This window comes from Microcebus murinus, chromosome 4 (assembly GCF_040939455.1).
Source record: "Microcebus murinus isolate Inina chromosome 4, M.murinus_Inina_mat1.0, whole genome shotgun sequence".
Classification (NCBI taxonomy): Eukaryota; Metazoa; Chordata; class Mammalia; order Primates; family Cheirogaleidae; genus Microcebus; species Microcebus murinus.
In genome coordinates, this window is record NC_134107.1 from 17,432,228 (window position 1) to 17,533,778 (window position 101,551).

At 38.5% G+C, this 101,551-nt stretch overlaps 1 protein-coding gene and 1 pseudogene across 1 annotated transcript; one reads left to right on the forward strand and one right to left on the reverse strand.

The window, feature by feature from the left end:
- Positions 1-39,709: 39,709 nt before the first annotated feature.
- On the forward strand, positions 39,710-77,244 carry LOC105863107 (fatty acid desaturase 2-like protein FADS2B). Its single transcript, XM_012749860.2, has 12 exons — positions 39,710-40,030; positions 48,949-49,059; positions 52,027-52,224; positions 53,557-53,658; positions 60,367-60,492; positions 63,948-64,008; positions 70,282-70,358; positions 70,554-70,651; positions 71,650-71,746; positions 74,211-74,290; positions 75,511-75,636; positions 77,193-77,244. Exons 1-12 carry the CDS (start codon positions 39,710-39,712, stop codon positions 77,242-77,244), a joined length of 1,449 nt encoding a protein of 482 aa, XP_012605314.1.
- An 8,691-nt stretch (positions 77,245-85,935) lies between these two features.
- On the reverse strand, positions 85,936-90,515 carry LOC142870430 (olfactory receptor 5G25-like; annotated as a pseudogene).
- Positions 90,516-101,551: the final 11,036 nt, after the last annotated feature.

Sequence of the window (101,551 nt, forward strand, 5' to 3'; positions counted from 1 at the left end):
CTTAGAGCTGAATAGTACTCCATAGTATACATATACTACATTTTATTAATCCACTCATGTATTGATGGGCACTTAGGTTGTTTCCACAACTTTGCAATTGTGAATTGTGCTGCTATAAACATTCGAGTGCAGGTGTCTGTTTTGTAGAGTGTCATTTGATCTTTTGGGTAGATGCCCAGTAGTAGGATTGCTGAATCAAATGGTAGATCTACTTGTATCACTTTAAGGTATCTCCATATTGCCTTCCTTAGAGGTAGAGCTAGTTTGCAGTCCCACCAGCAGTGTAGGAGTGTTCCTCTCTCTCTGCATCCACGCCAACATTTATTGTTTTGGGACTTTTTGATAAAGGCCATTCTTACTGGAGATAAGTGATATCTAATTGAAGTTCTGATTTGCATTTCCCTGATAATTAGAGATGTTGAGCATTTTTTCATATGTTTGTTAGCCATTATTCTGTCTTCTTTTGAAAAGTTTCTCTATGAACTTTGCCCACTTTTTGATAGTGTGTTTGATTTTTTCTTGCTGATTTTTATGAGTCCTAAATAGATTCTAGTTATCAACCCATTATTAGATGTGGAGCATGAGAACATTTTCTCTCATTCTGTGGGTATTCTGTTTGCTCTCATGACTGTTTCTTTGGCTATCCAGAAGCTTTTTAGTTTGATTGGGTCCCACTTATCTATATTTGTTGATACTGTGATTGCCTTTGGGGTCTTCTTCATAAATTCTTTGCATGGCCAATGTCTAGGAGAGTATTTTCAATGTTTTCCTCTAGATTTCTAATAGTTTCATAATTTAGGTTTAAATATGTTACCCAGCATGAGTTGATTTTTGTGAGAGGTGAAAGGTGTGGATCCTGCTTCAGCCTTCTACATGTGGCTATCCAGTTTTCTCAGCACAATTTATTGAATAAGGATTCTTTTCCCCAGTGTTTTTTTTTTTTTTGTCTGCTTTGTTGACAATTAGATGGCTACATGAGGATGATTTTATATCTGGGTTCTCTGTTCTGTTCCACTGGTCAATGTCCCTATTTTTGTGGTAATACCAAGCTGTTTTAATTACTACAACTTTGTAGTATAGTTTGAAATCTGGCATATTGATACCTCCCATTTTGATTTAATTGCCTAAAATTGCTTTTGATATAGGGGTCTTCTCTGGTTCCATATGAAACATAAAATTATTTTTTCTATATCTGTGAAAAATAATGTTGGTATTTTAAAAGTGATTGTATTGAATCTGTAGATCAGTTTGGGTAGTATAGACATTTTAACAATGTTGATTCTGTCGAGCATGGTATGGATTTCCATCTGGTTATGTCCTGTTCTATTTCCTTCCTAAGTGTTTCATAGTTCTCCTTGTAGCGGTCTTTTACCTCCTTAGTTAAGTATATTCCTAGGTACTTTGTTTTCTTTGTTGCTATTTTGAAGGGTATTGAGTATTTGATTTGGTTCATATTGGTCTGTGGTTTTCTTTCTTTGTTGCATTCTTTCTTGGTTTTGGTATCAAAGTGATGTTGGCTTGATAAAATAAATCATGTAGGATTCCATCCTTCTCAATGTTGTGTAATAATTTCTGCAGGATAGGCATCAGTTCTTCTTTGTAGGTGTGGTAAAATTTCGGTGTGAAACCATCTAGTCTGGAACTTTTTTTAGGAAGGTTTGTAATTGCTGTTTCTATTTCAGTACTTGATATTGCTCTGTTCAGGAATTCTATTTCTTCCTGGTTGAGCCTAGGGAAGCTGTGTGTTTCTAGAAATTTGTCCATTTCCTCCTCATTTTCCAGTTTGTGTGCATAAATGTTTTGGTAGTATTCTTAGATTATATCTTTTATCTCTGTGGCATCAGTTGCAGTATCTCCTTTTTTACTCCTGATGGAGCTTATTAGAGATTTCTCTTTTCTGCTTTTCATTAGTCTTGCCAAAGGCGTGTCAATTTTGTTTATTTTTTTAGAAAAACCAACTTTTTGTTTTATTAATCTTCTGTATAGTTTCCCTGTTGTCAATTTCATTTAGTTCTGATTTGGTATTGTTAATTTCATTTCTTCTGCTGGGTTTGGGGTTGATCTGTTCTTTTTTTTTAAATGATACTATCTATTTTATTCTCATAGTTAATTGAGATAATGTGCTAGCAGCCCAAAGTAACTAGTGATAAGATCATGGCATTCAGCACAGGACAAAATATTTCTGAAGACAGAAATATCCTTGCCCAGCACTTTGGCGTCAGCAGCAGAGTATATTAGTGTCATGACTCATCACGTTCCTCGCCCCTTGCCCACGGTGGGATGACATCCCAGCAGCAGAGCCCTTACTTGGCCGTCTCATCTCAAGGATGTACCATTTTTTACTTTATTTATCTTTATTTATTTATGTTTTATATGTCTTTATTTCCTTCTTTTTTTAAATTTCAGCATATTATGGGTACAAATGTTAAGGTTATGTACAATGCCCTTGTCCCCCCTCCCACCTTGAGTCAGAGTTTCAAGCATGAGCATCCCCCAGACGGTGGCATATCTCACTCATTATGTATGTATATACCCATCCCCTCTTCCCCCTCCCACCTGCCCAACACCAGATAAATATTATTCCTATATGTCCACTTAGGTGCTGATCAGTTAATACCAATTTGCTGGTGAGTACATGTGGTGCTTGTTTTTCTTGGGACACTTCATTTAGTAGAAGGGTTTCAGCTCTATCCAGGAAAATACAAGATTTGCTATATCACCGTTGTTTCTTTTTTTTTTTTTTTTTTTCTTTTTTCAGGACAACTCACAACATGGAATGAATACATTATTATTATTATTTTTTTGAGACAGAGTCTCACTTTGTTGCCTAGGCTAGAGTGAGTGCCGTGGCGTCAGCAGCAATCCTCCTGCCTCAGCCTCCCAAGTAGCTGGGACTACAGGCATGCACCCCACCATGTCCAGATAATTTTATATATATATATTAGTTGGCCAATTAATTTCTTTCTATTTATAGTAGAGACAGGGTCTCGCTCTTGCTCAGGCTGGTTTCGAACTCCTGACCTTGAGCCCACCTCGGCCTCCCAGAGTACTAGGATTACAGGCGTGAGCCACTGCGCCCGGCCATCACCGTTGTTTCTTAGCACTGAATAGTACTCTATGGTATGGTCTATTCTTATTCTAGCTCTTTGAGTCGATTTATTAGGTTGTCTATTTGTGATATTTCTGACTTTTGGATATAGTCATTTATGGAAATAAACTTTCCTGTCAGTACTGCTTTAGCTGTGTCCCACAAGATTTGATAACTCTGTCTCCATTGTCATTAAGGTCAAAGAATTTTTTATTTCCATCTTGATTTCCTCATTTATGAAGTAATCATTTAGCAGAAGGTTGCTTAATTTCCACATTTTTGTGTATAAATGTGAGTTTCTGTTAGTGTTGATTTCTACTTTTATTCCAATGTGATCTGAGAAGGTACATGGTATAATTTCTATTTTTAAAATTTTTTTTAGACTTTCTTTGTGTCCTAGCATATGGTCAATCTTGGAGAATGTCCCATGAGCTGATGAGAAGAATATATGTTCAGTGGATTTTAGGTAGAATGTCCTGTAAATGTAAGTCAGGACCAATTGTTCTAGAGTTTTGTTTAAGTCCATTATTTCTTTATTAATTTTCTGTTTGGAAAATCTGTCCTGTACAGTCAGTGGGGTGTTGAAATATCTGGCCATTATGGAGTTGCTGTTTCTCAGTTTGCTTAGATCAATTAAGGTTTTCTTTATGAATCTGGGTGCACCTAAGTTGGGTGAATATATATTTAAAACTGTTATGTCTTCTTGATTAACTGTTCCTTTCATCATTATATAATGACCCTCTTTGTCTTTTGCTACTTTTGTTGGTTTAAAAAATAAGTTATCTGAAATCAAAACTGCCATGCCAGCCTTTTTTTGGCTTCCGTTTGCTTGAAATACTGATCACCACCCCTTCACCTTTATTTTATAGGCATCATTGCAGGTTAGGTGTGTTTCCTGAAGACAGCAGATACTTGGCTTGTATTTTTTTTATCCATTCAACCCTAACCCTCTTGAGTGGGGAGTTTAAGCCATTCACATTTATTGAGAGAGCTGATAGGTGGGGCAGATTTCTGTTCATTCTGTTGTGTTGGACATTGTTACTTTGTTTTTTCTCTTGAGCCATTGTGGTACCTGGCCTTTAATATTTAGCTTTTGAGTGAATTTACATTTGTGAGTGTTTATTATGCTGATCTGTGTGTAACACTGTTTTGGATACTTCTTGTAGGGCTGGTCTTGTCTTGGTGAATTCCCTCAGTCTTTGCTTATCTGAGAATGTCTTTATTTCTCCTTCACACATAAAACTTAGCTTTGAAGGATGCTAGGTTCTAGGCTGGGCATTATTCTATTTCAGAAGAGTGAGAATGTGGTCCCAGTCTCTCCATGCTTGTAAAGTTTCAGTTGAGAAGTCTGGTGTCACGCGAATCTGCTTTCCTTTGTATGTATCTTTCTTCTTTTACCCTATAGCTTTTAGAAGAGTCTCTTTTGTTGATATTTAGGTCAGTCTGATAACTACATGTAATGGTGTCTTGTTGTTTGTTTTGTATCTCTCAGGGATCCTTTGAGCTTCTTGTACTTGGATATCTAGCTTTTTAGCAAGGCCTGGGAAATTTTTCTCAATTATGTCTTCAAATAGCTTATCCAACCCTTGCGTTTTTCTTTCTTCCCCTTCCAGAATCCATAACAATCTCAGGTCAGGTTTCTTCATATAATCCCACATTATTTATAAGCTGTGCTCTTGTCTCTTATTTTCTGTTCTATCTCTGTGACTAACTAATTTGATTTAAAGGTGTTATCTTCAGTCTCTGAGATTCTTTCTTCTGTTAGTTCCACCCTATTTTTGAGGCTTTCCACTGTATTTTGTTGTTCACTGATAGATTCTTCATTTCCAGGAGTTCGGTTAGATTTTTCTTTCATATTTCAATTTCTTTAGTAAATTTTTCTTCCAAGTCCTGGATTTTTCTTTGTGGTTTCTTTGTGTTGGTTATTCATGTTTTCTTGCATATCATTGAGCTTTCTTACAATCCATGTTTGAAATTCTTCTGTCATTTTAGTGTTCTGAGTTTGTTTAATATCCATTGCTTGAAAGCTGGTGTACCTTTTGGGGGGAGTGGTTTCCATTCAATTGTTCATATTTCCAGAATTGTTTTGCTGAGCCCTCCCCATCTGGATCAACTGTTCTTTAATCGTTTGATAAGTAATAGACCCTGTGTAGTCTCTGTAGGTACTATATGAACGAGGCAGCCTGTATGTGTGCACTTCTATGGTTTCTTGATTTTTCACTGGGGGAAGCTCTTCCACCACAGTTGTGAGGCTACTGCTGATGGGAGGGTTACTTATGGAGCGTATTGTGCCACTTGTGGGGGTTTTTGTTCCTTGACCATGGACCTGACTGTTGACAGCTGACTGGGGGAGAAGTTCCAACCACAGTGTTTTCATCTACTGGGTGACCTAAACGGGTCTCAAAAGCAAGTCATTGGGTTGTCCACTATTGATCTGTGCCAAGGCCCACTTGATTCACCCTAGTCCAGGGGGAAATAGGCTTTTCTTGTCTCACTCTACCTCCAGGGGTGGAGCCTACCACTTTCGGCAAGAAAAGTGCTGGTTAGGGGAAGGAGGTAATTCCCCAGTCTTCCCGGCACCCCAGTGCTCCAACAGATGTAAGCCCCACTGGTGTTAGGTTTCTCATGACTAGGAAAGTGTTCAGAGTTCATCCATCAATACAGACCTGGCTAGTGATCATAGATTGTGTAAGGGTGGAGCTTGTCACAAGAGTTCCTAGGCTGGGGGAATGGATCTGCCCAACACACCACATCACACCATGGTGGCTGGCCTGTAGGCCCCAACAATGGCAACCGCCCATCTGCTTGCAGAGTGCCAGCACTGGGGGTGACTGTTTAGGAGATGGCAGTTTCCATATTGGGGAGCTGGGTCATCAGGATGCCCTGTTGCCTCTTTTATATTGCCCTCCCACAGTCTCACACCTGTTCAGCCATAGCTCTCATTCTTACTGACCCACCCTGGGCAGGCTCATTCACCCAAGGAGGTTCCAGCTTAGAGTACCCAACTTAGTGGTCACATCCATTGGTCTTGACCTGCTGGGTACTAGAGGAAAGTTATCTGTCTCCTAACTCCCTCCCATAGCAGCTCAGACTGGATTCCTCCCCATTTAGTGGCATCCTGGTGCAGAGCTCTCGGGAGTTCAAGGTGCTTCCTGCTATTGTCCCCTCTCCACAGCACCCACCCCTCCTGCTGCAATTTTGCACCAACTTCAGGCAGGTCCCTGTCTGAATGGGTGTGGAGGTCAGTGGGGAAGCACGAAGTTCTCCTGTGGGTCTGATCCCACTTTAATCACTGGCCTGGAGGGCCAGAGCCCTCCTGCATTCTATGCTCCATTGTTTGTATTGCACTCTCCAAAGATTGCAATCTTATCTCCCGTTCACCTCTTTTTTTCCTCTTTTGAGTGTCCTGTGCTGAATCTCTGCTGATTCACAATGCTGTTCTTGTAGGGGAGAGATCCACTCATGTGTAGGAGAACGAGATCTATGCCTTTCTCTGGGAGCATGAATCCAGGAGGTTACCTTTACTCTGCCATTTTTGCCACCTGTCTTTGTTCTTGATTTTATTTATGTGGGGAATTGCATTTACAGATATGTGTATGTTGAACCAATCTTGCATCTCTGGGTTAAAGCCCACTTGGTCATTGATTATGTTGTATTTGATTTGCTAAGATTTTCTTAAGCATTTAAGAATATCCCTCTATATTCATGAGGGATATTGGTCTGTTGTTTTCTTTTTTGTGTGTGTGTCCTTTCCTTCCTTTTGTATCAAGGCAATATTGGCTTTGTAGAATGAGTTGGGGCAGATACCATCCTTCTCAGTGCTTTGGAATAATTTCTACAGTATAGATATAAGTTCTTTGTAAGTTTGGTAAATTCATGTGTGAACCCATCTGGTCCAGGAGTTTTTTTTTGGAAAATTTTTAATTAGTGCTCCAATTTCTGTGCTTGATATGATCTGTTCAGGACTTCTATTTCTTCCTGATTGAGCTTAGGCAGGTTGTGTGTTTCCAATAATTCATCCATTTCCTCCACATTTTGTAGTTTGCGGTAATATAGATTTTTATAGTATTCAAACATAAAGTTTTGAGTCTCCATTATGTCTTTAGTGACCTTTCTTTTTTCATATCTACTGAGTTTATTAAAGTCCTTTCCTTTCTAGTTATTGTCAGTCTAGCAAGGGGGCTGTCATTTTGTTTATCTTTTCCAAAAACCAACTTTTGGTTTTATTGATCTTCTGTATAGTTCTTTTGTTCTCAATTTAATTTAGTTCTGCCGTGATCTTAGTTACTTTTTTTCTTCTACTAGGCTTAGAATTAATTTGCTCTTCCTTTTCCAGTTCCTTGAGACAGTTTATTAGTTTGTTGATTTTTGAGCTTTCTGTCTTTTGGATGTGAGCATTTAATACTATTAGTTTTCCTCTCAGGAATGCCTTCACTGTTTCCTACAGATTTTGATAATTTGTGTCCCTATTATCATTTAGTTTAAAGAATCTTTTGTTTTTCATCTGGATCTCCTTCTTGACCCAGTAGTTGTTCAGCAATAGATTGGTTAGTTTCCATGACTTTGTGAAGTGGGGAGTGTTTCTGTTGGAATTGAACTCTAATTTTATATGACTATGGTCCGAGAAAATACATGGCACAATTTGTATTTTTTAAAAATTTATTTAAGTATAATTTGTGGCTTAAGATGTGATAAATTTTGGAGAAAGTTCCATGAGCTGATGAGAAGAATGTATATTGACTTTTATTTGGTGGAGTGTTCTGTAGATGTCTGTTAGACCCATTAGTTCTAGAGACCTGTTTAAGCCCATTGTTTCTTTTCTTATTTTCTGTTTGGAGGATCTGTCCAGTTCAGTCAGTGGAGTGTTGAAATCCCTAGCTACTATGGCACTACTGTTTATCATGCCATTTAGATCAAACAGGGTTTGCTTTATGTATCTGGATGCTCCTGTGTTGGGTGTATAAATATTAAGAATTGTTAAGTCTTATTGTTGGATTTTTCCTTTCAGTGTTATATAGTGACCACCTTTGCCTTTCTTAACTTTTGCACTTTTAAAGTTTATGTTGTCTGAAATCAGGATCGCTACCCCCACTCTGTTTTGACTTCCAGGTTTCCCTGAAGTTTTTTCCCAACCCTTGACCTTAAGTCAGAAAGCATCTTTCTGAGTTAGATGCATTTCCTAGAGATAGCATATACTTGGCTTATGTGTTTTTCTCCACTCAGCCAGTGTGTATCTCTTCAAAGAACAATTCAAGCCATTTACATTTATTGAGAGTGTTGATATTTGAGGTGGATTTCTGTTCATATTGTTGGCCAAATTCTTATTATTTTGTTTTACTTCTGAAGCCATTGTGGAATCTGGGTTCCGGACTTTAACTCTTGAATGATTTTAATTTGGTGATTGTCCCTTGTGCTGTTCAGTGTATAATGCAGTCTGAGTACTGCTTGTAGAGCAGGTCTTGTCTTCCCTAATTCTATCAGTGATTGCTTGTCTAGGACAGCCTTTATTTCTTCCTCATAGATGAAGCTCAGTTTTGCTGGGTAAAGAATTATATATTGATCATTATTCTGTTTTAGAAGATTGAGGATGAGTCCCCAGTCCCTTTTGGCTTATAGTGTTTCCATTGAGAAGTCCACAGTTAGTCTGATAGGTTTTCCTTTGCAGGTTATCTGTTGTTTTCATCTTACTATTCAAAGGATTTCCTCTTTCATGTTTACTTTGGCAAATCTAATAATTATGTGACATGGTGATTGCCTTTTCACATCGAGTCTCCCAGGAGTTCTGTGTGCTTCTTTTATATGGACATCTAGATTTCTGGCCAGACCACACATATTTTCCCTCAGTATTCCAAGAAATAGATTTTCCAGCACTTTTGTATTTTATTCTTCTCTCTCAGGGATGCCTATAATTCTTATATTTGGTTTCTTTACATAATCCCACATTTTTTATATGTTTTGTCTCTTCCTTTTGTGTTCTATTTCTTCATCTGATTTGCTTAGCACATAGGTATTATCTTCAAGCTCTATGATCTTTCCTCTACATGACCCATTCTAGTCTTTAGGCTTTCCAGTGTTCCTTTCTAGAGGCATTCAAGGAACTTTGAAGTTCCTTGAATGCCTCTTTCATTTCTAGGATTTCTATTTTGTTCTTTTGTAATATTTTGATTTCTTTGGAGAAGTTTCCATTCATTTTCTGTATTGTTCTCGTGGCTTCTTTGTGTTTTTGTTTCTATTTTTCTGTTCAATTCCATTGAGTTTTCTTACAATGCATATTTTGAATTCTTCCTATGTCATTGTAATCACTTCACTGAAGTTAGTATCCATTTTTGAGGGTCTAATGATTTCTTTTTGGGGTGACTTTTCTCTTTGATCTTTCACATTTCCTGCATTCTTTCACTGTTTCTTTTTGATCAGGCTACTTGGTTGAGAACTCTGAGTGCTAGGGCTGGTTTGTGTGTCTAACTTCAAGCCCCCAATGGATGTTCCTTGACAGTCATGGGAAGAGGCGGACCAGTCATGTATTTTCTTAGAGGTATTTTAGCAATTTGGGTTTCCTCTGACCTATTGTCTTCACCTCATGCCAATGGAGATTAGTGAGTTTGGTCCCCCAGCTTAAGCTCCCAGGTGGTAGATCATGCTTGTGTGTATTACTCCACTGCCCTCTTATATCTTGAAATGGAAGGCACTGTGTTAAGTATGGGATTATCCTCTCTGGTGTTGGTTGTAGATTGCATCCAGGAACCAGTTATTGAGGTAATCTGAAGGCTCTGTGTTAGTGTCTGGTGCCATGGATTGGGAATATGAATTTCCTGATCTTATGGAAGGGTCTTGCCACTCCTGAGGGTTAGTTGGATCCTATTCTCCCTTAAAGTGGGGTTAAGGGCAAGACAGATGGCACCTGATGCCTGCAAGCCTGGATGTGTGTGCTTCAATGGTTGCTTGATCTGCCACTGAGGCGAGCCATTAATATGTTACTCAGGGTTCTTCCACCATGCTTAGGAGAGTACTTCTGATGGTAGGGGTCAATTGGTGCATGTGCTGGGGTCTCTGGACAGGATTATCCTTCCTTGATCACAAACCCCACTGTTGGTGGCCACTTGGATGCGGAGACCAAGCCCTAGAATTATGTTCTTATTAGGTGATCTAAGCCAGTCAGGCCAGCCAAATCAATGGGTTGTCGATTTTTGATCAATGGGCTGTCAATTATTGATCAATGCCAAGGGCCCATATATTCATGCCAGACACACAGAGAAAGCAGCTTTTCTTGCTTCACTCAACCTCTATGGACAGAGCCCTCCATGCCCAGTGGGAACATCACTGGGCTAGGGGAAGGGTGATGCCCATGACTGCCCAGCACCCTAGCATCTGGAGATTCCACAGGTGATGACCTTCCCCCTGGAGACCTAGTCTTATTGAGAAGCACTCAAGACTTTCCTACTGACACAGGCCTGGGAATTCGAATCAATGAGTCACAGAAGTGTGGAGACTGCCGGGATCAGTGAAAAAATCCCCAGGCTGGGGAAAGGGTTCTGCCCCAAACAATAGTGCATTGCAGCATCCACGTTTTGGACCCCCAAAATGGCAGCCATCTACCTGTGTAGAGCTAGCACTGGGGGTGACTGCTTAGGAGTTGGCAGTTGCCAGTTCAGTGGGCTGCATGAACAGGATGCCTGCTGTCTCTTGTGTGTCACAGTCCTGCAATCTCATTCCTGTCTGGTAGAAGTTCTTTGTCTTTCTGTCCAGCCCCGTGCTGGCCTAATCATCAGTAGTTTCCAGGGTAGAGCCCCATTTTCACTGTTCTTCTCCTTTGTTCTGGCCCCATTGATCATCAGAGGTGAAGTGCCTGTCTCCAAACTCCCTTGAGCAGTCTCAGGAAGTGATCACTCAGACCAGTCCTTTCCCCACCTAGTGCAGTCCTAGCATAGAGCATTGGGGAATTCAAGATGTTTCCTGCTATTGCTCCCTCTCCACAGAGCCTCCTGTATTGTGCTGTGATTTTGCACTGACTTTAAGCACATCCCTGTCTGAGTGGGTGTGGAGGTCAGTGGAGGAGTTGGGTATCCGCCTGAGGGTCAGATCCCACCACATTTGCTGGCTGGGTGTGCATGTCTCATGCTGTTTCTCTACAGTTTCACAATGCTGTTCTTGGGGGGAAGTGATCCACTCATGTGTAGCTGTCCATGATCTTTATATCTTTTTCTGGGAGCAGAGATCCAGGAGGTCATCTCTACTGTGCCATTTGCCTGTGCGAAGATTTTTAATTTGATCAAGTACCATTTATTTACTTTTGTTGTTGCTGTGGGTGCTTTTGAATCTTTTTAAAATAAATTCTTTGCTTAGGCCAATGTCTGAAAGATTTATTCCAACATTTTCTTTTAGAATTCTTATGGTTTCATGCCTTAAGTTTAAGTCTGTTATGCATTTTGAGTTGATTCTTGTGAGTAGTGAAAGGTATGGATCCCGTTTCAGTCTTTTACATGTGACTAGCTAATTTTCCCAACAGTATTTATTGAATAGGAATTATTTTCCCCAGTGTATGTTTTTGTCTGCTTTGTCAAAAATCAGATGGTAATATGAGGATAGTTTTATATCTGGGTTCTCATTTCTGTTCCATTGGTCTATGTCTCTGTTATTGTGTCAGTTTCACGCTGCTTTTGTAACTAGAGCCTTGTAGTATAGCTACCAGTGGTATGTTGATGCCTCCCAACGTGTTCTTTTTGCTTAACTTTGCTTTAGCTATATAAAGTTTTACCCAGTTCCATGTGAAGTCTGGAATTATAGATTTGTAGATCTGCAAATAATGATGTTGGTATTTTAATAGGGATGCATTGAATGTGTAGATCAATTTGGGCAGTATAGACATTTTAATGATTTGATTCTGCCCATCTATGAGCCTGATACGTTTTTCCATTTGTTTACATCTTCTGATATTTCCTTTCTCAGTGTTTCATTGTTCTCCTTGCAGAGATCTTTCACCTCCTTGGTTAAATATTCTGAGGTTTTTTATTTTCTTTGTTGCTATTGTAGAAGGTATTGCATTGATTTTATTCTCAGCTTGAATGTTGCTGGTATATATGAATGCTAATGATTGCCTACACTGATTTCATAATCTGAGACTTTGCTCAATTTATTTGTCAATTCCAGAAATCTCTTGGCAGAATCTTTGGGGTTTTTCAGATATAAGATCATATCATCAGCAATGAGTGATAGTTTGACCTTTTCCCCATTTTAATACTCTTGATTTCCTTATCATGCTTGATTTTTCTAGCTAGGACTTCCAGCACTATGTTGAAGATAAGTGGTGATAGTGAGCAACCTTGTCTGGTTCCAGTTCTAACTGAGAATGCTTTCAATTTTTCCCTGTTTAGTATTATGTTGACTGTAGATTTATTGTATATGGCTTTTGTCATTTTGAGATAAATCTCATCTATGCATATTGTGTTAAGAATTCTTATCATAAAAGAGAGCTTGATTTTGTCAAATGCTTTTTCTACTTCTATTGAGAGGATCATATGGTCTTCATTTTTTCTTCTATTTATGCAGTGAATTACATTTATAGATTAGTGTGAGTTGAACTATCCCAGAGTCTCTGGGGTGAAGCCCATTTTGTTGTTTTGGATTATATTTTTGATGAGCAGATAAATTAGGTTTCCTAGAATTTTATTTAGAATTCTTGCATCTATATTCATAAGGGATATTGGTTTACAGTTTTCTTTTTTTGTTGAGTCTTTTCTGTCTTTGGTGTCCAGGTGATGTTGGCTTCATAAGATGTGCTGGGGGTGATTACTTCCTTCTCAATGTTGTACAATAATTTTCATGATAAGGACCAGTTCTTTGTATGTCTGGTAAAATTTGGGTGTGAAACTGTCCACTACAGGATTTTTTTGGAGATATTTTATTGCTGATTTAATTTCATTACTTGATATTGGTCTGTACAGGGATTCTATTTCTTCCTGAATGAGCTTAGGGAGGCTGTGGGTTTCTAAGAATTTTTTCATTTTGTCCACTTTTTCAAAGTCATGTGCATAGAGATTTCTATAGTATTCAGAGATGATATTTTGTGTTTCTGTGGTATCAGGTGTAATTTATCTTTTTTCATTTTGGATTGGGCTTATTAGAATCTTTTCTTTTCTGCTTCTTGTTTGTCTAGCAAGAGGTCTGTCAATTTTGTTTGTCTTTTCAAGGATCCAACTTTATGTTTCTTTAACCTTCTTTATGCTTCTTTTGTTATCTATTTTATTTGGTTCTGCTCTGATCTTTCTTATTTCTTTTCTTCTGGTGGGTTTCAAATTGGTTTGCTCATCTTTTTCAAGTTCCTTAAGATAATTCATTGGATTGTTGACTTGTGATCTTTCTGTCTTTTGGATGTAGGCATTTGTGGCTATGAATTTTCCTCTCAGTAGTTCTTTAGCTTTATTCCACAGAGTTTGATAACTTGTGTCCCCTTTTTCATTTAGTTCAAAAAGTCTTTTGATTTCCATCTTAATTTCCTCCTTGATCTGGTTATCCTTCAGCAGTAGGTTGTTTTGTTTCCATGACATCATGCAGGCATGAATGTTTCTGTTGGAGTTGATTTTTAATTTTATTTCACTGTGGTCTGAGAATATGCATGGTATCATTTCTATTTTTTTAAATTTTTTGAGACATGTTTTGTGATTAATCTTAGAGAATGTTGTGTAATCTGATGAGAAGAGTGTATACTCAGTGGTTTTTGGGTAGAAGGTTGTGTGAATGTCTATCTGTACCATTTATTCTAGAGTTTTAAGTCCATTGTTTATATATTTGTTATCAGTTTTGAGTATCTGTCTTTTTAGAAGTGTGTTGAAATCCCTGGCTATTACACTCCTGATGTTTATCATTTTGTTTAGATCAAGTAGGATTTGCTTTATAAATCTGGGTGTACCTGCATAAGGTGGGTAAATATTTAGAATTGTTATGTCTTCTTGTTGAATTGTTCCCTTTACCATTATATAATGAGCATATTTGTCTTTCTTTCATTACTTTTGTTGATTTGAAGTATGTGTTGTCTGATATGAGGACTACTATACCAGCTTCTTTTGGTTTCCATTTGCATGGAATATTGTTTTCCATCACTTACTTTGAATCTGAATGAGACCTTGTTGGGGTTAGATTTGTTTCCTGGAGACAGACGATACTTGGCTTGCATTTTTTTATTCATTTGGCCAGCCTATGTCACTTCAGTGTTAAGTTTAAGCCATTCAAATTTATTGAAAGAATTGATATGTGGGTTGTATTTCTGTTCATCCTGTTGTGGAGAACTTTGTTGTTTTGTTTTATCTCTTAAGCCATTCTTGTATCTGGGTTTTGAACTTTAGCTTTTGGTTGATTTTATACTAATGGGTGTCTATTATGCTGAATTATGCATAATGCATTTCTGAGTACTTTCTTCAGGTAAGGTCTTACCTTGACAAACTCCCTCAGTGTTTGCTTGTCAGAGAAAGTGTTTATTTTACCCTCATATAAGAAAGTTACTTATGCAGTATACAAAATTCTAGGCTGGACATTTTTCCATTTGAGAAGACTGAGAATGGGGCCTCAATACTTTCTGACTTGTAAGGTCTCAGTTGAAAAGCCTGCAGTTAGTCTGATGGGTTTTTCTTTATAAATTACCTGCTGATTTTGCCTTATAGCTGATAGTAATGCCTCTTTAATATTTATTTTGGCCAGTCTGATGACTAAGTGTTGTGGTATTTGCCTCTTTGTGATAAATGTCCTAGGAATCCTTTGAACTTTGGTACCAGGATATCTAGATTTCTAGCAAGGCCAGGAAAATTTTCCTCAATTATTCCATCAAGTAGCTTTTCAAAGCCTTGTGTATTTTCTTCTATGCCCTAAGGAATGTCTGAGTCTTATGTTAAGCCTCTTTACATATTTCCATATTTCTTGTAGTTTTTGATAGACCCTCTTATTTCTCTGTTCTATCTCTTTAATGGACTTGTTTAATTCACAGGTGTTGTCTTCAAGCTCTGAGATTCTTTTTTCTGCCATATCTAACCTTTTTAAATATTTCAGACATATTTTGTGTCCTAAGATATGATCAATCTTGCAGAATGTCCTATGTGGTGGTGAGAAGAATATATATTCAGTAGTTTTGAGGTAGAATTCCCTGTGGAAGCCTTCATGTGGTGGCTCAGTTGTCTTTCTTGGAAGACATGGTTGTGGGAAGGGAAGGGGAGAAAAGAGTCTGGGTGGAGGAAACCCAGCTGTCTAGTCATCTCTGACTCTCTCTCTGGGAGGCAGTCTGCCCTGAATGACCAGGCTCTGGAGTCATGCAGATGGCCCAGGACCCAGTGGACTCCTGTGGCTTCTCCCGTATGGGCCTGAGTTGGAAAATGCCTGTGTGGGGATGAGCAAGTTGAAACCTGAGGAGTTGAAGCCCCTGGTCAGTATAAAGGCACGTGGTGGGTAAAGAAGCAATATGGCACCTGCTGTCTGGTCAAAGGTGTGTGGGGTGGGAGGTGCCCCACAGGGGCTGGGAGTCTGGTGCCCTTCTACAAAAAGCCCCCAGCTCACTGTTGGCAGAGACAGTCTCTGCCAGAAGTGTGGGCAGAAGGTCTCTCCAGCAGCTCAGGAGCCCACCAACTGTCCAAGATGTGATTGAGGGAGGAACTAATCATTCCACCTATCCTTCTAGCTGCTCTCTCAACCTCTTAGAGGTCGATCTCTGCTGATCTCTTTCTCCTTCCAGTTCTGTTTTGCAACTCTTTCCTATGGAGTCTTCTGAAGGTTCTGGCATCCTTCCTTCAGACTCTTATCCAATCTATGTTTGTCTGTCTGTTTTTTTCCCTTTCATTTAAAACTTTTCCTTCTAATGGAGATGCTCTGGCTGGTGGTATCTCTGGTCTGCCATCTTCCAAACTTCTTCTGGACAAAATTTACTTTAAATCAGCAATGTTAAAGAAAGATAACTATGGTCATTATATAATGGTAAAAAATAATTCAACAAGAAGACATAAGATTCATAAATATATCTGCACATAACAGAGGAGCTCCAAGACACATAAAGCAAATTCTATTAGAGCCAAGCAAGAAAATAAATGGTAACATCATAATGGCCAGAGACTTCACCACTCCACTGCTTATTTATCAAAGCAGAAAATAAATAAAGGAACACTGCACTTCAATGGCATCCTTAAACAAATAGATCTAACAGTCATTTACAGAAAATTCTACCTCAAAACTACTGAATATACATTCTTCTCACCACCACATAGGACATTCTGCAAGATTGATCATATCTTAGGACACAAAATATGTCTGAAATATTTAAAAAGTTGAAATCATACTATGTATTTTCTGAGACCATAGTAGAATAAAACTAGGAATAAATTCCATGAGTAACACTCAAATCTGTATAAAGTCATGGAAGCTAAACTATCTGCTTCTGGACAATTATTGGGCCAACAATGAAATTAAGATGAAAATCAAAGGATTCCTTGAAGTGAGTGACAAATACGACACAAGCTATCAAAATTTACGGGATTCAGCAAAAGCATTTCTAAGGGGGAAAATTCACAACCTTAAATGCCCACATCAAAAAGTCAGAGAGATCACATATTAACAACCTAATATCACATCTCAAGGAATTAGAAAGAAAGAGCAAACCAAATCTGAAGTCAGCAAAAGAAAAGAAATAACAAAGGTCAGAGCAGAACTAAATGAAATGAAAAACAACAAAATATTACAAAAGGGCAGTGGAAAAAAAAGTTGGGTATTTGAAAAGATAAACAAAATTGACAGATTTCTTGCTAGGTTGACCAGGAATAGAAGGAAAAGGACCAAAATAAACTCAATCAGGAATGAAAATGGAGAAATTACAACTGACACCACAGAAATACAAAACATCATTTGTGGATACTATGGAAATCTCTGTGCACATGAACTAGAAAATTCTTGGAAACACACAACATTCCAAGACTCAATCAGTAAGAAATAGAACTCCTAAACAGACCAATAAGCAGCAAGATAGAATAAGTAATAAAAATCCTTCCAATAAAAAAAGAGCCAGACCATATGGATTCAAATCCACATTCTAGCAGACCTACAAAGAAGAACTGGTAGCCATACTGCAGAAATTATTCCATAACATTGAGAAGGAGGTAATCTCCCCCAACTCATTCTATAAAGCCAGTATCATTTTGATACCAAAGCCAGGAAAGAACACAACAAAAAAAGAGAACTATAGACCAATATCCCTTATGAATATAGATGCAAAAATCCTCAACAAAATATTTGCAAAACAAATTCAACAACACATCAAAAAAATAATCAACTGTGACCATGTGGACTTCATCTCAGGGATGCAAGGATATTTCAACATATATAAATCAATAAATGTGATTCACTACATAAATAGAATCAAAAACAAAGATCATATGATCATCTCAATAGATGCAGAAATGTATTTGAAAAAATCCAGCAACATTTCATGATAGAAACCCTTAACAAACTAAGCACAGAAGGAATATGTCTCAAAATTATAAAAACCATATATGACAAACCCAAAGCCAACACAGTATTGAATGGGGAAAAGTTAAAAGCATTCCCCCTAAGATCTGGAAAAAGACAATATTGCTCATTGTTACCATTTGAATTCAACATACTATTGGAAGTCCTAGCAAGAGTAATCAGACAAGAGAAAGAAAAGAAAAAGTTATCCAAATTGGGAAAAACGTGGTCAAACTATCACTTTTCACTGACAATATGATCTTGTATCTAGAAAACCCCAAAGATTCCACCAAGAGACTCCTGGAATTGATAAATAAATTCAGCAAAGTCTCAGGTTATAAAATCAATGTACACATTCAGTAGCATTTCTATGTTCCAGTAACAGCCAAGCTAAGAGTCAAATCAAACACTGAATACCACTCACAATAACTACAAAGATAATAAAATACCTAGGAATATACTTAACAAAGGAAATAAAAGATCTCTACAAGGAGAAAAATGAAACCCTGACAAAATAATTTGTAGATGATGTAAACATTTGGAGAAACACCTAATGCTTGTGGATTGGTAGAATCAACATTGTGAAAATGACTATACTACCCAAAGTGATTTACAGATTCAATGAAATGCCCATCAAAATATCAACAGCATATTCCACAGATCTAGAATATGTAATTTTATGCTTCATTTGGAACTGTTAAAAAGCCCAAATAGCCAAGGTAGTACTCATCAAAAAGAGCAAAGCTTGAGGCATCACATTGCCAGATTTAAAACTACAGGCTATAGTAAGCAAAACAGCATGGGTTGGAGCAAAAATAGAGACACAGACAAAGGGATCAGAATAGAGAACTAAGATATAAAACCATGTACCTACAGCCAATTGATCTTTGACAAAGTGGAAACAATGTACACCATGGAAACAAAGCCTTGTTGAATAAATGTTGTTTGGAAAATTGTATACTCATTTGCAGATGAATTAAACAGGATCCCTGTCTCTCACCACTCAAAAATTAATTCAAGCTAGATAAAAAAATTAAATGTAAGACATGAAACCACAAAAATTCTAGAAGAAAATGTATGTAGGAAAACCTCTTCTATTCATAAATCTAGGCAAAGAATTTATGACTGAGACCCCAATGGCAATTACATCAACAACACAAGTACATAAATATGATTTGACTATATTAAAAAGTTCCTATTAGCTAACGAAATAATCAGCAGACCAAAAGGATAATCTACAGAAAATATTTGCTATCTAAACATCAATAAAAGGCTAAGAATATCCAGAATCTACAAAGAACTCAAAACAAATCAGCAAGTAAAAACAAACAACCCAATTGAAAACTGGGCAAAAGATATGAACATGTTTGTCAAAAGAAAATACACAATTGGCCAAGAAATATGTGAAAATTCTCAGCATCAGTAATTATCGGGGAAATGAAACTTTACATCACATTCACATTAATACTTTTAGAGTGGCTTTTATTAAAAAGTCCAGAAATAAGAGATGTTGGTGCAGATACAGAGAGGAAGGAATGCTTATACACTGCTGCTAGGACTGCAAATTAGCAAAACCCTTATGCAAAACTGTGTGGAGCTTTCTCAAAGAACTAAAAGTAGATCTACTATTTATTTCATCCAGCAATCCAACAACTGGGTATCTACCCAAAGGAAAAGAAGTAATTTTTTCTAAAAGACACCTGCACTTGGATGTTTATTGCAGCACAATTCACAATTGCAAAGATGTGGAATCAACCCAAGTGCCCATTAATTCATGAGTGAATTAACCAAATGCGGTATATGTGGAGTATTACTTAGCCATAGAAGGATGTATTAATGCCTTTTGCAGCAATTTGTGAGAAATTGGAGATCACTATCCTAAGAAAAGTATCTCAATAATGGAAAAACAAACACCACATGTACTCTCTAATAGATTGGAACTAATCAAAGAGCACACAAGTGCACAGAGGGAAGTAAAATTCATTGAAAATCAAGCAGGGGAAAGGGGAGGAAGGGGAGGATCAAAAACCTACCTAGCAGTTCCAGTGAACACTATTTGAGTGATGGGCACACTTATAGCCCTGACTTAAGCCATGTACCAAAAACATCTGGACCCATTTGGGATTCTGAAAAAATAATTTTGTAAAGATTCACCTGCCTACTTTTTAGACTTAATGAAAGCTACTAAACTGCCAAGTGTAACTGAGTGATTAATTTACTCATGGTAACATAAAACATTCAGCTTATGGACATATCAGAGATTATAGAATTCAATCTATTCTTGTACCAATAAGGAAATGAAAGTTTCACGCAAACAACATGACTCACAGTCATGCAACTATTTGGTGGGAGAGCTCCAAGGTGACCACAGTGGACACTGGTGCCATAATAGAAATGACCTCAGTAAAACAATAGTGAGGTTTTATTGGGAGTAGGGTTGACCCAAACTTAAAATAGATGAAAATTCATTGACTTTCCAGGTTCCAAAGTGAATTTATGGTCACAATAACCTACATGGCACCATTTGAAGTTTTTGTGAAAGTCCCTATTGCCTCCACTTTAAAATATATGAAATCCTAGTAACTGTGCATAAGCCTCCTTCCTCTCTGTATCCACTCCAGGATCTATTGATTTTAGACTTTTTAATAAAAAACATTCTAACTGGGTTAAGCTGAAATCTCATTGTGGTTTTATTTGCATTGCTCTGATAATTAGTGACCTTTATCATTTTTTCATATGTTTATTGTTCATTTGTCTATCTTCTTTTGAAAAGCTGTGTTCATGTATTTTAATGGGGTTGTTTGTTTTTACCTTGCTGATTTGTTTGAATTTTTTGTGGATTCTGTTTATTAGCTTTTAATGGATGTATAGCTTGTGAATATTTTTCCCATTCTGTAGGTGGTCTATTTGCTCTGTTGATTATTTCCTTAGTTGTGTAGAAGCTTTTTAGTGTAATCAAGTTTCAATGTTGCTCTGATTGCTATTGGAGTCTCCTTCATAAATTCTTCACCTATTCAAATATCTAGAAGAGTTTTTTTTTAACATTTTCTTCTAGAATTCTTATGGTTAAATGCCTTACATTAAGTCTTTTATCCATCTTGAATTACTTTTTGTGAGTGGTGAGAGATATGGATCCTGTTTTAATTTTCTGCATGTGGCAATACAATATTCCTAGCATCATTTATTGAATAGAGCTCCTTTTTTCCAGTGTATATTGTTGTCTTCTTTGTCAAAGATCAGTTGGCTAAATGTGGATGGTTTGATATCTGGATTCTCTGTTGTGTTCTTGGTTTTTGTCTCTATTTATGTGCCAATACCATGCTGGTTTTGGTTACTATAGCCTTGTACTATAGTTTGAAGTCTAGTAATGTGATGCCTACATATTTACTATTTTTGTTTAAAATTGCTGTGGCTCTTTGGGCTTATTCTGCAAATAAGTATAACCTCTTTGGACAATAGTACCGATATTCCTCAAAGAACTAAAAGTAGACTTAATATTTGGTACAGAAATGTCACTAATGGGTACTTATCCAAAAGAAAACAAATCATTTTATCAAAAATATACTTTCACTTGAAGGCTTATTGCAGCACAATTGACAATTGCAAAGATGTGGAATCAACTCAAATGTCCACACCAATTCATGACTAGATTAATAAAATGCTGTATATGTATACTATGGAATACTAGTCAGCCACGAGGAAGGATGAATAAAAGCTTTTTGGAGCAGTTTGGATGGAATTGGAGACCATTATCCAAAATGAAGTGTCTAAAGAATGGAGAAACAAACACCACATGTACTTGCTATTAAACTGGAACTAACTTATGAGCACATTGCATAGAGGGAAGTAAAACTTTGTGGAAATCAAGCAGGGGGAGGGGCATGGAGAGGATGGGTGCTAACCTACCTAACAGATACAATGAGCACTATCTGGGTGATGTGCATACTTAAATAACCTTGAATTAAGCATAACAAAATCAATACATGTAACCAAAACCATTTATTCCTGTGTAATATTTTGAAATTAAAAAAAACTAAGAACTTCTATTCATCAAAGACATTATAAGGAATGTGAATAAGCAGTCCAGCCACTGGGAGACAATACTTGCAATAGGAATACTTGACAAATCAATAACAAAAAGGGAAGCAACCCAATTAAAAAATGAGTTAAAAGACTGAACAATTATACTTCACAAATGATATCCAAATAACCAATAAGTATATGAAAAGATGCTCAAGATAATTCCTTGCCAGGCAAATGCAAATTAAAACTAGTTTGCCAACACATGCCCACCAGAATAGCTAAAGTTAACAAGACTGTCAGCACAGTATTAAGTATTTACCAGGATGTGGAGCAACTGAAACTGTCATGACTGGTGGAAGCTGCTTGTAGGAATGCAATTTGGTTCAAATCTCTGGGAAAACTGTTTGGTAGTATCTATTAGTTAAACATATACCTACCCTATGACCCAGCAATTCTGACCCTTGATATATACCAAATAGAAATGAATGCAATTGACCACCAAAAGACATATATATGAATGTTCACAGCAGCTTTATTTATAATAGTCAAATATTGGAAACAACCAAAATATCCATTGATAGGAAAATGGATAAACTACAGTATATTCATACAAAGGAATACTATATAGTATTAAAAAAGGAGAAACTACACACATATGCAACTACATGGACACATCTTATAGACATTGTGTTAAGTGAAAAAAGTCAGACACAAGAGAGTATATATATGGTATCATTCTGTTTCTAGGAAGTTCAAGTACAAGCAAAACTAATCCATGGTGATAGAAGTCAAAATAATCATTTCTTCTGGGGAGAGAAAGGGAAGGAATTGACTGAGAAAGGGCACACGGGAAACTAAAAGTGACAAAGTGTTCTAGACATTGAATTAGAAACTGACTACATAGACGTAACATATTAAAAAATTCATCATACAGTACTGTACACTTAGAAGTAAATAAATAAAATATTTGTAAATACCTGATCCAACTGAGACACCTAGAGATGGGCAACATTTAGCATGCCATGATTAAAATAGCATTACTTTAGCTTAAGGTTTTATCCACCTATTCCATTTGGAATGCAAATACACCTGTGAGATATGTTACCAGTCAGTCAACACTTGAATAACTCTTCAAAGTAAAACAACTTCTTTCTCTCTAAAGAGGTGTTTATTAATGCATTGATTTCTTCAATGATGCATTTAATGAGTGCCTACTCTTATCAGAGACTGTGCTGAGAGTTGGAAATGAATATGACAGGTTGGCTGTCTTCAAGGATTTCACAGTGTGTGTTAGGTGACAGAAGGATTTAATAAGATGGGACGTGTGATAGCAGTATTGTAAAAGCATAGTCGTTTTACTGCAGAGGACTAAAAACTAACTTTAATTAATGGGGATGGGATAAGGGAGAAATAGGAAGGTTTCTCAGAGCTATGCCTCCGGGAAGGCATTAATGGGAGAATGTAGAAAAAATTACGAGTATGTGCCAAACCTAAGGGGGATGAGAAGGGAGCGTGAAGGGAAGAGGAGAATTGAAAATCTGATATTGGGGTTGCTCAATGGCTGACTTTGTCTACTGCCATTTGACTTTGTCCAGCTACACCTAAGACACTTGAGATGTGAGCTGAGAATACCTACAGACGTTTTCCTGTATCATATTCCAGAGTGAAAACAAAACTAACATAATGCATCAACTATAGAGGGCAGGAAAGCTGAAATGACTCATAGGACTCCCCAGGTACACACTTAATAAAGGCAAAGGCTACAATAAAGCAGAAAAAAAGGAAAGCACAGGCAAATGTCAGACAGGGTCAAGACTTCCAGGGCTGGCTTCCAGACCCTTTCTCAGTTTATTAGGATGTGCTTTGTACCTGAATCATGAACTAGCAAGATGCACACAAGATAACGTGGGCTCTGGAGAGCCACAGTTTTATCCGAGGAGAGGTCTTTTACATCTATCTGGTCACAGAGCCAAAAGTAGGCTACAAGACCAAACTCAATAACTACTCTTCCTCCTGGAGCCAGGCTTAGTTGTGACAATCACTGGTATATCCCACTCATGACTGACCACTCTCATCTCTGTTGCTGGAGCCAGAGGTTTCTCTCTTCAGTCTCAATAATTGTGCTGTTCTCAGGCACAAGAAGGAGAATCACTGCCTCTCTCCCTGCCACAGGTGAAACTTTTTGATCTGCCATGGTTAAGGTTAGATACTCTGGGCCTTGGCTGCTAATATGCAGTCAGGTTCATATTAAGCTTTGGAGCCACTGGTATAAATTGCTTTCTATCCAGATTGCAGGAGTTTACATAGCAAACTTTAAATGGTAGAAATGGACAGCACCTTCAGTCATGGTTAGAACACAGAGCTGTCAGCACAAAGATACACAAATCCAGAGATGTCTCTGAGATAGTTTCCAAGGCCCTCTTCTAATGGCTCTTGATGGACTTGAATCCAATAAAATTCCTGCTTCTCTGAAAGATTGACTCATTGTCATGGAAACAATGTACATCAGGGTAGATTGCAACCAGGATTTGGAAGACAAAGTTGGCAATTCAGGTCTTGACTTGAAAAACCACTATAGAATTGTTATGTCCAGATCTGAGAAATGTTATTAAGCCCCATGTTATCTGTAGACTGAATCTCTATCTCTGGTAGGGCAAATTCAAAAGTGGGACTTGAATTCATAACCTTTAGATCTCACAAGGGAGATGTCTTTCCATCTCCCCAGAGTGAGTCCTCAATATCACAATGTGGCAAAAGGAAGGAAAGTACTAAGGGGCTTTAAATGAAGTTGCAAAGTCAAGAGTCAGGGTGCCAGAAGTTTCTCTGCCAGAGACCACAGAAGAGGCAAAGCTGATCATCTGCCTGCTAGGGTGACCAGTCTTGGGGAGTCAATTCCCTTACAGACAACTTGCCTGGATGAATATAAGGGAACTCAGTAAGAGACAGAGGAGAATGTTCTTGTGGTCATCAGTCTTCCAGTCACTACATGGTTTGAGGTTTATCTCTACATGAGTCTCATCAGTCCCTCGTCAGGGACAGCCTGGTTGACCATGATCTGCACAGTATGAGACAGGCCTCTCCCACCTCTATTGATCACCTCTCCCGGTGAACTGTTGCCAGCCAGAGGGAACATGTTCTCTGGCTGTTCTCAGCCTGAGAGGAGTTAAGATATTTATTATTGTCTTGTAGTCACCTTTAAGTCTAGTTACCAAAAAGTGAGTAGGAGGGGAAAAAGATGCCAAATGGGTCCCATGTGGGTCACGAGAAAATTACGTTATTGGCACAGGCCTTTGGGCTCTTTGAGCAATAGAAATTGACCAGAGGGTAAATGAGAGTCACAGGGGAGGCTTTGTTGGAGCTTATGCTGGAGCACAAGGGCAGCAGCACAAAGGACAAAGCTTAGGATGGCTCCCACAGTGGAGTCTGGGGGGAGTTTTAAGGAGGCTAGGTGAGAAAAGGGTGACATGTGAGTATGCAGAGGTAGAGATTGTCTCAGGCTTGAGCAGTGTCAGTACTGTTTCTTCATGTACCTCATGCCACAGTAGCACGTTAAATTTCTACCCGAGGTATGATTTTCAGTATTATCATGAGGGGATAGGTCAGTGCAAGGTCAGTGCTGGGGTCCATCTTGGTGCAGACCATTCTTGTCTGGTTCCAGCAGTGGGAGTTTCTCTTAATCTTTGGGTAAACTATCTGGTCTCTGCATTCCTGGAAGATACAGTTTAAGAGATACATGGCCTTGGGCTTTCCTTATATGGGCATGTGCTGAATTCTGTGGCTGGAAAACTGCATCTCAGCCCTTTGTAAATAGCTGATAAGGGTGAGGGGCCTGAGTCCAAGCCCTTTTCTCTCTCAAAAGGAACCAATTGGAAACTGCAGCATAGGATCTTCTCAGAAATATAAATATAACTGCAACCATAAGCATATGAAAATATACTCATCCCTCTCAGAAAATTGAAATTAAGACTATACAGATGCTTCCATAACGTGTGTGATGCACACCACCAGGGGATTGGACATATCGGGGGGAGGGAGGGGAGGCAGGGGCAATATGTGTAACCCTAACAATATTTGTACCTCCATAATATGATGAAATAAAAGGAAAAAAAAAGACTATACAGAAAAAGTGTTTCTCACCTATTTTATTTGTAAAAGTTCAAATTTTAACAAATTTGCTGTATAGAGACTTGTACTTTTTTACATTGCTGGTAAGCAGGCAGACTAATTCAGCCTCTATGGAGTGCAGTTGTGTAATATCTACCAAAATTATAAATGCAAAATGACCACTGATGAATGAATGGGTGAAGAAAATGTGACTTATATGTAAAATGAAATATTATTGATCCTTAAGGAAGAAAGAGTCCCTGCCATTTGCAACAATGTAGATAGACCTGAGGTCATATCGTAAGTGAATTAAGCCAGAGGCAGACAGACAAATACTGCATGGTCTCACTTATAAGTGGAATCTACAGCAGTCAAGCTCATAGAAGCAGAGAATATAATGGGGTTGCCAGGGGCTAGAGGGAGGGGAGAATAGGGAATTGATGGCTAAATGATATAAAGTGTCAATTATGCAGGATGAATAGGTATTGAAGATCTAATGTACAGCAATGGGCCTATAGCTAACAATACTGTATTGTATACCTAAAATTTGCAAAGTGGGTAGATCTTAAGGTAAGTCTCCTTACTACACATAATAATAATAATTATTATTATAAAGGGGGCAGAATGAAACTTCGGGAGGTGATGGATAGGTGAGATCATTGTGTCAAAGTAATTGATAAATATTTCTTTATTGCCTTCCCCTCGGATAGTTCATTTTTACTCCTTCCAATACTTCATGAAGTATTTCCCCAAAAGATCATCAGAGAAGTGTTTTGTAAACTTTTTTTAAAATTTCGGGATATTATGGGGATACAAACATTCTGGGTATAAGTTATGACTTGGCCTCACCCAAGCCAGGGTTAGAGGTGTGCCCTTCCCCCTACAATGCTCACTGCATTCATTAGTGGTGAGTTTACCCACTCCCACCCCCCCAACACCCAATGAATATTACTACCATGTGAGCACCTTAGTGTTGATCAGTTAGTGCCAATTTGATGGCGAGTACATGCGGTGCTTATTTTTCCATTCTTGTGATACCTCTCTTAAGAGGATGGGCTCAAGCTCTATCCAGGATAATGTAAGAGGTGCTAGATCACCACTGATTTTTGTAATTGAGTAGTATTCTATACTACACATATACCATATTTTATTAATCCACTTATGGATTGAAGGGCACTTGGGTTGTTTCCATATCTTGCAATAGTGAATTATGCTACCATAAACATTTGAGTACAGATGTCTTTATTATAGATTTTGTATGTTTGCCCATCAGATTGGTGAAAATGGTATCTCTGCATTAGTCTACATGTGTGGCAGCAAGCCCTTTACGTTAAGGAAAATAACCATTTGTCCAGGATATGAATTGAAATTTTTCCTCAATTTGACATTTGTCATTTAATTTTATTTATGGTGTTTGTGGGAGATTTTTATTTTGTTTTGTTTTGTTCCTTTTTATTATGTGTTTGTTCTTCAAGGTGATCAAATTTGCCAATCCTTCCTTTATAGTGCATCAATGTTTTTGTTATAGTCGCAAAGGCTCTCTCCAATTCAAGATTATTAAAAAATTTGTACATGCATTCTCCAACCAATATTTTGCCTTTTTAAATATAAATATCATTCTATCATCTGGAGTTAATTTTTATGTATGATAATGAGGTATGGATATAACTTCCAAGAGCTGTGATATGAATTCAGATCTGCCTGTGCTCTCTGGCTGTACCCTAAAGTCAGGCAGTAGCCTCCAAATGAAACCTACTCGAATTCTAAAATCTAACTCATTCAAAATTAGTTTGTTGATGCTAAGTATCACAGGTTTCCGGAAGGCTCTTGATGGACTGTTTCAGACACCTTTCTTCTTCTTTAGCCTGTCCTATTGGATAGGAGCCCATGGTGACCAGGGTGTGCAAAGGAGGTCGAGGCAGAGAGACTGTGCACCTACCCCAAGCACCCTTCCCTCTGTAAAGCATAGGCATGGGACAGTGTGCTTGAATGGCCCTTCACTTTCCATCAGAAGACCTCAGCTTGAGAGTGACTTTGGACCCTTCCTAGTGGTGAGATTTGGAGAAGCCACTTCATTCCCCAGGGCCTTTGTTACATTAACTCCAGGGGGTGGCATTTAGACCCTTCCTGCTTTTATGTTCTTAGTATTAGTAGTTACTTGTGGTCTTCAATGGTCCAGCCAGAACTTTAATCCAGTGGTATGTGTACAGTTTGATCTATTTCTAGGTATAGAATAACAATAGCATAATAAGCATAGACTGCACACCAGCCACTGTTCTAAGCATGTTTCATGTATGAAAACATTTTGCCCTCATAACAATACTGGGAGGTAGATACTGGTATAATTCTCATTTTGTGGATAAGGAAACTGAGGCACAAAACTTTCAAAAGACACCCATCATGAGGGAAACTGTTATGGAGTGAATAGTGGGAGATGAAAGATACAGCAGTTGTAAAGGATTTCATCAAAATGTCTTACTAGCTATAATCTCTACCCATTTTATGAGACAATGAGATCGAGACCTGTGAAATTTTCTCACAGGATTAAATTCCCCATTGGCCTCAGTGGAAGGTGGAAAGGAAAAAAGTAAAACTTTCATAACTATAATTCTACGAACTGGAGCTTCCACTAGAAATATGACTTCTTAGAATCTCAACAAAAGAGATGAAGAATGATGCCCGTGTTTCAGTGAGGAGCTCAGGAGGTATCAGCACCTCTCCTCTCCCCCCCCACCTCCCCCGTCACCCTTCAGGTCCTCCTTACCTCTCACCCAAAACAATTGCACAGAATAGGTTGTTCTTTCTGTCTCCCCCACTCGAGTTCCTGTTACGGTCTTGCCCAATTCATCACCTTTCAAGTAAGATTCTTACTAAAAACACTTTCCTTCACGTAGTCTGAGGTTCCCCTAACAAATATTATAGAAATCACAAAATCTCAAGTAATATTAACATTCAGTTACCCACACTTGGCATACAAAGCCTCTGACCACCCAGTGCTGACATTATAATTTTCATCTTCTTTCAAATTCCTGCATTAATTTATGCTGTGATTCAGAAGTCATGAACATTCCTCAGTCCCACTCCATGCTCTATCGTTTTGCAAATGTAGGCCTCAGTTCATCTTGTTACCTCTGCACGCACGTTCTGCCCTGACCACTGCCATTGGAAAGCTTCTGTGTCTTTCATATCTCATTCACTGTTGTCTCCTTTATGAAGCCTTCCTTGGTCATGTCAAGTAAATGAGAATTCTTCCAACTTCATCCAACTCCCCATTATGGATTATTTATATATATTTTTATGGCACTTTTAAGATGCTGCCTTGTGTCTTCATAAATTGTGACATTATTTTATTCCCATTATAGGTTGTGAGCTCTCTGAGGCCAAAACTGAAATATCAATCTTTTTACCTCTTAAAGGGCCTAATAAAACTCCTAGGGCACACACAGTGCTAATTACCGTATTTGATAAAAGGACTGGGCTGGCAGATCCTTAGTATTCCACTCCTTCAGTTTAGAAACAGCCCATAGAGAATAGGTCAGGAATTGAAAACATTCTTTTATAAAACATCCAAAATCTCTCCCCAAACAGAAGGGGAAAGATGAAGGCTTATTAGGATATAGATTGACAGTAAATAGACATCCAATAAAACTAGTCATAGCTGAGTGACACCATGCCAGATCTTCAGCTAGGGAGCTCTGCAAATATATTAGAATTCCAATCACTTTCCAGCTATGTAATTTTGAGCAGGTTCTTGTCAATTCTGAATCTTACCTGTATGATGAGGCTACAAGTCTGCTCTTAAAACTGCTTGAGAAACTGCAATTAACATTTTGGAGCACGATAGTTACACATTAAAAGGCAAAAAAACTAACAGGATTAGAAAATCAACCACAAATTTGAATGTGTTTTACTGAGTATCAGCCTGCAGAGGCATGGAACTGCCACTTGAGGTAAATATCTCTTTAAGAATGAAGTTTTGGGATTTTATCTTTTTACCTGAAGGATTCATTAGGCCCTCAGGAAGCACATTTTCCCCTGCATGAGAATTTGTTTTGCAGGCTTTGCAATTATCATCAGATCAAAAGAAGATGCAAATGACATGAGGCTGTAAATAGCACATCCAAACAACAACAACACAACTTTAAAGGAAAATATGCACCTAGAATGAAAGACCTGATGATGCTTCTAATCAGAGAGGGAATAATCAGGGATGGTGCTGAAAGGTGGCAGAGGACGTGGCATTGCTAAGATGAGAAGGGGTTTGGGAAGTTATTTTAGCTGAGACTGACACCCAGCCACCCAGATTCTCTCCTTCCCAGAGAATCTACGGCTGAGTAGAGTGTGAATATCTCTTGATCTTAGTTAGCCATTGATTTATTCATCACTCTCTGATAAAGTAGTGAGCACTAGTTAGTGGTGGGGTTGAGAAGTGAAGGAGTAAAGAAGATGTGTTCTCTGCCCTCAAACAATTCACAGTCTGGTAGAGAAAAATACAGCAACAGCTGAAAGAAAGTATAGTAAGAGCTGTAATCACACCATGCCCAGGAACAGTAAGGACACAAAGGACTTCCAGTTCTATTGAGAGTGATCATGATAAGACAAAAGTTGTGCTTGAACTGAATTTTGAAGATTGAACAAGCGGTTCCCTAGGAAGACAGGATGGTATGGGGCACTCCAGGCAAAAGGAGCCGCTGAAGCAAAGGTACGGTGGCCTCCTGTGACCTCATGCATAGTCTATTTCCTAGCAAATGACAGGAGCACAGAAAATGCAAGAGAGAAGGAGATAGCAAACCACAGGTGGGCAGGGAACACACACTAATCCTTCCTTGTGTATCATCCAAGAATCGCCTGGCACACAAGAAGTTCTCAGGAGATGAATGTTATCAAACCTCCTGTTATCTGTAGATTTAATCTCTATATCTGGTAGGGCAAATTCAAAAGTACACTTCTGAATTGTCTATGGTCAGGAGAAGACTAATTGCGTAAAAATGATCTAATAGCAGGGAAATCAGATATGGCTGGAAGACACTACAGATATCCTCTAATATATTGTTTCTTAACTTACCATCCTCAATGAGTACAAGAATAAGTTTGTTTATATTCGAATTATAAAGACAATATGTATATTAGTATGACCATCTCTCTTACCAAGTTTTACGATGCAATATAGATAGTCATATTTTGCATTTATGGTCTTGAAAATCTTGACCTCAAATGATGAGCCAAAATGACAGCTTTAGACTTCTAATTCAATATTCTCTAAGGTCCCCAAGTCCTCTGTTTGAGAACAGCTTTGTCTGATGCGATGCCTCCATGGGAGATGAGGGTATGGAGACCCTGAAGGGGAAGTGACTTTGTGATGCACCAGCTACGCAGTGCGGGGACTCGCACCCAGGTGCTTGCATCAGTGACTGCTGGACCACTGTCCAGCCACTGCTTTTATAAACAGGAAAGCACAAGAACCATGACTTTGGGATCTCCAAATACAGATCCAAACTCGGACTTACCTTATAGTTCAAAATGATGCAATTGACCTTAAGGCTCAAAGTTTCAGTTTCCAGTTTATCTTGGACTATGTGTGTTTCTTGCTTCTCTGAAAATCTAGAAGCAGGCAGAACAGGTCAGGATAAAGAAAAGAACTCCAGCCTAGAGTAACAAAAATAGCTTTTTTTTTTTTTTTTTTAAAGAAAACCACATCCTCTGACCCTCTTATACCAAGGAATTTGAGATTTCACACATATAAAAGGGATTTTTACTTACATTGTGAGTAAATGGTACCATGAAACTTCTGACTTTGAAGAAAATATTGCTGTTTTTCTTCATTGAAAGAAGGCAGTAACTGCTTTCCTCATAGGAAATTTTAAAAGCAGAGCAAACAATCAACTTGTGCTGTGTTTTACATATATTTGACGGTAAGTTTTCACTGAAAAACGAATAAATGACAAATTGATGTTACCTAAATGCCCACTGGATGCAATAATTAGAACTGGGAGGTGATTGAGCCACAGGGTGTGGGGGTTTGTGGAATTGGCTGTTCAGCAGAATCGCCTGGGGAACTTTTTGAAAACTGTGGACTTTGAACAGTTCCAGGCCAAATTTCCACAGGCAGAACCTGACACTTACAAAAGCTTTACAGGTCACTCTGATGCTTATCTAGTCCACACAAAGGAACTCCTGCCATGTTTTTCAGCAAAGGTTTCTACGATAAAATGATGCAATCAGCTATGGTAATTATAATCCTATACAAAATGCAAACCTTCTGAGATCAAGGTAATTGGGATCAGCTGCCCCTTTCCTTCATCCAGCTACTTTCTCTCTTTGACATACTCTTTATTCATTCATTGAACATTGAACAAATGATTATTAAATGCCTACTGTGCTACACTTGGGGGTACAATAGTGAAGATAATATAAATGGCCATTTTCTCATGAAGCCTGTATATCTCAGTCACTGGATTACAGCAAGAGTTCTATCCAGGAGTTTTTTTCTCAATTTATAAGCCTGACTCTTTTTTTTTTTTTTTTTTTTATTCCTGGCACTTTGCTTGTCATATTTGCTACAGACAAGCCTTCCTGGCTCACTGGTCCAAACGGTGGAAAGTAACCACCACCACCAGCTCTGGGATTCACATCTCCTCCATTCGCTATAGTAACCACTTCCAAAAGAAACTCACAGGCTCAACATGAGCTGGGTACCTCCCTTGGACCAGCCACTGTGGCCTACAGGAAAGGAGTCACCTTACAGGCTCCTGATGCTCTCATGGACCTACGCCCTTGGAGAGGGGTTGGGGCAATTCTGTTAGAAAGAGATGACATACAGACAAGTCAACACATTTCAAGGGAACTTCTCTGAGGACATGCGTGCACTTCACAACATGGTTGCCGTGCCATTCCTTTGGGCTGCTCAGAGTTTTATTCTGCTTACTATCTGAATTTAGGCTCTGTTCAGATAATTGAGGGATTTTTTTTTCATTCTTTCATTATGCACTCATAAAACTTTTTGAGGAGCATTGACCTGATCCAGATCCTGGGGATAAGAAGAAGAAAAAATAAGCATCACATTGTTCCTCTCAGAGCTCACAGTTTAGTGGAGGCAGCAACATATACACACATATTGATAATTTAGTGTGAAAGAAGCAAGTACCAAGTACTGAGGAAGCAAGAGGGAAATTTAGGAACATTCACAGATTTTCCTAAATGGGTCCTAAGGGATACAAGGGGGTTTTCTAATTGGGTGGAGTGAGGAAGCTCCAAAGCAAAGACTATTATGAAAGCAAAGTTATGTGTAGCAGAAGGAATTTTTGCGGCCAAGAGTTGAAGTAGTGACTATCAATGGACAATTAGGAAAATGAAAGTCACTATTTAGTGACTTCCCGTCTGTACTGTTTAAGACCTGTTTAACTTTGGCAGTGACTAAAATTTTCTACACTTACCTCATAGGATTGTTAGAATTAACTTTTCTAATGCATGTGAAGTGCTCAGAATAGTGCTGGCACATTTGGAATGTTTAATAAATGTTTTATTGCTATCATGATCACTATAATTATCCTCACAATTTCAAACAAATATCCTACTCCCAGGTGTGCTTATGAAATTCTGCTTGTGAGAGGAGAGCCCATTTTGTTTATCATCTTAGCATGCAGATTATGATTTGGACTTGGGCCAGAGGAAAAAGTAGTAAGTTCAGAGATCACATGCATTAGACTGCTGACAAGGTCATGGTGGATTTCATAGGATTAGTTAAGAAAATCCCACTGCAATGTGACCTCACTACTCGTGATACCCCATCCCACACAGCAGTGGGCCCAGGTGAGGACACCTGCTGCTTTTACACAGTTGCATGCTCTGATCATGAGATGCTGACTTCACTCTGTTTGGTAAAGACTCTTACTGAGTACACCAGTCGCTCAGCCCAGCCTCCACCATGGGTACAACCGTTTTCTTCCAGAAAAATGTTCCAAAGTATGAGTCAATTGTGAAAAGCACAACATCCACATCCCACAAGGAGGTATATTTGAACTTCGGAACCATTTCCTACATGTTCTTGGGACATTGGCTCAAGTAATGAGATCAATGCCCTACTTGGTTTTGGTAGGAATTACAGAATTCTTTCCATTTCTTTCTCTCTTGTATCTTTTCACCAATTACCAGAAATGAAGACAGTAACATTTGGAATCAGAATATCCGTCCCAGAGCCCCATTCTTTGCTGATTCTCTTTGTATTTTCTCTAGCTTAACAAAGGACCCAACCCTTTTCAGGCTGCTGTTTCTACACAAATAATACTCTTTTTGCTGAATTTGTCCAGTCACCATACAGGTTGTTGGGAATGCAGATGGGACCCTCATGGTCCCTGCCCCTAAGAGTGTGTGTGTGTGTGTATGTGTGTGTGTGTGTGTGTGTGTAGAGAGAGGGTGTCCTTCTGCAGGAGCAAAGCCAGACAAGTAAGAGATGTACACAATGAAGTAGAAACCAGCACAAACTAGCACATAATAGACACTCCATGGTGTATGTTCAGCTGATGTAAATTTATTTGTTACACTGAACCATATGAAGCTAATGATATTTGAGTGGTTTGACATGGAAAACAATGACAATTATATATGATTTAAACTAATACAGTTTCTGATAGGATTAAGCATTAGGTATTGTATGAATACAGTGAAATGATTACATGGACCAAAGAGCTGCCTTTTTAAAATTCAATTTATTTTTTTTCTTATTAGAAATGCCATATGTCAGAAAAGCCTCTTGAAGGGTGAATTCTGTGGTACAATCTCTCCATTTCCTCTGACACTTGCTTTATCCAATCTACCATCCCCTGTTTCCTGAAGGCCTGCAAGGGCTTCCTAGCTGGTCACTTACATTCTTCTCAAATCTCTTTCTACACCATTTCCACGATAAATGATCTTTAAAAATCTCAGATAAGATCATATCCCTCCGCTACTTACAACCTCTCAGTGATAATCAGTTGTATTAATACTTCCAATAAAATTCAAAACCCATCAAGGTACCAAAGTACCAAGGTACCAGCATGATCTTGCATGTGACCCCTCTACTCTTTCCAAGCCACCACTCTCTCTCCCTCTCAAAAACTCTGGGCTCACAGGCCTTCATTTTCAGTTTCTCCCTGTACAGAATATATTTACTTGCACTCTCTTTGTCTGTGTGTTTTTGGTATACAGTTCTGTGACATATTATCACACGGGTAGACTTAACTAACCATCACATAATCAAGGTACAAAATTGTTCCAAATCCACAAAGAAACTCACTCATGGTACCCCTCTACAGTCACATCCTTTCTACAACCATAATCTCTAATAACCACTGATATGTTCTCCACCACTATAATTTTGTCATTTCAATTGTTTTATATAAATGGAAGCATACAGTACATAGCCCTTGTGGTTTTATTTTAATTTTCATTCAACATAATGCATTTAAAGAGACATCCAAGTTGTTGTGTGTATCAATACTTTATTCCTTCTTACTGATGAATAATATTCCATTATATGGATGTGCCAAAGTTTTTTTTTTAACATTTACTTATTGAAGCACATATGGGTTGTTTCCAGTTCTTGGCCCTTATAAATAAAGCTGCCATGAACTTTTTGTGTGAACATAAGTTTTTATCTCTCTAGGACAAATACCCAGGAATGCAATTGCTGGATTACTTATGAATAAGTGTATATTATATATGGTATATAAATGCATATTTATACATTTATGGTAACCTTTATAAGAAGCTAACAAACTGTTTTCTACTGAGTTTGTACAATTTTACATTCTCATCAACAATGCATAAATGATCCATTTATAAGACAGGTGGTTTAAAATGGAAAGCACTATGTCTAAATAACCCAAATGAGACTGCTTTAATAACTAAAATAACTACACAGCTAAGACATTTGACTGCAATCATATTAATGGAACCCACTGCCAACCTGGAAAGGGAGGTTCCAAAGAGCACAGGAGGCAGCAGTTATTAAAGAAGATAAGCTGGAACCCATACTACTAAGTGAAGTATCCCAAGAATGGAAAAACAAGCACCAGATATATTCTCCAGCAAACTGGTATTAACTGAGTAGCATCTAAGTGGACACACAGGTGCTACAGTAATAGGGTATTGGGGAGGTGGGAGGGGGGAGGGGGGCGGGTATATACATACATAATGAGTGAGATGTGCACCATCTGGGGGATGGTCATGATGGAGACTCAGACTTTTGGGGGGAGGGGGGGAAATGGGCATTTATTGAAACCTTAAAATCTGTACCCCCATAATATGCCAAAATAAAAAAAAAAATCTGCTATTAAAAAAAAAAAAAAAGAAGATAAAACCAATTATTGCTGTTCCTCAAAAAGTAGAGACTCTCCAAATCAAGCATATTATATCATTAAATATCACCTTCTTTGAAAGGCAAATTTCTATTTACAGCTTTTGTTTCTTAAGGACATAAATTACTGCTATTTGGAGCTTCTCATTACCATGTGATAACTCATGGCATTACCCTAATTACAGCCAAATGCAAAGAAACCTGACATCCTAGTGAGCTCAGTTTACCTTATATGAGAAAACAGTCCTTTTAACAAACCCAGAAGTGACTGGATGTGTCAATTAATGATATGGGTATGATATCCAGTAGGAGACTTCTTACCTCATACTTTTTATTAAATTTGGTAAATATGTAAAGCATTTTTAACACCATGCCTGAGACATAGGGAATACTTACTTCAATTTTCTCATCTATGAGATGAAATAAAAATACCTACCTATTCATTGTGAAGAAGGAAATAAAAATAAATAATGTGAAGCACATAGTCAACAGTATAAATTTCATAAACATGAGCTGAATGTATTTGTAACCTTGAATGTATAGTCCAGGAAGTGCCCATGACATAGAATTAGCAAGCAGTGCTGGAAGGAGGCTGGTTTAAAATTCCCCTGATTGTTCCCTCAATGCCTTTGAATTATTTCTTCCTTTGAAGACCATAAAGATGTCAGATAGGATAGTCACCATGCTCTTCTAGTTTTTTGTGTGAAGTTGGGTTTTGAAAATTATTATCATAAAAATAACACTTGCTACCGGTAAAATTCTCAAATGCTATAATAAGGTAGACCTTAGAACGTATAAGATGTTCCCCATAAATGCTCAAGACCTACTCACAGTTCCTTATATAGTCTTTTAAAATTATAATATTATTTCTTGAGTCATATTGGTTAGTGTACTATTGGAAATGTTGCTCAGGAAATATCATCCCACATAGCAAACATATAAGCTCTCTTTGTTTATTTCTTTAATATTTGCTCTGGTTTGAGCAATGCACACAGTATCAACACAAATAAATCCATGAGCATCTCATGAGCACCTACGGAAGCTCAGGACCAACACAAACCCTGGGGAGGGGCAGAGTCATCAACCAGTGAATCTACTAACAAGATGGCAAATTCTGTAGAACAATCTAGTAGCAGATGTATAGCAACACAAATCAAGAACCTTAGACATGTTCACTCTTTTGACTTTGTAATTATTAAACATTTATTGATACTTTTAATGACAGTGTAAATTCTCAAAGGTAAGTCGATAAAACATGTAAATAATTTTAAAAACAATCAAATACTTTGACTCAACCTTTCTACTCAAGGCCCTTCTCCTACAGAAATAATTCAAATAGATATTATCATAAAAGGTTTCAATACTACATTATTAATAATAGAAATAATTTGAAAATCACCTACCCAATGATAGGGGCATTTTTAAATAAAAGATGATACATTATTAGTGTAGAAAATTAGGTAGCAATTTCAAATCATGTTTTTTTCAAAAATACTTATTAATAAAAAGAGATATTTCAGGAGAGAAAGAGTTCACTTTCAGCTTGGATGACTGAGAAAAACTTCTCTGAGAAGAGGCAGTTTGAGCTGGATCACAAATGCAAGCTGTTTGCTAAGAAGGTTTTAATGAAGTAGAGAGTTTGTGTTTGGAAGCAGGAAGTGAAGTTAGTGGGGCCCACGTTGTAATTATCAGGCTAATGAGTTTAGAAATTATCCTATAAGCAAGGAAATATCCATTAAAGGTTTTTAATAAGAGTGAGACCTGTTGAAAATCATCCTTCCAGAAAAGTAATTTAGTGGAAGGACCATATCTAATGAAAGTGTAAAACTGACACCCTTCTCACCCTGCTTTTCCTCCTGTGATCTCTTCCCAGGGAAATTGACTAGCTAATCTCCTGCCCTTCAATTTTCTATACTGACATATTCTCCACATGTTTTTCAGATAAAACTTTAATAAATTATGCCTAATTGTGACAGTTAAAAAGCCAGGATGTTTCTTGCTGTACATGCTGCTATATGGAGGAATCTCAAAATAAATATGTTGAGTGAAAGAAACCAAACCAAAGAGAAAAATACATAGTGGATGATTCCATTTACATAAAATTCTAGAAAATGATAGAAAGTAGATCAGTGGTGGCCTGGGGATGAGGACAGGGCTGAGGAGGAGGAGTGAGATCGTTTCTAGAAGAGGACAAGAGGGGACTTCAGGGGCAAGGGCATGTTCACTATCTTTATTGTGGTTATGGTTTCACAGGTATATAGATGTGCCAAATTGTACACTTTAAATATGTTCAGTTTAGTATATGTCAAATTGTACAGTTCTACCTCAATACAAATTATACCATGATACAGCTGTTTGTTTTTTTTAAAGAAAAAAAAAAAAAAAACAACAATGTGCTCTTGTGGTCCAGTCTTAAAGCAGTAAGCAAAAAAGTACAGTAAAACAAAAAATTAGTTTTGGAAATAGTTCAAGTTATTTTCTTGGATTTTCTGAACTCTGTGGCATTAACTCTCTAAAACACCCTTAATTTTTCTCATCCCATTTCTTTCAGGTCCCTCCAACATCCCCACACCTTTGTGTTCTAAATTTCCTGAAAATTTCACCTTCTACCACCAGCCTAAGTGAATATATTCTGCATTTTTCCAAATCATATTAAGTCTAGTTCCATATCCAAAATATTAGCAAAAAGGTGCTAAATCGGGCATTTTTCTACTATCCCTTGCCTCATTATGGTTCAAGAACATCAGGGTACTAGGGAAAAGAAATGAGAGAAGATGCCTCATCTTTATTCTGTGGTGGCCACGCTTATTACTGTTGATCATTCTGCTGCACAAAACTGTTTTTGCAGTCAGCATTCATTGGTTCTTCTACTGTGCCAGGCAATAAACGAAATGCATATTTTTTTACTCCTCATAACAAGCCCCTAAGAACGGTGCTCAATGCCTCCATTTTCTACTCCCTTGCTCTGTGTCTAGGGCTAGTCACTGATCTTCTGATTACTAGCTTTTAAAGGGAAATGACAAGAGAAAACTAATTAAAATTGATCTGCTTTTTTGGTAAAATAAAATGCAAGTCTTTCTTTTAAAAGTTTAAAAGCATTTAAAAGCCCTTGGCAGAAATAACAGCTGTCAAAAAAAAAAAAAAAAAAAAAAAAAAAAACATTTCCCAAATCCACCAAGCATTGGTGTCATCCTGGAGATGTTGAAAGCTTTTGCTCATATGTTGAACTAACACATCCAAACATCCCTATTCAGAGGCGAGTCAGAGAGCCAGTGAAGCCAGCCCACCTCCAGGCAATGCCAGAGAGTCACAGTGGCCAGAGCTTAGTCCCTCCTCCCTCAGGGCCTGCCAATCAGGCCAGATGGTGACTGGCCCATGCTCTTTACCAGGGGACATTTATTGGTGAAGGAAGATGCTGAACAGGAGGCCAGATAGCAGGGAGAGAAGTGAAGAGAGAAAGGTGGTCTAGCCTCCATCAGGGCAGGAAAGATTCAGGATAGACAGAGAAGTTTGAACCTGGAGAGCTGCTCACTACTAGGTCTGTGAAGAGATAACTTGGCTAAAGGTGTTCAGTGCAGGGATCATACTGCAGGGGACAGAAAAGGGAGAAAAACCATCATCTTGTGGTTCAATGAGAGACAAGTGTTAGAAATTTCAGAAGTTGACCCAGAAATCCTAGGGATTCAATGACAATGAAGTTGGAAGAAAAGTGTGGGCAAAACGGGAGCCTTGTGGGGAGGAGTCAGCCACACCTGGGTGAGGAGCATCAGGAACATGAGAAAGCAGTGGCAAGTGCAGGGGCTGAGGTCCAGGTGAAGCAGGAGGCAAATGGGAAGCAAGAAGTTCCCAGGAAAAGCCTCAATACGTACACCTGGCAGGAGATCCAGAGACACAGCCAGGAGGCCGACCAGTGGCTGGTCATCAACCGCAAGGTTTACGATGTCACTGGCTGGGCAGACAGGCATCCAGGTGGGCGCCGGGTCCTGAAGCACTATGCTGGGGAAGACGCCACGGTAAGAAACTCTCTCTCTCTCTTTCTCTCCTCCTGACCTTGAGCTGCTGAATGGATGAGATCTTGGCTGTCTTCCCCTAAAGCATGTGTGTACATGTTCAGGCTCCAGGATCTCTTCCCTCCTCCCAAATCAATTTTTCCAGATTCTTACCTGTGAATAGCAAGAACTTGGAAGAAAAGGAAGCCTCAAAGTCTGGCTATTAGCTGCACCCAGTTTGGGATGAGCTCAGGAATTGACAGTAAATACTTCCTTTGTGTATTCTGGGTTATGTTTTATTCTTAGTGTTTTGTGTGGCTTTGTTTGGAAGTGGAGTCATTGTCTTGTAAGAAGAAAGATGTAAAGAGGTAAATACAATATGGGAGGGGGGAATCTACACCCAAGTATACATTTCTAAGACTCTTACAATTGGAGTGTCTAAAAGAAAAAAAGCAATCCATCTAGTCTGCATCAAAATGTTGTGAATAATGATGAAAGCTTACAATTACCTAATCTTTGAGAGGTCGAAGAGCTCTTTTGCATCCTGCAGGGCACTCACTGGGATATAGATGATACAACCCACTTTTATGGGCACATTCAAATGTATCACCTTGCATGGACCTACCCAGGAGGAGGGTGACTATTATTCTCATATTACACATGAGAAAATTAATGCTCAAACAAGTAAATAATGGGTCACATAGCCAGCAAGTGATAGTGCCACACTTTGATATCAGGTTGGATGGACTGTAAAGCCCTCTATACCTGGATCCTTAAGAAAACAACATTTTCACTGAATATTTGATAAGGAGGTCTCCCCAAATCCTAAGTGTATTTAGGAATCCTTTTTAATATGTTCCACAGGAAGTCTGTTTTCTTCCTTTTTGAACACACCTAGGTACATCGCTACCACTTCTTTCAGATCTGATATTTTTAAAAATGAAGTTCAACCTTTTCTCGGAAAATGTGCATGAGCTTGTAGTAAGGGATGTCCATGTACTGTGTAGAAAGCTACAGAAAAGAGAGTATAAGAATCAAGGTGAAGAGCATTTGTGTGAGAGTAACAGAAGAAAAATTAACATAAATAAAATGAAAAATACAACAGACTCCCTAGCTATCCATCCCCTCATTTCCCCAACTCAGAGAAAATATGGAGGAAGCTTTTCCAGTACGAGTCACAGAATCACCAAAGAGCCAATGCTGGTGAGGACACAGGTTTCCACCCACCTTGGAAATAACTGACAGCCTCACTGGGTTCAAGGCAGCCCAGATAATAAATCTGTAATTTTCATGTGGTTTTTATCACAGAGGTCAGGAAGAGACCCTGATGTCCTATCCAACTATAGCCAAGAAAGAGGAATTGATGAATATAATAGAAGCCATCAAGATCTTGAGAACAAATATTCATGCCACCTTAGGATTCATACATGTCAAGGAAAAAAATCCTAACCTTGGTGACCCATGTACTTTAGACTTAAGTAAAATAAATACAAAAATAGTCAGAGAAAAGATGCTCCAAGGGCAGATGGCTTAAGAAGAATGGGAGGTGCCAGGAGCAAACACAACACGCTGTGGCTACTCAGAGTGCAGGAGTCTGAGCCTTGGAATCGGTGATGTGAATCTGAGAAAGTTATTGAAATGCTCTGAGCCTCAGCTTCTGCATCTGCAGAACGAGAATGACACGGCCCATCTGACTGGTTTATGGTAAATGGAACCAGTGCATGCAGGGTGCTTGGCACAAGGCCAGACTCTTGGTAAAAGTTCATTCATTTACAGCCATTATTATTCATATTGCTAGCAACCAGGTCATCAGAAATGTAATTATTACTCTCTGCTTGTTCACTACCAGCTTAGAAATCCTGGGTAAATTTGGGGTCATCTGACTGGGAAAAGAGAGGTATATGACGGAGAAGCATCCTGCTGTCTAGTGAAGGAGGCAGAACATAAAGTCAGAGGACCTGAGGCCAACTGCTCACTCTGTAACTTGCGAGGCATTTGCAGGTTGAGCCCCTGAGTGACAAGTGTGTCCCAAAGTACAGTCTCTGTGTGCCAGCCCTGGACTCAAGATTACACCTGCCCAAAGAGGGGCATCTTTTTCTAATTTACATGGTAACTATTATCCAGCCTCCAGCCTCCCCTTAAAGGTGGCTAGTGATGCCTAGGTAATCCATCACATGGCATCCTTCATTCATTCATGCAGTCAGTTCTTTTACAACTCATGTGAGGGGCCCAGACTAATGGGACTAAAACTGGACTGCTTTGCATGTGGGCTCCACATTTACCAGGAACATCTTGAGGAGATTGCTTAAGCTCTTGAATTCCCTGTTCCCTTATTTAGAAAACGGGGATAATAATACCTTCATCTAATTATTGCTGTGAAAGTCAGCAGAGATAAAATGAAGTGCTCACCATGCTGCTTGGTGCAGATTAAATACTCAAAAATGGCAGTTCCTGTATTTTATTATTACTTCATCCTTCTGAGAAGGCTTTTAATTTCCTCCCAGGAACTTTACTAAGAAAAATAATTCTATAAAAAAATTGGCACATAAATTCCTGTTATTGCACATATGAGTTATCTGGTTGTACTGAAACCGTATAATTTAAAACTAATATCACTACTCTAATAACTAGAGTTTAGGCCTAGCTTTTTTTTTTTTTTTGCTTGTGAGAGCTCATCCCCCCAAAAGTCAGAAACAACCTGTACATCCAAAAAGAAGAATTTATTGTATAGAGTATAATATGATGGTAGTATGACTAACCTTCAATTTTTTTTTTTTTTTTTTTTGAGACAGAGTCTCGCTTTGTTGTCCAGGCTAGAGTGAGTGCCGTGGCGTCAGCCTAGCTCACAGCAACCTCAAACTCCTGGGCTCGAGTGATCCTTCTGCCTCAGCCTCCCGAGTAGCTGGGACTACAGGCATGCGCCACTATGCCCGGCTAATTTTATATATATATATCAGTTGGCCAATTAATTTCTTTCTATTTATAGTAGAGACGGGGTCTCGCTCTTGCTCAGGCTGGTTTTGAACTCCTGACCTTGAGCAATCCACCCGCCTCGGCCTCCCAAGAGCTAGGATTATAACCTTCAATTTAAAATAAGGATTACAAAGCATTTTGATGATAGAAAATACGTATGAATAAATACTTGGCCACAAGTTTTATATAAAACAACAGTATGTTCCCAGCTCCACAAAAAAAGAAAAGTAAATGCAATTTTGTGATATATTTACAGAAGCAGCATGTTCAGAAAAAATAAAGCAGGTTTATTATTCTGTGGGAAGAGCTGTCCATGCTTTATCTCTGGGCCACACACCGCAGCAGAGACATTGATAAAATTAAGTTCTTTCTCATGAGAGTCCAAGGCCAACATGGTAGGGGACGGATGACAAAGACCTAGAGGAAACATGGTGGAGTCCAGTTTCAACTATTTGGAAGACTTCTACGTGGAAGAAGGTAGAGATATGTGTAGCTCCAAAAGAACGCATCCCAAGTGGCTGGGGATGAGCAGAGCCAGCGAAAACAAGGCTGGGACAGGGGAAGAGAGGGTGTGTGCAGAGGGGAGCACAGTTACGACTCACGTTGTGAGTAAGCACCCAGCCAGAAGGGCATCCCAGCCTAGACAATTCTTCTACTTAGCACAATATTGGTTATCAGTGGCCAGGCATGGTGGCCCACACCTGTAATTCTAGCAATCTGAAGGGCTGAGGCAGGAGGATCATTGGAGGTCAGGAGTTTGAGACCAGCCTGAGTGAGACACCATCTCTACAAAACATAGAAAAAATTAGCCAGGCAACTTAAAATAGAAACAACAACAACAACAGCAACAAAAACCTATTTGGGCATGGAGGTATGTGCCTGGAGTCCCATCTACTGGGGAGGCTGAGGCGGGAGGATTGCTTGAGCCTAGGAGTCTGAGGTTGCTGTGAGCTAGGCTGACGCCATGGCACTCTAGCCTGGGCAACAGAGTGAGACTTGTTCTTGAAAAAAAAAATATTGGCCAGAAGTAATTAATGTCAGTGACAATCATAGCAGGAAGTCTCAGGTGATGAGAAAAGGACAAGGCAGAGAGACAACGAAGGGAGAGGAGACATAGGAGGAGAGAAAAGAGAATGAAGAGGGAGAGAAGGATCCTGAGTGCTGAGCTAAGGAGTTTGCATTTGACCCTTGCTGCTTGGCTGCCTCTCCTTCCTCCACCCATGGGGACAGCATATCCACCACTCTCATCATCACAACAACACCAACCAGCATGTCTAAGCTGTTGGTCAGAGAAAAGTAATAATCAGTAATAATTGCATCTTTCCTGGGTTGTCAAAATTGTATAAATAATTTGATTATCATCTGATTGATCTAGTTAAGAAAAGATGGAGGAGAGGAGAAAGAAGGGAGCTCAAGTTCTAACAGATGAAAAAGGGGCCCTGCAGAGACTCTGCCTTTCTGCAAGCTCAGCCTGTCAGATAAGTGAAGGGTGAAATTGAAAAGAGCTGGTCAAGATGAAGGAAGACCAGGGAGGAGTCCAGGGAACACGCTGAAGGTGCAAGCAGGGTGTTAGCAACAGGAATGGAGAAGAGGGAATGGGTGGGAAGGATGTTCAGGTGACAGCCTTTATAATATTTGATGAGTGACTGGATGAATAAGCAGGATAGAGGAGACTAAGCTGACTTATCAACATCTGGCTTGGGGGAGTAGGTGGTGATATCCATTACAGGATAGGGAAGCCAGGAGGATGCATAGGTTAGGAAGACAGAATGGGGACTTACCATGATCACTCTCCACTCCAAAGCCGCTCTGTCGCAGAGCAAGGGCAAAGATGCATGCTCCCCACAGATCCACCTACTCAGAACCCACCCTGCTGCTGAAATACGTGCAGACTTGTTCTAGCCATTGCTTTAGCAAAGGTGAGTCTGAGGAGGAAGCAGAAGAGGAATTACTCGAAGGTGTGGGAGTGGGGTCTTTATCTCTGATGAGTATAGAAGAGCCTCGTGTGCTTTTGTGAGGTGCATAAATCAAGGTCTGCATTCTAGTTATCTTGTTTTGTGACTACAGGGTTGTTTTCTGAATTTATGTTTGTTCCTTAGTGAATTTCTTTTGAGAAATTTCAACCCACCACAGATGAACTAAACAATAATAACATAGAATCATGGCCATTTACTGATGTTTGATTCCAAAGCCTAACCACTTAGCCTCTAGTCTAGGTCCTCAATAGGGGTTAGAATGACTGAATAAGTGAAAGAAGGAATTACTGAGCCCATGGGCCAGCCATGCAGTATTATCTACATTTAGGAAAAACCCAAAACTTAGAGAAATTAAGCTATTTGCACATATGAATCAGCCTACTCCTCAGCTACCCTATACTGTGCCTTAGTGTGAACTAGGAAAGACACACTATTTGGGTGGTTGTAGCCCCATAGGCACAAGGTTTGGTAAATGGAGTGTCTGCTGGGAGTCAGGCCACATTTGCCCTCTCAGCTAAGTGCCTTTGTGAAGGGCACAATCCGCATGTAGCATTTAAATTGTAAAAACAGAATTTTGTCTCAGGCCTTCTAACTACATATTTCTGTCTTTCGCTAGGGACTATACTGGTTTTACACTAAGATGCATCACTCCATTCCTCACCAAATAACATCAAAAAATTACCAGACTTTTCAAGTCAATTGCAAAAACAAAGTAGTAATCACCTTTCTTTCTCATGTTGTTACTATTCTGGAAATCATCAGTTTTAAGATGAGCTATGGTACAAATTTATGAGTAAGTTAAAGAGTAGAGAAGACGATTGAGAAGGAAGTCAAAAGGCTGAGATGAAATGGGAGATGCTATACTAGCAAGAAGGTCAGAAAACAGAGATGCAGAGGGTGGAGATGCTGTATTCTCTGAGCACCACAATTTGACAATCCCAGCTCCTCCTTACAGAAATGCTATGTCCATCCACTCATTCACCCTTTCCCTTACCCATCAGGAATTTATTGATCACATGCCTTATTCCAGGCACAGTGCTAGGCATTAGGTATACAATGATCAAATATAAGACATAAATACAGTCTTCAAAAAGCTCACACACCACTAAAGAAGAAGCAAGTATGTAAATTCATTACAACATAAGTTGAAAGTCTCTAGTAATGAAGTGTCACGTGAGCCCAGGAGCAATCACGAATAACTTTCCTGAGTCATTTGGGTAGATATGATTAATTTGGGTCTTCAAATGTGAGACAAGCTTTCATGGAGAGAAAATGGAAGAAAGAAGTCAAGGCAAAGGCAGTTTGTATAAAGCTTCAGAAGCACAGAGGGGCATGGACTGAGCATTGAATTGGGAGGCGTCAGTAGAGAACGTGGTGCATGTAGTGTGTGGAGAACGTGAGTCTGGGGAGGCAGGTTGGGACCAGAGCCAAAGTGCTTTGTGTGACTAAAACCTAAGGCAAGGAGACACCATCACCATCTGCGCAGCAGGTACTTACTCATTTCAGCATCATCACAGAACACCCTACCTCTGTTCTTTTCTTGGGAGCCCTTTCAGGAAAAGAATTATACCTGTTAAGGCTGGAATGGACCTTTAGGGCTTCATGGCTTTAGACTCCCATAGCCCTTAGTTGAAATCCTGACTCTGCTATTGTCTGTGGCATTTGGGGGCAAAACTTTTCTCCTCTCTGAGAATCAATGTCATTATTTGTACAATGGAAGTGACGGAAGCTCACAGAACTAAGATGACACCTATGAGTTGGCCCATAGAGCGCCTTGTACATAGGACACGCTTTACAAACATGGGCACTAGTCCCTCTCCCCTTCATTCTACCCCCTCCCCTTCACTTAGCAGAATTTATTTGCCTGAGAATGTTGGTAACAGGACCTGTTATTCCAGGCCTTTCAAGAAGGAAATTTCACAACAGAGTATCCAGGTTCTATTACAAGATTCTTTTAAACAGGATGTTCTAAGACTACCTCACCTCCTTTGTCTTACTGCCCCACTGATACAAGCAAAAGAGTTCCACGGAGCAGGCTGGTGCCCCCCCCCCTTCTGGAAAGCTGTAGCTCTGCAGTATCTATTGTCACAGTACTGACCTGTGCACCTTCCTGCTAATCAGAAGAAACAATAGACCCTAAAGAATATCATTGTCAGTCCATTGTTCCAGGGCTCTAGGTAGCTGCTCAGAGCCTGATGAAATTGCAATAGATTACACTCTTCTGCACCTTGATCTTGATCCACCAGGATGTTTTCCATCCTAACCTACTCTGAAATAACAAGCAGAATGTGATTTTTCACTATGGATCAGCCTGAGACACTTGAATCACCTCCTTAATCACTGAATCACTCTCTTCCTGGTTAGAGGATCTAAGATTTAGTATCATAGAATGTGCAAGCTGGATAACAACTTTGAAATCATGTAGTGCAACATTTCCCAAGGCGATCAGCAAAAGTGTGCAGAAGCGGAATGGACACTAGTGTCTGGACTGGTTCTAGCAGATAAAAGCCCATTTTACGTCTTTGCCTCGGGAGTCACTAAGGTGAAATGAATCTGAGGAGTTGATATTGCACCCTTCTAATTAACTTTGTTCATTATGTAAGTGCCTTCCTAAAAGTAGGCTTGTATATAGTTCTTGGATACATCTAAAGTTGCTTCAGGATTTGAAGAGGTGGGATTCATTATATTCACTAACATAATTCAGAGCTCACTCCACATTAGACATTGGGATACAGAAAAAAATCTCTGAATTTCTGAATTGAAGAGAAAGTAGGTATTGAGTTCTCATCACTTAAATTATACTTGTAAGAAAGATCTAATGTGTATTCAGACCTTAGTATATGCCATTCAACATTCTAATTAGTTTATTTAATCACTGTAATAACTTTATGAATTGAGTGGCTGTTATCATCACCCCTATTTAAGAATAAGAAAATAGAAGTAGCACGGAAAGTAAAGAGACTTGCCCACAATGATACAGCTAGTGTAGCAAAGCTAGAATTTAGATGTAGGAATTCAGCTATGGGTTTCACTCTTTTAATCAGTACTATGCAACACAACCAACACAGAGTAATTCATGTCTTCAATATACAACTTCGGTGATATTTTGTCATTTTTAATCATAATACCAGGAAGTCCAAAATCTCCCTTTTGAAATATCTTTCATGCCTTCAAAAATGGTTTAAATCCTTGGAATGAAAGAGTTTTTTCCTTCCAAACATGAACAGTATATAAGAACCACTGCTGTTTCTTATAGCCACATGGAATTGCTGCTTAATGTGCACTTGAGATGAAAAAAATACAGTTGATCACCTCTATTCTGTACCTGACTGTTGCCACTCCTTGCATAGAATGCCACAGAGTTATTTTACAGAGAGTAAAGGGCGGGACAAACTTAGCCAAGAGTGTTTGACAATCCAGGGCTCAAGGGCTGTGCTCCCATGATCTCTCATGCTGCCTTTGTCTTAAGCCATCATCAACTTTAACCCGCCCTTCCCTAGAAGTAACTAGAGAATGAATAACTAGAGAAATAATGTTCTCCTGGGCCTTGGCCAAGAACCAAGAGGGGCCCCTCAAGGGGAGATGACCTCAACGGGGGCATGCCTCAGATACTGTGAGCAACATCCACACCAAGACTGATGTTGGAATGTAATGACTCATCAGGACCTATAAACTGAAACAGCTATTTCTCCTTGTTCTCAACAAAGTAAATAGCAATGTTGTCCATGCTCCAGGATAACTTGGCTGTGTTATTCGTGCCTAGAGAAGCATTGTATACAGTAGGTGGGTATCTAGCAGGAGACTTTCATAGAGGGGATCTCAAGGGTAATTTTGATCTATCAACTTGAAATATCAACCTGGAGTTAGACCAAATCCTCTGTAATGGAATCTGTGCTGGTTGCCAGTGTGGGCACAGGGTGAGATAAGCAAGGGGACCAATCTGTAGATAAGCATGTCCCTTCTAAACCTTTAACAAGTCTCTCTGATTTACAGGATGTCTTCAGGGCTGTACACCCAGAGCTTGGCATTGTGCAGTTGTACCTTAAGCCACTGCTCATCGGAGAGCTTGCCCCAGGAGAGCCCAGCCAGGAGAGGAACAAAAATGTGAGTGAGGTTTTAGGATCCAAGTATGTGGAAGGATGGAGACAAGGCATAGTTTGAGGCCAACTTACTCTTTTCTGTGAGAAACCAGCTGTTGTGCCTGGGTATGCCCACAGCAGAGTAAATGAATGGATTCTGTATATTTCAAAATAGTATCTTTCTTGTTACATCCTCAGAACTCTTAGCCCTCTGTGAAAAGAAGTTTTGTCCTTGAATCAAACAATAATGTCACTTCTCTAAGCACCTACTTCATGACAGGCAACTTACACATATAATTGTTTTCAGTGAATGTCATAATTATGTATTTCATGTCTGTGTCTATGTTCCCTGCTCAACTAAGTTCCACGAAAACAGAGAATCTGTCTATCTGGCTTGATGCAGTGTCCTCGGGACCTACCTGCACAGGATCAGACATGTAGTAGGAACTCTGTGAACAGCTGTTGAGTAAAAGACATAAATATTTCCTAACTACAGCCCTTTTTCCACTTGGGGAAATTGTCATTCAGGGGGAGTAAATTAGTTTCAGAAAGTCCCACAGTTTGTATATCAGAGAGCTGAGACTCCAAATCACTTCTTTCCGGCTCCAATCCCTTAGGCATTCCCAAGGATGAATGCTGTTCATTCTTTACTATTTTGACTGCATGAAGTATTGTCTGCGCAGAGTCTCTATAAGACTGAAAATGTACCCAAATGGTTTTACATAAAGCCTAAAGGAATTTTACTTCATATGAAGTAACTCTATTTATTGTAATTTTTTGGTAACAGCTTATGTTTTTCTGATTCTTAATTCTTTTGAAATGATTACTACAAAACACTGATCCATATACAATTATGAAGCACAGAGAGTATAGATTTTATTCCCTCTCTAAGAAATGAGGAGACAGACTCACAGACGTAGCAATGCTCATCTTAAGACACACAACTGGTTAGCTGCAAATCTGAGACTAATGCTTAGGGTCACTCCGTAGGCCCATGTGCATCCTGCAGCACAGCTCTGTTTGGAGAGTGGGCTCTGAGGGTGGACAGCCTGAACTCACACCCCAACCCTGCCATTCTCAAGTTGCATATGTTTAGGCCAGTTCCCAAAACTCTGTGTGGCTCGGTTTCTCTCCCTGTAAATTAGCAACAATAGGACCAACCTGAGAAGAGTGATTGGGAAGACGACTGAAAGAAGTAAAGTCATTTGTAGTGCTTACAACAGGGTCTGAACATAATAAATGCTTGAAAACTTTAAATATCATCCTTATTATGAACCCAATGGTGATACTAGTAATTTACAAACTTCCAGATAGATCTCCATCATTTGTGTCAGATGGCCCTAGGTTAAAAGGGAAGACAATGGAAAACTCTATTGCTTTTTCTTTTTTAAAATTTATTTTATTTTATTTTATTTTGTTTGGTGCTTTTTCTAAAAATCTCCTGTAAGAAAAAGAAAATCCCAGTAATGGCAGAGAGATATAAGACAATCACTATATAAAAGACTATTGGTCTCTGGGGTAAAAGATCTACTGTAAGTTTTCTTTCGTACATCTATGGGGATACTCAAGTCACTATGTATAGAAAATTAGTGTTTGAGTGTGAAACTGGGTGTCAGGTGTGGGTTCAGGTCCAGCATCTGTCACTGACTTCCTTAAGACTTCAGACCAGTTACTTTTCTGGGTTTCTGTATCCCCCTCCCCTATAGCGAATGGGTAGGAAATTATTACTAGGCTGGGAAGAAGCCTAGAAATGAACGATTAACATTAGAAAATTATTGAAATTATCTATGGCTGCAAGGATTGCAAAGATGGAGGCTTGTGAGATGAACATATCCAGACTTTTGCCAGGCAGTGGGCCCTTTAAAAGTTGCATAAGGCTGGGTGTGACAGTGTACACCTGTAATCCCAGCATTTGGGGAGGCCAAGGCAGGAGGATTGATGGAAACCCCGAGTTCAAAGCTGCAGTGAGCTACTATCATGCCACTGTACTCCAGCCTGGGTGACAGAGAAAGACCCTGTCTTAAAAACAAAACAAAACAAAACAAAACAAAACAAAACAAAACAAAACAAAACAAAAATTTCTTCAGTGGCTTTCGAAATGATATTTTTGATGTCTAGAATTATTTTCATAGCTCCTCTTATTTCTAATTTCTCTCTTCCATCTGTACAACCCTGCTATCTCATATCCTGAGCACCTTCTGAACTGCCTTGGTTTCCAACCACTTTAGCCAGTAAGACCAAAGGTATTTCTTTCCAGCCTTGCACACTCCCCAGTAGGCTGCAGCAAGCTTATAAACCAATGCTAGTGTTGTACATGAACACACACACACGCACATGCACGCAGTGTACTTGCACAGGACCACTCTAACCAGCACACACACACTAAAGCCTCTGGAGACCCTGTCCTGTTTCTGGAGATTGATTTACTGAGCAGCTCCCAGAAAATTCATCCTTAGTGTTAATCTAAGTGAAGTACATTGTTCTATGTTCACCATTTTCTATGAAAAAGCCCTTTGTAGACATTAAAAATTTGACTTGGACAGCACTTTGTAAATCATACCAGTAACTATGGTAACACAGAACCATACAGATGACCAAGTTCTCCAAAGCAAAACGAGAGCTTAATCAAGACCTGAAATAATACTGATGACTTAAAAGGCAACTGTTAGGCTTATGTATCCTTCTACTGAGCCTTTCTCCCCTTCCTCCTCCTCTGTAAAAAACTAATTCTGAGTTCCATAGCAGTTTGAGGACAGTTTACAAGTCACTAATCATCTTTCTTTTCTTCAGAAAAAAAATAATTATGATCACCTTTTCCTGAAAGGTTTTGTTTACTGGTTCATTGCTTGTCATTTTTAATTCTGGGAAACTAAGTTTATTTTTTTAAATAAAATTCTATTGACAAAATAAATGTATCACTAAATTAATAAACTATAAATTAATATTTCTTTTTCCCTAAAAGAACTAATTTTTTAATATATTTATTTCACAGTGCCAGTTGGTGAAAGATTTCCAAGATTTACGGAAGACAGTAGAGGCTATGAACATGTTCGATGCCAACCTGGGGTTCTTCTTCCTCCACTTAGCCCAGATTTTGATTTTGGAAGTCCTGGCTTGGCTAACAGTGTATCAGTTTGGCAGTGGCTGGTGTGTTACAATATTCATTGCCTTTCTGCTCACGATTTCCCAGGTGAGCAGATATCCTAAGCCCAGGCAGTGTCCTCACAGGATGGTTCAGAGTTTTTTCTTCTCTCCTGGCATTAGTGACAGCTGCTACCTGATGATTCCAGGAAAGCTACTCATCACCATTAGGGACTTACCAGCAAGTTACACAACCTCACTGGGCACCAGTACTCTCATCTGTAAAATGAGGCTAATAATAAATATGGAATTATTCTGAGGAGGACTAAACAAATCAATATGTAAAATGCCTAGCACAGTGTCAGTCTTATGGTAAATATTTAATTAATGACAGTTGCTACTGTTCGCCCTGTTTTATTCTCACAGTTTCTATAACTGAAGTTCTGTCCTTGGCCATGTAATACTCATCTTTTTCCTTTGTTCATTAACCAACCAACATTTATCACAGACCATTAATTCTCTAAGGGCAGAGACTATATCTTATAAAATACGAGAATAAGAACATATAAGTTCCTCTGTAAATGACAAACGTCAGCTGGTACTTAGCAGGATATTTGATAAATCCTTGTGGAATAAAGTATGGATCTATGAACATGGACTTCTGTGAACACGACACTGTGTTGTGGATATGAAGGGAAATTCATGTGTTTACTGCTCCTGAGAAAGGGGTCCTCTCGTGGAGCAGATAGTCACTCAAGCAGCTAAACATACTGCATGACAGGATGGTATTAATGCCAATGAGAGGAACAGTGTACACTGTTGGAGTAGAAAGGTGCATTTAATTCTCCTTGGAATGAATGGGGAAGGTCTTGTAGAGAATTAACAGCAATGCATTGCCAAATTACAAATTTTGCATTTTAATTTTTTTTTTCTTGAAAAGCCATCTTGCTTTATTTTTTAAAAAGTGACTTTCAGAAACAAGAAAAAAAATCCAGTAGTTGTTCAGTGCTTAGCAGGAACTGGGCACTTTGCACCTATATAAGTTGCACAACAGCCCATGAGGCAGGTATTAGTATCCCCGTTTATCAGAAGAAGAACTGAAAGTCAGAGCTACCAAGTAATGTGCCCAGAGTCCTGAAACACAATAGCGATAATGAACAGTTTAGAATCCAGATCTGTCTCATTCCAAAGCCCATGTTCTTTCCACCCCATACTGGGAGATTTCGACAGTGGAAAGGGGAGCATTCCAGGCTGAGAGAACCACCTGTGCCAAGGCAAGGAGGTTAGAAATAGCAGGACATGGTGGAAAATAGAAACTTGTCTTGAAGTCAAAAGAGATCACCCAGTATTTACAAACGGGCTTGTGAATATACTGCTGGGCTCATTTATTGATTTCTTCCCGATTTCCCAGAGCCTCTAAAAACAACTTCGTGTCTCCTAGGCTCAGAGTGGATTTTTGCAGCACGACGCAGCACACCTTTCCATATTTAAGAAGTCCAAGTGGAACCATCTGCTGCACAAATTTTTGATGTGCCATCTCAAGGTACAGGATGTCAGGGAGTGTGATGGGAATTCTTGAATGTCATTTCCTTAGGCACTGGCTTCCACATTTGTTTGTGCACTCACATCAGTAAAAAATGTTTATCATACCCAAATAATAAATGTAAATGAGCTAACAGTGTAGATAATATATATAACATATTACCTATTATTATATATTATATAGTTACACTGTTATTAATAATTATATATAATAAAATATGTGCTAAAATGAGAATCTTAAATTTTTTAGAAGGAAAATATTTAGTTTTATTTGAGATGTTCTTACATTCTTCATTGCCCTGATAGATTATTTTCCCCAATCCTGGCACCCCATTCCCCTAAGGAACCACCTCGCAGGAGAAAGTTTGTGCCTTTAAAAACGTAGATGTGCACTGTAAAATCATGAAGGGAAATATTCTTGGGAGGGAATTGAACATTTACTGCTGGGAAGTTAGGGAAATCCAGCAGATTTAACGAGTCCTTGAAGAGTGGGGCTGTGAAGAAAAGGATGATAAAGAAAAAGATGCAGGAGAACAGATAAAAGTGAAGAGAAATAGAAAGAGTAGCCAGGGAAAGACAGGTGGCTCTGCTCCAGAATTGGGGGTTGCACATCCCAGACTGCTGGAAAAAGCAGACAGTGAGACGACAGCTGGTCTAATCCCCCCATATAAGCTAGGAAGCTCCAGGAAGCAAGTACACAGTCCTGTGCACCACTGCCACATAGCACCTAGGAGAGTGCCTGGCACATAGTAGGCCTTCAGTAAGCATTGTTGAATGAAGGAATGAATCAATGAGTGAGTGAATGAATGAGCAAACATGACTTCTCAGAGCAGCTTTCAGCCCCAGCTCTGACAATGCTCACTGTGTGATTCTGAGTAAAGCACATTCTATCTCTGGCCCTCAGCGTTCCCATCTGTAATATTAGGAGTAAAACGAGATTTCTGCTTTTCTAGAACTTTCTAGGATTTGGTGACTCTCTCTGGCCCAAAAGGGAGGCCAGAACCTTGCACTAACCAAGCCTTGCATTCAAGCAAGGGCCGCTTAAGGAAAACTGACTGACTCAGAGCCCATTTGTTCTTCCTTAACACAGCAGTTTCACACGTGTATGTCTGTCTGCGTGTCTGGCTCCCCCACCTACAGTGGCTGGAAAGTGTCCCCTACAAAAGGGTGAAAGGCATGCAGGGGTCAGCCCACAGAGAGCCATGAGGAGTAACCACTGCCAGCAAATGGTGAGGAAAGGCAGATGGGACCCACGTTAGATGACAGATGACAGCCTGCCATGTGCCAGGTTCAGCACTCTGTTGGGCTGTTGTCTCGTGTGATTCTCATGAGGTGGGGATTATAACACCCCTGTTTTCCAGCTGAGGTTGATGTTCAAAGGAGTTAACTATTTAAGCCAATGGCCACAAGCTGGTAATTGGAAGAATTCCTATCACAATATTAAATAGTGCAGGCTCTAGAGCAGGGCTTTTCATTGCTAGCTGTCATTCGAGTCTCCTGAAGAGCTTACAAAAAACAAAACAAAACAAAACAAAACAAAACAAAACAAAACAAACAAACAAACATAAAAAAAAACCCTGATGCCTAGGCACCATCTCTAGATATTTTGATCAAATTCAGCTGTGGTGGGGACTGGAATGAGCATGGTTTTGAAATCTCCCCAAGACCATTTAACCTGCAGGCAGGATGGAGAACTGCTGCTTTTACAGCAGACCTGCCTTCTGTGGGAGCTCAGCCACTCAGCAGCTGCATCCCTTTGAACAAGTTACTTAATGTCTTTGAACCTCAGTTTCTTTAACTGTAAAATGAGCTCAGGGACCTGATAGGGACACTTCAGAATTACATACAATACCCGTGTGTCATGCTCAACACAGTGCCTGGCTATGGGAAATGCTTAGTAATGGTTAGCTGATATTAACAGCAGGAACAATTTTCTGTAATTAAATGAGGAATCACAAAGATGCATGTTTAATGGTGATGGTATGAGGAAGATAGGGACGTAGCCCATAAGTAACAGTATCATTGAGTTGCAAGACACTTGGAATGACTTGTTCTTATCTCCACTCTCTCCCATTGAGCAGACTGAGGCTCAAGTAGATTAAAAAGCACTGATTTGAATGTGGATCCATATTAGATACATATCTGTCTCTCAAAATGATTAGAATAAATAATAAATTGTCATTTTATATGACAAGTTTCAGTTAAACAGAGAATTCCTTTAGGCACTCTATTGTACTGAGTGGGAGAGTAGTTGAGGCAGGCCTGGAAGCAGATTAGCTACTTCTCCCAGTGGAGCCAAGTCCCTTAGATAGGGGTCGCCACAGAGGATAAGGAAATTGATAGGAAATAGAGAGAATAAAAGAATACACAGAGACTAAGGTATAGTTTATAGTTTTATATAAAAAGATCAGATATAACAATGGGGTTACTCAGGAGACTGGACATATCCCCATGAACGTCCAGCAATATGGTTAGATTCATACAGGTTTTTATAATCACAGACATCAATTACCAGTTGTCAGAGTAACATATTTGCATATCAGGGAATGCAGTTGCTAGGGGAGACAGGTATTGGGTTCGGGTCAAAAGTCCTCTCAATGGGCTTCTAATCTATCTAGGTGAACAAACAGGTACAAAGTCTTTCAGGGGCTAACTTCTAAGTTATAAGAGGTAGTTGTCAATTAACAAAGGTATAACAAAAGAGTTACAGTGACTCTATATTTCTTTGATTAGTTATTGTGGACTTAAAGGTAACACAGACAGGAGAGAACAGAAAACCCATCTCTATAAAACAGGGTGTTTATAGTCAGCAGGGCACATCTCTGGGCAAAGGGCACTCATTGTCTCCGGCTCCCATCCTGTGGGCCATATTCACCTTGCCTTGGGTCTTTCAAGACACAGGAAGCTCACAGATTTTGAGATACCGGGAAGCCTTCCTGGAAAACATCCCTACCGGAGATCTGAGAGCTCTCCCATGATAGCAGCCTCTAATAAGTGAACCACTGAGTTCACATATTTGTTCAGGGCAAAACCCTGCAAACTCCTGTTTCTGTCTTTAACATAGTAATATAGGGTGATACAATAAAATAATTATCTTATGGGCCACATTTCATTAATTTCTCAATCATATTTCCACAACATTGTACCTTTTCCCCACCAGTGTTAAATGGATGAGATGTTTCTGGATACACTCAGAAACACTTATTACACAGAATAAAAGCAGAGACTTTTATTATGTCATTGTACATTTCAGGTAATATCCCTTCCCATTTTCCCTCCTCTGTTCTGTGAAATCAGAGGAAAGGCAAGACTCACATGCATTGGAATAACTTTCAGTTGATTTGGTGCCAGTGTGTGGAATATTTTAGATCATCCCCACCCTTTGGGGTACTTTTAAAAATCACTGCTATCTCATTGCTCCAAATTTGTACACAGGTCTTTATATATAAATTGTGTCTCCAGAAACAATTTTGCATTAGTTGAAATGAATATAACCTTGATGATTTGTGAGCAGATGATAAAATGTGAAGTGACTTTTAAAAGCAAGTCAAGTGTAGTCTGTATTTTTGCAGCCAAAGTAGGTGATTCATGAGCAAAATGAATATAAGCTTCAATGATGTACAGGAGAGAGCATTACTTGTGGAGAGGACATGACAAAAAAATTATGATATAAACAGCAACATCTCCACCTTATATATCTCTCAAAATTTTAAATTTCAAAACTTAACTTCATGTCAATTACCTCTTTTCTCCCCTTTTCCATAAAAGGCACAGATATTGAGATTCTTTGGGGTTTTCATTTCCTGGCTTCATAAAAATATATACGTTCTGGTCTTTGCAGTGTTTGTGCAATAAAAGAGTCCTTCTGAAAACAAACGATGAAAGCTTTGCATACATTTTGGACTTTTGTGCAATGCTAAAATCAAAATGGACTCTCTGTAGCATAATTTTATAATCCCCAGAATGGACATTTTAAAACTGTAAGAATCAAGTCTCATTATAGAGATAATGGGGCAGAATACTGAAATTATGATCTTCCTGGAAAATCTGGCTTATACTGATTCCTTGACTACATGCTGTAACACTTCATTTTGGTGGGAGGAGGGAAGGTGGCAAACATGTTATTTCCTGTAATCCTCTCAGAAACCTCACCCATTTGATAGATGAGAAGATTGCTCAAAATCACACACCTAAATAGGTGGCCAAGCAGAGGTTTCAAGTCAGGTTGGTTTCTACTGCACTGAGAAAAGATCTCTCTTGGAAATGAGAATGACTTAGGGTGGTTCTTGTTTAGAACATGGTGCAGGGCAGCCTATTTGGCACAGAGCTTATAATCCTCACTTGCCCATGAAATGTTCTCTCTCCATTGTCTCCGGTAACAGTGGCTTCCAGACAGAGGGGTAAGGGGAGCCAACTAGTTTAGATCACACATTATTCTGACCACTGTTCTAAGCTTTATCTGTTAAGATCTGCTCCCTGAACCATTGGGAATCAAATCTTGTCTCTCATATTACCTGAGAGCATAGGTAGCCATTGGCTTAAAAAGTACAGCGAATGGTGGAAGAGGCCAAAATGTTGGCTTTTGAAGGACTTAACTGAAAAAGAGAATCAGTCCTTATCACACTGGCTGAGCTTAGCTGTCTACAGCTCTCATTAGATTGTATGTATCATAAGTGTAGGAACCGCATTGTATCACGTTTATCTTCACATTCCAAATGCCTAGCTCATTGTCTGACAGATGGGACATACTTCAAAATGAACAACAGATGGGTGAGTAAATGCACAACTGTAAGACTGAGTTGGTCATATTTAATTTTTAACGTGTTTCTCCCAGGGTCTTTTCTTTTTTAAAATTTTATTTTATTTAAAATTGACACATAATAATTGTGCATATTTATTGGGTATAACATGGTGTTTTGATGCATGTATACATTGTATACTGACCAAATGAGGGTAAATAGCATATCTATAACTTTAAACTTTTTTTTATTTCTTTCTAGTAACATTTAAAATCCTCTCTTCTAGGTATCTTAAAATATATGATATTTTATTATTACCTGCAGTCACCCTACTGTGTAATAGAACACCTGAACTTATTCTTCCCATTTAACTGTAACTTTGTATCCATCATATGGAATTTGATGGGAAAAATGAAGAGCGGTGATGGGGCTCCAGGAGGGGAGTAGAAATTGTTGACTATAGTTTGGGACATGTTGAGTTTGAGATATCAAGAGACATCCAAAATAAAATATTTGGAAAGTGCCCATTCAGGCATGAGATTAAGGACAGGGATCTGGGCTGGAGGGAGAAATTCCACTGAAAATATATTGGCGAGTGTTAGAAATGAGAAGAGAATATGGTTTCTCTTGGTTAGGGAAAAGGGGAGAGTTGGTAAGAGGTGACTCTGCAAAGAAAGCTGTGGAAAGGCAGTGCTAACACATAATTTCAAATTGACATATCCCTTCTGCCGTAGATGCATAGGGTCTATCCCAGTACGCTCCAAGAAAAATACAAAGCAATTCACATGAAAATGACATATGCATTTTAAATTTTCTAATAGCCACATTTAAAAGGTAATTTTATTACAGCACATATATTCAAAATATCATCATTTCAATATGCAATCAATATAAAAATTATTGAGGTAGTTCATATTCCTTTTTTTCTAACTAGGTCTTCAAATTCCAGTATGTTTTTTATACTGACAGCCCATTTTAACTCCATTGGCTACATTTCAAATACACAATAGCCACATGTGGCTAATGGCTTTTGTATTAGTGCAGAGTAAAACAGGTATAGATTAGTTACTAAGAGATGTTAAATATGCAATGAAAAACTACCACTGTTTATTCTTCTGTAAATTATTAACATGAAGGAGGAAAAATTGAATATCTCACTGTGCCAGCATTTTGCATACAGCATCTAATGTCTCCCCAAACAACCCATGGAGGTAAATGTGCTTTTACAGTGTGTCCTGGAGATGGAGTTGAGTCCCACAGAGGGTGAGTGATTTGCTCAGACCACACAGCAGTATTTATACATCTAGTTTATGTGACTAGGTCGTTGTCCCTCCAAATCCTTTGCTTTATTACAAATTTCAGATTTTCAATGAGAGAGAATCACAAACAAGTTAATCAGAGGTGATTCAAGCTTGGTATCAGCTAAAATATTTTTATTCACATTGATTTTGATATGAAAGCGTTGAAGCTGGAACATGCAATGATCTGAGTCAAGTCCCCCAAAGAAATCACTTCGCATTCATTCTTTGAAATATTCATCGTAGTAGCAACCCTGGGACCACTTTTTTTCTCCAGAACTAATTAAAGTCTTAGAGCTGACACTTCTTTACATGTAAAATAGCAATAGTACGGTCTGCTCTACCTACCTTCAGATTTTTTTTTTTTGGCACGAGGAAATGTTAATCAAATAAGAGAAGGATGGAAAAACATTTTGTTTCAACAAGCTTTTATGATTGTGATGATCAGAAGTTGTTTTAGCCTGAAGTCATGTTTCTAGATGAGGAAATTATTTCTTCATAAGCTATGAGAGCGTTCTGTCCAATGAGTCATTCTGTGACCCAGCTGTGGGGACAAACTTGAGAAACTCCAATATCTTATTTTGATTTGGGGGACAGATGAAGAAAACTGTGACAGTGAAGGGTATTTCTGGAGAGAGTTCCCCTAGCTAATAAGCCCTCTCTTCTCCTCAGGGCATATCAGGAACCTGGTGGAATTACGGGCACTTCCAACATCATGTAAAACCAAACATCTACCCCAAAGACCCAGATGTCAAATTGGGACCAGTTTTTGTGCTTGGAGATTTGCAACCTGTCAAGGTACATTTAGAAATCCTGGCAGCTGAGAAGTGGAAGTGGTTCCTGCAAAGGATGACCTTTGGCCTTGCCTTGGAAAGATCAAGCCGGGAATTCTGGTTTCATACATGATCTGGGAGCATCATTCCTTCTTTTAGGTCCAAAATATAGACTTGAAATAACTGAACCTGGGGTTGAAGATTTGTAATCATGACTTATGGCTTTAAAGCTCACCTGGTCCAGCCTCCTGCTCCAGGAACTAGAGAACCCACATAGGTCTGTTTGAGTTGCCCCAGTGACAATGGGTCCCTTCCCAGTGCCTATCATTACCTCTGAGGCAACAGAGGCAGGGGTAGAAAGTGGATCTGGATGAGTGAGTTTGGCAGTGACTGTCCAGAGTTTAATGAGGATGTGGAGAAATGTTCACTAAGAGAAAACATGACAGTACTTTCTATGAGCAGAGATCACAAATATCTAAATATCTAGTTATCCTAACTACTTCTAGTCCAGTTAAAAGGGACTATGCTATTATATTTAGTTTGTATCCAGTTTTGTACATTTATACATAAACCACAGCCTAATTCCCTCATAACACAACTAGAGATGCCAGCTCTAATGTAAGCTTCTTAAACTACAGAAAATGGAGGAGAAAAGTCATCTTCAGAACTTCTGAGTTGTTGATTTTTTTTAACTTCAACTTAAAACCATCATGTTAAGTACTACTTAAATTGCCAAGTATTTCAGGAGCGATTCTTCCTTAAACAAACTAGGTATAAGGATAAGCAAGGAAATGCATTTCTTCTCAAAGGGAAATGCTGGCTCCCGATGTCAGGTACTTAGGCAGAGTTACTATTTCCTCCTGAAAAAACTTAGGAGATTTATAAAATAGCGGACTATAACTTTGTCAGTTGTCACCTAGTCCTATCTGGTGCATAAACCAAAAATCCCGTGACCTTTTGAAAATAGTTTTTCCCAGTTTGGAGAGACTCGCCCTCTTCGCCAGCTGAAATAGAAAACAAAGTCTCTTACTTCAGTTTTTTTTAAAAAGATAGTTGGCTGTGATCAGAAACCATTTGCTTTTGACAGTGGCTCCCCAAACAAGTTGGACTTCCTGATGTTTGCGTTAGAGTGTGAGCTAGTGCAGGTCTGAGAAGGATTTCTCCAGACAACGTTTAGGGTAGGGAGAAGTTTATTTACTTTTTCCTAGGTGGAAATAGGACCAGAAAAGGGCCATGGGAGGTGAGGAAAGGAAGAATATGTTGGCCTTGAAAACCAGCTATTCAGACTTTTAAATAGGGAGGTTGTAACTCAGTGGGGTACAGCTGAGAAACTGCTGCATCCCCTGCTTTCTTTCTTCTTTATGACAAGATGATCACAGAAGGGGCAGCAGATGTCACAGGCTAAGATTTTGCTCCCTGTCTTTCTTGGAGAAGGGATTATCACAAGAGATGTGACCCTGCCCTCCAGATATGGGTGAGGCCTGAAGCTCGCACCTGCTATTCACTCCGGGCCCTTTAGACTGTAAAACAGCAGATCATCCATCAGTTTTGAAGGAGAGAGATTTATATTTAATATCTCTTTTCCATCTGGTCAGCTCTTTTCAGAGGTTATGCAAAACAGAACTGCTGGGTACCTGTCAGTAAGAGAACTCACATGTTTGATCTTCAGCTGTTACTAGGAAATTGCAGGATTAGATATCTTCCTGTTAATTTTACAAGGACACCCCTTTCATTTTGTGCACCCTTAGGCTTATCATTAGAATCGTGACATATTGATTTCTGTAGTTGTTCCCCTGACTGCCCAAAGTGAGGGAGGTTGTCCCACCACAGTTCATGAAGCAGCCTGGCTCTCTCCACATCTGCCTTCCCCAGAGCTGCGTTCAGTGCACCTGCTGCCTCCTCACACATCAGGGAGGCTCCTCTCCAACTCCTGCATCTGCTCCGGGGACACGTGCCTAGAGCCTTAGAGTTCTATGTAGTATAGTTTCAAAGCCACTGTACAGGACACTGTTTATACTCTGTTTAAAGGCTAAAATTATTTAGATCCTAAAACTCAGCAGTTTCTCATCCAAAACATTTCTGATGATCTCTGAGTTTTCCTTCCTTCCCTCTTTACTGCCAGTCTTTCTACTACTTTCTTCAGAAATTAATTTCTTCAACAAGCATTTATTGAATCTTCTATGTCCTGAGCTCCCATCCTGAAAGACTTGGAATCCTCATTGGACATGATAATCAAAATCAAGCCAAGCATTTTCTACCTAGTCCCTTTTCCATATTTCACACTATTGAAATATTTGGAGATTTGGGAGTAACTCCAAATAGCTATTATTACTTCATCACTATGACAGTTCTTTTATTTATTCATTTGTTTATTTTTTTTAATTTCAGGATATTTGAGGGTACAAAGATGTTGGTTAATTCTATGTCTTTGCCTCACCCAAGCAAGGGTTAGAGGCATGCCCTTCCCCTCTACAATGCATGACAGTTCTTTTAATTTGTGACAATTAGAGAAGGAAGAACCAACCATAGCATCCAAATAAGTGAAGAATTCTATCCATAGGGGGGAAGACATCTAAGGAATGGGGAAAGCAGGAGTCAAGCACTGCTTGTAGTGTTGCAACTCAGTAAACATAGGAAAAACTATGGAGCGGGTGGGAATTATCATTCATTCATTATTTACTTCAATAAACATTTTATTTAATGTATTCCAGGTACTGGAGATACAGCCATTACTTCTATCCTCCTCTCAAAGCATTTGCTGTTTCTGTGCCCTAAGCACAGCCAGATTAACTGAGGGGACTCCTAGAAAAAGGAATCAAATTCTCAATAATAAGGATAATATAATAATATATGATAATATACAACAAATAATTGTGCATAATATATAAGAAATATTATGAATATTAGCATCATGACTTAAAGTAGGAAATTATAGTGTGAGATCCATGATGATAACACAAAAGAAGAAAAACAAGACCCAAGGGGAGCTCATGCCTATATCTTTTATCATATGACCCTTTATTATCTGTTGGATGAAGGAATGAAAATGGAGTCTGAGTTACAAACAGGATCCTAAATCACACAGTTGAAGAAGAGCTAGAAAAACTCATTAGAAATATTACTTTGCAGTCACCATTCCACTTCACATAAGAAGAAAAAATTTCAAAATGATTTCCTTTGGAATAAAAAAATGATCACAAGCCCCAAAACCAAATGATCACAGTCCCCACAATCCATTTCTGCAAGAATTGCTCACGTTTAATTAAAGCAAAAAGATGCCACAAGATTTACTCCCATCCCAGTTTTGATTCTTTTCGTGACTCAGATTTGACAGCTAAAAAAACTGAATAGAGATGGCTCTTTCTATAGAGATTTTACACGAACATGCACACACTGACACACACTCACACACATATATCTTTGCGTGTAATGAGCAGAACTGTTTTCTCCTATTTTATCTGTTTTTCTCTCTCCATTCAGTATGGCAAGAAGAAAATCAAATACATGGACTATGAAAAGCAGCACCTGTTCTTCTCCATGGGTGAGTCTGCCAGAGGTGCATTCCTTATTAACCCATTTCCTTGAAGCAAGCACTTGTCAAGCCAGAAGGCTGACTGCAATTCTCTCACAGAAACCTGCCATGTCTTACTGTTACTGAGAAAAGCAGCATGTCTTGTTTCAGACTCACTAAGGTAGAAATCTTCAAACGGAAATGGAAAAGCAAATAGGTCTTTTAAACCAGCATCTCCTTACTCTGTGAGGTGAGCAGGGAAGGAGGGAGATGCCCCACGAGGGAGGGAAGACAGCTGCCAGTCAAGGGGACCTGCACCCAGGACTCTCATGCTGGAAAGACGAAAAACCTGTCAAGAGAAAAAGAGAGAGATATTTGGGCAGGGAGGGAAAGGAGATGGGAAAATAATCCTGAAGCATTTAGTGTGACACCAGAGAAAGGAGAGGCCCAGGAATAAAAGGCATCTCCCACAACGCTGTGTGGAAGAAAACTGGCTGCTCCATGGCCTATGTACAGCCATAGAAGGCATGAGACCTACACACCTGAGTCTGAACACATAGGCCATGCCTGAAAGGAAATAGGGTATCTGAGTAATTCTGATGCCAAGAAAAGAACATCCTGAGCAAAAAGCCTTTCCTCTTAACCAAAATCAAACTCCTGGCAGCTCACAAAGAGAATTTTCAAGGAACCTCAAATCTGAGCATCTAAAACATGCAACACATTTGGGAAATAAACCAAAATCAGGGGAGGAAACAAACATTTGCTGTAGGCCACTGGTTCACAACCAGGGACAATTTTTCACGCTGGAGACACTTGACAGTGTCCAGAGTCATTTCTTGGTTATCACAAGAGAAGTGGGGGTGGTGCTGTTATCCAGTGGGTAGAAGCCAGGAATGCATTGTAAACATTCTACAGTGCACAAGACAGCTCCTCATAACAAATAATCATCTGGCCAGAACACCAACAGTGCTGAGATTGAGAAACACTGGTGCAGGTGATCTCATTTGCTCAAGTGTTTGCCACTACTGGCCACTTATTACAAGCCTGAGGAGGATGGTGCTGGGTGAAATTTTTTGAAAGGTGAGGCCAACAGTCCCTGCTGGCTCCTCTATGCCTGCAATTTAGCCTCCCTCATCCCTCACTGGTCACCTTCCCCTAGTGTTGCAAGGATAAGGACATTGGTTCTCTATTATGAAAGGTAGCAGATCCCCAGCCTAACTAGATATGTGCTTGCACAAGAAAAAGCTGTTGGCCTTCTTTTAAGAAATTTCCTCAGAAATCTGTGTTTACCTACCCTGTCTGCAGTGGTGCAATATGCCTTGAGCTAATGAGGAATGAATGAATGGTGTGGATTCACTGCAGAATGCCCACTGCACAAACCACACTGCCCCCAAGATCTCTTTTATTGAGGCCTTTCCCTGCAAATGCCAGTTTAACATTTGGGTGTGAATGATTCCTATTCAAACTGTGAAAGGAGAACTGGACATTTGTTAAAGGCAGCAAGACAAACTTTATTCAGGCTACTGAAGTAGGGGAGAGAGACTGCAGTGTCAAGTGATCTCAATTATGCTGAAACAAAAGGTGGAAGAGAGCTTTTTCAAATGCTGGGTCAAGCCAAAGAAAAAGTACTGAAAGATGTTGGGGATTTTGTAGGGGTGGAGGAGTTGGTCGATGTGATTGGTCCAGGCCATTGCTTCTACTGACTGGAGCTTATTAATGATAGGTTGCCTCCTGCCCTCCCACACAGACCAGGATGCAGGAGTCTTGTCCTTTTTGATGACCATGTCTCAGAAGGATGGCTCTAATGTCCTTGAGAAAAACATTTCTGGGTTATAAGATTTTTTTTATTGCTGCTTCAATTGCCATTGCTCATTATTGGTCTGTTCAGGAGTGCTAGTTCTTCCTGATTGAGTCTTGGGAGGTTGTGTGTTTCCAGAAATTTTTCCATTTCCTCTGTGTTTTTGAGTTTGTGTCCATAGAGATTTTCTTAGTATTCATGTATGATAATTTGCATTTCTGTGGTGTCAATTGTGATATCTCCTTTTTCATTTATAATTGAGTTTACTTAAGTACTTTCTCTTCTATGCCTGGTTAATCTGGCAAGATGTCTAACAATTTTGTTTATCTTTTCAAGGAAACAACTTTTGGTTTTGTTGATCTGTATAATTTTCTTATTTTTGATTTGGTTTAGTTCTGCTCTGATCTTAGTTATTTCTTTTCTTCTGCTGGCTTTGGGCTTGGTTTGCTCTTCCTTTTCTAGTTTCTTGAGTATATCATACGATTGTTAATTTGTAAACTTTCCGTCTTTTTGTTATTGGTATTTATGGCTATGAATTTTCCCTTAGGACTGCTTTTGTTACATCCCATAAATTTTGGCAGTTGTGTCCTCTTTGTCATTCCTTTGTTTCTTAATTCCCATCTTAATTTTGTCAATGATCCAATAATCATTCAGCAGCAGGCTGTTTAATGACTTTGTGTAGAATTGTGTGTTTCTCTTTGAGTTGATTTCTAGTTTTATTCCACTGTGGCCTGAGAATATACATGATATGATTTTGATTTTTTTGAATTTGTTGAACCATGTTTTATGGCCTAAAATATAATCCATTTTGGAGAATGTTTCATGTGTTGATGAGTAAAATGTATATTCAATAGTTTGGGGATAAAATGTTCTGTATATATATATATATGTTAGGGCCAATTGTTTTATAGTCTTGTTTAGGTCCAGTGTTTATTTATTTTCTACTTAGATGATCTTTCCAGGTTTGCCAGTGGGGTGTTGAAGTCCCTGGCAATTACAGTGTTGCTGTTTATCTGTCCACTTAGAGCTAGTAGGGTTTGCTCTATGAATCTTCCACCACCACCACCAATAAAAAAGCCCTGGACCAAATGGACTCATAGCCACATTTTTGAGACCTACCAAGAAGAATTGGTACCTATTCTGCAGAAATTATAACATAGCATCAAGAAGAAGGGAATTCTCCCTAAGTCATTTTATGAGACTAGTATCACCTTGATACCAAAGCCAAGAATGGACACAATAACAATAATAAAAAACTGCAGACCAATATTCCTTATGAAAATAGACTCAAATATCCTTAATAAAATCCCAGCAAACAGAATTGAACAGTATATCAAAAAAATAATCCACCATGACCAAGTGGGCTTCATCCTAGGGATGAGAGGATGGTTCAACATACATAAGTGTATAAATGTGATTCACCTCATAAACAGAAGCAAAAACAAAGATCATATGGTCATCTCAATTGATGAAGAAAAAGCATTGTGTACACTATCATTATCAAAACTCTTGACAAACTAGGCATCAAAGGAACACACTCAAAATTATAAAAGCCATAGATGACAAACTCACAGCCAGCATCATACTGAATGGAAAAAAGTTAAATGCATTCCCAATAAGAACTGGAACAAAACAAGGATGCCCACTGTTACCATTTATTCAACAGTGTGCTGGAAGTCCTCACCAGAGCAATCAGGCAAGAGAAAGAAATAAAGTGTCTCAAAATGGGGACAGACCATTTCAAACTATTGCTTTTTGCAGACAACATGATCTTATACCGAGAAAAGAACAAAGATGCCACCAAGAGACTTCTGGAATTGATAAATACATTCATTTAAGGCTCAGTTTACAAAATCAATGTACACAAATCAGTAGAATAACAATACAACAATAACAGTGGAGCTAAAAATCAAACCAAAGACTTGATACTATTAACAATAACTACAAAGGGAATAAAATACATAGGAAAATACTTAACCAAGGAGGTGAAAGATCTCTACAAAAAGAACAATAAGCAAAGAGGAAAGAAATCACAGATTATATTAGTAAAAACAAGTGGAAAAACATATCATGTTCATGAATTGGTAGAATCAACATTGTGAATATGACCATACTACCCAAAGTGGTTTACAGATTTAATGCAATTCCCATTAAAATACTGATGTTATATTTCACATATCTAGAAAAAATAATTTTATGCTTCATGTGGAACCAGAAAAGAGCCCTAATAGCCAAAGAAATCTTAAGCAAATGAACAAATCAGGAGACATTACTACCAGATTTCAAACTATACTACAAGGCTGTAGTAAAGTAACTAAGTCAGCATGGTATTGACACAAAAATAGAGAAATAGACCAATGAAACAAAACAGAGAACCCAGATATAAAACCACCTACTTACAGCCATCTGATCTTTGACAAAAGAGACAACAATCTACACTGGGGAAAAGAATCTCTATTCCATAAATGATGCTGGCAAAATTGGTTAGCCACATTCAGAAGAATGAAACAAGATCCATGTCTCTCACCACTTATAAAAATTAATTCAAGATGAATAGAAGACTCAAATGTAAGGCATGAAAATTTTAGAATTATAGAAGAAAATGTTGGAAAACTGTTCTACATATTGGCCTAGGCAGAGAATTTATGAAGAAGACCCCAAAGGCAATCACAGCAACAACAAAAATAAATAAATGGGACCTGATCAAATTAAAAAGCTTCTGCACAGCCAAGGAAATAATTAAGAGAGCAAACACAGAACCCTCAATATAGGAGAAAATATTTGTATAATATACATCCAATAAAGGACTAATAACCAGAATCTACAGAGAACTCAAGCAAACTACCAAGAAAAAAAGTAAAACTACTCCACTAAAAAGTGTACAAAAGACATGAACAGAAGCTTTTTAAAAGAAGATAGACAAATGGTCAATAAACATATAAAAAAATGTTCAACATCACTAATCACCTTGGAAATCAAATTAAAATCACAATGAGATTTTACCTTACCCCAGTATGAATGGTCTTTATTAAAAAATACAAAACAATAGATGTCAGTGTGGGTGCAGAGAGAAAGGAATACGTAGGCACTCTTGGTACCCAAAGGAAATGAAAGCATTTTATCACAAAGACACCTTAACCTGAGTGTTTATCACAACACAATCCATAATTGCAAAGTTGTGGAATCAACCCAAATGCCTGTCAATTCATGAGTGTATTAATAAATGTGGTATATGCATATCATAGAGGTATATGTATAAATGGGTATATGTATAACAGCCTTGAAGAAGGATGACTTAATGCCTTTTACAACAATTTGGATGGAATTGGAGATCATTATCCTAAGTGAAGTATCTAAAGAATGAAAAAACAAAAAACACATATACTCACTCTAATGAATGAGCACAAATGTGCATAGAGGGAAGGAAAACTCAGCTGAAATGAGCCAGAGGGGTAGGGTGAGGCGATGGACAAAAACTGACCTGAAGGGTACAATGGCCACTATTTGAGAGTTGGGCACACTTTTATCCCTGATTCAAGCATTATAAGAGCAGCCCATATAACCGAAACATATGTATCCCTGTAATATATTGAAATAAAAAAATACAATACAATAAAATGAAATAAAATATTATACACGTGGGCAAAAAGAAAGACATTTCTGAATTGTAGAAGACATATATGAAACCAAGAGAGGAAGGGTTTACAATTGTAAGTTTTCTAATGTAAATGCTCTAAGAAAAGGAGATCAGGTGCCTATTAGTTTGGGCTGGAATAAACAGTAAATTCTTTTGGCAGCATTGAGCTCTCTCAGGCAGAAACTTAACGAGGGCTGGAGTCTTCCTAGAGACAGGATACTGAGCTTTTAGAAACAATGCTAATGTTTATTCAAGTTTCTTAGTGCAAGGGTGGATGAAATCATTTATGCTGAGGGTTTGCAGTCCTCATAAGACAACATTGAGACTCTGTCCAGGAGAAAAGGGTTTGGAGGATCCTGACTAGAGTTTGGCAAAGGAGAGGGGCTTTGTTGAAAGTCAAAGGGTCTCCATAAGACTCCTGTGAGATCTGGGCAGCTTTGACGGTGCTCAAGGACACACAGGTAAATATCTCTTTGACCAGGAAATGAGCACATCTTTTTATTTCTGCAACCCCCACATATTGTGATAGGGCCCAATCCAAAAGATTTTGGGAGACTGAAGGATGCCAAGGACCTTGAATATATTTGAAGCTCAGAGCAGAAGCTCTTTGGAGATGCCTTCATCAAAAATGACTCAAATCTTCAAAGCTTCTCTAGCCTCTGTGATGGAGCTAGAACCTGGAGGTGCTGACCCAATTCCTGGTTCAGCTTCCTGAACTTGGAAAGTCCAACAGAGTCCACGATGTGGACTTGTGTCCTGTCTCAGGGCCAGCACTGCAGGAGTGGCACGATAAGGAGATAGACTCCTGCTGATTTGCACTGGGATCAGATTCTGATCATTTATTCACAGTGTTTTTGTTCCTTTTCAGTTGTGCTCCCCTTCTCCATACCTACATATATCCACCTGAAATCCTTCCGAATGATGTACCTTAAAAGAGACTGGGTGGTGAGTAACATGGCTCATTCTCTGAAACCAGACCAGCTAGAAGAGAGAAAATGAAAATGCTTGGACCTCTCCAGACATAGCTTCCTTGAGCATCAGGGCATAAGATTTAGCCAGTACCTGAAGGGACCCCAGGCCAATGAAGAGGAAATGGAATTTTGTTCAGGACATCTAACTTTCAAGTGCTTTTCTCTGCAGGACTTCGCCTGGGTTAGCAGCTTTTATATCCGACATTTCATCACATTTGGCCCTTTCTATGGAATCTTCGGAACCCTATTGCTCATACAGTTTGTCAAGTAAGAATATTCTGTTATTACCATAACCCAGGTGGTCGTCTTGGCTTCCTTATCAGAGCCATTTGTCTTTAGCAGAAGATGATGACACCCAATTTTCCATAACAGAGTTGTTTTCAAGCAAATGTTTTTAAAAAATAGTTGAACAAGACAAGCTCCTTGCAAGAAATATTATCCACTTTTCCCCACTGGCTTGATTCCCAGTTGAAGCATTTCAGCTGATGCCCAATTCCTTTAAAAGTGTAATCTATTGACACCCATCATAATCTCTGCCAAAGGTAATGACATGACACAAATATTTTAAAATTCTTATATGACTAGAGATTTTCCTATAAGCAAAGTGACCTCAGATTATTATTATTTTTTTTACCTGAATAGCCCTCTACAACTTTCCAGTGTATTCCTCCCTCATTCTGTTGCAGTATTATTTTCAATCATAAATAATTGTAAGGATAATGGTAACTACTATGCTTCAGGCACATTGCAAAAGGCTTTATTTATTATCTTATTTGGTGTAATCCTCACACAACCCTGTAAGAGAGTATCACCTTCACTTTTCTGCTGCAGGAATATAAGTTCAAAGGGATTAAATGACATGCCCAAAGGTATGTAAGAGCAAGTTAGGGCTAAGGCCAGTGCCAAACCAAAACTTCAACCCACTCTCTCTGAGGACAAAACCCAGGCTGTCAACCACTTTGCATATGCCCTGGAGTTCCCCTGGTGTTTATGATCTTTGCACCAGAGCTACAGAAAACTTAAGAAGCACAGCTCTATATGTCTGGCAGTAGAGCAGGTCATGTGGCTGAAACCTTTGTGTGTCATCTCTGGTTATAAAAGACATAAATGGCTTAGAAAGAAGAAAAAGAATGACCACTATTTTACTGGAACCTTTCATTCTCCTGTGCTCAGCTAGGTGTTCCAGGGGTTATGCAAGCCCAGTGATGTGCTTGCTACTGAAAAACCCAGAGAGTCCTCACCTGCTCCTTTTATTCCCCCAAAAGGTTTCTTGAAAGTCCTTGGATGACATGTGTTACCCAGATGAGCCACATACCAATGAAAATAAGTGTAGAGGAGAACCGGGACTGGTTCAGCGCTCAGGTAATGGTGGAAGGAGAATCCTTCAAACCACACTGATTTAGAATCTGGGTACCTCGAATGATAATGACTCACCCTTAAAGAGTATGGGCTGGCAGACAGGACCCATCAAGTGCTTTGCATTTATTTTATCATTTATTTTATCATAAAAGTATGATTATTGTTCCTTTACAGATGATAACTTGAGACACGAATTTGAATAACTTATATAAGGTCACACAACTAAGTGACTGAAGCATATTTTAAAGCTTAGGCAGTTTGGTTATAGGGCCTTTCCTCTAAACCAAGAGTCAGTCAACTGTACTCTAGAGGCCACTGCTTGGTTTTGTAAATAAAGTTCTACTGGAGCACAGCCATGATCATCCATTTACATGTTGTTTGAGATTGCCTGCATGCTGCAACAGAAGACTTGGTTTGCTGTGAAAAAACTGAAATATTTACTAACTGGCACTTTATAGAAAATGTTTGCTGATCCCTCCCCTGCTCTAAACTCTAACGTGGCACAGCCCTTCATGTGAATCTGAGACTACTAGAGTTACAGAATTAATATTATGCCTGTAAAAACCATGCAAATCATATTATTTCATTGTATGGATAGAGCGTCCCAGAGAGAACAAATGGCATGCTCTCTAATCATGCCATTAATTAGTAGAAAAGCTACAATCAGATCAACACAGAACACTCCTGCCTTCTAAGGAAAGTCCCCCCACTGGCCATTCTATGCTTAACAGGAGAATCCATTCATTACCCTGCTTCCTTCTCCTAGTTCATACCCAAAGAAGTAGACTTTTTAAAATTTTTTTATTTTATTTCAGCATACAAAGGGGGTACAAATGTTTAGGTTCTGTGTAGTGCCTTCCCCCACTCCCCCTAGAATCAGAGCTTCAAGCTAAGTGGACTCTTGATTAGGCATAGAGGAGTGGTTCTCAAACACTTTAGTCACAGAACCACTTATTTTTTGATCTTATAGATTTCTTATTTCATTTATTTAATCATTGATAGGTTGAATACTTTTCATATATATATTACTTCTTTGTATTTCTTTTTTTGTGAGTCACTTACCAATGTCCTTATTCTGTTGTTCTATGTGGGTTTTCACAAACTTTTCTTATTGAACTCCAATTCTTCTTGTAGAATAAGGATATTAACACACTGTATGTAATTTGTGTTATAAATATTTTCCCAGCTTATTTTTTGCCCTGTCATTTTATTGTGGAAATAATGTATTAAAATTTCAGATTGTCTTGCATGTAGAATCCTTGAAAATATCTGTGATAGTGAACCAGTCAATCTTCTTTTTCTCACACCGCGTGCCTTGTGATTATTACGGCACAGAGTTATACTAGAAATTGAATTAAAATAATATAGTGCCATATCATGTCTGTAGCTTGTCTATGAAGTTAGCAGACTTTCACCAGCCTGCCAGATTCCTGGTCCTCAGAATGCCTTCCATCTCACTTACAATGACCAAAGACTGTAGAACAACTTCACACTCTTAAAAGCTCTTGAGAACCTCAAAGCTTTTGTGTTATATAGGTTGTAGCCAATGATATCTATTGAACTTCAAATTAAAGCATAAATTATACAATCCACATTTATTAATGAATTTTAAATTCACAAGAATAAAGTCAATGCATCTTGACATTAGAGTGATGATGGTCATCCCATGTCTAGTTGCCTCTGGAAAATTCCACTGTACAAAGATGAGAAAATGAACATTAAAAAGTGAAATGACATCTTAGTTTTATTATGAAATATCAAGTATCAACCTTACAGATTTCATTAAGGCATCCTGGGGAACCTCAAGATTCTCTGAACTACACTTTGAGAAACACTAACATAGAGCAACAGCAGATACAGCATTCAAAATGGCAACAACCCCAGCTAGAATAAAACCTTTAAAAACATTGAATAAAATGATATTCATAAGGGTTCGTAATCTGGGCACCATAGAGAAGCTATAAATTCCTTCTCAGGATAATGTTTTTAATACATAAAATATAAGATTACAAATGAAACTGCTTAAATCGGAATGTACTTCAATGCACAAGACACTTACATAGAACCTTTGAATGAATTACTTCTCATTTAGAAGTCCTTCAGGTCCACTGTATAGAAATGGTATTCTACCCCTGCAATCCCTACCAAAATCCTACAACCCTACATCCATCTGCCAGTGCCCTCATTTGTGACAGCTCAGTCTTCCATATCAAATCCTACTTACAGTTTTACTAATATATAGATTGACTTGTATGTACTTCTTAGCAAAACATTGAATTTCCTTCTTGAATTGTAAGGTTGTGAGACGAGGGACTGTGTATCTTCTATACACTTCATAGCTTCTCACATAAAATTCGTTTTCCATAAGTACTTGATGAATGATTGACTAAATAGAGGAATAAATAAACATTTTCCCTGTTTGACACTTGGGATCATTTATATCTAATATAAGCTTTTTTCCCCACAGGTCTTGACTGCCTGTAATGTTGAACAGTCCTTTTTCAATGACTGGTTCACTGGGCACCTGAATTTCCAAATCGAGCACCAGTGAGTAATAGAAATAGTCCATGGCAGGGTCAAGAATAGTCACTTATAACAACCCCAGATACAGTCTAGAGCAGAGCCTTAGGCTCAGGGTGTCAGAGGGGAAAAAATGAACCAGGACTCTCTAAAGGTTGCTATCTTTCCATTAGCAACAATGGTAAATGAGGGAAGAAAGAATGAAAGGAAGGAGGCATTAACAATTCTGAGTATGGAGTGGAATCTCGGAAAAGTACCAGTGACTCAATTTCCAGATCCCTACAGGCTTAGGGATTTGTGATTGTTTTCTACGTATTTGGTTTGTTGGTGAAACCCAAAACAATCACACCACTTGGTAAACAAGTTGTATTGAAATTTAACTAGACTTTAAATACCTGTCTCTTTAGAGCCAAAGTTACAAAATAATCAACAATGACAACCAGTCTCTAATGCAATTTCTAAATGGTATCTGGCAATACTTCACCAATGGGTCAGTTATGTGGACATGGAACAAAGAAAGAGAAAATGATCACACTTGGAGAGTGAATCCCTTTTGAAGATTCAGGGGAGGGACTTTTAGCACCCTTTTTATTTAAGCCATATCTGGGATATTCAGAGAAGAAAAGAGATCTTTTAGCTGCGTACAGTGTTCTCTCATCCTTTTATTCATGTTAGTCCTTTAAAACCTCAGCCAAACAAGAAATTATTATTATTCATATTTTATCAAAAAGGAGGTTAAAATCCAAGAAAGTCACCTGGCTGATCAGTAGAAATCTTTAGCTAAGAAGGCATTACCTTTTTCCTATCCTAGGATTTTTCCTTATGTACCATGAAAAGAATTTATTGAATACTCATCTATTCATAGGATTGGAGTTAGATGGATATAGCGACAGAGAGTGACAGAAAGAGACAGAGATGGGGAAGGGGATATCTCCAGCTCTGCGAGATAATTAAAAATGATAGACAACCCATATCTTCATTAGACCTGGCCCAAAATAAACATATTCTATGGAGCTTACATTTATTCTATTAGCATTGTCCAAATCTTTACTGCCCACGTGGCTCATAGAGATGTTAAGAGATAAGATTAGAGTATTTTAGAAAGAGTTTATGAACTTTGCAGAAGTATTATGCAAGGTCAGGATTGAGTCTATTGGTGTTATAATTTTATTTGGCAGTAGAGGAAAGAAAAGGCCTTTGGGCTTCTCTTTAGGTCTACGATTTATATTTCCCATCTGTTTCCCTAGCCTGTTCCCCACAATGCCGCGCCATAATTATCACAAAGTGGCACCTCTTGTGAGGTCACTATGTGCCAAGCACGGATTGCAGTATGTGAATAAGCCCCTTTTGAAGGCGTTCGGAGATATTGTCAGGTAAGAACAAAATTTCTCGGTTCACAACTCTCACTTCTCTTCACTGCCAGTCCCTGACTACTCACTGATTTGTGGGTCATTCACCCAACACCCATTTACTGAGGGCACCTGTGTGCGCAGCATGGACACAGACCCTACAGGGAACTATCTCAACAACAAAGATATTAATAACAACAATAATACTTAACCCTCACCTGTTGCCTTCTACAGGTACTTCTTAGTGAAAATGCCTTCCTCCCTAATGAATTTCAGGTTTCTTGAAGCCAAAGATGTATGTTATTTGCTTTTCTGTGCCCCACAGAGCTTTGCACAAGCTTTAGAACTTACATGGTGGGAGGAACTGTGGAATCATCTAGTCCAGTGTTGCAAATGTAGACACCTCAGGGTCCAGTGGGACATAAACCTGTGAATCAGGCTGGGGTGACTGATTAAGAATAGTGACGTGCGCAGGAACCAAAAATTCACACTCATCCTTAGGGGTTCACATACAATTACCAACATTGATTGTATTGGTCAAATTAACAGCTAGAGGTCTGGGTTTAATAACTTTCTTTTCCTCTTTGGATTGGAAACAGAACATATTTGAATTAGGCTGGCAGGGCAGGCCTGGTCTGACTTAATTCCTGACCAATGCTCCAGCTGCAGACTCTCCACTACTGGCCGCCTTTTTTCCTGCCCTCTAGATATCTGGCCACTTTTAGGTGCTACAAACTCCCTGCCACCAGCTGTCCCATGCTTTTGCTATTTTTTTCTTCCTTTTATCATATTAAGGGGGTACAAATGTTGTTAGGGTTACATATATTGCCCCTGCCATGCCCCTCCCCCCGCTGTGCCAGAGCTTTAAGCATCTCCAACCCCCAGGTGGTGCGTACCACACTCATTATGTAAGTATACACCCTTCCCCACCTCCCCCCTCCCACCTGCCCACCACCTGATAAAGGTTTTTTTTAATTTTTTCTTCCAAACCATCAACTCCCCATCATAGCACCTTGTTGATTCCCATCCACTCTCCAAGTCTCATCTCAAATGCCTTTACTCCATGTCAGTCTTCTCTGACCCTCAGGACTAAATCCATCACATGCTCTTGTGGCACCTGGTTCTCTTCATTTGTGACCTTTATCACAATCATTTTTAAATAACATATTGGGTAACAAATTATATAACATTTATCTCTCAACCTAGACCAGGAAGTCTATGTAGTCAGAACTCAAATCTATCCTTGTTATTGCTGTATCCCTAGAGCCCAGAAAAATATCTTCTACCTTATAAAATAGGGTAGGTAGGTGGATATAGGATGGGTTGTTATACAGGTATGTGGGCACAGAAGAAAATAAAATGAAAGAAAATCTCAATCTCCTCTGGAAAGGAAATGTGAACTGACCTGCTAAAAGCAATTTGGTGTTTTTGACCCATCTCCACTGGTGAACAGAGAATGACATTTATCGATTGCAGCTGGAAATGATGACATTGCCCTGAAACTGGCAGATGAGCAAATTGAGAAGCCCCTTTTACATTACAGTCTTGCTTGCTGATGATTTCATTTACTCTTCCCACAGGGCTTTGAAGAAATCTGGGGCTCTCTGGAAGGATGCTTATTATGAAACATGATGCACATGTGTAATTGCATCTCTGCAGAGGGTTGGTTGATGTGCAAGAGCCCTTCCCTGCTTAACTGGGAATTATTATCACCATTGGCACATCTGAGTGTGCTAGGAATGTAAATCCCAGGGATACCTGATGACCCCTCCTGCAAATAAGGTCTTCTGCAAATAAGAAGCCAGGAAACACAAGATGACATTGGCCAGAGTGACTAAAAGGAAGTGGGAGCCCAATGTTTCTGTTGTTTTTATTTTTCATTAGGATCTTAAACAATGTGTTGGTTGTTTATGGATTTATAAATATATAGAAATTCTATGAGAGAAGCAAGAGAATAGTAAAACAAAGCAAGAGAATAGAGGATCATGCAGGAAAAAGGGTGGTAGGTAAGAATGAAAACTTATTGATGAAGTAAATTTTAATTTGCTTAGTGGGTTGCTAGTCAATAAAATCATCATTTTTCTCAATTCATCATGTTTTACTCATCCTGTGCTAACTGATATTTGCACTGGTAAGGCATTGACTGTATTTCTTTTGCTTGTTCAACACATTTCCTAGAGGAGGATAACCAAAGTCTGCTGCCCTAACAACTTCCCAGATTGCTGAGAACTGAGTTATATTTAGATGATCTGTCCTGTAGTTCTTCTTATCTCTGTCCTTCATGCTGTGGGGCTTGGCTCCATCGATAAATGAATGAAGGTGGCTTCATGTGCAGCCTCCTGCCTCTTTACACTAAGTGACTTCCAAGAGTTATGTCATAGCCCTACCCAAAACTCTCTAGTGGATTCCCATGGCTCTTGAAATAAAGACCTAACCCCGAAACTGCCCCACCTGGTACCACTCTGGCCTTGTTCCCTCTGCTTCAGCCCACGGGCTGTCTTCAAGTATTCATGTTCCCTTCTGAGCACAGGATCTTTGCTCCTGATCCCACTGTCTGAACCACTTTGTCAGCCTCCCTGCCCTCACTCCCTCTCACCTGGCCATGCTGTCACTCACCTTCATATCTTAGCACCCTTATCAAGTCTCAGCATAGCTTTACCCACCACCCCAGGGATGCTACCCTGCTGAGTCAAGGCCTACTGTGGTGTGATCTATAGCAAACACCACGGGTATAACTTTACATTCATTGGTATAATGTCTTAATTCATTTGTTTTCCCCTGTAGCCTGCAATATCCATGACAGCAGGGACTGCCTGACATGCAGTAGACACTCAGTGAAGATTCACTCAAGGCAGGAAGGGAGAAATGCATGGATGGATGCCATCCAAAGGGGCTGCAACTTAATGTCCCCCTTGCCCTCTGTCATAGAAATCTATCATCATGAAGTTTCTCCTGATAATTAGAAAACCATTTAAAGTTTTCTTATCATGAGAATTTTCTGATTATAAAAATATATTAATGTAATTCTTTCCAGTTAGATAGAAAGATAAGTTTTATCAAATATTGGAGAAGCACTTCTATATTCTAATTATGAATGATTACTTTTTCATTTCATCGTGGTAAGAACACATCCTGAGAGCTACCCTTTTAACATATATGTTAAGTTACAAGACAGTTTTATTTTCTCTAGGTGCAATGTTGCAATGCAAATCTCTAGACCTTACACATCTTATATAACTGAAATTTTATATCTGTTGACTAGCAACTCCTATTTTTTCCTTTCTCTAGACCCTGGCAACTACTATTCTATTCTTTGCTTCCATGAATTTGACTATTTTAGTACTTCTACTTATGTAAGTAGAATCATACCTTATTTGTTCTTCTGTGACTGGATTCTTCACTTTGCATAATATCTTCAATGTTAATCCATGTTATTGCATATTGAAGAATTTCCCTCATTAAAGCTGAATAATATTTCATTGTATGTATACACCACACTTTTTTAATCCATTTGTCCACTGATGGACATTTAGGTTATTTCTATATCTTGGCTATAGCAAATAGTGCTTCAATGAACATTGAAGCCATCTTCTTTAGATTCTCATTTTAATACTTTTCAATAAATACCAAGAATTATAATTGCTAACTAAAATTCTTACCAATATATGAACATATACTATCAATGAGTTCTGAGATACCCCTTTCATGGGCATTATTCCATTTAATCTTCATAACAGGCCCATGGGGCAGGTGCTATAACTTCATGTTACAGATGAAAAACCTCAGATTAAGGAAGGCTCAGCAATTTTCCTGATGTCACAGGTAGGAAGTGGTGGAGTAGAGTTTCAGACCCAGGAATATCTGACTTCACAGTCAAAGCTCTTTAATTCTCATGCCAGGAGACCCAAACCAAAGTAGAATTAAGTGGCAGGAATTCAACCCAGATGAAATTTGTCTTCTCTATGACCATCATTGTGTGGCTTTGCCCAATTCCCTATTTTTCCTAAAGCTTTCTTCTATTTGGAAAATTAGGCAATGATAATTTGCCTGCATTTTCAGTTGGACATTAAATAAGGCTTACTGGATTAGAAGTCAGGAACCTAAACTCTAATTTCAGCTCATTAATTTAGTGCCCTAAAATGAACTTTGCCAGGTCACTTACACACTTCATACCTCAATTCCCACCTTTGTATAGGGCTGGGGCATAATATTACCTGGTATATGTGCCTCATTGCATATTGTGACAATGATAGAAGGTAAGTTGAATGGAACAATTTTATAAGCCAGAAACACCCATTCAGATTCTAGTTATTGTCATTATTATTGAAATGAGATTTCCTCCCCTGGTAGAGCCACCACAAGCATAAAAGGCCACAGAATAATACCGAGCCACAGAATGGGCACCTTTCCTTAGATGAGAGATTTATGAGTCGCAAATGAAAAAAAGTTTTCTCCTGTTGCAACAAGTAACACCTATGATTCACATTCTACTTCTGACTGTACTTATTCCCCTGGGACCAACATCCAGTTCTCAGGGTGGGGAAAGAGGGTAGAAAGCCAGGATTCCTTCTGTCCAAACTCCTGGCTGACCATGGGAGTGTGCAATTCTTATTGTTGGAAATCTTGCCAATGGCATACAGTGTAAATATACCATTTGTTCTTTAATCAGTGTACCACAAAGGAATCTATTGACAGCTTCCTGGCTAGTCATTCGCACTCCAGGTATAATCCTAAAAGTGCAGAAAGCACAGGAGATTTAACTTAAGTTCTACTGAGGGCAGGCATACACTCAGGTACTTTTTTCTTTCACAACATTTTTTACAAAACAGACAACATATAAAGAATTTTATATTGAACATCTATATAGCCATCACTTGAGCTCAACATTAACTATTTAGTAAACTTGGTTCATATTATATCTATTTATCCATCTTACAATTTATCCATGAATTCATTTTATTTTTTTATGCACTTCAACATAAATTTCCTACAGCTAACTTTTTAAACTAAAACTCAGATTGTGCAAACAACAAAGAATATTTCTCCTCTTCAATAAAGAATTGGTGAAAATAGAGTGGTAGCTTCATCTTTAGGGAATATAATGTATTTACTTTCTCTGTAAAATTAACTATAACTCAAAACCAAATAAACCTTTTTTCCACATATATATCTTTTATTAATGTTTATTTATTCATATCTCTTTCGTTTATCTTCATGATTCTCTTTAATTTGTAACACTTACCGAGGAGCATCATGAATCAGGCACTGGCCCCATTGGTGTGACAAGAGGCACTAGCCCTGCCTCTAGTTTACGTTCTCATGATGAAAGCAGTCAGTAAACAAGTAAATGCAAGAAAAACAAAGATGACTATGTATAAATACGTGACAGAGAATGATAAGCAGGTGATTAGATTACCTAATGGAATCAAGAAAAGATGAGTATGAGAGGAAGGTTGAAGGAACCCACCATGAAAGCCTGATTAGCAGGATCATCAGAGGCAAGTGCAAAGGCCCTGAGGTAAGAATAAACTTCTGTTCAAAGAGGAGAGTAGGATACCTATGTGACTATGGAATGGTGTGCAAGGTTGTGTCCTCACTATCACTTAAACTTCACTTCTTCATGATTATAGTTTGCTTTGTCTTTCAGGTAACATTTGAAATAATTTTGTATTATTTCCATAAGCATAGTTTATATAAGCATAGATTAACCTACTTGAGTTTAAAAAGTTGAGTTGGGTTCATATCAAGAATTAACTAAACAGGAGTTTTAAATTGGCATACTAGGGGTGATCTCCTGGCTCTCTGCTCCCAGAGTTGGAGGTGAAGAACATAGACAGCTACATTTGAGTGGGTCGCTCTTCCACAGGATCAGCATCGTGACTCTGCAGAGATGCAGCACAGGACAAGCAGCTCCAGAAAAAAAAAAATAGGTGAATCATAGACTTGACTGCAAAGTCTGGAGAGTGCGAGATATACCATAGGGAATAGTGTTATGGCCATGCCAGTTGGCCAGCTAGGGCAGTGTGATCTGTCCCACAGGAGGAAAACTCTTCCTCCACTGACCTCCACATTGACACATGCAGGGAAGTGGCTGAAATCAGTATGAAGTTGTAGCATAGGCCAACAGGCTGTGTGGAGTAGAGACAGGAGCAGGAAACATTTCAAACTCTCCAGTGCACTGTGCTGGGACTGCTTTGGGTGGGGGAGTGACTGGTCTGAGTGGATACTTTTTGATTCTGTAGGAGGGAGCTCAGAGGCAGGCTTGTCACTTTTGGAGGCTGCCAGGACAAGAACAAGGGAGATCAACACCAAAAAGGAGGCTCTGCCCTTGGAAACCACTGAAGAAACCAGAAGAACAATTTAGGAAATAAATGAAAAATTCTCTAAAGAAAGTGAAATACTATGGAAAAACCAAACAGAAATCTTGGCAATGAAGGAGGCATTCAAGAAACTTCAAAACACAATGGAAAGCCTTAAGAATAGATGGATCATGCAGAGGAATGAATGAATCTCAGAGCTTGAAGATAATGCCTATGTGTTAAACAAATTGGATGAAGAAAAAGAACATAGAAACAAGAGACAACACTGAAACATACAAGAAATGTGGGATGACAAAGAAGCCAAATAAAAGAGTCATTGGCATCCCAGAGGGAGAAGAAGAAAGTACACAAGCCCAGGAAAACTTATTTCATGGAATATGTAGGAAAATATGCCTGTCTTGGCCAAAAATCTTGATATCTAGATACAAGAAGCACAGAGAACTCCTGGGAGACTCAAAGTGTAAAGCAATCACCACATCACATGGTTATTAGGCTGATCAAAGTAAACATGAAAGAAGCTATTCTCCGAGCAGTGAGGTGAGAGCAACAAATAAACTACAAAGGAAAACATATCAGACTAACTGCAGATTTCTCATCTGAAACTTCATAAGCCAGAAGAGATTGGGTGCCTATCTTAATCTTCTGAAACAGAATAATGCCTAACCTAGAATTCTTTATACAGCAAAATTAAGTTTCATCTATGAGGGAGAAATAAAGATCTTCCCAGACAAGCAATCACTGATTAAATTTGCAAGGAACAGATGAGCCCTACATGAAGTACTCAGACCTACATTACACATCAAATGGTGCAATGGACACTATTCAAAGTAAAAACATTCAAGAGTTAAAGGCTAGAACTTGGATTTCATGGTGGCTCAAGGAGTAAAACAAAACAACAGGATTTCATCCGACAATATGAATGGAAATCTACCTCAAATTTCAATCCCCTCAATAATTGTGAATAGCTTAAACTGTCCTCTGAAGTGACATAGACTGGCAGAGTGTATAAAAATCTACAAGCCTAGTATCTGCTATCTATAGGAATCTCATCTAACCCACAAAGATGCCTTCAGGCTCAAGGTCCAGGGATGGAAAACAATCAGCCAGGGAAATGGAAATCAGACGAAAGCAGGGGTAGCTATACTATTTGTGGTTGAACAAAAGAGAAAAAAAATAGCAAAAGTAAAAAAGGACAAAGATGGCCACTATATAATGATGAAAGGGAAGATCCAACAAGAAGAAGTAACAATTCTTAATATTTATGCGCCCAACTTGGGAGCACCCAGTTATATAAATGAAACCTTGTCTGATCTAAATAGCATGATAAACAATAATGTCATAGTAGCAGGGGACTTCACCACCCCACTGAATGAACTGGAAGATATTCAAACAGAAAATAAGCAAAGAAATAATGGACTTAAACAGAGTTCTAGAACAAAAGGATCTGACAGATGTCTACAGAATATTCCACCCAAATAAAGCCAAATATACATCCTTCTCAGAGTCCATGGAGCTTTCTCCAAAATTGATCACATACTACACCACAAACCAGACTGTAACGAATTAAAAATAAATAGAAATTATACCATGTATATTCTCTAATCGTGGTGGTATAAAATTAGAGTTCAAGTTAAACAGAAATACTCACCACCTCACAAAGTCATGGAAATGAAACAATCTATTGTTGAATAACTATTGGGTAAAGGAGGAAATACAGAGGAGAAATCAAGAGTTTCTTTGAACTAAATGATAATGGTGGCACTAGTTGTCAAAACCTGTGGGATACAGCAAAAGCATTCCTTAGAGGAAAACTAATAGCATTAAACACTCACATCTAAAAAACAGAAAGCTCAAAAATCAACAATTTAATATACAGTCACAGGATTTGTAAAAGGAAGAGAAAATCAATTCCAAACCTAGTAGAAGAAAAGAACCAACTAAGATCAAAGCAGAACTAAATGAAATTGAGAACAAGGGAACTATACAAAGATCAACAAACCCAAAACTGGTTGTCCAAAAAGATAAACAAAGTTGACACCCTTCTTGTGAGATTGACAAGAATTTGAAGTAAAAGGACTCTTATAAACTCATTTAGAGTGAAAAAGGAGAGGTCACAACAGACACCACGGAAATACAAATCATTATTTTTGATTAGTATAAAAACCTATATGCCCAAAATGGGGAGGAGGAAATGGAAAAATTCCAGGAAACATGCAACCTCCTTAAGTTCACCGAGGAGGTAATGGAATTTCTGAATATATCAATCTCAAGCTCAGAAATTGGAGCAGCAATTAAAATCCTCCCCAAATGGAAAAGTTCTGACCAGATGGCTACACTTCAGAGTTTTATCAAACATAAAAAGAACTCATACCTATGCTGCAGAAATTACTCCACAACACCCATTGAGAAGGATGGTATCCTTCTGAACTCATTATAGAAAGCCAATATCACCTTGATACCAAAGCCAGGAAAGGACACAACAAAAAAAGAAAACTACAGACCAATATCCCTCATGAATATAGATGCAAAAATCCTCAACAAAATTTCAGCAAATTGAATTGAGCAGCATATCAAAGCAATAATTCACCCTGACCAGGTGGACTTTATTCCAGGGATGCAAGGCTGGTTCAACATATGCAAATCTATAAATGCAATTTGCTACATAAATAAAAGCAAGAACAAAGACCATATGATTCTTTCAATAGATGCAGAGAAAGCATTTGAAAAAGTCCAGCACACCTCTATGATAAAAACTCCTAGCAAAATAGGCATAGATGGGTCATACCTTAAAATTGTCAAGTCCATTTATGATAAACCCATGGCCAATATCATATCGAATGGGGAAAAATTGAAACCATTCCCACTTAGAACTAGAATCAGACAAGGTTGCCCACTATCTCCACTTGTATTCAACATAGAGCCTGAAGTCCCTGCTAGAGCAATTAGACAAGAGAGGGGAATTAAGGGCATCCAAATAGGGTCAGCTAAGATCAAACTCTCTCTCTTTGCCAACGATGTGATATCATATCTAGAAAACCCCAAGGATTCAACCAAGAGACTCTTATAATTAATAAATGAATTCAGTAAAGTCTCAGGATACAACATCAATACACACCAATCAGAGGCATTCATATACGCCAATAACAGTCAAGCTAAAATTGAAATAAAAACTCAATAAATTTTACAATAGCCTCAAAGAAAATCAAATCTGTAGGAATATATTTAACAAAAGATGTCAAAGACATATACAGAGAGAACTATGAAACACTAAGAAAAGAAATTGTAGAGAATATTAACATGGAAAAATATACCTTGCTCATGGATTGGTAGAATCAATATTGTTAAAATGTCCATACTACCTAAAGTGACATACAGAATTAATGGAATCCCTATCAAAGTACCATCATCATTTTTTACAGATCTAGAAGAAATAATTCTATGCTTTGTATGGAACCAGAGAAGACCTCATATAGCCAAAGAAATCTTAAGTAAAAAGAACAAACTGGGTGGTATCAGTCTACTAGACTTCAAGCTGTACTACAAGGCTATGGTAATTAAACAGCATGTTACTGGCACAAGAAAAGAGACATAGACCTTTGGAACAGGACTGAGAATCTAGAGATGAAACCATCCACATATGGTAATCTAATCTTTGACAAAGCAGGCAAAAATATACACCGGGAAAAGAATCTCTTATCAATAAATGGTGCTGGGAAAACTGGATAGCTACAAGCAGAAGATTGAAACTGGATTCCTACCTCTCACCTCTCACAAAAATCAATACAAGATGGATAATAGACTTAAAACTCAGGCAGGAAACCTTAAGAATTCTAGAAGAAGATGTTGGGAAGACCCTTTCAGACATTGGCCTAGGAAAAGAATTTTTGAAGAAGATCCCAAAAGCAATCACTGCAGAAACAAAAGTAAATAAATGGGTTCTGATCAAATTACAAAGCTTTAGCACATCCAAGGAAACTATCATTAGCACAATTGGTATCCTAGGTCACCTATATATAAGAAACTTCTTCCTTTCAATCTTTCTTCTGAAAGAATCTTTGGTGTCCTTATTTCTCAGGCTGTAGATAACATTGGGATCAACATGGGGATCACAGATCGATAGAACAAGGAAACCACTTTATTGATGCCTAGAGAGAAACTAGAGCTTGGACATATGTTAATAAAGAAGAGTGTCCCATAAAAGATGGAGACAGCTATCAGGTGGGAAGAGCAGGTAGAAAAGGCTTTGTACCTCCCAACAGCTGAGCAGATCCTCAGGATGGCCATGACAATGTAAATGTAGGAGACCAAGATGATCACACAACTGAGCTCTCCCAGGGCTCCAGCCAGGATAAAAACTAAAAGTTTATTGACATGAATGTCTGCACATGCCAGGAATAAAACAGGACGAAGGTCACAGAAGAAGTGATTAACGGTATTTGGACCATAGTAGGGTAGGCGAAAGGTGAAGGTTGTATGGGCCAAGGTGTTAATAAGACCCATGGCTTAAGGCCTCACCACCAGCTGCACACAGACCTGCTGTGAAATGATGAGTGTGTACAAGGGCTTACAGATGGCCATGTACCGGTCATATACCATGGTAGTCAGAAGGAAACATTCAGTTACTACAAATTGACCAAAAAACCATGACTGGGCAGCACAACCAAAGAAAGAGATTACTTTTTTGTCCATGAAGATATCAGTCAACATCTTGGGACCTGTGACAGAAGAGGAGCAGACATACACAAAGGACAAGTGGCTGAGAAAAATGGGGGTGTTGAGTCAGGAATCCATCCAAATGAGAGTGATCATCCCCAAGTTCCCCAGAAGGGTGACAAGATAAACAAAGAGAAATACCCGAAAGAGCACAACCTGGTACTGGAAGTGATTTGTTAATCCTACAAAAAAAAATTCAGTGACCAAAGTTTGATTTCTGTAAGCTACTTTCTGATTCAATCTGTCATGAGCAAGACAAAAGGTTTTTCTATGCAACCCATTCAGAATTAAAGGCTACTTAGTTTCACATCAAATTTAAATTAACTTTTATGCTTTTTTAAAGTTACAAAGCAAAGGTTAAGAACCAAGTCTTGAGTTCTACTTCTGGTAGTCCTGCTAACTCTCTGGTAACCATCTGGGTCACACTGAGTTTTCCCTAAATGAAACTGGACACTTTAGTTTCCTCCTTGGTCAAAAGAGGACTTTTGTACAGAATCAGAATTTTAGACCTAGAACTGAAATTTGGAGATCATCTAAGGCAAGTCTTCTTAACTGTGCCAGCTTACCTATCTAAAGACACCTGTCTGTGAACCAAGGATGTTTTGAGAAACATTTCATAGCAAAAGGAATTATATAAATTCAATGAATTCAGGCCATTTCCTATCTTCACTCTAGGTTAATAGTAAACATGCGTTAAGAATACAACCACCCCAACCCACAACATAACTTAGTTTCCATTGCAACAGTTAGTCAAATTGCCTACAAGAAGGGAAGGAAGATTGAAGCAAGAGATTTTATCATTGGAACAGAGATCAAACAACTCACCATTATCTTGTTTGGGACTCTTTCTCAGATCGGCCTGCACTCCCTCACACCATGGGTGTATGTATCCATTAATCCATTCACTTTCCCTTGAATTTTTAAATCCATCAATGAAAGGGCTACTTCTCAAATATTGAGCAGGTTCTGTGACTCACCCAGTTTTCCAGGTGCTTGGGAAAGAACAAATATTTCAATAAGGAACAGGGACACTGCTGGTCATTTATCCCAGAGAAGTGAAAACTTATGTTCATACAAAAACCTTTACAAGATTGTTTGTAGTACCTTTATTTGTAATAGTCCAAAATTTGAATCAAAATTTCCTAAAATAGATGAATGGCTAAACAAACTGTGGTACCATGGAATACTACTCAGTGACAAAGAGGAACAAACTATGACACAGGCAACAACTTGGATAGATCTCAAGGACATTATACTGAATTGAAAAAAAGCCAATCCCAAATGTCACATACTCTGTAATTTCATGTATCTAACATTTTAAAAGTGACAATATCATAGAAATAGAGAACAGATGAATGGTTGCCAGGGATTAGGAATGGAGGGAGAAAGGGTGGTGGGCTGAATATAAAAGAGTAGCGCAATGGAGATCTTTGTGGTGATGGAAGAGTTGTGTATTCTGATTGCAATGGTCGTTAAACAAATCTGCACATGTGATAACAAGATATGGAACTCCACACGCACATCATATTAATTACAGTCTCTTGGTTTACATGTTGTACCATAGTTACATGGGACATAACCATTAGGGAAAGTGGATGCAGGATACATTACACCTCTGTGTGCTTCCCATGAATCTATAATTATTTGAAAATAAAAATTTAGAACAACAATGAAAAAATGAGAAGGGAGAAGAAGGGAAAATTAAGACAGAAGAAAAGAGGAAAAATTGAGGAAGGGAGGCATATATTTTGTATCTTGAAATATTCATAATGATTCCAACAGTAAAATAAAATGAAAATATTCATGGTATGTGTGGCAGAAGAAGTACTAAAAAATGTCACACAGCATTCCCCTCCAGTCAAAAATCTAAAAAGCATTTTAGTTACCTGCAAAATCATAAAGGGATGAGCTGCTGGCCTTTTGTTGTCCCAGAGGCAAAGGAGTTTGGAAAAAACCTTGAGGGATTTAATTGAAGATTAATAAGAAAATACTATTACTTTAGTAGTAAAGTGTTTCAAGAATTCTATATTTTCTAAACATAGAAACTCATCTCCCCACTTACATTTTTATTATGCATTACACAAAGAAGATAGAAATAGCATTTTAAGGGTCAAAATAAATTTAAGTTATGGAAAACTTTGGAAGCCTGAACCTATAATGTACATATTGATGATCTCAAATAAATTTCTCTGGAAACACAGGTAGTGAATACTTATAATTGCTGTGCTTTTGAAATTGGTATTAAACCTGAAATTCTGTGTGAAACAATACTTGTTGGCTGTGGAAAAGGCTATGAAACTATTTTTTCCAGCCTAACCCAAGCCAAAGATTGTATTCAAGAAGAAAAAAAAAACAAAACCAAAACCAAAATACTAGGCATGCATGTGACTTTGAGCATGAGCAGAACAAGAATTCAATTCAGCTGACTAAGAAGTTTGTGTTCTACCTGATAAATCAAATAATTAAGACTCAGAGAAGCCAAGGCTTCTGAATTCTCACATTTGATGAGCCCCAAACCTTCTAGCACATTCCATCATCCCTATGGAAAATACAAAATTTAACAAAAATGTAACTTTAAGTTAGGTCATTTAAGCCAAAAACAACACTAAATACTCTATTTGTACCAAGTTCTTTTTCACTGTGGCCTTAGAGATGATGTTTTCCCAGGCTTCTAAACTCCTTGGCCTCTGGAATCCAATGCAGGTCATCATGTAACTCACCCATCTGAAGAAACAAGCCCTGGACTCTTTGCCTGCCTATGCCAAAGTGAATTGAAAAACCAAGTTTCTTATAAGAAAATAAATTACCCAACAAATTTTCCTTCTTCTCAGCTTCTTCAGGTGTCCAAACAAGAAATAATATAGTGGCACCATCTTGACAATGGAGCCTTCCAATAGCATTTTTAAAGAAACTTCATTGATTCAATACTGCACAGCACACAGGAGAGATTTTCCTAAAGAGCTTTTCAGTAAATTGGTGCCAACTCCCTCAATGAACCACAAGCTCAGGCAAGCAGGTCCACAGGGAAGATATTAAAGTTATTTTCTTGGACAATAATTTGGGGGATTTTGGATTAACTGTAATTGCATAAATTAATCTCTCCCACTCTCTCTCTTCCCTTAACAGCCCCCCACAAAAAAGAGAGATAGTGTTTCTAGAATTTCTCTAGAAATGCAAATTTGAGAACTCTGAAAGAGAGCCCTGCTTCAGAGAGATTATAGTTAGAGGGGAATCTGGGTACGCAGAAGCCCTAGGGACCTACACGTTGGGGCAGGAGTTCTAAGTAGGTGAGATCCTCGCAAACAGAAGAGTTTGTAAATAATCTCATGGAGGTGGTAAAGCTCAAAGGGAGGCTAAGATATAGGGGATTAAAAATGAAGTGGACTGGGGGCTTCAATGCAGCAATGGATAGCCATAAATCTGGATAGCACCTTTGAGAGATAAAGAGATTCCATACTGGCTGTATGAAATTTTCAAATGTTAAGTCTGGAAACATATTTGGGCTTAAACTTATTATACATTTTAATAGTAGGCAAAGGAGTTTGAATTATTTTTTTGTAAATACTGAGGAATTCCTCAAGGTATTTCAGAAAAGCAATGACCTTTATTCACATAAAAGTTGCCGCAGGACATTAATCTTATCGCTAGTGGTGTTTACTGCATGTGGCACACTCTTCTAAGTGCTTTGAGAAAATTAACTTTTTTAAATGACAAAAGAATCCAATGAAGTGGATTAACAGAAAAGCCTAGCATCTCCTACTCTCCTCCCTCCCTCACTCCACTTTCTTTTCTTGAAACTAGCAAAGCAGGATCCTACCCCAGAATCTTCAGTGTCTTTCTTTGTTCTGCTAAAACAGTTTCTTTCCACATGTCTGCAAAATTCACTTCTTCACTTTATGCAGGTTCTGCTACAAGATCTCCTCACCAGAGAGGCCTTCTCTCATCATCTTTTGGAATAGAGTATTGCTAACGCCATCTCAACTCTCATTGACTTTCTTCCCTTTGCCCAGTTTTATTTTTCTTCAAAGCAGTTGCTACAAATTAACATTGAATTGCTATTGCATCCACCCACCCTATAAGAACAAGCAGCAGTTTTGTAAGATTTTCCACAATATATTTCCCAGCTCAACATCTCTAATTATCAGGGAAATGCAAATTAAAACTGCAATGACATATCACTTATCTACAGTAAGAATGGCCTTTATCAAAAAGTCACCAAACAATAAATGTTGGTGTTGATGCGGAGAGACAGGAACACTCCCACACTGCTGGTGGGACTGCAAACTAGTTCAACCTCTGTGGAAAGCAATATGGAGATACCTTAAAGCGATACAAGTAGATCTACCATTTGATTTAGCAATTTCACTACTGGGCATTGACCCAAAAGATCAAATGACACTCCACAAAAAGACAGCTGCACTCTAATGTTTATAGCAGCACAATTCACAATTGCAAAATTGTGGAAATAACCCAAGTGCCCATCAATCCAAGAGTGGATTAATAAAATGTGGTATATGTATACCATGGAGTACTATTCAGTTTTAAGAAACAATGGTGATATAGCACCTCTTGTATTTTCATGGATAGAGCTGGAATCTATTCTACTAAGTGAAATATCCCAAGAATGGAAAAACCAGCACCACATGTACTCATCAGCAAATTGGTATTAACTGATCAACACCTAAGTGGACATATAGGAATAACATTTATCAGGTGTCAGCAGGTAGGAAGGGGGAGGAGGGAATGAGTATATATATACATAATGAGTGAGATGTGCAACATCTGGGGTATGGTCATGTTTGAAGCTGTGACTTGAGGGTGGAGGGGGACATGGGCAAGATACATAACCTTAACATTTGTACCCCCCATAATATGCTGAAATAAAAAAAAAAAGTAAAAAACAGACAAGGAGATTCTTAAAAAGGAAGTGTTCAGTATATATTTTTATTGTTTTATTTTAGTAGAATTAGAGTGTAAAGTTGAATTTCATTACATGTATATATTATATAGTGTCTGAAGTTTGTACCCATCACCTGAATAGTGTACATTGTGCCTTATATGTAATTTTTCATCCCTCACCTTCTCCCCACTTCTGAGTCTCCAATATCCACTGTACCATTCTGTGTGTCCTTGAGTATCCATAGTTTAGCTCCCACTTATACGTAAGAACATGCATAACTTATTTTTCTGTGCCTGAGTGACTTCATAAAGGGTAATGGCCTCCAGTTCCATCCACATTGCTGCAAAATACAATATTTCATTCTTTTTTCATGGCTGGGTTGTATTCTGTGGTGTGTGTGTGTGTATGTGTGTGTGCATACACATACATACATACATACATACATACATACTTACTGTATTTTCTGTATACACTCATGGGTTCATGGGCACATAGGTTGATTCCATATCTTTGCATTTGTGAATTGTGTTTGGATAAACAAATGAATGCAGGTAATTGATAAAATGATTTATTTTCCTTTGGATGTATACAGAGTAATGGGATTGCAGGATTGGGTGGTAGATCTACTTTTAGTTCTTTGAGAAAGCTGCGTACTGATCCCCATAGAGGGATCTAATTTACATTCCCATCAACGGGATGTAAATGTTCCCTTATCACCGTATCCATGCCAACATTTATTGTGTTTGACTTTTTAATAATGGCCATTCTAATTGGAGTAAGATGGTATCGCGCTGTGGTTTTAATTTGCATTTTTCTTATAATCAGTGATGTTGAACATTTTTTCATGTTTGCTGGCCATTTGTCTTTCTGCTTTTTATTTTTTAATAATATTTATTTAAAAATATCGGGGAGTATAATTGTTCTTGTTACATGGATGAATTGTGTAATGCTGAAATCTGGGCTTTTAGTGCACCCATTACCAAAATAATGTACATTGTACTAATAGGTAAGTTTTTTATCCCTCAACTACCTTCCACACTTCCCCCTTCTTAATTTCCAATGTCTTTTACACCTTGTTATGAACATGTGTAACCCATTGTTGAGCTCCAATTTATTAGTAAGAACATGTGGTATTTATTTTTCCACTCCTGAGATTCTTTACTTAGGACAATGTTTTCTCCAATTCTATCCAAGTTGCTGCAAAAGACATTATTTTATTCCTTTTTATGGCTGAGTAGTACTCCATGGTGTATATATACCACATTTTCTTTATCCACTCATCAACTGATAAGCACTTGGGTTGATTCCACATATTTGCAATTGTGAATTGTGCTGCAATAAAGATTCGGGTACAGGTGTCTTTTTGATATAATGACTTCTTTTCCTTTGGATAGATACCCAGTAGTGGGATTGCTGGATCAAATGGTAGATCTAGTTTTAGTTCTTTGAGGAATCTCCAAACTGATTTTCATAGAGGTTGTACTAATTTTATAGTCCCACCAATAGTGTACATGCATTCCTTTTTCAGTTCATCCACACCAAATCTATTGTTTTCTGATTTTTTAATAATGACCATTCTGAGAAGGGTAAGGTGTTATTCTGCTGTAGTTTTAATTTTCATTTTTCTGATGATTAGTGAGGTTGAACATTTTCAGGGGAAGGGGACTACTCATTCTTTTTTTATTTTTTTATTTCTGCATATTATGGGGGTACAAAAGTTTAGGTTATGTATGTTGCCCTTTCCCCACTCCCAGAGTCAGAGCTTCAAGGGTGTCCATTCCCCAGATGGTACACATTGCAATCATTATATATGTATGTACCCATTCCCACCTCCCCCCTTATTTCTTTTTCTTATCTAATTTTCTGATTAGAATTTTTTATGAATTTTGTTTTACAAATCTTATCACAATTTACAAAGACCGTCAATGGCATGCTTGGATTTGGTTTTGTCTTAAATTTCCCCTTTTCTATATATCTGGTCATTTTCTTTCGGGACAAAAATTTACATGGAAGCATTCATAATACCAAATTATCTTCTTTTTAATCTTTCATATCAAAAAATACAGCTTCACATCCATAACTTTCTTGATATCTCTCTTCTACTTACTAGTTACTTTTCAGCTTGTTTTATTTTTTTCTAAATCAATTTTCGAATAACCTCCAAATGAAACAATTTTACAATAATAATATGTTTTATGAGTTTTATATAAATTTTTTTCCAGCTTTTTTTTTTTATTTTTTTTTTTATTTTGGCATATTATGGGGGTACAGATTTTAAGGTTTCAATAAATGCCCATTTCCCCCCCTCCCCCCAAAAGTCTGAGTCTCCATCATGACCATCCCCCAGATGGTGCACATCTCACTCATTATGTATGTATATACCCGCCCCCCTCCCCCCTCCCACCTCCCCAATACCCTATTACTGTAGCACCTATGTGTCCACTTAGGTGCTACTCAGTTAATACCAGTTTGCTGGAGAATATATCTGGTGCTTGTTTTTCCATTCTTGGGATACTTCACTTAGTAGTATGGGTTCCAGCTCTAACCAGGAAAATATAAGATGTGCTATATCACCATTGTTTCTTAGAGCTGAATAGTACTCCATGGTATACATATACCACATTTTATTAATTCATTCCTGGATTGATGGGCACTTGGGCTGTTTCCACAGCCTTGCAATTATGAATTGTGCTGCTATAAACATTCGAGTGCAGGTGTCTTTTTTGTAGAGTGTCACTGGATCTTTTGGGTAGATGCCCAGCAATGGGATTGCTGGATCAAATGGTAGATTCACTTGTATTGCTTTAAGGTATCTCCATATTGCTTTCCACAGAGGTTGAACTAGTTTGCAGTCCCACCAGCAGTGTAGGAGTGTTCCTCTCTCTCCGCAACCACGCCAGCATTTATTGTTTGGAGATTTTTTGATAAAGGCCATTCTCACTGGGGTTAAGTGATATCTCATTGTGGTTTTGATTTGCATTTCCCTGATGATTAGAGATGTTGAGCATTTCTTCATATGTTTGTTGGCCATTCTTCTGTCTTCTTTAGAAAACCAAAAATTCTTTTCTTTGGAACATTTTATATATAAAATTGCATATATCTACTGGAGTTATTATTCTTCATGAAATTCCATGTTAGTGAAAACCTAAGAAGCAGGAAACATTGAACTGCCTGTCAGTCATGTATCAGTGTTTTATAGATGAAAACTATTTTATTACTTTTTTAAAACACGTTTCATTAAAACATGATTTTTCTGTGAGTTAAATACCCAAGTCATTTAATTAGTATGTATTATTTAACTTAATAAAATGTTAAGATTCTAAATTACATGTTCACCTTCAAGTATTAATTTCACTTTAAATTTGCTGAATTTGTTTATTTTTATAAGTTTATCTAGATTACACATAAAAACTGACATAAAAGACAAAGCTAGTCACCAATTTAAGTATTTTTTGGTAATTCATTTATACAGCCTGTGAATGTGAGATATTCACCTAAGCAAGAATCTTAAGTGAGGCATTTTTGCCTACAGCTCAGAAGATCCAGCTGTTTACATTGAACCAACAATATTAAATTAGTCTTCCTTATCAAAAGTCACACAAACACAGGTTTTGGCTGGGTTTATTGTTTTCTACCCTTTTTATTAAATGCTGATGCCTTAAAACATCTAGCAGAGGGAAGCCATAAAAATGACCAGTAAAAGCATAGGCAAAAACATATGGTGATAATTTGGGAGACATTTTTATTTTTGATTTACCAAAGATTGCCAAAGTTGAATTTATGTAAACTTGAAAAGTATTTAGACTCACTTACTTAACTTATGAACATGGCCTGATTTCTTAGCCAATTTGGTACCATGTAGGTACAACATACCACACCTGTACACACACACATAAACATATCTACACACATATACACATGTGCACAGAGACATCTAGTAGTTTTTGCTTCTGATTTCCAGTCATGAGATAACATTGTAAACTCACCAGTTTGCTAAAGATAGTGAGATCCAATTATGTCTGACAAATTGGTACTTTTCATACGTCTAAAGTTTATTTAACAAAATAGTTAATCTAATGAAGCCTGTGGACCAAAACTTTGGGTAAAGCAGTTTTCACGGCAGTTTCAGTTTACAAAAAGCCTTTCATATACCTTTTTTCTCTGGTTTTAAATAAGCTTTTAGTGTTTCCCTTTTCACAAGCACTGGCTCTACTAAGAAGCTTCGAATTAATAATACCATACATGTTGAGTTTTATCTCAACACCTGTCACTTTAGCAACTGCAGATTCTAAGTAGTCAGAAAGGAAAATACATAGAGCCTAACAGACTTCACATTTTAATTATACAGTGGCAGACACACCACTTAATCTCTGAATTTTCCTTGGTGGAGCAAATTCAAGAGGTTTTAAAAAAATCCATTGTAGTAAAGTTCCTGTCAGTAGAGAGGCCAGAGTGTACTTACCATTTCAGGACAGACAAGATGGACTCTGGAAACAAAACCCAGAAGCAAACTGGAAAGTCATGGAAAAGGGGCTGGTGGACATGACCAGGTTATGCCAGAAAGTAATGTGTCAAGGGTAGGAAAGCAAGCGGTGGTCACCATTTATTAGCCAGAATTACAAGGAGATTGAGCAGAGGTAAGAGAAAACCCCCAAATATGTACAAAACCAGAATTGACCATCGCACTCAGGTGTCCTTGGTCCTTTCCTGAAGGCCAACCATGGGCCTTGGATCCTTCTTTTCAGGCAGTCTGTTCTAGGTACCTAACTGGTTGAATTCAAACCCACTGGGATGTTGTCTGGTAGAAGTCAAACTCACAAGTGACTTGGCTACTGGGACTCCAACTCTCAACCTTTAGTCTCACAAGGGAGATGTCTTTTTATTTCCCAAAAATGAGTTCTCAATCTCACAATGTGGCAAAGGGAAGGAAAGTACTAAGGGGCTTTAAATGAAGTTACAAAGTCAAGAGTCAGGGTGCCAGAAGAAGTTTCTCTGCCAGAGTCCAGGGGAGAGGTGAAACCTGATCCTCTGCCTGCTAGGGTGATCAGACTTGAGGAGTCAATTCCCTTAGAGACAACTTGCATGGATGAATATAAGGCAACTCAGGAAGAGACAGAGAAGGAGAATGTTCTTGTGGTTAGCAGACTTCCAGTCACTACACTGTGTGAGGTTTTTCCTTTCACCAGTCTCATCAGTCCCTCCTCAGAGACCGTCTGTTTGACCATGATCTGCAAAGAGTGACGAGCCTTCCCCACCTCTACTGATCACCTCTCCATGTGAGCCTTTGGCAGCCAGAGGGAACATGTTCTCACAGCCTGAGAGGAGTTAAGATATTTATTATTATCTTGTAGTCACCTTTAAGTCTAGTTACCAAAAAGTGAGTAGGAGGGGAAAAAGATGCCAAATGGGTCTCATCTGGGTCATGAGAAAATTATGTTATTGACATAGGACTTTGGGTTCTTTGCGCAATAGAAATTGACCAGAGGCTGAACGAGATTCACAGGTTAGGCTTTGTTGGGGCTTATGCTGGAGCACAAGGGCAGCAGCACAAAGGACAACATTTAGGATGGCTCCCACAGTGGAGTCTGGGGGGAGTTTCTAGGAGGCTAGGGGAGACAAGGGTGACATGTGACCATGCAGAGGTAGAGATTGTCTTAAGCTTGAGCAGTTTTAGTACATGGTTCTTCATGGGTCTCAGTAGCATGTTAAATCTCCACCCTAGGCATGATTTTCAGTATTATCATGAGGGGATAGGTCAGTACAAGGTCAGCGCTGGGGTCCATCTTGGTATAGACCAGTCTTGTCTGGTTCCAGCAGTGGGAGTTTCTCCTAATCTTTGGGTAAACTATCTGGTCTCTGCATTCCTGGATGATACAATATAAGAGATACATGGCCTTGGGTTTTCTTTTATGGGCATGTGCTGGATTCTGTGTCTGGAAAACTGGGTCTCAGCTCTCTGTAAATAGCTGATAATGGTGAGGAGCCTGAGTCCAAACCCTCTTCTCTCTCAAAAGGAACCATTTGAAAAATGCAGCATAGCATCTTCTCAGAAAAATAAATATAAATGCAACCATAAGCATGTGAAAAGATATTCATCCCTCTGATAAAATTGAAATTAAGACTATATAGAAAAAGGATTTCTCACCTATTTGATTTTTAAAAGTTCAAATTTTAACAAATTAGCTGTATAGAGACATGCACTTTCTTACAGTGTTGGTAAGCAGGCAGACTAATTCAGCCCCTAAGGAGTACAGTTGAGTAATACCTACTAAAATTGTAAATGCAAAATGGCAATTGATGTATAAATGGGTAAAGAAAATGTGACTTATATGTAAAATGAAATATTATTGAGTCTTAAAATCCTGCCATTTGCAGTAATGTAGATGGACATGAAGGTCAGGTCCTAAGTGAAATAAGCCAGAGGCAGAAAGACAAATACTGACTGATCCTACTTATAAGTGGAATCTAAAATAGTCAAGCTCGTAGAAGCAGAGGATATAATGGGATTTCCAGGGTCTAGAGGGAGAGGAGAACAGGGAATTGATGGCTAAATGGTACAGAGTGTCAATTATGCAGGATGAATAGGTATTTGAGATCTAATGTACAGCATTATGCCTACAGCTAACAATACCGTGTTGTATACCCAAAATTTGCAAAGGGGGTAGATCCTAAGGTAAGTGTTCTTACCACATTTAATAATAAAAACAATAATAATACTAATAAAGGGGACAGAGTGAAAATTTAGGAGGTGATAGATAGGTGAGATCATTGTGCCAAAGTCATTGATAAATGTATTGCCTTCCCTGGGATAGTAAATTTTTACACTCACTAATGCTTCATGAAGTATTTTCCCGAAAGATCATCACAGAAGTGCTTTGTAAACTTTTGTATGTTTCCCACGGGATAGGTGAAAATGGAATCTCTTCATTGGTCTTATTTTGTGGCAGCTCTTATTCCATTAAGGATAAAAACCTTTGGTCTAGGATGTGATTTTTTTCTCAATTTGACTTTTTTTGGTGATTTTTTTCCCTCCTTTTATTTCATCATATTATGGGGGTACTAATATTGTTAGGGTTACATATATCACCCCTGCCACCCCTCCCTCCCCTCCGTGCCAGAGCTTCAAGTGTGTCCAACCCCAATGGGTGTGCACACCACACCCATTATGTAATTATACATCCTTCCCCTCCCCCCTCCCACCTGCCCACTACCCAATTTGGTTACATTGTATATCTTTGCCTTTCCCTAAGAAGGGTTAGAGGTATTCCCTTCCCCTCCACAATGCTCGCCACATTCCTAGACTCAATTTGACATTTTCATTTGATTTCATTTACAGTGTTTATGTAATATTTTGTTTTATTTTTGCCATTTGTAAGATGTTATTTTGCCTTTTTTATTAGGTTATTAAGTGAAATGTCATGTTTTTATAAGTACTAATTTTGACAGTTGCTATCTCTGACATTTCTTTTGACACTTATTGTTTTATTTTTATAGTGAGTGCACATCCTCATTCTTTCAAACACACAGTTTGGCTTGTGATTATCTTTCATATTTTAGAGCATTTTTTGTGAAACCATTGAAAAGCCAAAATTTCTATTATTTTTGACTATGAGTTCTATCATAGAAACAATGCAGTGCAGACAGCTTGAAATATCAAGGAAGTTGCGAGGGGTGTGACTAATGAAGGCACAAAACAAAGATGGTTTTAGAAGGTATGTTTTGTTGATTTTGATGTCAAAAATGAGGCATATGGGTGACCTGAGATCAAGGTGGATAATGATGAGCTCAAAGCTGTAGTGGAAGCAAATCCATCCCAACCTATGTGTGAATTAGCATCAAGGTTTGGCATTATTACTCCAACAATACTGGACCATTTGAAACAAATCAGCAGGGTAAAGTCTTCTATTTTTTTTATTGATCAGTTTTTTTCCCAGCATATTATGGGGGTATAAATTTTAAGGTTTCAAATAATGCCCTTACCACCCCCCCCCACAAGTCTGAGTTTCAAGTGTGACCATCCCCCAGACAGTGCACATCTTACTCATTATGTATTATATACCCGCCCATTCCTCTTCCCTCCCATCTGCCCAATACCCAATCAATGTAATTCCTATGTGTCCACTTAGGTGCTAATCAGTTAATACCAATTTGCTGGTGAGTATATGTGGTGCTTGTTTTTCCATTCTTGGGATATTTCACTTAGTAGTATGGGTTCCAGCTCTATCCAGAAAATACAAGATGTGCTATATCACTATTGTTTCTTAGAGCTGAATAGTACTCCATGGTATACATATACCACATTTTATTAATCCCCTAATGAATTTATGGGCACTTGGGTTGTTTCCACAGCTTTGCAATTGTGAATTATGCTGCAATAAACATTAGAGTGCAGATGTCTTTTTTGTAGAGTGTCATTTGATCTTTTGGGTAGATGCCCAGTAATGGGATTACTGGATCCAATGATAAGGGGATGATAACTAGAATCTACTTAGTACTCATGAAAATCAGCAAGAAAAAACCAAACAACCCTATCAAAAAGTAGGCAAAGGATATGAACAGAAACTTTTCTAAAGAAGACAGAATAATGGCCAACAAAGACATGAAAAAATGCTCAACATCTCTAATCATCAGGGAAATACAAATCAAACTGCAATGAGATATCACTTATTTCCAGTAAGAATGGCCTTTATCAGAAAATCCCAAAACAATAGATGTTGTGTGGATGCAGAGAGATAGGAACACTCCTACACTGCTGGTGGGACTGCAAACAAGTTCAACCTCTGTGGAAAGCAATATGGAGATATCTTAAAGTGATACAAATAGATCTACCATTTGATCCAGCAATCCCATTACTGGGCATCTACCCTACAGTCTTCTATTAAACATCCATTTTCAACTAAAGTCTGCTGATAAAGAATAGCATAAAAATATTATCAGAATGAAAAATAAAGGGAAATAATCAATGGACACCATTAGCTTGTTTTGATGAATATTCAGTTTTGTGCTGTGTTTCAGCACTTTATCTTTATCCAACCATTGTGCTGAATGCTTGTGACTGTCAAAAAGAATCCGTTTTTATCACAGGTAACAACACAGTGTGTAAATGGTTCACTTTCATGGCATGACTGTAAAGAAAGGAAAGCTTCTAGATTATTTCTCTTCTAACATTCATTTAATTCATGTGGTTCCCATCTATACAGCTTCTTTACCTTGACACTAAGAGTCAAAGATTTTGGGAGGGCTCTTGACAGACTGTTTCACACACCTCCATTCTTCTCTAGCCTGTCCTAAGGGGTAGGAGCCCACATGACCAGGGTGTGTAAAAGAGGTCAAGGTAGAGAGACTGAGCACCTACTCCAAGCAGTCTCCCCTCTGTAAAGCATAGGCACAGGATGGTGTGCTTGAAAGGCCCTTCACTTTCCATCAGAAAACCTGGGCTAGAGTGACTTTGGACCCTTCCCAGCTGTGAGATTTGGACAAGACATTTCATTTCCATCATCTTTGTTACATTAACTCTAGGGGTTGGAGGTTAGACCCTCTAGGGGTTGGAGGTAGTTATTTATGGTCATCAATGGTCCACCCAGAACTCCAGTCCTGTGGTATGTCTACCATTTGATTTATTTATAGGTATAGAATAATAATAGCATAGTAAGCATATACTGCATACCAGGCACTGTCCTAAGCATGTTTCATATATGAACATATTTTACTCCCACAACAATACTGGGAGGTAGAAACACCTATAATTCTCATTTTGTGGATAAGAAAACTGAGGCACAAAACTTTCAAAATACACTCAACATGAGGGAAAATATGATACAGTGAACAGTGAGAGAAGAAATATACAGCAGATATAAAGGATTTCAACAAAATATCTTACTCTCAATAATCTCTATCCATCCAATGAGACAATGAAATTAAAATCTGTGAAATTTTCTCAGGGTATTAAATTCTTCATTGGCCTCACTGGAAGCTCAAAAGGGATAAAGTAAACCTTTAATAACTA

Bases quoted from the DNA above. Each gene is read 5' to 3' on its own strand.
- LOC105863107 (XM_012749860.2), top strand. From the start codon at position 39,710: ATGAAGTTGGAAGAAAAGTGTGGGCAAAACGGGAGCCTTGTGGGGAGG. The intron at 40,031-48,948 runs GTAAGAAACTCT...TCTGATTTACAG, and splicing joins ATGCTGGGGAAGACGCCACG to GATGTCTTCAGGGCTGTACA. The intron at 70,652-71,649 runs GTAAGAATATTC...TTCCCCCAAAAG, and splicing joins TTGCTCATACAGTTTGTCAA to GTTTCTTGAAAGTCCTTGGA.